General features: G+C 38.6%; 1 protein-coding gene and 1 pseudogene across 8 annotated transcripts; one reads left to right on the top strand and one right to left on the bottom strand.

The window, feature by feature from the left end:
- Positions 1-28281: 28281 nt before the first annotated feature.
- LOC142543190 (uncharacterized) lies at positions 28282-107012 on the bottom strand. 8 transcript variants are annotated; one of them, XM_075650294.1, is made up of 8 exons: positions 106949-107012; positions 102476-102953; positions 102182-102394; positions 57636-57707; positions 57418-57523; positions 28973-29257; positions 28762-28866; positions 28282-28669 (listed from the first exon to the last, which is right to left on the bottom strand). In XM_075650294.1, the coding sequence occupies exons 5-8, from the start codon at positions 57418-57420 to the stop codon at positions 28619-28621; spliced, it is 444 nt and encodes a 147-aa protein (XP_075506409.1). In that variant the 5' UTR covers positions 57421-57523; positions 57636-57707; positions 102182-102394; positions 102476-102953; positions 106949-107012; the 3' UTR covers positions 28282-28618. The 8 variants fall into 8 exon arrangements, 7 of the variants coding, with proteins under 7 accessions (XP_075506409.1, XP_075506406.1, XP_075506407.1 ...); XM_075650291.1 differs by lacking the exon at positions 57418-57523 and adding an exon at positions 29404-29510 and having other exon boundaries at positions 57641-57707; XM_075650292.1 differs by lacking the exons at positions 57418-57523; positions 57636-57707 and adding exons at positions 29404-29510; positions 29632-29698.
- Positions 107013-108932: 1920 nt separating this feature from the next.
- Positions 108933-113264, top strand: LOC142541592 (bidirectional sugar transporter SWEET4-like; annotated as a pseudogene).
- Positions 113265-144179: the final 30915 nt, after the last annotated feature.

The following is a 144179-nucleotide window of genomic DNA, read 5'->3' as shown; positions in this document are numbered from 1 at the left end:
AATCCTAGAACACCCCAATATGCTGCACAAAAGTAATAACACAAAGCTGGAACAGGGGAAGAGGGCTGTGAGTTTGGTTGGGTTTTTTTAAGGTGCAAGGTTCGGTTGTGGTGCATGGGGCAAGAAGGCTCGACCAGGTCTAGAGGTTGGGTACTAGGGGTCATGGTTAGGTCCTACGTAGAGTCCTAGGAGGGCTAGGGCTCGCGCTAGGTGGGCTAGGAGAGTCCTAGCGTGACGGGAGTGTTCTTCGCGCAGGTCCAAGGGGGGGTGGCCGAGAGTTCCAAGGGCTGGGCTAGGTGGTCCATCAGGGTCCTAGGTTGATGGGCAGGGGTCGGGCAAGGGGCTGCAGTGGTGTGGTTCACTGCTGGCTCGAGCAGAAGTGGTGACCGTGAGACAGCAAGGGAACGCGCATGCAGTTTTATGATTCAGGTGCATCGCTGCTGGGTTCTAGGGGTTGGGCTGGTTTGGGTCGAGTGAGGGAGTGGTCCAGGGATGGCTAGGGTTTGGTGGGGCTCGGTGGTTAAGGGTTGGTAGATCCCTAGGTGGCTAGGAGTCCCAATACAACAAGGAAACTACAAACGCACAAACGCATGCACTTGGGGTCGGGTTCCAGGAGTTTTTGAGCGGGCCAGTGCTGGTTTTTCGGGCTATGCTTGGTCAGTAGGGTCTCTAACTGGGTTGGCTTGGGTTCGGCTCAAGGTGGCTCGGTCGCGACTCGAGTAAATTTGGAAATGGCTCGGTGTGTTTGATAAGGTGTCAAAAACGAAAATAATAAAACTAAAATTGAATCCATGTGTCCACGGGTGTGGCTCATGACTTGGAAGGGTAGAATAAATATTTAAAATGTTAAGTTTAAAGTTTGGGATCAAAATAACGAGTTTTGGATTTATCCGGGATTTAATCGACGCACGAAATGCTAATTAAAGAATTAATTGAAAAGCCTAATTTTAAGCTTAAAAAAATTATGAAAAATTATATTTAAACTCAAATAATTATTAAAAGTCTTAGTTTTTAATTTGGGAATTTTATATTAAGGTTTGGTTTAATTCGGAATTAAAACGCATCAATACGTTACATTTAAAATTAATTTAAATGGCTCGATTTATGCTAAATAAAAATACAAGAAAATTCATTTAAGCTTAAATAATTATTTGGGATATGTTAGAGTCAATGAAATTAAGAAAAAGTTTAAAACGTGAAATTTTACGTCTAGGTGTAAAACGGTCATTTTACACCAGAAAATTAGTAAACGTCATGACAGTGCTCTGAATTCTTTTTATATGCTAATATGATTATTTCAAATGTTTATGAATTTTTACATGTTAAATTATGATTTTTAAATTTCTATGGATTTTTATGATTTAAGGTTGACATTAAAAGATATGTTGCATGCTTGGTTTCAAAACCAAAAATGATTATAAAGTGATGAAAATGTAAAACAAAGAAGGAAGTGAAGTTATTGTGACTATTGAGGATATGAGGATAAGAATGAGGATATCATGAGGGAAAAGACCCCAGAGGGAGCCCATTTAATGGGAGAAGGCTTAGAGGGAGTCCGACGATCGTATTTCCATTCGATGAGGATAGGCCAAGGCTCAGTTGACAGGTGAAAGTGTCGCTGATGTCCCCGCCGTCCAGTACTTTGGTTACATGTTGATGGATCCATCGACTTTTTGAGGATGAGGAAAATCACAATTAACGATCTGAATTCAATAAAAAGGAAAAATGTTTATGATCATGATGAAAGGATACATGTTATAAATGAGGAAAAGGAAAATGTTGAGGTTTAAAGTATGCACGTTCATATGAATATGTTGAGGGTGATGTGAAAATGTTTACGAAAAGGTTTACAAAAATGTTTATGAAAAGGTTTACGAAAATTTTTATGAAAAGCTTATGAAAATGTTTAGGTTTAAAGTTTATGCATCATGAAAATATTTATGAAAATGTTATTATTTTAAAGTTAATGCATCTTCATGAAAATGATATTTTAAATACAAGTATTTTTCACTATTGTATGTGATCTGTATATCTATTATGTTGTTATCAAGGTTATGGTATGTTGAGTCTTTAGACTCACTAGGTGTGATTGATGCAGGTGATATTGATTATGTATATGATAATGGAGGTCTTGATGGTTGACTTTGCTGGACTAAAGGTGCACATAACCCGATGACCAACGCCAGTTTTTCGCACTAGTTACGATTTATGATTTTAAGTGATGCTAAAGATATTTTTACGACTATTTATTTATGTTATGAGTAGTTTTTGAGAGGTTATAGTATGAGCTATACCTTTCAAATATTGTTTTTAGGTTTGGTAAAATGTTGGACGATTTTACGATGCAAACTATTTCTATTGATTTTTAAATGTCAGTTGGTTGTTTTATTATAAAAATGGTGCCAATGTATTTTAAAGTATATATATGTATATTTTGAATTATGGAGATTAAGGGAAAAAAATAAAATAAATTTCTAGCAGGTTTTAAGAAAACGAGTAGCAGACATTTCAAGAGATGATGATACGTATTTCATATGCGTCAGCCATTGGTAATATCATGTATGGTATGATATTGACACATCCTGATGTTGCTTACGCTCTAAGTGTTACACGCAGATATCAGGCGAACCCTGGTCCAATGCAATGTAAGGTCTTGAAAGATATTCTTAAGTACTTAAAAAGGACTAAGAACTTGTTCATGGTCTATGGGGGTGGAGAACTAAAATATGAAGGATAAACTGATTCTAGCTTCCAATGTGACGTAGATGATTCGAAATCGACTCTGGTTTTATATTCATGCTAAATGGTGCGGCTGTCTCTTGGAAAAATTCCAAGCAAGACACCGTTGCAGATTCCACCACTGAAGCTGAATACATTGCTGCATCTGCTGCAGCCAAAGAGACAGTTTGGATGAGAAATTTTGTCCAAGAGTTGGGCGTTATTTCTAATGGAGTTGATCCAGTCCCGGTGTACTGCGACAATACTGGTGCCGTTGGGCAAGCAAAGGAACTAAGGTCTCATCAGCGATCCAAAAATGTACTGAGGAAGTTCACCGTCATCCGGGAGATTGTGGGAAGAGAAGATATATCAGTCGAAAGAGTCCCCTCTGCAGATAATCTTACTGATCCACTTACAAAGCCCTTGCCAAGACTATTGTTTGAGAAGCATCACTAACCAATGGGATTAAAGTTCATGGGTAGTTGGCTCTAGAACAGGTGGGAGATTGTTAGAGTAGATGCCCTATAAGCCAATTGTTGGCTAGGGATTTTATTGACTCATTGTAATAAACAATCTTTTTTTTAATATAATTCATTATTTATTTGTTTGTTATTTCTTTATCTGTGTACCAATGTGAACAACATAGATAAAGACCTTGATTATACTTTAATACAAATGAATCGTAATTCGATATTGAAATTCGTTTGTAAACACTGTATGATCTAAATTCGTTTCTAGTCGATTCAGCCGCCTAAAACATGGATAAAGGTCGGTTGAGCTCGAGACTAGCATCTGTAATGTTGTGTACGCGTTTCTTGGTAAGGGTATAGAGATGTTTAAACATGCAGATGGGTAGTCATATGATTATTATACCGAAAAACCCTCCATCGGACTTTTCAAGTGGTTATTATTCATCGAGAGGATAAGTTTGTGGTTATGATTGTACACCATTAGTCCTTACGACCCGGGACAACACTGAGGCTCTATATGCTAGGGTTGTGCTTTGACTCGTTTATCGGCTCCAGGAGAATCATCAAGTGGCGAGATTGGGTACAGTTGCGACACATGTAGGAGCCAGTGCATTGTAGTCGGGAATTGATCGCTCACCTACGGGTGTGGATAGCCTATGTGATCTGATGAAATAATAGTGCGTGAAATCTCTGACCAGAGTTTGAGATGTATGTTTGAGAACGAGTTCTCCAATAATACATGCGATAACACTATTTATATGTATTACGTAGTTATCTAATTATTAGGAAATCCTCGATGAACGAATGGTTGCAGATTCAATCGGGATATATGAGATGAAGGGACTGTACTGTACGCTAATCATAATCGACTGGTTTTTGCAGGCACTATCAGTGATACCTAGGGAATCATGGGGCGATGCTACTAGACAATCTTACCATGATTCGGTGGGTTTAATCATAAATATGATTTCTGACATTCTTATGATCAATTGTTGATACATAGAATGAGGAAAATTAGGGTAAGCCCGAATAAAGGATTATGTCTAGAATCACAAAGAGTTGTAAACCCATGGCAAGCTGTATCCCTGAACCATTGAGGGTCACACAAGCATTGGATCGTTTGTTCCCGTTGAGAAAATAAATTCAAGAAGTTTAATTTATATTATGATACAGTAAATTCAACGAGTTGAATTTATGATAATTAAATTTTGAGAAAATAAATTCAAATGGTTGAATTTATGAGATAGTAAATTCAAGAAGTTGATTTTGTGAAATTTGGAAAGAATAAATTCAAGGAGTTGAATTTATAAAATTTGATAATTTAATTTATTAAACTCAAAAGTTGATTTTATTAAATATTAAATTAAATTTTTGAGAAGTATGTTTTATGGGCTTGTAGAAGTACAATTCCAACATACTAAATAATTAAAGTTCTTAATGGACTTTGATTAATTAATTAAACAAGTTGAACTAGTCCATTTAATTAATCAAGTCCATTAATGTTAATTAAGAAGGCCCATGTATTATTTTATGGTAATTAGGTCCTCGAGGCTTTATTTATGTAGGAGACTTAATCCCTAACCATCATAACAAACCATAATTTCGAAAAAGCCCTCCTCCTCTCCTCTAAATATTTTCGGCCACCTTGAAGCAATTCTAGGGTTGATCCGTCTCTCGATTTTTGATCTCCAACCTAAAACTTCTTTCAAATATTCTAGTGCTATTTGGAATAGGAACAAAACTTCCAGTCGTGGACTTGATAGAAGGTTTGAAGAAGGAGTTCTTGTTAGGATCGGTTGATTGTTTGAGATGTGTTTAAAAGGGGGTTGAATAAACACTTACGATTTTAGAATCTTTTCGAATGAAGTGTCAGTTCTGTGACAAACTGAAACTAAGAATGTTTTCAGTCAATGACAATCAGTTTAACTGATAACAGTTGCAGAAATAAACTCACTGAAAAATAGAATAAATAACTGAAGTAGTAACACACAAAGATTTATGGATGTTCGGAGATTGAAATAACTCCTACGTCACGCCTTCTATCACAAGGATAGTATATGCACTGAAAGGCTTTGATCGATACAAAACTTGTACAGACCAACTTCAGTTTGGACTTAACACTACCAAAACTAAAATTCTTATTTTACTAAATATATCACAGTTCTTCGACTGAACTTATCATAACTGATCTAGTTAAGATCAAATAAAAAATAAAACGGTTTGTGCTTGTAACTCGAAAGATAGCCTCAAATGCTACAAATAAATCAGATAAGTGTGAGCTTTTTGATTCTTCAGTAAGAGTGATAGATTCAGTAGGGTAACAGCAAGCTTGAGAGAATAGATACATCGATTAATTGCTCAACTTTTCTTCTCACCTATTTATAGGCTTCTTTTCAACGGTAATATTAAATATAATTTGAATCAATATATCCGTTGATTGCCACGACAATATTCCTCTGACATTCGTACACTGTAAGCTCTGAAATGCGGCGTTCCACTACGAGTTGCAGTCTGCTTTGTACTGTTGTTGGTTGAATGTACTTTTTAACAACTGTTGATGTGTACAGCTGAATTATCAGCTGATAAGCTCACAACTGAATATATCAACTGATCAGTTTTCAACTGATTAGTCAATTGTCCTCGTAAGTTCAGTTCAGCTAGTTTCAATTGCCTTCGATAAACTGTGCTTTAATCTTCAGTTAGGCAACTGTCAGTTGATTTATGTAGTTCAGTTAGTCCTATAAATAAATCAGTTAGTTTGTCAAACAACCGAAATTAAGTTTCCAACAATTTCCCCTTTTTTGGTGTTTGACAAAACTTGTTAAGTATGAACTGATCAACTGAACTTAAAAAAATTCTTCGAACTCATTGTAGATAAAATAAATCTTCTAATGTACAGATTCGTACAAATAATAAAAGAATAAAGAATTCATGCTATAGTCTTAAACCAATAACTGAAGTCAGTTGATCTTCATATCTTTTTCTTTCCTCTGTATTCTCCTTTCTGAACTTCTGTTTTTCCTATTTCCCCTTTTTTGTCAAGCACATCAACTTTCTTGGATAGAACAAAAACATCTGCTGCGATATCTTTTACAGCATTCATCACAATGTTTTGCAGCATATCATTCTTTTTGGTGACTGTACTCTCCAGAAAATCAAAGCGTCTGCCGACTAATGCTTAACTTTGAAAATAAGATTCAGTAGACTATTATCTTTCTTGATTTCTTCCATCTGGAGAAAGAGAGAGGTCACATTCTGATTGACTAGATTTTGTCTGTTTGTGGTAAACTCATTGTTAGAGTTAAGCTTCAATGAGTGTGTAAGTTGAGTTGACTGTATTTCAGAAATGGCATTCATCATACTGACGAGGTTGGTCTGAACAGTCTGAATTTCTTCAAACAGTGCTTCAGTATCCGAAATATCAGGAGACATGGCTCCAGAAGTTTCTGGAATCTGCACCCTTTCCTGTTGAGTAAAGACAACCAAAGTGCCGTCAGTTTCTTCAGTTTCATGCATCACCTTTCCTGAAATATTTTCAATTGTAAGTTCCTGTTGAAGCTGGGGAGGAGAAGAGATATTAGAAAAAACAAAATTAGTAGAAGGTTCTTCAGTTGGCTGAATAACTGGCTCTTCAGCTGGCACTTCTTCCGTTGTAACTGAGTGCAGCTGAGCCTCTTCAATTTATTCAAAAACTACCTGTTCAGTCATAACAAATGGGTGTTCAGTTTCTCCAAAAATAGTCTTCTCAGCCGGTTCTTCGGAAATAATAGGTTGATCTGTTGGTTCCTCAGTCAAGACAACATCTTCAACTGATTTGGATGTTCCCAGCTGAATAACAGAAGTGACTGATTTGATTACCTCATCAAGATTGGCCAATGATAATTCAGCTTCTGAATAAAGCTTCGGATCAGCAATTGAAGAGGGAGGTGCTGAAGATGATGATGGTTGAGCAACTTAAGTGGAAGGAGCAGTTGCTTGTTGAGAAGATTCAGCAGCTGTTTCCTTGGAAGGCTCTTGAACTGATTGTTCAGCTGGCTCTTATGATGAAAAATCTTGGGAGTCTTCTGGAATGATCAGTTCTTGATCCATTTCCCAATTTTTGGTCTCCATCTGCAACGTGAGAAGATCCGAGTCCAGTTGGTCATGCACAACTATGTCATTGTATGCATATGGACTGGTAGGATCATAGTTTAGTCGCAGTTGAGCAACTATCATCAGTAGCTTCTTTGCTCTCAGTTGATTATAGAAATAATTCTTTCAATCCAGAGCTTGAACAATGGTAGATGCCTTGACTACCTTCATAAGAAAATTTTCCAAGTCAACAAATTTCTTCAGTCTTGACTTCTTCTGAAGCTGCTTGGCAAAGACTTCAGTTTTGAATTTGATCCATTCATTATAAGCCTTGAGCTTGTTTTCTGAAAATTCATTGATCTCTTACCAAATTAGATCAATGTGCGTTTGGATTGCATTGGTTGGTCTATGCTCTTCTTGCATTTTGCCCTTGACTTTTGAGTCAGTCAGGGCATGAGGAAGGCTAAACCCTGAAGTAGCCGCATCAACTTGTTATCTGATCACTAGCCCCTTTGGTCTGGCAAGAGGTAGAGGGGTGTATCCAGGGATAGTGATCAATGGAGCCTTAACTCCAGAAAGCTTCTTCTTTTCACCAGGTTCGGTGACCTTCTTTCTTTGGTAGAACAGTAGACAGAGGTAACTGATCCTCAGTTGAGAATTCAGTTGGAATAGCTTTGAGAGGTATAGCCTTGATAGGTTGTTGATGCAAAGTGCCCTAGAACTTCTTGCTTGAAAATTTGCGGAAAATTAAAAATTTTCTTTTCAAAAGAAGTTAAATGGCCTCATTAATAAAATCACTGGTGAATCAAGTTCAATATTTCAAAATACTGCAGCGGAAGAAAATAAAGTTTGCCAAAAATCACAATTTAAAAATATCCAACGACTGATAAAATGTTTGCGGAATAAAATAACAACTGCTGCTCTGAGGTCCTCGGGTGCCACTACTGCCAACCCAAGCTGGCTCACTGGTCCCCGCCCTCGGCCCTGGCCTCATCAGTACCTACAACAATCAAGTCTAGTGAGCCTAAAGACTCAGCATGCATATATCGCAGGTAACGAGTAAAAATCTGAATTAAAATATGCATGAGATAACATATCCTGTCCTGAGGCATGCTGAAAATAATCTGTACTGAGCAATTATAATACGTGCATAACTGAACTGATAATCACAGTAAAAAAAATGTTTGCTCCTTGGAGCCTGTACTGAAATAACTGGTAAAATTTTCTGTTGAGATTATGTTTTGCGCCTGTGGCCCCTGCACTAAGCTGAACTGATCGGTAACTGGCTACCGGGGAGGCGGAAACTGAACTGAGCTGGCCGGTCACTGGCGACCGGGTGGTACCATACTGAACTGATCGGTCACTGGCGACCGTATAAAATAACACTCCCACATAGTGAATGAACCACAAGCCATATCGCATAAATCTCAAAAATAATCATTTTCTATTTAATGCACGTAAAATAATTAACTGGCATAATGAAAATGTCCCGTAATTTTACCAACTGGATTGGATTGGATCGTCCCCAGGTTCGCTGCAACCTAACTGTGCCATGAAAAATATGCAATAGCTTAAACTTGACCAACTATGCAATTTAGTTCAAAAGATGCGACTATGACGCCTAATGACTTCGCATTTAATCATGACTCCGAGCCAACCTGAACTGACGACGAACCGACGTATAGTCATGATTAAAATACGCTGAAAAATCATAAAATGATGCTCCTAAAATGATAGGGTCGAAATCTAGGTGGAATGGAGGCCAAAACACGAAACGCTCTTTCGAGAGTCAATTTGGCACATCGCACCGTAAATTCTCGTACGACCTCAAAAATGATCCGAATCAAAACAGTCAAAAACATGACCTTCCCAACTCAAAGGGGCACTGTCCAGTCCAAGGCCATAGGCTAAAAGCCAACCGAGAACTCGAACGATCCACCGAACCGACACAGCAACTTGCTGTAAAATTCCAGCAACTGTACCATTGCGTAACTTGTGTTGTTTTCGAGACTACCGGCCATTGGAGGCGTGAACCACCAACCAGAGACACTTACCAACATCCCAAGGAGTGATTTGAACCATGGCTAAGGGCTCTAGGCCAGCCACAATCCGCGTCACACCATAACTCAACCGAAACTCCAACCGAGAACCAACGTGCATGCGTGTGTATTGTTTTGCTTTGATCGATGTCTTGCGTCGTTCCAGTGGCCATTTGATTGACCATGGCACGATCTAGACATCTAAGATCATGGTATGAACCGTGGCTATGGGCCATAGGCCAACCAAGATCCATACCAAGCAACCCAAAACCGAAATGCATATGCTGAAATTTGAAGGGGCCGAAGGGACATGGGGCTGTTGTGATGTTTTTATTAAAACCGATGAGCCATGGACCAAGCCACCAAAAGGGTGACTTAGTCACGTCTTAGACATGCTAGGGGAGTGATCTAACCATGGCTATAGGCCCTTGGGGCAGCCAAGATCAGATCCTTCCTCCTTGCCATCAAAACTGAATTTCGAAACTCATAATGGACCAAATGAGAGGTTGCTGTCCATTTCTGAATTTTCCAGCAACCAAGGGCTTGAACGAACGGACAAATCTGATCCTAATGCATCCTATTACGTGTATAGATGTCGCCTTGGGAGCCTGGAATCGAACCAATCAACTGAAACAACAAAACTCAGAAAAACGTGAAGCTTGTCATGAAAGGGCCGAAATCTGCATGCATTATTTTCTGAAAATTCTATGATGTATTTCGGTTTTTGCATGATAAAACATGATCATGTACTGAAAAATAATTGATAATATGACTTGATTGAGGTTTGAAATGAATCTAGACATGCCTTGATTATCGTTTGAAATAGAAACGAAAAGAAGAGACGAGACGGCGCGGAGGAGACGGAGTGGCTTGCTTCTCTACCTTTCTTGGCTCTCGATTTTCTCTCTTTTTTTTTTTTTTTCTAACTATGCCTTACGACTTTTACTTCTGAAAAGGGGTCTTATTTTTGGTGGTGGTGGAGGGGGAGTGATGGTTATGAAGGTGAGGAGGAGGGTGCACAATAATAGGATCATATCAAGACTAAGTCTCCTAAATTTTGAATTTTGAATGGTTGTTGCTATCAAATGATATGTGGGATGGTTCTAGAATGTAAGTGGCCGAATTCTCTCTTGTTTCTAGACTAGGATATGTCCACTAATTAATTACATGGTGCTCCCAGAAATCCTAGATTTATCCTACTAATTACATGCAAAGCAATGGTCAAAGTTGATGAGTTGGCAATTGAATCCTCTAGTAACCAAAGGGTGGCCGAAATCTACTAATAAAATGAATATGGAGTGTTGTTTATTTACTAGATTAATAACTCTAAAAAGTCTCACTAATCCCTTAAGTAATTTATTGAATAAATCCTTAATTAAGTAACTCAAATGAGCTTATTTTCTACTCACCTCAAGTTGCATAAATAAATCCCCAAATCTCCTTATTAACTTAAATTAACTTACTTTCTAGCTAAATTAACTTCTGGAAATATTTCTCAAATCCTAAATTCTATCTCAAAACTCCAACTCCAGTCCGGCCTCACTGAAATAACTGAAATGATAAAAATCGAACCACTGCAATGAAATAATAAAATAATTAACTTCAAACAAATGCATTTAAATTAATCATGCGATGAAGTCAACTAAATTTTAAAAATCTAGAATTATGCATGGCTTATACGTCTACTGATTTACGGGTTCTACAATCCTTCCCCCCTTAAAATAAATTTCGTCCTCGAAATTAGAACTCACCAAATAAGTCGGGGTATCGATCTCTCATCTCCGGCTCAGACTCCCACGTAGCTTCCTCCTCAGAATGGTTGAGCCATTTGACTTTGACTCGCTTAACCAACTTGTTTCGAAATTTCTTCTCCTCCCGGTCTAGGATCTGCACTGGTCTCTCCTCATAAGACAAGTTCGGAGTAAGCTGCAACGGCTCGAAATTCAACACATGCGAAGGATTTGCCATATACTTCCTCAGCATGGAGACGTGAAAGACATTGTGTACTCCGGCCAGATTCGGCGGAAGAGCCACACGATAAGCTAGCGTCCCAACTCTGTCAAGGATCTCAAACGGTCCAATGAATCTCGGACTGAGCTTCCCTTTCTTGCTAAACCTCATGACACCCTTCATAGGTGCCACTTTCACAAAGACATGATCACCCACTGCAAACTCTAAATCTCTCCTCCGCTGATCGGCATAACTCTTCTGTCGGCTCTGAGCAGTCCTCATCCTATCACGGATCTTGAGTACTACCTCTGCTGCCTACTGGACAATCTCTGGACCCAACTCTGCTCTCTCTCCTACCTCATCCCAATGAACAGGAGATCTACACTTGCGGCCATACAGTGCTTCATACGGAGCCATACCTATAGACGACTGGAAACTGTTGTTATAGGTGAACTCAACCAGTGGCAAGTTCGTCTCCCAACTCCCTGAGAAATCGATGACGCAAGCGCGAAGAAGATCCTCCAAAATCTGAATAACTCGCTCCGACTGCCCATCCGTCTGCGGATGGAAAGCTGTGCTAGACAGCAACTTCGTACCCAAAGTCGAATGCAAACTCTTCCAAAATGAGGAAGTGAATCTGGGATCTCTGTCGGATACGATAGAAACTGGAATACCATGAAGTCGGACTATCTACCTGGCCACCAATACAATAGCTGCAGATCTTTGTACATTCTCGTACTCCCAGGGTGAATGGAGTACGGGGACGTATGGGCCTCTGATAAGATGTCTGCTCGGATAGAATCACTGCTAGGAACCCATATCCTATCTCGGTATCTCACAATACCGTCGCTGACTGTATACAAGATACTGCCCTTGGCTTCATCTCTCTTCTTCCACTGTGCTAACTGCTCATCTGCTGCCTGACCACTGCGAATACGGTCAATAAGAGAGGACTGGATAGTCAAGGTAGGTAAACGAGGAACTCTACCTCGAGGATAAGTCTCAATATCAAACCTCTGTATCTCAATCTGAAGAGGTTTCTGCATCGTCAAATTAGCCATCACTGCGACTTTTTCTGCTCAATGCATCCGCAACTACATTAGCTTTACCCGGGTGGTAGCTAATGTCACAATCGTAGTCTTTCACAAGCTCCAACCAACGCCTCTGACACATGTTCAGCTCCTTCTGCGTAAAGAAATACTTGAGGCTCTTGTGGTCGGTAAAGATCTGGCATTTCTCTCCATACAGATAGTGCCTCCAAATCTTCAAGGCAAAAACTACGGCGGCCAACTCTAGATCATGGGTAGGGTAGTTCTTCTCGTGGATTTTCAGCTGTCGAGAAGCATAAGCTATCACTCTCCCATGCTGCATCAAAACTGCACCTAAACCAAGCTTCAAAGCATCGGTATAAAGGACAAACTCACCAGATGCTGACGGTACAGCCAAAACGGGTGCTGAGATAAGAGCTTGCTTCAAAGTATCGAAGCTCTTCTGACACTCTTCGCTCCACACAAATTTCACATTTTTCTTGGTCAGTGCTGTGAGTGGAACGGCAATGGATGAGAATCCCTGAATGAACTTCCTGTAATATCCTGCCAACCCAAGAAAACTGCGGATCTCTGATGCATTCTGAGGCACAACCCAATCTCTGACTGCTGCAACTTTTGCTAGGTCTACCTCAATACCACTGCTAGAAACAATGTGGCCTAAGAACGCCACCTTCTCTAACCAGAATTCGCATTTACTGAACTTTGCGAATAATTTGTGCTTCTGCAATGTCTGCAACATTGTGGTCAGATGCCTGCTGTGCTCCTCCCGACTCTTGGAGTAGACGAGAATGTCATCTATGAACACTATCACAAACTGGTCCAGATACGGCTGGAATACGCGATTCATGAGATCCATGAAGATCGATGGCGCATTCGTCAGTCCGAACGGCGTCACAAGGAACTCGAAGTGGCCATAACGAGTCCTAAAAGCAGTCTTCGAGACATCAGCATCTCTCACCCTCAACTGATGATAACCAAAACGTAGATCTATCTTGGAGAAAATCGAAGCTCCCTGCAACTGGTCAAACAGATCCTCAATCCTCGGCAGTGGGTATTTATTCTTCACTGTAACCCTGTTCAACTCCCGATAGTCAATGCAAAGCCTCATCGAGCCATCCTTCTTTTTCACAAATAAGACCGGCGCGCCCCATGGAGAAAAGCTCGGGCGAATGAACTCCTTGTCGAGAAGTTCCTGAATCTTGTTCTTAAGCTCTGCCATCTCTGTCGGTGCTAGTCGGTACGGCGCTTTGGATATCGGAGCCGTACCTGGCATAAGCTCAATGGAAAACTCCACCTCTCTCTCGGGTGGCATACCAGAGACGTCTTCGGGAAAAACGTCTAAGAAATCTCTGACAATCGGAACATCTGAGGCTGACTGGCTGGGTTCCTCGGGGACAGATAAAAAGGTCGCTAGAAATGCCCGACACCCTCTATGCATGAGCTTCCTGGCGTGAACATAAGGAATAATGCGCGGTAAAGGAAAGTACCTGTCCGGCTCAAATAAGAACTGTTCCATTCCAGGCGGTCAGACAAGAACAGATCTCCGCTGGAAGTCTATCGACACTCTGTTCCTCAATAGCCAGTCCATCCCTAGGATGATGTCAAATTCCGGCATCGGTAGCACAATCAGATCCGCATAAACAAGATTACCGTGCAGCTGCCATCTCCTCGCCTGACGGCAACACTACTGAAAAGGCTGTATCTAGCCCAATGGTCTGGATCTTGAGAAAGTTTGCAAAGACCTCCGAAATAAACGAGTGAGTGTCCCCTAAATCTATCAAGGCCTTGGTAGCGGAACCAGATATAAAAATTCTCCCTGTCAACAACATAGTTTAAGGGTTGGTTTCCGCGCCATGGAGAGCAAAAACCCTGCCCTGAGTAGGCAGATTCCTCTGAGGGCACTGCAACTACATGTGGTCTGGACTGCCGCACTTAAAACACTTTCCTGAGCCAGCCATGCATGCTCCAGGATGGCGACGTGAGCACCTGGGACAGACGGGGTGCTCCTGAGTCCTCGGAGCTGGGCGTCCCCGCTGCTGCTGCTGGCCTCGGTTCCTGGGCGGTCCATGAAAAGGCCTCTTATTCTGCTGCTGATGCTGATGAGGAGGAGGGCGGTGTGGTGCCTGGAATGGGCGCTTGCCCTTGCGATCCCTCTCGATATCCCGCAGATCCTGCTCTGCGGCTAGGGCCTTGGAGACAGCTATCTCATAAGTAGCAGTGTCAGACACGCTAACATCCCGGCGCAAGATCGGCCTTAGACCCACCAGGAAATGCATCAACTTGGCTTTGGCATCATTCGCGATCAGGGGCACAAAATTACAGCCCTCTCGAACTTACGGATGAACTCCGTAACCGTCATATCTCCCTGTCTCAGGCTCATGAACTCAGTGGTCAACCTGGTGCGCACTTCCTCGACAAAATATTTGGAGTAGAAAACCTCCAAGAAGCGTATCCAAGTAAGTGTAGCCAAGTTCAGGGCTACTGCTGCTCCTTCCCACCATAAGCGGGCATCTCCAGTGAACAGGTAGGTGGCACATCGGACACGGTCTGCGTCTCCCAGCTCCATAAACTCGAAGATAACCTCGGGGGATTTGATCCATCCCTCGGCAACCATGGGGTCAGATGTCCCAGAGAACTCCTTCGGGCGCATCTTCATGAATCGCTCATAAACAGCCTCGGGCCCTGTCGGCCTGGCTGCGGCTGCGGCTACTGCTGCGGCATTGTCCCTCGCAAACTGTGCAAAGAACTGTGCCATCCCAGCTAACATCTGGGCACTCATGTCCGGTAGGGGTGGAGGAGGAGGTGGTAGGTCTCCCTCCGGTCTACGCTCCTCCCTGTCCTCTCGGCGAGGCTCCTCCTCTCTGTTGCGCTCTAAAATGCGTCTAGGGGGCATATTGTTCCAACATAACCCATACGTAACTAACATGCATAATTTCATAATTTATTTTAAATGAACACTGAAGTACTGAAAATCTGGAAGCATGCTGACAAAATAATTCATGCTTTAACTAAAATGCTGAACAAAATGCTGAACTGAAAAACTTACAGACCGAAGACGTGGCTTCGTGAGCTTCTCGCGCTCAGTAGTAGTGAAACCCTATACAGAACCACCGCTCTGATACCAATTGCAAAGTGCCCGAAAACTTCTTGCTTGAAAATTTGCGGAAAATTAAAAATTTTCTTTTTAAAAGAAGCTAAATGGCCTCATTCATAAAATCACTGGTGAATCAAGTTCAATATTTCAAAATATTGCAGCGGAAGAAAATAAAGTTTGCCAAAAATCACAATTTAAAAATATCCAACGACTGATAAAATGTTTGCGGAATAAAATAACAACTGTTGCTCTGAGGTCCTCGGGTGCCACTACTGCCGACCCAAGCTGGCTCACTGGTCCTCGCCCTCGGCCCTGGCCTCATCAGTACCTACAACAATCAAGTCTAGTGAGCCTAAAGACTCAGCATGCATATATCGCAGGTAACGAGTAAAAATCTGAATTAAAATATGCATGAGATAACATATCATGTCCTGAGGCATGCTGAAAATAATCTGTACTGAGCAATTATAATACGTGCATAACTGAACTGATAATCACAGTAAAAAAAATGTTTGCTCCTTGGAGCCTGTACTGAAATAACTGTTAAAATTTTCTGTTGAGATTATGTTTTGCGCCTGTGGCCCCTGCACTAAGCTGAACTAATCGCTAACTTGCTACCGGGGAGGGCTGAAACTGAACTGAGCTGGCTGGTCACTGGCGACCGGGTGGATACCATACTGAACTGATCGGTCACTGGCGACCGCTATAAAATAACACTCCCACATAGTGAATGAACCACAAGCCATATCGCATAAATCTCAAAAATAATCATTTTCTATTTAATGCACGTAAAATAATTAACTGGCATAATGAAAATGTCCCGTAATTTTACCAAATGGATTTGATTGGATCGTCCCCAGGCTCGCTGCAACCTAACTGTGCCATGAAAAATATGCAATAGCTTAAACTTGACCAACTATGTAATTTAGTTCAAAAGATGTGACTATGACGCCTAATGATTTCGCATTTAATCATGACTCCGAGCCAACCAGAACCGACACCGAACCGACGTATAGTCATGATTAAAATATGCTGAAAAATCATAAAATGATGCTCCTAAAATGATAGGGTCGAAATCTAGGTGGAATGGAGGCCAAAACACGAATCGCTCTTTCGAGAGTCAATTTAAAACATCGCACCGTAAATTCTCGTACGACCTCAAAAATGATCCGAATCACAAACGGTCAAAAACATGACCTTCTCAACTCAAAGGGGCACTGTCCAGTCCAAGGCCATAGGCTAAAAGCCAACCGAGAACTCTAACGATCCACCGAACCAACACAGCAACTTGCTGTAAAATTCCAGCAACTGTACCATTGCGTAACTTGTGTTGTTTTCGAGACTACCGGCCATTGGAGGCGTGAACCACCGACCAGAGACTCTTACCAACATCCCAAGGAGTGATTTGAACCATGGCTAAGGGCACTAGGCCAGCCACAATCCGCGTCACACCATAACTCAACCGAAACTTCCAACCGAGAACCAACGTGCATGCGTGTGTATTGTTTTGCTCTGATCGATGTCTTGCGTCGTTCCAGTGGCCATTTGATTGACCATGGCACGATCTAGACATCTAAGATCATGGTATGAACCGTGGCTATGGGCCATAGGCCAACCAAGATCCATACCAAGCAACCCAAAACCGAAATGCATATGCTGAAATTTGAAGGGGCCGAAGGGACATGGGGCTGTTGTGATGTTTTTATTAAAACCGATGAGCCATTGGACCAAGCCACCAAAAGAGCGACTTAGTCACGTCTTAGACATGCTAGGGGAGTGATCTAACCATGGCTCTAGGCCCTTGGGGCAGCCAAGATCAGATCCTTCCTCCTTGCCATCAAAACTGAATTTCGAAACTCATAATGGACCAAATGAGAGGTTGCTGTCCATTTCTGAATTTTCCTGCAACCAGGGGCTTGAACGAATGGACAAATCTGATCCTAATGCATCCTATTACGTGTATAGATGTCGCCTTGGGAGCCTGGAATCGAACCAATCACCTGAAACAACAAAACTCAGAAAAACAGTGAAGCTTGTCATGAAAGTGCCGAAATTTGCATGCATTATTTTCTGAAAATTCTATGATGTATTTCGGTTTTTGCATGATAAAACATGATCATGTACTGAAAAATAATTGATAATATGACTTGATTGAGGTTTGAAAGAAATCTAGACATGCCTTGATTATCGTTTGAAATAGAAACGAAAAGAAGAGACTAGACGGCGCGGAGGAGACGGAGTGGCTTGCTTCTCTACCTTTCTTGGCTCTCGATTTTCTCTCTCTTTTTTTTTTTTTTCTAGCTATGCCTCACGACTTTTACTTCTGAAAAGGGGTCTTATTTTCGGTGGTGGTGGAGGGGGAGTGATGGTTATGAAGGTGAGGAGGAGGGTGCACAATAATAGGATCATATCAAGACTAAGTCTCCTAAATTTTGAATTTTGAATGGTTGTTGCTATCAAATGATATGTGGGATGGTTCTAGAATGTAAGTGGCCGAATTCTCTCTTGTTTCTAGACTAGGATATGTCCACTAATTAATTACATGGTGCTTCAAAAATCGTAGATTTATCCTACTAATTACATGCAAAGAAATGGTCAAAGTTGATGAGTTGGCAATTGAATCCTCTAGTAACCAAGGGGTGGCCGAAATCTACTAATAAAATGAATGTGGAGTGTTGTTTATTTACTAGATTAATAACTCTAAAAAGCCTCACTAATCCCTTAAGTAATTTATTGAATAAATCCTTAATTAAGTAACTCAAATGAGCTTATTTTCTACTCACCTCAAGTTGCATAAATAAATCCCCAAATCTCCTTATTAACTTAAATTAACTTACTTGCTAGCTAAATTAACTTCTGGAAATATTTCTCAAATCCTAAATTCTATCTCAAAACTCCAACTCCAGTCCGGCCTCACTGAAATAACTGAAATAATAAAAATCAAACCACTGCAATGAAATAATAAAATAATTAACTTCAAACAAATGCATTTAAAATAATCATGCGATGAAGTCAACTAAATTTTAAAAATCTAGAATTATGCATGGCTTATACGTCTACTGATTTACGGGTTCTACAATCGAGCTCCCGACTTCGTCAATCTTTCAGTTGGGATGGTTCCAACTGCAACAGCAGGTTTTGTCTTCATAGTTCTTGGCTTCTTGATGACCTTGGGAGATGGAGTTTTCTCAGAGTCAGTTTCACTGACAATCAACTTGCGCTTGATTGTCTTCTTCTGAAGAGTCTTCTTTTTCTGAACTGACTTGGAAGCCTCCTGTGTCCCAATCTCCTTCTTTACCTTCAAGAACTGCTCAGGAGACATGTCCAGTTTCTGCATTGGTGGCTGGACATTCTTAACATTGAAGATTTTAGTTTTGATGATTTTTCAGAATTATCAGTCACCAGCCCCTTGACTTTCAGCAAATAGCTGAGCTGCACCGCATAACCCTTTGATTGCTTTGATGATTGAAACATGTTCCTCAAGATGTTGAAAATTATATTTTTCTAGTTCATCTTTCTTTCAGCCATGATTGCAGTCATAGCTTGAAATTTCTCCAGAGTAAGGCAGCAAAGGAACATGCCTTTGCCAAGAGCCCCTTCACTACAATGTCAGCCAGCAATTCTATTTCTAGCTTTAGCTCCTTCTTGGGATCGGAAACTTTGATTTTCCGACCATCAGCAGAAAAAATGGTTTGCATCACTTCAACATTAGATGCCTTTACTTAGAGAGGTTAACTAGCCCATCAGTAGGCAGTTGAAATAGGTTGCAGAAGAAGTCCTCGTGAATGATCAGCAGCTGATCATTTACCGTAGTTGCTATATTGCCTTCTTTAGTGACATAGCTGCTGGTATAGAGATCATGAATCTCTTTAGTGTAGATTTCTTGAGATGATAATCCCAGAAATTGTTTCAGTCCAACTGCTTGCAGTTTCAGAAAAATATTCTTTACTCCTTCGTCCTTTACAGTTAAGACGGAATCAAAGTCAATCGCCATAGCGTTCCTGACATGAGCTGGGATCTGGTTTGCCATTTGAGTGAATGAAATCTGCGAAATAGAATATGATTGAGTGGAAGTTTGCTCTGAATACTGAATGTGCGCGTAAGGAGAAAAACTGAATTGGAGCGGATATAGTACTGATGTAAGTGACTGTTCAAATTTTTTGGACATTTTTCAAGTCCAGGGAAATTTTAATTATAAACGTGAGTACGAGTGATAAAAACGTGTATAGAATATGAATGGATTACAAGAGGCCACGTTCAAAATACTGTACTTTTGAAAGACAACAATTACATGCGTAATTAACCAGACACATCATTTATTATGAAATATTTACCGATTTATAAGTTAACATATTTGAGAAGATCAGTTGGGTCAACAACTGAGTGACCAGTTGAAAACTCAGTCAGTTCAGTTGAAGACCAATTGACTTTTGTCTTCTCAGTTAATTTTTTGTTCGATATTCCCCCTCAATAAATGCAAATAAATAAGGGTAAGAGAAACTTATTCTGAATCAGTTAAGGCTAGATGACTTTTTGTCTTCCTCCTATCTCTTTAAGACTTGTCTATAAATTAAGATCATTGTTATTTGGTAATGACATCTGAACTCCAATGGATTGTGAACGTCCCTTATCCTTCATGGATGCCTCGACGTATCCAGAGATTTAAAAGAGATCCTGAATAATACGTCTTTACAGGGGTTATATCCATTTGGACTACCGCTCACGACATTCAATCATTCAATACTAGAGAATTCCTTGCTTCTGCTAAGCAGATATCACTTGCAAGGAAGCTTAAGAGGCTTGCTCAAGTCGATCATATATCCGAGCTAGTGAAGGATGATGTGCTGATGCACATGATGCAGTTGAAAAAATGGCACTTGCTTCAGAGAATGGTTAATGCCGAAACCTTCAGGAATATTAGGAGTCATGACTTGAATAATTGGTTGATGTTATGGCAATATGCCGTAGAAATTGGACTAAATGATGTTGTATAGTATCGATTTTATTCTTAATAAAATCTTGATTATTATCGTTGATGTTGTCTCTTTGTCTTTCTGCAAAACCTAACTTTCATTAGTTGATAAATAGTTAATGAACTGAATACAATAACTGATAAATGACTAACTGACATCAGTTGATAAGCGTTTAAATAATAAATGACAAATTGAATGAACAACTATTGACAAAGCAGCAATAAAACTGATATAATTAAGATAAATCAATTAAACCAAGTATATTGCGAAAGTGAGAAAACTTAGTCTCTGGCAATGGTTTGGTGAAGATGTCAGCAGCTTGTTGTTCAGTTGACACATATTCCAGTCTGATAGCTTTCTTCAGAGCATGATCTCTGATGAAGTGATGCTTGACATCAATGTGCTTGGTCCTTGAGTAAAGAACTGGACTGTAAGTTATTGCAATCGTGCTTGTATTATCACAAAATATGAGATTCTTTAGCATCAACTCCATAATCTTTCAGTTGTTGCTGAATCCAGAGCATTTGGGCACAGCAGCTTCCAGAAGCAAGGTATTCTGCTTCAGTTGTGGAAGTAGCTATGGATGTTTGCTTCTTGCTGAACCATGATATCAGTCTGTCTCCTAGAAACTGACAAGATCCACTGGTGTTTTTACGATCTAGCTTACATCCTGCATAATCTTTATTTGAATATCCAACTAAATTGAAAGAAGAGTCTTTAGCGTACCATAATCCCACATTTTGAGTGCCTTTTAGATATTTTAAAATTCTTTTGGCAACTGTAAAATGCGATTGCTTAGGGTTTGCTTGAAATCTAGCACACATGAAAACAGCAAATACAATATCAATACGCCTAGTAGTTAGGTACAATAATGAACCTATCAGACCTCTGTAGAGTGTCGTCTCAACTGATATACCCCCTTGATCATTGTCCAGTTTGACTGATGAACTCATGGGTGTGCTTGCAGCTGAACATGTTTCCATGCCAAATTTCTTGAGCAATTCTTTCGTGTATTTGGTCTGACTGATAAAAATACCAGTGTGCAGTTGCTTCACTTGTAGTCCGAGAAAGAATGTCAGTTCACCATAATACTCATCTCAAATTTGTCCTGCATTAACTTGGAAAATTTCTCACATAATTTGGGATTAGTTGACCCAAATATAATATCATCAACATATATTTGCACAAGTAAAATTTGATCATTTTTAGAAAATTTGAACAAAGTATTTTCAACTGATCCAACAGTAAAATCATGATCAGTTTTTTTAAGACCATATAAAGCTTTGTTCAAATGATACACATGATCAGGAAAAGTGTGATTGATAAAACCTGAAGGTTGTTCAACATAAACTTCTCCTTGCAACTGACCATTCAGAAATGCACTTTTTACATCAATTTGATAGAATTTGAAGTTCTTGAATGATGCATAAGCAAAGAACATTCTGATTGCTTCAAGTCTTGCAACTGGTGCATACGTTTCATCATAATCAATTCATTCTTCTTGCCTATATCCTTGTGCTACAAGTCTTGCTTTGTTGCATGCAACTGAACCATCTTCGTTCAGTTTATTTCTGAATACCTATTTTGTACCTATAATTGTTTTGCAAACTGGTCTTGGAACTAAGTTCCAGACAATTTTATGGGTAAATTGATTTAGCTCCTCTTGCATTGCATTTATCCAGTTAGAATCATCAAGAGCTTCGTCAGTTTTCTTTGGTTCCAATTGTGAGACAAAAGCAGGATGAATGAACAAATTAAGCATTTGATTTCTTGTTCTTACCGGATCGGATGGATTATCTATCACCAATTCTGGAGGATGTGATTTCTTCCATTTGAGCTCAGTATTTGTTGCTTCCATATCAGAAACTGCTTCTGTTGGCAATTTAATGATTTCAGTTTCAGTTGAAGTTGTATCAGTTGGTAACAAAATATCATCTGTTTGCTCCACCAACTGATTATCAGGAGCAGGTTCATGTTCAACCGATTGATCTAGTATTTCTATCCAGGTGTTTGAAGGATATTTCTATTGATATAATTTTCTTCTTCATTTTCATCCTCCAAACTGATCTCTGTAAATCGATCAACTAGCTGAACTAGATTAGTTGGCTTATCAGTTATTACAGTTTCATCAAAAACAACATGAATAGATTCTTCAACTATTTAAAGAACTTTTTTTAAAAACTCTATATGCTCTGCTAACTGAAGAATATCCAAGAAATATTCCCTCTACAGATTTAGCATCAAAGGCTTTTAAATTATTTTTACCATTATCAAGAATAAAACATCTACAGCCAAATATCTTGAAATAAGAAACCACACTTTTTCTTCCATGCCAGATCTTATATGGTGTTTTCACATGATTCTTATTAATCATTGATATGTTCTGAGTATAACATGCAGTGTTTACTGCTTCAGCCCAAAACCTTTGAGAAATACCAGAATCAGCAAGCATTGTTCTAGCAGCTTCTTTAAGGGTCCGATTTCTTCTCTAAGCTACACCATTTTGCTGAGGTGTTCTAGCTGCTGAGAGCTCATGCTTGATTCCAGTATTTTCTAAAAAAAGTAGAAATATTTTGATTGATGAATTCAGTCCCTCTGTCAGACCTTATTCGATCAATCCCGGCTGATTTTTCATTTAAATGTCTTTTGAAAATTTTAATCAGCTGTGTAGCAGTTTGGTCTTTGGATTTTAGAAAAATAACCCAAGTAAATCTTGAAAAGTCATCCACAACTACTAGGGTGTATTTCATTCCCCCTAAACTCATGACTAGTATTGAACCAAAAAGATCCATATCTAATAGTTATAAGCATCGAGAAGATTATTTACAACCTCTGTTTTTGAATAAAGATCTTACTTGTTTACCAAACTAACATGCTGAACAAACTTTATCGTTTGAAAAATCTATTTTGGGCAAACTAATTACAATATCATGGTTACTCAGATAGGCAATAGATTTAAAGTTTAAGTGGTTCAACCTCTTATGCCACAACCAGTTTTTAGAAGACTTGAAAACAATGAAACAAACTGGTGCATAAGGTTGTTCAGTCCTACTTACTTTGTAAGTATTTTCACAACGATTTCAAGTTAGGATAACCTCATCAATTGAGTCTCTAACTGAAAAAGTGTGTCTGTCAAACTGAACTGAGAAATTATTGTCGCATAACTGACTGATGCTTATCAAGTTATACTTCAAATTCTCAACTAGCAAAACATCTTTAATTGTAAATTTATTATGGATAAGCTTACCCTTACCCACAGTTTTACCTTTGGAGTTGTCTCCAAAACTGATGTTTGGTCCAGTATATTTGATAAGTTGGGATAGCAAATTTGCATCTCCTGTCATATGCCGCGAACAGCCACTGTCTAGATACCAAGTTGATTCTTTGTTTGTACCTGTTACCTACAATCACACAGTATATATAATTTTGGTACTCATATTCATTTGGGTCCTAAACTGATTAGTCCTTTAGGAACCCAGACTTGGACAAGTTTAACTGACTTCCTAGTTACTGTGTTCCAAATGGTTTTTCTCGAATTCTTGGCAATAGGTGTGTGATGTGAGGATGAAACAGTATGATTTGTATCTTTTTTCAACTGACTATTCTTTTGATATCGTTTCTGAACTGGCTTACAGTAGTAGTAATTGTAATAGTCATTCTTTGAGTACTGATTTTTGTTACTGAATCGTTTAGATGACCAGTTTCTTGTATCAATTGAACTCTCAGAGCTATATCCAATTCCATACCGTTTGCCTTTGTTCTTACTTTCAGTCACTTGAACAGCTGGTTTACTAGGTTCTGAGAATTCATTTACCATAGTTGATTTTACAAAGGTAATGTACTTTCCTTTGTTTTCATTCAACTTTGGTTGTGTATCACTTGCAGAATTTTTATCATGATTTTTAAAGCCTAAAACAGTTTTATCATCAACTGATTTTTGTGAATTCTGCATTTCAGTCAGTGCAACTGAAGATTTGTTCCAAGCTTCAATCAGTTCAGTATGTTTTGAAATTTCCGTTTTTAACTGACATATAAAAGCTTGATTTTCAATCATTTCAGCTTTTTGCTTTGCAATCTCCCTTTTTAGACTCAACAGTTCAATTGACTCATCAGTTTCTGTTTTGTTGTCATTGGGATCAGTTTGCTCAGTTTTAACCTTCTCAAATGATCGAGCAAGTTTGTGATACTCATTTACCATGTCATGCAATGTGGTAATGAGTTCCTCACGAGTGAAATCAGTAGAGCTGAAGTCAAATACATGTTCACTTGCTGACATCCAGTTCAGCATCATCTGCCATTAAGCACTTGACTTCCTCTCATCTTCACTTGAGCTGATTGGGCTTTCTGGTTCTGACTCATCACTGTCAGTTTCTGCCCACTTAGATTTGCTCTCTTCAGCCAAAAGCACTTCATATTTCTTTTTCAATGATTTCTTGTCATCCTTGGTCCTTCCTCTGTGCTCATAGGGCTTCTTTCCCTTTTCAGTTGATACTCGACTTCCCTTCTTTGGCTTAGGACAGTCTGCTATGAAATGACCAGATTTTCCACAGTTGTAGCAAGCATAGGATTCTTCTTTGCACTGATTTTTCTGATATTACTTCTGGAAGTTTCCTTGATTCCTCCTCATAAACCTTCCAAATTTCTTGACAAACAATGACATAGCATCATTTCTCAGTTGATCAGTAGATTTGTCAACTGAACTAGTTGGCTCCAGTCTGACACCAGTTAAAGTAGTTGTGGCAGCAGGTGTAGAAGGTTCTCCTTCTCTGGTTTGTAGTTCAAACTCGTAAGCCTTTAGATCAGCAAACAAGTCATGAAGTTCGACCTTGTTAAGGTCCTTTGACTCTCTCATTGCCATGGTCTTGACATCCCATTCTTTGGGAAGACCTATGACCACCTTCAGTGCCACTTCGTTGTTCGAATACACTTTTCCAAGTGCATTTAGCTCATTGATAATACCACTGATCCTCTCATCATATTCGTACATAATTCTACAGCCTTCATCTTGATGTTGTCAAATTTCTGAATAGCAACTGATAGCTTGTTCTCTATTGTTTGCTCGTTTCCATCACACAGCTGGATCAGTTTCTCCCATATCTCTTTGTCAGTTTTTCACATCTTGATTTTTCTGAAAGTGACTTTATCCAGCGTTTTATATAAGATATCCTTAGCCACATTATCTTGGTTGGATTTCTTTTTATCCTCAGTTGTCCATTCCTCTCTGGGCTTTTCTATGCGATGAGGTGCCTCATCAGTAATGGCAACTGTTATATTTGATTTTAGGATCTTCATGGGACCATCAGTAGTGACATACCACATGTCGTCATCTTGTGCAGCTAAATGAACTGCATTCTGATTTTCCAGTCGACAAAATTTTCTCCTGGAAAACATCGGTATTTTATTGAATGAAGAAATGTTGATCAGTTTTGTGAATAAGAATATTCCGAGACAAGATTCAATTGCTCTGATACCACTTGTTAGGATCGGTTGATTGGTTGAGATGTAATTAGAAGAGGGGTTGAATAAACACTCTAGATTTTAGAATATTTTCGAATGAAGTGTCAGTGCTGTGACAAACTGAAACTAGAAATCTTGTCAGACAATGACAATCAGTTTAACTGATAACAGTTGCGGAAATAAACTGACTGAAAGATAGAATAAATAATTGAATTAGTAACACATAAAGATTTATGGATGTTCGGAGATTGAAATAACTCCTACATCTCCCCTTTTATCACAAGGATATGATATGCACTTAAAGACTTTGATCGATATAAGGCTTGTACAGACCCACTTCAGTTTGGACTTAACACTGCCAAAACTAAAACTCTTAGTTTACTAAATATCCCACAGCTCTTCGACTGAACTTAGCACAACTGGTCTAGTTAAGATCAAATAAACAAGAAAACGGTTTGTGCTTGTAAGCACGAAAGGTAGCCTCAAATGCTACAAATAAATCAGATAAGTGTGAGCTTTTTGATTCTTGAGTGAGAGCGATAGATTCAGCAAGGTAACAACAAGCTTGAGAGAATAGATAGATCGATTATTTGCTTAATTGCACTTCTCACCTATTTATAGGCTTCTCTTCAACGGTAACATTAAATATAATTTGAATCATTATATCTGTTGAGTGCAACCTCAATATTCCTCTGACATTCGTACACTGTAAGCTCTGAAATGCGGCGTTCCACTACGAGTTGCAGTCTGCTTTGTACTATTGTCGGTTGAATGTCCTTTTCAACAACTGAGGACTTGTACAGCTGAATGATCATCTGATAAGCTCACAACTTAATATAACAAATGATCAGTTTTCAATTGATTAGTCAGTTATCTTCGTAAGTTCAGTTCAGTTGGTTCCAATTGTCTTCGACAAACTGCGCATTAATCTTCAGTTAGGCAACTGTCAGTTGATTTATGTAGTTCAGTTAGTCCTATAAATTAATAACTTAGTGTGTCAAACAACCGAAATTAAGTTTCCAACAGTTTTTGAAGAAAGTTTGTTGAGAATTCATCAAGAGTTATATCCATCTACACCGGATTAGTTGGAGCCAAGTGAATTAATTCACCAAAGGTATAAATTCTAACACCCTATTAATATTTGATCATATAAAACCATACTAGCGCTCAAACAAATATATTTTGGTTGTCAAAATAAAAGAAAAATTTTTAAACTTCTGCTGCGTTTGGGCACCAAAAAATCGAGATCCAACAAGGACATCATGGTAATTCTGTTAGGTGACATACCTAGCATATATCAATTTTGTTAGTGAAATAGACATTCTCTAATAGACCGATACTTGATAAGATAGTAAAAGATAATAATAATAATTATTATTATTATAATAACAAAAAAAAGTTCTTAACCATTATTTTCATTAACATTGGTCAATATTTAATTTTTGTGATTGATGTCACTTGCTATGCTATGCCCCAAAAAAATCTAACTTTTAGGCCTGTTTGGTCGGTGTCCCAAATCCCTCAATCATATCAAATATATAGCGCAAAAACATATATATGTGAACTAAACTATGTTCATAAAAGATGCGGAATATCATGAAGAGTAATAAATCAACTACAATTTAAGCTATAGCAGATAATTCATTATAATACAAGCAATTTTAATCTTAAATTTAAAATTTAAACATGCATGAAAACACGACATTTATGACATGGAGACCAAGAACGAGCGGTACTTGATTCGAAACCCAGTTGCCGGAATCATCTCCGGCCAGGGGCGGAGCCACCCCAAAGGCTGGGGTGGGCTCCAGCCCATGGTTAAAAAAAACGATTATGATATATTTTAAGTACGGATTAGGTTAAATTTTTGTAAAGCTCATTAGTAATCCAAATATTTATTGTTCCTTCAAGCCGTTGATTTTTGATTGTCGCTTCCAATTTCTTCCGATCAAGTTGCTTGGGTACTTGTACTTTTATTCGATCGAGAGCAGAAGGTCCACTACAACAAAAATGGCTTTCCCCAGCGTGCAAATTCACTTTTCGCGGCGCGCATTGCACGCCGCACAACTGCAAGCTGTTAAAACTTCAAGATTATCAACGGCGTGCGTATGCGCGCCGCGGATACTATTTTCAACAGCGTGCGTATGCACGCCGCAGATAATAGCATTCGCGGCGTGCCTTACACGCTGCGGATAATAGCATCCGCGGCGTGCCTATGCATGCCGTTGATAGTATTATCCACGGCGTGCATGCGCACGCCGATGATAGTATTATCCGCACGGCATGGATAGTATTATCCGCGGCGCACATACGCACGCCGTTGATAATAGTATCGATAGGACGCACGAAATCAAATTCGTTAAAAAAATCATTCGAATGGACACAAGCAATAAACCAAAAGTTTAATCAGCACAAAATTGATAAAATTCATTGTGTTTCGGTATATCAAAACAGAAAGTCTGAAAATCCAAAGCAAGATACGAAATCTGTAACAACTAGCTGGTACATATATAACAATGATTAAACTTTCAATACATGCAAATCAGTAGAATATGTATCAATCCCACAATACTATAAATTTAGATAACCATGTGACCGTGCTTCCTATGGCGTCCTCGAAAAATTGCATTTCAGCATTTGGTCGAATTAGGTCCACTTTCTCCACCAAAACCTTATCAACCCAAACATTTCAACAATATCTACCAAGAACAACGTGATGCACTTTTGTGTTTGGATCTGTGGATGCAATTCGACCTTCTGCAACAACTAATTCATCAGCACACCAATGAAGTAGCTTTCATTTAGTATTAGCACGAATATCTCCAGGACTCACATTCCTCAAATTTGACTGCAGATAAACAATGAAAAGTTATTGATTCAACCGTGTCTATTTTTGTAACAATTTTGCGCTTTAAAATTACATAATTTAAAGTTAATTACCTGAGAAACATGATCAAAATCACCATTTTTCTTGGCACCAATATCGATATCACCATTGCTACCAACTTCATTCCCGATACCACTACCAATACCACCACTAGAAACCTAATTTTACAATCAAATCGTGTCAAGCGATGTAATCATGATGATTCGGAAGCATTTAAGTGTGTATATATGCCAAACACATTTTTTAAATGTTGTTTTTACTAACATGTTCTTGCTTATTTTGTTTATTCATATTTTGTAAAAACATGGACCTCATTTCTTGCATTTCTAGTTGATTTTGTTGCATTTGTTGTTGAAGGCTTTGTACCATAGTTTGAACTTGTTGAACAGTTTTATTTTGTTTCACAGAAGCTCCAACTTTCGATGGTGTAACTCCGAAGCCCATTCCGCGCACTCTACCCCGAGATTCCTTGCCAAACACAAGGCTAATTGCATCATCAACAATGTTAGTTGTATTTTGAGAATCAGGTGGACATTCTTGTATTTCTTTCTGCAAAAAACAAAATTTTGAGAATGGAAACCAATAACCAAATATGTAATCTACTTTGGAACAAAAAATGCACATGTTAATTCCATTTTCCCAATTACACATTACCTTATACAAGAAAAATGATGCAAAGTTAATATAATTATTACCATTTTCTCTCCAACAGCTTGAGTACTAGGCTCTCCATTTTTTTTCTTGTGACCTTCGATCCAAACTTGCGATCTCGTAATTTTATATCAGTCGGGCTTCTCTTTTCCTTTAATATAGAAATATATACAAAATCGTTAGAACATAATTCAAAATATGTATATATCACTAATTACATAAATTATAAAAAATAAAAAAAATTACCATAATGTGAGTCAAACGAGCATAACCTCTCCGGCTCATTGTGTGAATGTGATCTTGTTTTTTCTTCATCGCTCTAAATCTTTTATTCTTTTCCTGAGATTAGTTAAAATCGCACAATCAAACTGTTCAAAAGATTAAAACTTAGTAGTCACTTGCCCAACCAAACCAACACACCAAAATGTAGCACAACCATCAACAAAACTTAATTTTGAAAACATGGAGAATAAAAAATCAAACAATAGATCTTTTAATATCACTTATACCAAATTATTTTTCCTTAAAAATTGAAGCAAAGAAGTCTTGAGATAATGTCATCCAACCTCGAACATAGATAAATATCAGCACTGGCAATAAACTAATAGGTGCATCTCAAGTAACCAACCGTCAGCAAAAAGAAAATCCAGTGGCATGTCAAATTAAAAGGTTTCTGACATAGATTTCTCATTTGTTACCAGTTTAGGGCAAACTTATTCATAAATTAATATTAAAAAAACCGAAAATTATCTTGGTCTAAATATTGGAAAATATTTGTGGTTAATACATAAAAGACATAATTCCCTCAAGACTACTTCCAATTACAAGATTAATTGGAAAATTATTATAAAAATATTTCCAGGCTGGAACACCATCCATTATGTGTCTAAATATACAAGCCCCACAGAGACCAACTCAGTTAAATAAATGAATTATCTTGCTTCGGATCCATCTCATCCATTTAATCACCCAGAATATTTCTAGCTAGAGATAAAGACCACCTCAGAACAGTGCATGAACTTTTCACCGAAAAATTTACTAAGGAATTCACTACGTAGCTTCACTTTTGCACTAAAGATTCATGCAACTATTATCTAAATCAAAAAGAAATTTGGACACCATCTCCATCTATCATTATTTTCAACGCTAGTACATGATTAGAAAAATTTATATATACATCATTATGTTTGCTGGATTATGCATAGAACTAAAGAAGTATATATGCTGGTTTCTTAAGTTCCAGGTTCAAAGTGATGAAGTTTTGTGCTGCCTTTTTCCCTAAAATCTCATGGTCGAGTAGAAACAATAGTTTCTAAACTACCAGCATAGGATTTGATTTCCTGAAAAATTAAATCTTTACTCCTACGAGAAGGTGAACCCAACTCTTAAGGTGAGACCAAATGGTATATGTTCAGGGCTCAGGAGAACTATCAGGAAGTAAAAGTACAATACATTAACACATGCCTCCAAATTCTCGAAGTTCATAACAAAACAATGCAGAAAATCATGGTACGGCAAATTCATTCATGTCATACCCCAATTGATTCACAATGTTGCGAATTTTCACTATCGCAAATGTACGGTGTCAAGTTTTAGTACTGGTTAGAGTACAGATATCGATCCCACGAGTAGTAGTTATTTAAAACTGTATATTAATTACCATAATTGACAAAGTTCCACTTTATTTAGAGAAATCAAATAGATGGCTTATAATCAATTCAGATAAAATAGCGAATTATGTAAATTTTATGCACACAGTCGAAATTCAATAAGTAAAGCAATCTAGAGATGTGATTACGTCTGGTTCTCCCCTATGCTAAATTAAAATTGACTAACATATAATTAAATCGCATCATGTTTACTAACCAAGGACTCGCAATTTCCTATTCCCTTTTTCAAGTGATAAATAGAACTGTATTACCTATTACTGATTTTAATATGTCTATTCAAAATCACGTAACACGTAATAAATGCAAACAAGGTTCTCTTATGGATTCAGTCAGAGTTATACGTCTTTTGCAACTTATAAACGTCTAACGATGTGATTTCTCCTGTCCTAATTTTAATCCCCTCTCTCGAGTGTTAGATCTTAATAATTTGATCAATCGAATTATGGCCAGTAATTCAAAAGCATTAACGACAAGAAATCACAAATAAACACGATGAATTGATTCATGAAAATTCAAAACATCAATAACATAGGTTCAACCAAGACTACATCAATCTCTAGGAAATAAAATTAGTTCATAGTCGAATTTAAATCAATACAAAACCTGTTTGTAATCATTAAAAACGTAAAAGTAAAGAACCGAATTAGAAACGTGTTGAAGGGAGATGAAAGTGCGTCTTCGTGTCTGGATTCAGCGTCTTCTATCTCCGTTCTTCGCGTTCCGTCTTTCCTTACTCTGACTTTTGCTCTTTTTCTCTAAGATATGTCGGCTGCTTCTCAAATTTCCGAATCCCTTTCAAAGCCCACGATGTAACCTATTTAATTCTTAGATTCGCGTCGCGCGCATATGCGCGCCCTAAACTCGCGCATATGCGTAGGTTCTTCTGTACGTGAGTTTCATCTCTCGCGCATATGCGCGCCCAAGTCCCGCGCATATGTGCGATACTCTCTGTTTTGCTTCTCTTCTTGCCTCTCTTGTGCGCATATGCACGCCCATGACTCGCGCATATGCGCGGGTCTTGCTGCTTCAATTCTGGGCAATGCTCACATTTTTCTTCTAAGCGTCATTTTTCGCTCCTTTTCACGTCCATGTCCGAGCCTTACCTAGACTTCTGCAATCACACTAAAAATAACAAAAAAAACGCATAATTCTGCCCAAGAAAACTAACAATCTAAATGCATTATAGGGATAATTTAAATGCACAAAATGCACTTATCAAATCCCCCCAAACTTAAACTTTTGCTAGTCCCGAGCAAAATAAAATAAATAAAACATTAACTAGACTAGACTCAACACATCCTAAAAAAAATAACTGAACGAACTAGAATTGTGGAATAAAAGGATAACCACTAGCCTCAGATATTACAGTCCCCATCATATTGAATCAAACACATGCCACATTACTCACAGTTCACGTGCGTGTGTGTTTTGCTATTCTCGTTTACCCACTTCATATGCCAAAATAAGTTCATAACTTTTTATCTCATAAAATTTTGGACTCCTCGACACATATGTAATTAGCAAAATCATTGAGGCACACATTTACCTTCACAAATCAACAGGACTTATAGGGTAACATTTGGCTAAACAAAATGGCAATCTGAAGACAATAATTAACCAAACAAAGTCAATATCATGAGATGCGCACATGTACACAATCAAATTCTATGTTTATCGACGGCATTTTTCATGTGTCCATAGGCTTAACTTTGACAAATCTTCTCCATTAGTATATTGGGTACATGTGACTTGGTTAATAGGTCTTTTAAGCTTATAACGTTAGACTATGGTTAATGGCTACAAATGAAGATAGGGAATCAAAAGTGAGAGAAACAAACCATTTATTTTTCAACACGCTTCTCATTCCCCTTGTTTCACATCCACTTGCTTTACCACAACATATTCACCATTTTGTCCTCTTTTTCACATCAATACGTCATACTCTTTTATTCTTTGTTCAATCTTTTCCTTCTCCCTTTCCTCAATATCATTTTTTTTATCAATGAAATTCATTTCTTTCTTTTCATCTTATTCCTCTTTTTTTTTCGATGATATTCTCATACACGCACAAGGGAGAAGAACTTTTGTAGTGATACACAAGTTCGTTTTCTCTCAATTTTCGGTAGGTATTGGTATATATTCTCAAAAGTTGGTAGTTAACGTAGGGATTTAGAATTGATACGAATGAGGGCTTTTGTGTGCCTTGGCACACTCCATCCGATTTTCATTAAGCTCAAACATGGGACACTAGGGTATAATATGATGTTATGGGTAGGCTTGAAAGGCTCAAACGTTTCAAAAATCGCCTAAATCATCCCTTAGTTACACAATACCCTTATCTCGCCTCGATGAGTGCCAAACCATGTTCTAGACTACTTTCAATTTACCAATCAACAAACACAGATAGATCACGTTTTCGGGTATTCAAACAGAACAAATCACACATCTCATTCTCATTTAGGCTCAAAGGGCTAACAATTGACAAATTATTCAAGGAAAAACAGGCCCAACAAAATTAAATGATTTCTTGAATCATTTTTGTGTTAGTGAACATGTAAATCAACAGCAAGTAATCAACATGCAGGTTTTGGAATCCATTCATACATTCCAATTCACAAATCACATGAACACTCTCTTGACATCGGATGTATCAACAATCATAGCTATGAGGCCCGGGGCCGAAGAGGGCGGGGGGTGATCGCCGGTGCCGTCAGTTGCACGGACAATGAGCGGCTCCTGGCAGGCTTCTAGGTGGAGGGAACATGAATGAACCGACCCACACGGGAATGACAGGGATTTCGAGACTGTTCAATGTAATGGACTGTACAGTTGAAGAGGGCTTAAAAGATTTGATTTGTACTACTCATATCACGAAGGTGCATCTTCTTTTCGGTAGCTCATCACATAAGAACTCCAAAGGTAAGCGTGCTTGACTTGGAGCAATTTTGGGATGGGTGATCTCCTGGGAAATTTACCAGGGTGCGTGTGAGTGAGGACATAAGCACGCTGGAAAGACTCTTCTTGATACAATGAGGACAGTCGTCGAATCTGGGGCGTTACAATAGCAATCGTGAATTAATGTGTAAACGGTAAAGTAAAGATAGCATGCATTAAGATTCGTAATCATGGAACAACATGTGTTTCGGATCAACTCTCATCATTATTTGGTTATTACCTTAATTCCACAATTCTAAAAAAAAACAATTTAACGACTAATTTTTTTTATTTTTTTTATTTTTTTATAAACATCAAAATTAAATCACCCCCCTAAACTTAAAGTATGCATTGTCCTCAATGTATAAACCGTAAAGAACGGAACAATCATACCTCCCACGATGAGCGTCAGTGCTCGCTGTCACCATCGTTGTCATCCTTGTCCATGTTCTGGGGTGGGGGCTGGTAAGGGGCTCCAGGGTACTGAGGTGGCCATGCAGGTGGCTGAGGAAACATTGGATCCTCTGGACCTATAGTTGGGAACCGCTGAGCAAGTACGGAAGTGAAGTCCATCATGTTTCCCATGAAATGGTCGGTGCGGTACTGAAGCGAATCCAGCACCTAGCGCTGCTCTACTAGTAACCTCCTCTGGTCCTCCATCTCTGTCTCAAGTCTACAAAATCGGTCTCCCCTGCGCTGTCTGGCTGCCTCAGGTGGTGGTGGCGGTGGAAGCTGTGGCTGTGGGAGCTCCTCTTCATCTGGATACTCGTGGGGAATATAAGAGGCAGCTCCAAAGAAGGCAACAATTGGGGCCTTCGGCTTAAGCACTTGCTCATCAGGCGACCATGACACGCCGGCCTATCTGCATAGCTCGGTAACAATATAAGGGCATGGAAGGGCGACCGTGGCTAACCCTGTGCCGGATCTCATAATCGATCCATATATTATTTTCCCCAAGTCTACAGATTTGCCCATTAAATTAGCAAAGACAAATGCAACTTTGTCTTTGGTTACATCATGGTAGTGCGAGGATGGGAGTACCCGGGCCAACACGAACGATGTCCACACACTTGCATTAGGGGCCCATATCTGAATTTCTTTAGAGAAATTGGACCACTCGAGCTCATTTTCCATGTAGCACCTGCCTGACATAGGGTCCGAATGACCTCTGAATAATTAACCCCCTCTTCTAGAAATTCACTGTACTCGTCTTGGTCGAGGCTTGGCATCTAATAGATCATGTTTATCGTTTGAAAGTCAAACGATACCAATTTACCTCTCACCAATACTTTCGACTCGTCATGGAGTATCCGCAGATTAGCATAGAACACCCGCACAACTGAGATCACAGCATCTAGAGAAGGGTGAGCAAATTCAACCCATTGCCTTCGTTCCAGTTCATTCACAATCACACCACGTGCTATCGATAAATTAAATCCCCTCTCTGGAATGATGGACCGAGTCATAGAGCTTTCATAAATATGCTGGGCTTCCTCATTCCAAAATCGGTGCGAATCAAAACTTGAAGAGGAGGAGGCACCCTTTTTTGATTTCCTTTTTTGTGCCATGTAAATCAAATATGCAAAGCTCAAACACAACAATAAATTCAACAAACGAGAATCACAAATCCCTGATAATCACACCAACATGCGTAGCAGATATAATCTCACACACTAACTAATCCGGTTAGCAATATAACTTGCAAACCAGTCACAAACTACTTTAGAACAACGAGAAGTAACCAAATCACAATAATAAAAGCTTCTCAACTAGATCGAACACAATTGATGTGAATCTTTGTACGAGGAATACCAACTACCCATGTATTCATTTAACTCATCACATGAATTTAATTCTAATGCATACAAGTCATTGCCATGACAAAGTGTCAATTGGACAATCTTTGAACACTCAAAATCAATAACATTTGAATCTAATTCATGCAATATATCTCCATTCTCAATTCTATGACACTTAGGCAACAAGATTAAATCACATTAATGTCTTCTAAACATCATATTTTCAACTTGTTCCCATAATTCTTGAAAACAAAACAACAATAAATTAAGGTAAGGAAGAAAATCATACCTCCCATATGTTGCGTTGACAGCTAACCTTACCTCATTGTTATGGCTCTTGAATCCATATGGTTCATCCCATTGCATCCTCACACCATCAACACTTGCTAGCCTCCCCATCATGACATCACCATAATCCTGCAAAGAAGAAGTAACAATGCTCGGGATTGAACCGGCTATATCATCATGATGAGAATAAACCACTTTGTACAAAGGTACATGAAAGGGTTTATGCAAGAATAAACATCTCTCCATCTCACTTATTTGGGCCATAAAATTCTTTTTATTTTTCTTTTCTTTGGCCTCTTTTTCTTGTTCTTTTTCTTTTATCTCATTCTTTTCTTCTCTTTTTATTTCTATGGTCATCTCACTCTTTTGTTCACTCTTTTTTCGACCATATCTTTTTCTTTTTCTAAGGCCATCTCACATTTTTGAACACTCTTTCTTTCGGCCTCATCTCTCTTTCTTTTTTTCAAATGATCCTCCAACACTTGCTTTGGGGACAATGGAGAAATAAAATTGGTTTCCTGTTTAGGACAAAAGAGTACCTATTCTTGAAACCATCATAAGTCACCTTCCTATCGTATTGCCAAGGCATACCCAACAGTATATGACAAGCATGCATTGGTACCACATCACACAATATTTCATCAATATACTCACCAATCGAAAGGGACACCAAAACTTGCTTGCTTACTTTCACTTCTGCACATTCATTCAACCATTGAAGTCTATATGGTTGAGGATGTTTTAAAGTGGGCAACTTCAGCTTCTCCACCATCTCACAACTTGCTACATTGGTACAACTCCCTTCATCTATAATGACAGTGCAACCTTTTCGTTACAGCATCTAGTGAACAACTATCCTGACTGGGTCATTATAGCCGCCGTTGCCTCAGACTCATACTCACCATTGTCATTCAAAATCATCACCCTCTTATTAGGACATTCGCTAGTAATATGACCCAACCCTTGACACCTAAAACACTTAGTGTCTCTAGAACGATTAAGAGGAGTTTCAGGTTTACCTTGCACTCCTTGTTTAGGTGCCTCATGCGTAAATTCGGCTTTGGGTTTGGCCACCACTGTGCCTTCTTCACGTGCAACACTGTTTGATCGCCAAGAAGATGATGAACCCACATTTTGATTGGTGTGGCCAACTCCACGCCTTTTGAGTTGTTGCTCCATCTTTATGGCCATTTGCACCATCTCGTCTAGATCCAAGTAGTGCCGAAACTCCACTTGATCTTGAATTTCTCTGTTCAAACCACAAAGAAAACGAGCCATTGTCGCCTCATTATCCTCCTCGATATTTGCTCTAATCATGACTACTTCCATCTCCTTATAGTAGTCCTCAACACTCTTCAACCCTTGCCTCTAAGTTTGTAACCTCTTGAACATCTCCCTATAATAGTGATTAGGCACAAACCTCTTCCTCATGACCCTCTTCATCTCATCCCAAGACTCAATGGGTCTCTCATTATACCTTCTCCTAGTGGTCACTAATTGATCCCACCAAATGAGAGCATAGTATAGGAATTCAACCACCGCCAACCTAACCTTTTTTTGTTCAGAATAGTGGTGGCACTCAAATACGAACTCTACCCTCTTTTCCCGCTCTAAGTACGCCTCTGGGTCGGATTTCCCATGGAATGAAGGAATTTTCATCTTAATGCTACCCATGTTTCCATCTTCCCTATTCCCATCATATCTACCCCGTACGGCTTCTCTTTTTCCTCTCCCGAATCCTATACCTCTTTCATTCCTACCCCAATTCTCATTTTGACTCTCCTCGTCTCCTCCCAAATCATACTCTTCCTCTTCTTCTCCTCTACCCAAGTCTTTATGCTTAGATTTACTCCCACTAGTACTAACCTCAATTTTATCCAAGCTTTCATGTAACGACTCCATTTGGATCGTCATCATCCTACTAAAATGCCCAAACAACGCATCCATTTGAACCTTAGACAACCCCGGGTTCGAACTATCTCCTACCTCCCTCTCCATTTAATTTCAAATTTGTACCTACAAGAAAACTTTAGTAGAAACAAAATAATCCTCACCAAAATGATCACGATCACTCCAAAAAAATTCACTCGTCTTTTCTCTCAATTTTTTTTTCTTCTTCTTTTTTTTTTTTGCTCACAACAAATACTCACCGTTCACTCCAAGAAATTCACTCGCACTCAAGTAATGTCACTCGAATTCGAGAGTTCTCTCAAGGTGCTCAAGCTTTGTAGTTGTGTATCAAACAATCAAGTTTCAACTTGTGAACAATTGTGATCGACCCACTTAGACTGCGTAGACAAGCAATTTGAAGATAAATAATAATTTTTTTTTTTTGACTGTGAGAGGCAATTGATTATGACTCTCTAAAGGAAGTAGAACAAGATATCAAAATGAATTAATGGTGAATTTTCGGAATTTTTGTACTCTTTTTTTTTTTTTTTTGGCTGAGTACTTGCTCGAAAATCACCAAAGAAAAATAAAAAAATCAACTTTTCTTCGAGAATCACAGATTCACGAAGAGACGAAGAACGATAAACGAAAACAGATCTGGAAACTACGAAGAAATAACAGATCTGAAAATTGAATAACAAGATACTTACTTGAATTCAATGAACCTAAGCTCTGATACCAAATGATGTGAATCTTTGTACGACGAATAGCAAACACGATTAAAATCAAATTGCGCCCTCAATTCAATAACGAACAAAGAATTGTTGTTGTCCCGATCTTTTGAATCAAGTGTGTGTGTTGTGATTTTCACCTCTAAACTATGAAAAGTCTAGCAACAAATAATCACGAGATAAACAACCGAGATTATAACGAACCTTCGAAAAACAAGTCGACGACAATCCGCACAAGCACGATCGACAAACGCCACAAATTTAAAAACTTTGATAAATTTGATTTTTGTTTGACAAAGCAAAAGCTTTAATTGTTTGAGAGAAAACTCAAGAACAATGATAAAATATCAATAATAATCTGAATTGTGTGTAAAATTTCATCCAAAACATATTTATATGTCAAAAAGATATCAAAAATCTAGTCTCCAAAATAATTAAAACTCTAGAAAGGCAAAAATATTCTCGCGCAGCCTCCTAAGACACGGACCCCGTGTAGACATCATGTACGGGTCCGTGTACTCTCGGGAAATCACCTTCAGCTGGAAACAGGGGGCACGGACCCCGTGTCCTCCTCCGTGTAAGGGTCCAGTGTACACTCGGTCTTCGCAAATGTCATAGGACACGGACCCCGTGTACTGGTCCGTGCTCGGGTCCGTGTAGACTCTGGAATTCTTCATCCTCGGCTGTAAAGGACACGGACCCCGTGTGCAGGTCCATGTACACGTCCGTTTAGTCTCGGCCGTCTCCAACAATGCTTGAATGATATTCCTTTGGCCTCCCGACGTACTCCCATGCATCCCGACCCCTTCGGCACTTTGCTCCTTGCACGTAAGCCCTCCTCGCCTGCTCATAAACCCATTAACGGCTACCATGATCGCATCAACAATATTCCAAGTACCCCGAAGATTTGACAAAATCCGAAAAAAAATCCTTGCTTGCACGGGAAATTTACCAGAAGTCGGAGTGTGGTCGGAAATTGTGGCGGTGATTGGAGGCGGCGGTCGGCTTTCAGAGGGGGAGGTACGGAGGCGGTCGGTGTTTCGACGGAGGTAGGCGGCTGTGTTTATTTCAGAGAAAGGAGGCATGGCTGTGTGTTGTCTGAGAAGAATTGTTCGCGATGCCCTTTTTTTTTCTTAAATTAGGTCGCACGCATATGCGCGCCCTAAGGCGGCGCATATCCACTGAGGCTACTGTCAACTTTGTCATCATATCGCGCATATGCGCGCCCATGAGTGGCGCATATGCGCGAAGGCCTCTGCCTGTGTCACGCATGTGCGCCAAAATAAATCGAGCATATACGCGTAGGTCTCTGCCTTCCGAGTTGGGCACCTTGTATTCTCGCGCATATGCGCGCCCTGAATGGCGCATATGTGCCAAACCTTCTGCCTGGGTCGCGCATGTGCGCGAAAATAAATCGGGCATATGCACGATGCACATTGTCCATACACTTTTTCGATTTGTTTTTTAATACCCTCAAAATTAAAACAATTCAAATTAATACTTGAATAGAGAAAATTAAAATTAATAAAATACGGAATTGTAATAAAATATTAAAAACAAATGAATGCAAAAAATAAATAAATGTGGGATGCTTCCCACATAGCGCTTGGTTTATTGTCATCAGCCCGACTGTCACTAATCATGTTCATGGTGGGTCGTATGTTTATTGGATGCCCTTATTGCCAGCAGTTGATCTTCAACTTCCATGGTCATATTTCCTTATTTCACGTCAATGATGACTCTAACAGCAGCCAATAATGGTCGTCCTAGAATGACGTGAACGTCCTGACTATTCTCATATCGAGTACCAGGAATTCTGCTAGAACTTTCAATTTTTCAATCTTAAGTTCAACATCTTCCACAATTCCCAATGGCACCTTCACCGATTTATCTGCCAGCTGCAAGCTTAATTCTGTGGGTTTTATCCTGGTTAGTACAAGTTTCTCATAAAAAGACTTGGCATTATATTCACGCTTGCTCTTGAATCACATATAGTTTTTTTCACTAATTGACCCCCTATTTCACATGGTACAATAAATTCCCCGGGGTCTTGCAACTTCTGAGGAAGATTTCCTTGCCTTCCCTTATCATCTCCTCCAGTAAACGCCACCTCTTCCTGCTCTGCAGACTGAATGTTAGAGTGTAGGTGTAGAACCCGTTAAATCAGATTACGTATTAGCCATGCATAATTACTATTATTTAAAAAAAATTAAAATGATTTCTTTTATATTTAAAGCATTTTAAAAGTTGTTTAGTCATGATCATTTATTTTAATCGCAGAAGTTTTGTTTTTGTCTTTTCATTTAAATAAGCGAGGCCGGACTGGAGTTGGAGTATTGAGATAAAATTTAATGATAAGAAAATATTCTTAAATTTAATTTAAGTCAAATAATAAGTTATTTTAATGTAAAAGAATGTTTAAGGATTTATTTAATTAATTGAAATTAAGTTAGTAAACAAGTTCCTTTATGTCCATAATTAATTAAAAGCCTAAATTAAAATGTGTAGCCAATTGGGATAAATTAATCTAAGCCTATTTTATTCAAGAAAATATTACCCTAACACGTTAGTAAATTTAATTTAAGAATTAGCCATGCATGCAAGAAAATTACCATCCTAACTTAATTTATTAATTCACTAAAATATATAATAAGTGTTCAAAACTTTAAGAGTTAAAATTCAAGAATTTAAGCAATATTTTCCCTCCATTTATCTAACAAATTCGGCCACAACTTGTAAATTTAAATTATGATTGACAACTCTCCATTTGTTGATTCTTTCCTTAACCCTTCTTGGTAGAATAATTCCTTCAATTTAAGTCCCCACTAATTAATAATTAAGCAATATATATACCATCATTTGAATGAGATAATTCGGCCAACACACTCCCCAAATCCCACAATTTTCGAAGCACCAATTAGGAAGGAGATCAATCCTTGTGCCAATCAAATCCCTCACTTATAGCTCCTACCTTAATGCATTCCTTGACTCCTTATTCATCTTGGTAACCTTCCCCTTCATCCCCCTAGCATTTCCTCTCCACCCTCCATTCGAAAATATCAGTAGGAGCAGCTGCTGAAAACGTGAACCATCAACAAGGAACATAAGAGAGAAAAGAGAAGCAACTCCATCTCCGCCGCGCCGTGTTCGTCGTAATTGTTTGTTTCTTTCGAAAACAAAATTTCAGGCATATTTATACGTTTCTTTGCTCTTCAATCAAGTCTTATAGGTATTTTAAAACATCACATGTCCATGATTTTTATAGCAAAACCGAAATTATGACAGCAACTTTCTGAAAAATTCTGTATAGTATTTTTATTTCTCATTTGTGCCTCACTGTTTTGATGGTTTTGTGGTTTCAGGAGGTTGGCTTGATTCCAGGCACCCAAGGCTGCATCTAGGCATGTACTAGGGTGGGTTAGGATCATGTTGGTCCATTAGTTCAAGCCCCCAACTCGCTGGATTCAAGACATGACAGCAACTCCACCATAGTTGCAAGTTGAGTCTCGAAATTTTTGGTTTTGATTGTTCAAGGAGGTTCAAATCTTGTTTGGCTTTTAGGCATGTAACAATGGTTAGAACCCTTCCTTAGCATGTCTAGAACGTGATCAAGATGACCTTTAATGGCTTGGTTCATGATTCCCATCAGTTTTTGAAACAAGCAAGACAAGTCCCTCGGTTTCTTTTTTTTTTTTTTTTGATTTTGTGTGAGTGAGTTTCGAATTTTGAGTGGTTGGATGGATCTTGGTTGGTTTCCAGCCCTTAGCCATGGGTCACACAACAACTCATGATGTCTAGATCATGCCATGGTCTATCATATGGCTACTGGAATGAAAATGACAGCAAAATAAAAGCAACACCCCCACGCGTGCATTATGTGTTCTCGGGTGAAGCTTTGGATTGTCTTAAGTGGTTGCTTGGATTTTGGTTGGCCTATGGCCCTTAGCCATGGTCCAAGCCACACCTTAGGAATGTTGGAAAGAGGCTCTGGTTGGTGATTCAAGCCCCAATGGCCATTAGCCTTGTAATCGAAGCGAAGCAAGCGAAGCTGCTGCCACGTTAATTGACAGCAACTTTGCCATCGATTCAGAGGTCATGTACGAGTTCTTGTTTGGCTTTTAGCCTGTGTCCTTGGGCTGTACACTACCTCAATGAGTTAGCAAGGTCATGTTTTTGGCCGTTTGTCATTTGGTTAAGTTTAGAAGTCGTACGAGAATTTACGGTGCAATGTGCCAAAGTGACTCTCGAAAGAGTGTTTCATGATTTTGGCCTCCATGCACAATTTTTGTGTATTACAGCCCTTGGTATATATTTTCCAGTATTTTAGGTGTATTTTAATCACGACTAAACGATGGTTCGATGTTGGTTCGGGTTGGTACGGAGTCATGGTTAGATACTAAGTTTGTTGGGCGTAATTGTCTCGTTTTTGGTCCGGCTATGATATGTTGGTCAAGTTGAGAATTTTTGCATGTGTCTCAGGCTAGAATTAGGTCACAGTGAGCTTGGTAACTATCCAACTCCTTCGATATAAAAAAAAATGTAATCTTAATTATATCACGTGCATAAAAATAGAAAATGTTAATTTTTGAGATATATGCGATATGTATTGTGGCTACCTCACGCTTATGGGATTCAGCTTATGGGATTATTACTTCACCCAGTGACTTACGACCGGTTCATGTTCATGTATGGGTACGGATATCCAGTCCAAGGGCTGTGAAGATCTCTACCGCCCAGTATACTGTGGTTTAGTCTAATCAGACGTGCATGTTATGTTATGTTATGTTATGGGCCACTTGCGTAGACATTAACTCAACAAAATATTATGATATGCTATTTTATGACGGGGCTCTATCGAGCAAACATTTTACGTATGATTTTCAGTTATGCACGTAATTATAATTATCCATGACATGCTCTTTTTACCTTACGCTTTACGATACGATATTTTTACGTTACACGAAACTTTATGATATATTTTACTTGTTATTCACGATATATGCATGCTGAGTCTTTAGACTCACTAGACTTGATTGTTTTAGGTACTGATGATGTCGAGGCTGAGGGCGGGGACCAGTGATTGCCGAGGGCAGGATTAAGTCCCTCGAGGTTATTTTCGAATTCATGGAGCTCAGAGATGAAGATAGGGTTCATTGTGCAACCTATCTGTTTAGAGGAGACGCCCACTTATGGTGGGAAGGAGCATCCGTAGCCTTGAACTTGGCTACTCTGAGCCGGACGCGCTTTACAGAGGTATTCTACACTAAATATTTTACTAACGAGGTGCGTTCCAGGTTGACCAGGGATTTCATGACCCTGAGGCAGGGAGATATGACTGTTACGGAGTTCATTAGTAAGTTTTAGAGGGGTTGCCATTTCATACCCCTGATTGCGAATGATGCTGGAGCCAAACTGAGGCATTTTCTAGATGGTCTGCTGCCAATCTTGCGCCGTGATGTTAGGGTGGCTGGCCCTACTACTTATGACGTCGCTGTCTCCAGGGCTCTAGCTGCAGAGCAGGACCAGAATGATATAGAGAGAGGCCGCCAGGTCAAGCGACCAGTCCAAGTGCCGGACCGCCCTCCTCAGCAGCAGCATCAGAATAAGAGGCATTTCCACGGCCTACCCAGGAACAGAGGACAGCAGCAGCAGCAGGGACGGGCAGTCCCGAGAGCCGTTGAGTACCCAGTCTGCGCTAAGTGCGCGCGTCGTCATTCTGGAGCTTGTATGTATGGCTCAGGGAAGTGCTACAAGTGTGGGAGTCCTGACCACTTGCTGAAGAATTGCCCACGGGGGAGTCTGCCTACTCAAGGCAGAGTTTTTGGTCTCCATGCAGCGGAGACGAACCTGGAGACCATGCTCATGACAGGTATCTTAAAGCTTTAAGTTTGTATTTGAAATTCAATGTTTTAGGAGTCTGGATTAAGATTTTGAACTTAGGATTCCGATAGGATTGCATGCTCTAATCAGTGTTACTTTCAAGAATTAGGTTAGAAGAACCTTAACCTCCGCATGTCTATAAGTTTAGTTCGTGTGATTATTGGGTTCAGCTTGGTGTTCCAACCTTTCAGGGAGAATTTTTATAGCTGGTTCAGCTACGAATGCCTTGATAGATTTAGGGGCTACTCATTCGTTCATTTCAGAGGTCTTTGCTAATTTCCTCAAGGTCAAAACCATTGTGCTAGATGTGGCGTATTCAGTAGTACTGCCTTCTAGAGATGAGCTGACAGCCACTAATGTGATCCGAGACATAGACCTCGAGCTTCATGGCAATCTTGTTTATGCGCATCTTATCGTGCTGCCGATGCCAGAGTTCGACATCATTATGGGGATGGATTGGATATTAAAGAACAGAGTTTTGATTGATTTCCAGCGGAGATCTGTGCTAGTCCGACCGCCAGGGAGAGAGCAGTTCTTATTCGAGCCAGACATGTATTTTCCTTTACCACACATTATACCTTGTGTCCAGGCTAGGAAGCTCATGCATAGAGGGTGTCGGGCGTTTTTAGCAACTTTTGTATCCGTTCCCGAGGCACCTAGTCAGTCAGCCTCCGATGTCCCAATTATTAGAGATTTTCTAGACGTTTTTCCTGAGGACAGTCTCTGGTATGCCATCCGAGCGAGAGATGGAGTTTTCTATTGAGCTTATGCCAGGTACGGCACCGATCTCAAAAGCACCGTACCGATTAGCGTCGAAAGAGATGGCAGAACATAAGAAGCAGATTCAGGAACTTCTTGACAAGGAGTTCATTCGCCCGAGTTTTTCACCATGGGGCGCGCCAGTCTTGTTTGTGAAGAAGAAAGAATGTTCGATGAGGCTCTGTATTGATTACCGAGAATTGAACAGGGTTACAGTGAAGAACAAATACCCACTCCCGAGGATTGAAGATTTATTTTTTCAGCTGCAGGGAGCTTTATTATTCTCGAAGATTGATCTGCGTCTGGTTATCATCAATTAAAGGTGAAAGATGCCGATGTTCTCAAGACTGCCTTCCGGACTCGATACGGCCACTTCGAGTTCCTTGTGATGCCGTTCGGTTTGACGAATGCGCCAGCGATATTCATGGATCTCATGAATCGCATATTTCAACCGTATCTTGATCAGTTTTTTATAGTATTCATAGACGACATTCTCGTCTACTCAAAGAATTAAGAGGATCACAGCAGACATCTGACCGCAGTTTTGCAGACCTTACAGAAACACCAGCTATTCGCGAACTTCAGTAAGTGTGAGTTCTGGTTAGAGAAGGTGGCTGTAACGACCCATTACAGGCCCACTGCCCCGATCGAACCAAGGCTATCCCGATCTTGGGCTCCCTCAAAGGGGCCTTTTCCCTCACGGGCTTTCCATAGGCGTCGTACGGGTTACTCATAGGATCTCCCCCTCCCTACCAAGGGGTTTCTTTCGCCTCCCCAGGACTCGATCCCATGACCTATAGGATAAGTACAAAGATATCAAGAGTCCTGGTACCAGTTGAGCTACTAGGGAGCCCAAGATCGGGATAGCCTTGGGTCGATCGGGGCAGTGGGCCGTATGGGCGGTCCACTGGGCCTGTAATGGGTCGTTACAATAAAAGGCACATTTTATTGTAACGAGTACATAAGCAGAAAGCTATACGTAACAAGTACATATACATGTGGTTGGTTTGAAATATAGATATCGCAATGACAATAAACAATGAAGCAATGGCAATGGACGATAAATCAATAGCAATGAACAATGAATAATACCATCTTCAATGAACAATAGGTAGCAAAGCAATAAATGGTATTTCATGGCATGAATTAAAGGAAAGGAAATGATAGTTCTGTGACCTGTGACCTGTGACCTGTGGATAGTATCTCTTTGATATATAAATATATCAAAACTGTGAGAGATACTCATAATCATGTGATGCAGGTGACAAAAAGAATTGAAGCGGATCGTCCAAGGGGAAGAAGTCATATAAAAGCCAATGGGAAAGACTTTTGATCATGTCACTTTTATTCTATTTTGGGTGAACATAAGAAGTTTAAATATTGTCATATTTTGTAAAATGAATTATGGGGTAAAACTTATGTTAGTTTGTGGATTTCTTTTGGGATACTACAAAAGTTAATGTTTATGTTAAATCATTTTTGAAAATGCTTTTGATGTAAATGGTTTATTGTTCTTTCCCGTGTAATTTTAAATGCTTCCGCGTATTTTTTTTTTTAAATTTCAATGTCATGAGAGGGGGTTGTTACAGTGGCATTCTTAGGCCACGTCGTCTCTAGCAGCGGTATCGAGGTAGACCCAGCAAAAGTTGCAGGGATTGGGTTGTGCCGCAGAATGCATCAGAGATCCGTAGTTTCCTTGAGCTAGCAGGATATTATCGGAAGTTTATTCAGGGATTCTTCTCTATCGCAGTTCCACTCACGTCGTTAACAAAGAAGAATGTTAAATTTGTGTGGAGAGATAAATGTCATAGGAGTTTCGATACTTTGAAGAAAGCTCTTATATCAGCGCAAATTTTGGCCATGCCGTCAGGGCCTGGCGAGTTTGTTTTGTATACCAATGCTTCGAAGCTCGGTTTAGGCGCACTGTTGATGCAGCATGGGAAGGTGATAGCATAAGCTTCTAGTCAGTTGAAAATCCATGAGAAGAATTACCCTACCCACGATCTAGAGTTGGCAGCCGTATTATTTGCCTTGACGATTTGGAGGCATTATTTGTACGGAGAGAAGTGCCAGATTTTTACCGACCACAAGGCCCTCAAGTACTTCTTGACACAGAAAGAGCTGAATATGCGTCAGAGGAGTTGGTTGGAGCTAGTGAAGGACTATGACTGTGACATTAGCTACCACCCGGGCAAAGCTAATGTAGTTGCGGATGCACTGAGCAAGAAAGTCGCAGTGATGGCTCATTTGGCGATTCCGAGACCTCTTCAGTTTGAGATGCAGAGGTTTGACCTAGAGACTTATCCACGAGGTAGAGTTCCTCGCCTATCTACTGTGACGATTCAGTCTTCTCTTCTAGACCATATTCACAGTAGACAGTCAGCAGATGAGCAGTTGGCAAAGTGGAGGCAGAGAGATGAGGCCAAGGGCAGTATCTTGTATACAGTTAGCGACGACATTGTAAAATATCGAGACAGAATGTGGGTTCCTAGCAGCGATACTATTCGAGCAAATATTTTATCATAGGCTCACATGTCGCCGTACTCTATTGATCCTGGGAGTACGAAGATGTACAAAGATCTGCAGTTGTTGTATTGGTGGCCCGGAATTAAGAAGGATATCAGATGTTTTGTATCCGAGTGTCTGACGTGCCAGCTAGTGAAACCGGAGCATCAGAGACCAGCAGGTATGCTCAAGCCTCTTCCTATTCCCGAGTGGAAGTGGGAGAATGTTACCATGGACTTCGTTGTCGGTCTGCCGAAGTCAGTCAGAGGATCAAATGCTATCTGGGTGATTGTTGATCGTCTTACCAAATCAGCGCACTTCTTGCCCATTAAGACGACTTTCACCATGATTCAGTATGCAGAGTTGTATATCCGAGAGATAGTAAGACTTCATGGTATTCCCGTTTCTATAATTTCTGACCGAGATCCTAGATTCACTTCCTCATTTTGGAAGAGTTTGCATTCGGCTATGGGTACAAAGTTGTTCTTTAGCATAGCTTTCCACCTACAGATAGATGGGCAATCAGAGAGAGTTATCCAGATTTTGGAGGATCTTCTCTGTGCATGTGTCATCCATTTCTCAGGGAGTTGGGAAGTCGAAGTTGCCATTGGTAGAGTTCACCTATAACAACAGTTTTCAGTCATCTATAGGTATGGATCTGTATGAAGCATTGTACGATCGTAAGTGCAGATCGCCTATTCATTAGGATGAAGTAGGGGAAAGAGCAGAATTGGGTCCGGAGATTATTGAGCAGACTGCCGATGTAGTAGTCAAGATCCGTGATAGGTTGAAGACTGCTCAGAGTCGACAGAAGAGTTATGCGGATCAGAGGAGGAGAGATCTAGAGTTTGCCGTTAGCGACCATGTTTTTGTGAAGATAGCAACTATGAAAGGTGTCATGCGGTTCGGGAAGAAAGGAAAGCTTAGTCCGAGATTCATCGGACCATTTGAGATCCTCGACAGGGTTGGGACGTTAGCTTATCGTGTTGGTCTCCCGCCGAATCTGGTCGGAGTACACAATGTGTTCCACGTCTCTATGCTGAGGAAATATATGGCGAATCATTCGCATGTCTTGAATTTTGAACCGTTGCAGCTCACTTCGAACCTGTCTTATAAAGAAAGACCAGTGCAGATCTTAGAAAGACAGGAAAAGAAGCTTCGAAACAAATTGGTGAAGCTAGTGAAGGTCAAATGGCTTAATCATTCGGAGGAGGAAGCTACGTGGGAATCTGAGCCAGAGATGAGGAGTCGTTACCCCGAGTTATTTGGTGAGTTTTAATTTCGAGGACGAAATTTCTTTAAAGGGGAGGAGAGTTGTAGAACCCGTTAAATTAGACTACGTATTAGCCATGCATAATTACAATTATTTAAAAAAACTAAAATGATTTCTTTTATATTTGAAGCATTTTAAAAGTTGTTTAGTCATGATCATTTATTTTAATCGCAGAAGTTTAGTTTTTGTCTTTTCAGTTAAATAAGCGAGGCCGGACTGTAGTTGGAGTATTGAGATAAAATTTAATGATAAGAAAATATTCTTAAATTTAATTTAAGTCAAAGAATAAGTTATTTTAATATAAAAGAATGTTTAAGGATTTATTTAATTAATTGAAGTTAAGTTAGTAAACAAGTTTCTTTATGTCAAATAATTAATTAAAAGCCTAAATTAAAATGTGTAACCAATTTGGATAAATTAATCTAAGCCTATTTTATTCAAGAGAATATTACCCTAACACGCTAGTAAATTTAATTTAAGAATTAGCCATGGATGCAAGAAAATTACCATCCTAACTTAATTTATTAATTCACTAAAATATATAATAATTGTTTAAAACTTTAAAGAGTTAAAACTCAAGAATTTAAGCAATATTTTCCCTCCATTTGTCTAACAAATTTCGGCCTAGAACTTGTAAATTTAAATTATGATTGACAACTCTCCATTTGTTGATTCTTTCCTTAACCCTTCTTGGTAGAATAATTCCTTCAATTTAAATCCCCACTAATTAATAATTAAGCAATATATCTACCATCATTTGAATGAGATAATTCGGCCAACACACAACCCAAATCCCACAATTTTCGAAGCACCAATTAGGAAGGAGATCAATCATTGTGCCAATCAAATCCCTCACTTATAGCTCCTACCTTAATGCATTCCTTGACTCCTTATTCATCTTGGTAACCTTCCCCTTCACCCCCCTAGCATTTCCTCTCCACCCTCCATACGAAAATATCACTAGGAGCAGCTGCTGAAAATGTGAACCATCAACAAGAAACATAAGAGAGAAAAGAGAAGCAACTCCGTCTCCGCCGCGCCGTGTTCGTCGTAATTGTTTGTTTCTTTCGAAAACAAAATTTCAGGCATGTTTATACGTTTCTTTGCTCTTCAATCAAGTCCTATAGGTATTTTAAAACATCACATGTCCATTATTTTTATAGCAAAACCGAAATTATGACTAGCAACTTTCTGAAAAATTCTGTGTAGTATTTTTGGTTCTCATTTGTGCCTCACGGTTTTGATGGTTTTGTGGTTTCAGGAGATTGGCTCGATTCCAGGAACCCAATGCTGCATCTAGTCATGTTCTAGGGTGAGTTAGGATCATGTTGGTCCGTTAGTTCAAGCCCCCAACTCGCTGGATTCAAGACTTGACAGCAACTCCACCATAGTTGCAAGTTGAGTCTCGAAATTTCTGGTTTTGATTGTTCAAGGAAGTTCAAATCTTGGTTGGCTTTTGGGCTTGTAACCATCGTTAGAACCCTTCCTTAGCATGTCTAGAACGTGACCAAGATGACCTTTCATGGCTTGGTTCATGATCCCATCGGTTTTTAAAACAAGCAAGACAAGCCCCTCGGTTTATTTTTTTTTTTTTTGATTTTGTGTGAGTGAGTTTCGAATTTTGAGTGGTTGGGTGGATCTTGGTTGGCTTCCAGCCATTAGCCATGGTTCACACAACACTTCATGATGTCTATATCATGCCATGGTCGATCATATGGCCACTTGAATGAAAATGACAACGAAATAAAAGCAACACCCCCACGCGTGCAGTATGTGTTCTCGGGTGAAGCTTTGGATTGTCTTAGGTGGTTGCTTGGATTGTGGTTGGCCTAGGGCCCTTAGCCATGGTTCAAGCCACACCTTAGAATGTTGGGAAGAGGCTCTGGTCGGTGGTTCAAGCCCCAATGGCCATTAGCCTTGTAATCAAAGAGAAGCTGCTTCCACGTTAATTGACAGCAACTTTGTCATCGATTCAGAGGTCATGTACGAGTTCTTGGCCGTTCGTGATTTGGTTAAGTTTAGAAGTCGTACGAGAATTTACGGTGCAATATGCCAAAGTGTCTCTCGAAAGAGCGTTTCATGATTTTGGCCTCCATGTACAATTTTCGTGTACTACAGCCCTTGGTATATATTTTCCAGTATTTTAGGTGTATTTTAATCATGACTAAACGATGGTTCAATGTTGGTTCGGGTTGGTACGGAGTCATGGTTAGATACTAAGTTTGTTGGGCGTAATTGTCTCGTTTTTGGTTTGGCTATGATATGTTGGTCATGTTGAGATTTTTTGCATCTGTCTCATGCTAGAATTAAGTCACAGCGAGCCTGGGAACGATCCAACTCCTTCGATATAAAAAAAATGTGATCTTAATTATTTTACGTGCTTAAAAATAGAAAATGTTAATATTTGAGATATATGCGATATGTCTTGTGGCCACCTCACGCTTATGGGATTCAGCTTATGGGATTATTACTTCACCCGGTGAATTACGACCGGTTCATGTTCATGTATGGGTACGGATATCCAGTCCAAGGGCTGTGAAGATCTCTACCGCCCAATATATTGTGGTTTAGTCTTATCAGACGTGCATGTTATGTTATGTTATGTTTTGGGCCACTTGCGTAGAACATTATCTCTACAGAAAATTATGATATGCTATTTTATGACAGGGCTCTATCGAGCAAACATTTTACGTACGATTTTCAGTTATGCACGTAATTATAATTATCCATGACATGATCTTTTTACCTTACGCTTTACGATAAGATATTTTTACGTTATACGAAACTTTATGATATATTTTACTTGTTATTCACGATAAATGCATACTGAGTCTTTAGACTCACTAGACTTGATTGTTGTAGGTACTGATGATGTCGAGGCTGAGGGCGGGGACCAGTGAGCTAGCTTGGGTCAGCAGTAGTAGGAACACGAGGACCTCATGGTTCAGTTAATTGATCATTTTATGCTCAAACTCATTTTTATCAAGTCGAATTATTTTTAAGTTGTGGTTTGAAAACAATAATTGCTTCCGCTATTACATTAGACATAAAATCTTTTTATCAGTTTATTTTATGAATAAGTCATGTTATTTATTTAAAAAGAAAAATTTTAAATAATTCCGCAAATTTTCAAATACGAAATACGGGCCTCGACAGTAGGTTCTTGAGATTTTCAAGACCTTTTTACTTTTGAAATTCAGCCTTTAATTGTAAAAATCTATGGGGATACGGAAGTAAAGAAATATCAATGCATTGATCAAAATCATAATTCTTTCCTATCTTACCTCAATCCCCTTTGCTTAGAGTCGGCTTATCTTCCCAGCTGGGTTTATGATCAACTCTTTTCTGTTCTACTTCTATCATTCCAACCTTCTCATGTTGTATGAAAACATCATTCACCTCTCTCATACTCGGGTCTGCAGTCTTTGGTACTGCGCTTGACGGTTGAAACGTGAGTTGTTTTGTTATCTGCCCAACTTGCGTCTCCAAGATTTTCAAAGAAGCACCAATGTTTGCCATGTAGGTCTCTAGGTTATCAAGCCTAGACTCAGTCCTAGCCATTCTCTTGCCAGATTCAACAAAAAAAGTCCCAACTAAATCTTCAAATGATGGCTTCCCTTCCCCATTTGATGTATTGAACCCCGGTGGAGGATTCAATACATTCTTATTATTTGCATAAGAAAAATTCTCATGATTTCTCAATCCAGGGTGATAAGTATTAGGTGGAAGGTTACCTCGATATCCTCCATAGCCTCCAAAATTCTTGTTGTTGATGTATTGGACTTCTTGAGGCAAATGTGTGTCTTCAACAACAACCAGTTCACTTTCACCCTCTGCTGTGCTCACCTTGTTCATAGCTGCTAATTGGGTGGTTAGTGCAGAAACTTGGGCGGTGAGCGATGTAATCGGATCCACAGCATAGACTCCAGCTGTTCTCTTTACTCCTGACCTCTCAGACGGCCATTGGTAGCTATTAATAGTCATTTGCTCAAGCAAGTCGTAGGCTTGAGCAGGAGATTTGGCAAAGATCGTGCCACCTGTCGCTGCATCCACTGTTGTCCGTGTCTGGCCAATCAACCCATTATAAAAAAAGCTCAATCTGTACCAAGTCTTCAAAGCCATGATTCGGGCACCTCCGTAACAACTCCTTATACCTTTCTCACGCCTCGTAAAGCTGTTCAAAGTCAGTCTGCCTGAAAGTGCTGATCTCAATCTTCAATTGTGCAGACTTGGTGAGGGGAATATATTTAAAAATGAATTTCGTGGATAACTCCTGCCATGTCGTAATGCTCCCTATAGGCAATGATTGGAGTCATCCTCTTGCTTGGTCCCTGAGAGAAAATGAAACAAACGCAATCTAATAATATCATCAGGAACATTATTCATTTTTATTGTGTCCGTGATCTCCAGGAAAGTCCTCAAATGAACGTGAGGATTAGAAGTAGCAGTCCCCGCGAACTGGTTTTGTTGGACCATATTAATCAGGGCAGGTTTAAGTTCGAAATTATTGGCGTTGATGGTCCCTCTTGCAATGCCAGAATAGTGAGTGTCGATCACTGGTCGGAAGTGATCTCTGATAGGTATGGCCTCTGGCAGGTTATGTCTGTCGTTTTCCCTGTTCTCAGCCATTGCTAAAATTTCTTCCCTTCTAGCTTTTCTTAGTCTTCTCGCAGTTCTTTCAATCTCCGGATAAAAATTAAGCAGGTCGGGATTTTGGTATCTTCGCATGCACTGCAAAACAGCAGAGATTATAAAGTAAAAAAAATAAATAAAATAAAATAAAATCTAAATTAAAGTCAAGACCAATAAGTAATTATATCAATATGCAATTAAATATTTTTACTCCCCGACAACGGCGCCAAAAACTTGTTGCGAATTTTCACTACCGCAAGTGTACGGTGTCAAGTTTTAGTACTGGTTAGAGTACAGAATCGATCCCACGAGTAGTAATTATTTAAAACTGTATATTAATAACCATAATTGACATAGTTCAACTTTATTTAGAGAAATTAAATAGATGGTTTATAATCAATTCAGATAAAATAGCGAATTATGTAAATTTTATGCACACAGTTGAAATTCAATGAGTAAAGCAATCTAGAGATATGATTTCGTCTGGTCTCCCCTATGCTAAATTAAAATTGACTAGCATATCATTAAATCGCATTATGTTTACTAACAAAGGACTCGCAATTTCCTATTCCCTTTTTCAAGTGACAAATAGAACTGTGTTATCTATTACTGATTTTAATATGTCTATTCAAAATCACGTAACACGTAATAAGTGCAAACAAGGTTCTCTTATGGATTCATCAGAGTTATACGTCTTTTGCACGTTATAAACGTCGAACGATGTGATTTCCCCTGTCCTAATTTAAATCCCCTCTCTCGAGTGTTAGATCTTAATAATTTGATCAATCGAATTATGGCCAGTAATTCAAAAGCATTAACAACAAGAAATCACCAATAAACACGATGAATTAATTCATGAAAATTCAAAACGTCAATAACATAGGTTCAACCAAGACCACATCAATCTCTAGAAAATAAAATCAGTTCATAGTCGAATTAAATCAATACAAAACCTGTTTGTAATCATTAAAAACGTAAAAGTAAAGAACCGAATTAGAAACGTGTTGAAGGGAGATGAAAGTGTGTCTCCGTGTTCGGATTCAACGTCTTCTATCTCCATTCTTCGCGTTCCGTCTTCCGTACTCTGACTTTTGCTCTTTTTCTCTAAGATATGTCGGCTGCTACTCAAATTTCCGAATCATTTTCAAAGCCCACGTCGTAACCTATTTAATTCTGAGACATATGCGCGCCCTAAACTCGCGCATATGCGCGGGTTCTTCTGTACGTGAGTTTCATCTCTCACGCATATGTGCGCCCAAGTCCCGCGCATATGCGCGATTCTCTCTGTTTTGCTTCTCTTCTCGCCTCTCTTGTGCGCATATGCATCCCCATGACTCGTGCATATGCGCGGGTCTTGCTGCTTCAATTCTGGGCAATGCTCACACTTTTCTTCTAAGCGTTATTTTTTGCTCCTTTTCACGCCCATGTCCGAGCCTTACCAAGATTTCTGCAATCACACTAAAATTAACAAAAAAACCCATAATTCTGCCCAAGAAAACTAACAATCTAAATGCATTATAGGGATAATTTAAGTGCACAAAATGCACTTATCACACAACAAAGGGAAATTTTTGGTGATTGATGTCACTTGCTATGCTATGCCCCAAAAAAATCTAACTTTTAGGCATGTTTGGTCGGTGTCCCAAATCCCTCAATCATATCAAATTTATACCTCAAAAACATATATATGTGAACTAAACTATGTTCATAAAAGATGCAGAATATCATGAAGAGTAATAAATCAACTACAATTTAAACTATAGCAGATAATTCATTATTCTACAAGCAATTTTAATCTTAAATTTAAAATTTAAACATGCATGCAAATACGACATTTATGACATGGAGACCAAGAACGAGCGGTACTTGATTCGAAACCCAGTTGCCGGAATCATCTCTGGCCAGGGGCGGAGCCACCCCAAAGGCTGGGGTAGGCTCCAGCCCATGGTTAAAAGAAACGATTATGATATATTTTAAGTACGGATTAGGTTAAATTTTTGTAAAGCTCATTAGTAATCCAAATATTTATTGTTCCTTCAAGCCGTTGATTTTTGATTGTCGCTTCCAATTTCTTCCGATCAAGTTGCTTGGGTACTTGTACTTTTATTCGATTGAGAGCAGAAGGTCACTACAACAAAAATGGCTTTCCCCAGCGCGCAAGTTCACTTTTCCCGACGCGCATTGCACGCTGCACAACTGCAAGCTGTTAAAACTTCAAGATTATCAACGGCGTGCGTATGCGCGCCGCGGATACTATTTATACGCACGCCGCAGATAATAGCATTCGTGGCGTGCCTGCGCACGCTGCGGATAATAGCATCCGCGGCGTGCCTGTGCATGCCGTAGATAGTATTATCCACGGCGTGCATGCGCACGCCGATGATAGTATTATCCGCACGCCGTTGATAGTATTATCCGCAGCGCACATACGCACGCCGTTGATAATAGTATCGATAGGACGCACGAAATCAAATTCGTTAAAAAAATCATTCGAATGAACACAAGCAATAAACCAAAAGTTTAATCAGCACAAAATTGATAAAAGTCATTGTGTTTCGGTATATCAAAGCAGAAAGTCTGAAAATCCAAAACAAGATACGAAATCTGTAACAACTAGCTGGTACATATATAACAGTGATTAAACTTTCAATACATGCAAATCAGTAGAATATGTATCAATCGCACAATAATATAAATTTAGATAACCATGCGACCGTGCTTCCTATGGCGTCCTCGAGAAATTGCATTTCAGCATTTGGTCGAATTAGGTCCACTTTCTCCACCAAAACCTTATCAACCCAAACATTCCAACAAGATCTACCAAGAACAACGTGATGCACTTTTGGGTTTTGAACTGTGGATGCAATTCGACCTTCTGCAACAACTAATTCGTCAGCACACCAATGAACTAGCTTACATTTAGTATTAGCACGAATAGCTCCAGGACTCACATTCCTCAAATTTGACTGTAGATAAACAATGAAAAGTTATTGATTCAACCGTGTCTATTTTTGTAACAATTTTGCGCTTTAAAATTACATAATTTAAAGTTAATTACCTGAGAAACATGATCAAAATCACCATTTTTCTTGGCACCAATATCGATATCACCATTGCTACCAACTTCATTCCCGATACCACTACCAATACCACCACTAGAAACCTAATTTTACAATCAAATCGTGTCAAGCGATGTAATCATGATAATTCTGAAGCATTTAAGTGTGTTATATACCAAACACATTTTTTATATGTTGTTTTTACTAACCTGTTCTTGCTGATTTTGTTTATTCATATTTTGTAAAAACATGGACCTCATTTCTTGCATTTCTAGTTGATTTTGTTGCATTTGTTGTTGAAGGCTTTCTACCATAGTTTGAACTTGTTGAACAGTTTTATTTTGTTTCACAAAGCTCCAACTTTCGATGGTGTAACTCCGAAACCCATTTCGCGCACTCTACCCCGAGATTCCTTGCCAAACACAAGGCTAATTGCATCATCAACAATGTTAGTTGTGTTTTGATAATCAGGTGGACATTCTTGTATTTTTTTCTGCAAAAAACAAAATTTTGAGAATGGAAACCAATATCCAAATATGTAATCTACTTTGGAACAAAAAATGCACATGTTATTTCCATTTTCCCAATTACACATTACCTTATACAAAAAAATGATGCAAAGCTAATATAATTATTACCATTTTCTCTCCAACAGCTTGAGTACTAGGCTCTCCATTTTTTTCTTGTGACCTTCAATCCAAACTTGCGATCTCGTAATTTTTGTATCAGTCGGGCTTCTCTTTTCTTTTAATATAGAAATATATACAAAATCGTTAGAATATAATTCAAAATATGTATATATCACTAATTACATAAATTATAAAAAAAAAATTGCCATAATGTGAGTCAAACGAACATAACCTCTCCGGCTCATTGTGTTAATGTGATCTTGTTTTTTCCTCATCGCTCTAAATCTTTCATTCTTTTCCTGAGATTAGTTAAAATCGCATAATCAAACTGTTCAAAAGATTAAAACTTAGTAGTCACTTGCCCAACCAAACCAACACACCAAAATGTAGCACAACCATCAACAGAACTTAATTTTGAAAACATGGAGAATAAAAAATCAAACAATAGATCTTTTAATATCACTTATACCAAATTATTTACCTTAAAAATTGAAGCAAAGAAGTCTTGAGATAATGTCATCCAACCTCAAACATAGATAAATATCAGCACGGCAATAAACTAATGGTGCATCTCAAGTAACAAAACGTCAGCAAAAAGAAAATCCAGTGGCATGTCAAATTAAAAGGTTTCTGACATAGATTTCTCATTTTTTACCAGTTTAGAGCAAATTTATTCATAAATTAATATTAAAAAAACAGAAAATTATCTTGGTCTAAATATTGGAAAATATTTGTGGTTAATACATAAAAGACATAATTCCCTCAAGACTACTTCCAATTACAAGATTAATTGGAAAATTATTATAAAAATATTTCCAGGCAGGAACACCATCCATTATGTGTCGAAATATACAAGCCCCACAGAGACCAACTCAGTTAAATAAATGAATTATCTTGCTTCGGATCCATCTCATCCATTTAATCACCCAGAATATTTCCAGCTGGAGATAAAGACCACCTCAGAACAGTGCATGAACTTTTCACCGAAAAATTTACTAAGGAATTCACTATGTAGCTTCACTTTTGCACTAAAGATTCATGCAACTATTTTCTAAATCAAAAAGAAATTTGGACACCATCTCCATCTGTCATTATGTTTGCTGGATTATGCATAGAACTAAAGAAGTATATATGCTGGTTTCTTAAGTTCCAGGTTCAAAGTGATGAAGTTTTGTGCTGCCTTTTTCCCTAAAATCTCATGGTCGAGTAAAAACAATAGTTTCTAAACTACCAGCATAGGATTTATTTCCTGAAAAATTAAATCTTTCCTCCTACGAGAAGGTGAACCCAACTCTTAAGGTGAGACCAAATGATATATGTTCAGGGCTCAGGAGAACTATCAGGAAGTAAAAGTACAATACATTAACACATGCCTCCAAATTCTCGAAGTTCATAACAAAACAATGCAGAAAATCATGGTATGGCAAATTCATTCATGTCGTACACCAATTGATTCACAATGTTGCGAATTTTCACTATCGCAAGTGTACGGTTTCAAGTTTTAGTACTGGTTAGAGTACAGATATCGATCCCACGAGTAGTAGTTATTTAAAACTGTATATTAATTACCATAATTGACAAAGTTCCACTTTATTTAGAGAAATCAAATAGATGGCTTATAATCAATTCAGATAAAATAGCGAATTATGTAAATTTTATGCACACAGTCGAAATTCAATAAGTAAAGCAATCTAGAGATGTGATTACGTCTGGTCTCCCCTATGCTAAATTCAAATTGACTAACATATCATTAAATCGCATCATGTTTGCTAACCAAGGTATCGCAATTTCCTATTTCCTTTTTCAAGTGATAAATAGAATTGTATTACCTATTATAGATTTTAATATGTCTATTCAAAATCACGTAACACGTAATAAATGCAAACAAGGTTCTCTTATGGATTCGTCAGAGTTATACGTCTTTTGCACCTTATAAACATCTAACGATGTGATTTCCCATGTCCTAATTTTAATCCCCTCTCTCGAGTGTTAGATCTTAATAATTTGATCAATCGAATTATGGCCAGTAATTCAAAATTATTAACGACAAGAAATCACAAATAAGCACGATGAATTGATTCATGAAAATTCAAAACGTCAATACCATAGGTTCAACCAAGACTACATCAATCTCTAGAAAATAAAATTAGTTCATAGTCAAATTTAAATCAATACAAAACCTGTTTGTAATCATTAAAAACGTAAAAGTAAAGAACCGAATTAGAAACGTGTTGAAGGGAGATGAAAGTGCGTCTCCGTGTCCGGATTCAGCGTCTTCTATCTCCGTTCTTCACGTTCCATCTTTCCGTACTCTGACTTTTGCTATTTTTCTCTAAGATATGTCGGCTGCTACTCAAATTTCCGAATCCCTTTCAAAGCCCACGTTGTAACCTATTTAATTCTGAGATTTGCATCGCGCGCATATGCGCGCCCTAAACTCGCGCATATGCGCGGGTTCTTCTGTACGTGAGTTTCATCTCTCTCGCATATGCGCGCCCAAGTCCCGCGCATATGCGCGATATATGCGCGCCCAAGTCCCGCGCATATGCGCGATACTCTCGGTTTTGCTTCTCTTCTCGCCTCTCTTGTGCGCATATGCGCGCATATGCGCGGGTCTTGTTGCTTCAATTCTGGGCAATGCTCACACTTTTCTTCTAAGCGTCATTTTTCGCTCCTTTTCACGCCCATGTCCGAGCCTTACCTAGACTTCTGCAATCACACTAAAAATAACAAAAAAAACGCATAATTCTGCCCAAGAATACTAACAATCTAAATGCATTATAGGGATAATTTAAGTGCACAAAATGCACTTATCAAATCCCCCTAAACTTAAACTTTTGCTAGTCCCGAGCAAAATAAAATAAATAAAACATTAACTAGACTAGACTCAACACATTTTAAAAAAAATAACTGACCGAACTAGAATTGTGGAATAAAAGGATAACCACTAGCCTCAGATATTACAGTCCCCATTATATTGAATCAAACGCATGCCACATTACTCACAGTTCACGTGCGTGTGTGTTTTGCTATTCTCGTTTACCCACTTCATATGCCAAAATAAGTTCATAACTTTTTATCTCATAAAATTTTGGACTCCTCGACACACATGTAATTAGCAAAATCATTGAGGCACACATTTACCTTCACAAATCAACAGGACTTATAGGGTAACATTTGGCTAAACAAAATGGCAATCTGAAGACAATAATTAACCAAACAAAGTCCAATATCATGAGATGCGCACATGTACACAATCAAATTCTATGTTTATCGACGGCATTTTTCATGTGTGCATAGGCTTAACTTTGGAAAATCTTCTCCATTAGTATATTAGGTACATGTGACTTGGTTAATAAGTCTTTTAAGCTTATAACGTTAGACTATGGTTAATGGCTACAAATGAAGATAGAGAATCAAAAGTGAGAGAAACAAACCAATTTATTTTTCAACACGCTTATCATTCCTCTTGTTACACATCCACTTGCTTTACCACAACATATTCACCATATTGTCCTCTTTTTCACATCAATACGTCATACTCTTTTATTCTTTGTTCAATCTTTTCCTTCTCCCTTTCCTCAACATCAATTTTTTTTCAATGAAATTCATTTCTTTCTTTTCATCTTTTTCCTCTTTTTTTTTCGATGATATTCTCATACAGCGCACAAGGGAGAAGAACTTTGTAGTGATACACCAGTTCGTTTTCTCTCAATTTTCGGTAGGTACTGGTATATATGCTCAAAAGTTGGTAGTTAACGTAGGGATTTAGAATTGATACGAATGGGGGCTTTTGTGTGCCTTGGCACACTCCATCCGATTTTCATTAAGCTCAAACATGGGACACTAGGGTATAATATGATGTTATGGGTAGGCTTGAAAGGCTCAAACGTTCCAAAAATCGCCTAAATCATCCCTAAGTTACACAATACCCTTATCTCGCCTCGAAGAGTGCCAAACCAAGTTCTAGACTACTTTCAATTTACCAATCAACAAACACAGATAGATCATGTTTTCGGGTATTCAAACAGAACAAATCACACATCTCATTCTCATTTAGGCTCAAAGGGCTAACAATTGACAAATTATTCAAGGAAAAACAGGCCCAACATAATTAAAAGATTTCCTGAATCATTTTTGTGTTAGTGAACATGTAAATCAACAGCAAGTAATCAACATGCAGGTTTTGGAGTCCATTCATACATTCCAATTCACTAATCACATGAACACTCTCTTGACATCGGATGTATCAACAATCATAGCAATCGTGAATTAATGTGTAAACGGTAAAGTAAAGATAGCATGCATTTAGATTCGTAATCATGGAACAACATGTGTTTCGGATCAACTCTCATCATTGTTTGGTTATTACCTTAATTCCACAATTCTAAAAAAAACAATTTAACGACTAATTATTTTATTTTTTTATTTTTTTTATAAACATCAAAATTAAATCACCCCCCTAAACTTAAAGTATGCATTGTCCTCAATGTATAAACAGGAAAGAACGGAACAATCATACCTCCCACGACGAGCGTTAGTGCTCGCTGTCACCATCGTTGTCATCCTTGTCCATGTTCTGGGGTGGGGGCTGGTAAGGGGCTCCAGGATACTGAGGTGGCCATGCAGGTGGCTGGGGAAACATTGGATCCTCTGGACCTATAGGTGGGAACCGCTGAGCAAGCACGGAAGTGAAGTCCATCATGTTTCCCATGAAATGGTCGGTGCGGTACTGAAGCGAATCCAGCACCTAGCGCTGCTCTACTAGTAACCTCCTCTGGTCCTCCATCTCTGTTTCAAGTCTACAAAATTGATCTCCCCTGCGCTGTCTAGCTGCCTCAGGTGGTGGTGGCGGTGGAAGCTGTGGCTGCGGGAGCTCCTCTTCATCTGGATACTCGTGGGGAATATAAGAGGCAGCTCCAAAGAAGGCAACAATGGGGGCCTTCGGCTTAAGCACTTGCTCATCAGGCGACCATGACACGCCGGCCTATCTGCATAGCTCGGTAACAATATGAGGGCATGGAAGGGCGACCGTGGCTAACCCTGTGCCGGCTCTCATAATCGATCCATAAATTATTTTCCCCAAGTCAAGAGATTTGCCCATCAAAATAGCAAAGACAAATGCAACTTTGTCTTTGGTTACATCATGGTAGTGCGAGGATGGGAGAACCCGGGCCAACACGAACGATGTTCACGCACTTGCATTGGGGCCCATATCGGATTTCTTTAGAGAAATTGGACCACTCGAGCTCATTTTCCATGTAGCACCTGCCTGACATAGGGTCCGAATGACCTCTGAATAATTAACCCCCTCTTCTAGAAATTCACTGTACTCGTCTTGGTCGAGGCTTGGCATCTGATAGATCATGTTTATCGTTTGAAAGTCAAACGATACCAATTTACCTCTCACCAATACTTTCGACTCGTCATGGAGTATCCGCAGATTAGCATAGAACACCCGCACAACTGAGATCACAGCATCTAGAGAAGGGTGAGCAAATTCAACCCATTGCCTTCGTTCCAGTTCATTCACAATCACACCACGTGCTATCGATAAATTAAATCCCCTCTCTGGAATGATGGACCGAGTCATAGAGCTTTCATAAATATGCTGGGCTTCCTCATTCCAAAATCGGTGCGAATCAAAACTTGAAGAGGAGGAGGCACCCTTTTTCGATTTCCTTTTTTGTGCCATATAAATCAAATATGCAAATCTCACACCCAACAATAAATTCAACAAACGAGAATCACAAATCCCTGATAATCACACCAACGTGCGTAGCAGATATAATCTCACACACCAACTAATCCGGTTAGCAATATAACTTGCAAACCAGTCACAAACTAATTTAGAACAACGAGAAATAACCAAATCACAATAATAAAAGCTCCTCAACTAGATCGAACACAATATTCCAAGTACCCCGAAGATTTGACAAAATCCGAAAAAAATCCTTGCTTGCACGAGAAATTTACCAGAAGTCGGAGTGTTGTCGGAAATTGTGGCGGTGATTGGAGGCGGTGGTAGGCTTTCAGAGGGGGAGGTACGGAGGCGGTCGGTATTTGACGGAGGTAGGCGGCTGTGTTTATTTCAGAGAAAGGAGGCGTGGCTGTGTGTTGTCTGAGAAGAATGGTTCGCGATGCCCCTTTTCTTCTTAAATTAGGTCGCGCGCATATGCGCGCCCTAAGGCGGCGCATATCCACCGAGGCTACTGTCAACTTTGTCATCATATCGCGCATAAGCGCGCCCATGAGTGGCGCATATGCGCGAAGGTCTTTGCCTGTGTCGCGCATGTGCGCCAAAATAAATCGCGCATATGCGCGAAGGTCTCTGCTTTCCGAATTGGGCACCTTGTATTCTCGCGCAAATGCGCGCCCTGAATGGCGCATATGCGCCAAACCTTCTGCCTGGGTCACGCATGTGCGCGAAAATAAATCGCGCATATGCCCGATGCACATTGTCCATACGCTTTTCGATTTTTTTTTTAATACCTGCAAAAATAAAACAATTCAAATTCATACTTGTATAGAGAAAATTAAAATTAATAAAATATGGAATTGTAATAAAATAATAAAAACAAATGAATGCAAAAAATAAATAAATGTGGGTTGCCTGCCACATAGCGCTTGGTTTATTGTCATCAGCCCGACTGTCACTAATCATGTTCAATGATGGCTCCAACAGCAGCCAATAATAGTCGTCCTAGAATGACGTGAACGTCCTGACTATTCTCCATATCGAGTACCAGGAATTCTGCTAGAACTTTCAATTTTTTAATCTTAAGTTCAACATCTTCCACAATTCCCAATGGCACCTTCACCGATTTATCTGCCAGCTGCAAGCTTAATTCTGTGGGTTTTATCCTGGTTAGTCCAAGTTTCTCATAAAAAGAACTTGGCATTATATTCACGCTTGCTCCTGAATCACATATAGTTTTTTTCACTAATTGACCCCCTATTTCACATGGTACAATAAATTCCCCGGGGTCTTGCAACTTCTGAGGAAGATTTCCTTGCCTTCCCTTATCATCTCCTCCAGTAAACGTCACATCTTCCTGCTCTGCAGACTGAATGTTAGAGTGTAGGGGTAGAACCCGTTGAATCATACTACGTATTAGCCATGCATAATTACTATTATTTAAAAAAAATTAAAATGATTTCTTTTATATTTAAAGCATTTTAAAAGTTGTTTAGTCATGATCATTTATTTTAATCGCAGAAGTTTAGTTTTTGTCTTTTCAGTTAAATAAGCGAGGCCGGACTGAAGTTGGAGTATTGAGATAAAATTTAATGATAAAAAAATATTCTTAAATTTAATTTAAGTCAAATAATAAGTTATTTTAATTGTAAAAGAATGTTTAAGGATTTATTTAATTAATTGAAATTAAGTTAGTATACAAGTTCCTTTATGTCCAATAATTAATTAAAAGCCTAAATTAAAATGTGTAGCCAATTGGGATAAGTTAATCTAAGCCTATTTTATTCAAGAAAATATTAGGTCCAATAATTAATTAAAAGCCTAAATTAAAATGTGTAGCCAATTGGGATAAATTAATCTAAGCCTATTTTATTCAAGAAAATATTACCCTAACACGCTAGTAAATTTAATTTAAGAATTAGTCCATGCATGCAAGAAAATTATCATCCTAACTTAATTTATTAATTCACTAAAAATATAATAAGTGTTTAAAACTTTAAAAGTTAAAATTCAAGAATTTGAGCAATATTTTTCCCTCCATTTATCTAACAAATTTCAGGCCACAACTTGTAAATTTAAATTATGATTGACAACTCTCCATTTGTTGATTCTTTCCTTAACCCATCTTTGTAGAATAATTCCTTCAATTTAAATCCCCACTAATTAATAATTAAGCAATATATATACCATCATTTGAATGAGATAATTCGGCCAACACACTCCCCAAATCCCACAATTTTCGAAGCACCAATTAAGATGGAGATCAATCCTTGTGCCAATCAAATCCCTCACTTGTAGCTCCTACCTTAATGCATTCCTTGACTCCTTATTCATCTTGGTAACCTTCCCCTTCACCCCCCTAGCATTTCCTCTCCACATTCCATTCGAAAATATCAGTAGGAGCAGCTGCTGAAAACGTGAACCATCAACAAGAAACATAAGAGAGAAAAGAGAAGCAACTCCGTCTCCGCCGCGCCGTGTTCGTTGTAATTGTTTGTTTCTTTCGAAAACAAAATTTCAGGCATGTTTATACGTTTCTTTGCTCTTCAATCAAGTCATATAGGTATTTTAAAACATCACATGTCCATGATTTTTATAGCAAAACCGAAATTATGACAGCAACTTTCTGAAAAATTCTGTATAGTAATTTTAGTTCTCATTTGTGCCTCACTGTTTTGATGGTTTTGTGGTTTCAGGAGATTGGCTCGATTCCAGGAACCCAAGACTGCATCTAGACATGTACTAGGGTGAGTTTGGATCATGTTGGTCCATTAGTTCAAGCCCCCAACTCGCTGGATTCAAGACTTGACAGCAACTCCACCATAGTTGCAAGTTGAGTCTCGAAATTTCTGGTTTTGATTGTTCAAGGAGGTTCGAATCTTGGTTGGCTTTTGGGCTTGTAACCATGGTTAGAACCCTTCTTTTTCATGTCTAGGACGTGACCAAGATGACCTTTCATGGTTTGGTTCATGATCCCATCGGTTTTTAAAACAAGCAAGACAAGTCCCTCGGTTTCTTTTTTTTTTTTTGATTTTGTGTGAGTGAGTTTCGAATTTTGAGTGGTTGGGTGGATCTTGGTTGGCTTCCAGCCATTAGCCATGGTTCACACAACACCTCATGATGTCTAGATCATGCCATGGTCAATCATATGGCCACTGGAATGAAAATGAAAGCGAAATAAAAGCAACACCCCCATGCGTGCAGTATGTGTTCTCGGGTGAAGCTTTGGATTGTCTTAGGTGGTTGCTTGGATTTTGGTTTGCCTAGGGCCCTTAGCCATGGTCCAGGCCACACCTTAGGATGTTTGGAAGAGCCTCTGGTCGGTGGTTGAAGCCCCAATGGCCATTAGCCTTGTAATCAAAGCGAAGCAAGCGAAGCTGCTGCCACGTTAATTGACAACAACTTTGTCATCGATTCAGAGATCATGTACGAGTTCTTGTTTGGCTTTTAGCCTATGGCCTTGGACATGGAAAGTATCTCAATGAGTTAGGAAGGTCATATTTTGGCCGTTTGTGATTTGGTTAAGTTTAGAAGTCGTACGAGAATTTACGGTGCAATTTGCCAAAGTGACTCTCGAAAGAGCGTTTCATGATTTTGGCCTCCATGCACAATTTTCGTGTATTACATCCCTTGGTATATATTTTCCACTATTTTAGGTGTATTTTAATCATGACTAAACGATGGTTTGATATTGGTTCGAGTTGGTACGGAGTCATGGTTAGATACTAAGTTTGTTGGGCGTAATTGTCTCGTTTTTGGTTCGGCTATGATATGTTAGTCAAGTTGAGATTTTTTGCATGTGTCTCAGGCTAGAATTAGGTCACAACGAGCCTGGGAACGATCCAACTCCTTCGATATAAAAAAATGTGATCTTAATTATATTACGTGCATAAAAATAGAAAATGTTAATTTTTGAGATATATGCGATATGTATTGTGGCCACCTCACTTTTATGGGATTCAGCTTATGGGATTATTACTTCACCCGGTGACTTACGACCGGTTCATGTTCATGTATGGGTACGGATATCCAGTCCAAGGGCTGTGAAGATCTCTACCGCCCAGTATACTGTGGTTTATTCTAATCAGACGTGCATGTTATGTTATGTTATGTTATGGGCCACTTGCGTAGAACATTATCTCAACAGAAAATTATGATATGCTATTTTATGACAGGGCTCTATCGAGCAAACATTTTAAGTACGATTTTAAGTTATGCACGTAATTATAATTATCCATGACATGCTCTTTTTACCTTACGCTTTACGATACGATATTTTTACGTTACACGAAACTTTGTGATTTATTTTACTTGTTATTCACGATATATGCATGCTGAGTCTTTAGACTCACTGACTTTATTGTTGTAGGTACTGATGATGCCGAGGCTGAGGGTGGGGACCAGTGAGCTAGCTTGGATCAGCAGTAGTAGGAACCCGAGGACCTCATTCTTCAGTTTATTTATCATTTTATGCTCAAACTCATTTTTATCAAGTCGAATTATTTTTAAGTTGTGGTTTGAAAACAATAATTGCTTCCCCTGTTACATTAGACATTAAATCTTTTTATCAGTTTATTTTATGAATGAGCCATGTTATTTATTTAAAAAGAAAAATTTTAAATAATTCCGCAAATTTTCAAATACGAAATACGGGCCTCGACAGTTTGTATCAGAGCCTATGTTCTTGTAAAGGGTTTTACTACTACTGACCTCGAGAAGCTCACGAAGTCACGTCCTCGGTCTGTAAATTTTACGTTTACGCATTTCGTTTAAAGCATGAAATATTTTGACTGCATGATTTCATGAAATATTTTATGATCAGATTATGATTATGCAGTATTTATTTAAATTTAAAGAAATAATAGAAATTATGCATGTTAGGTTACGTATGGGTTGTATGTATGGAACTAGTATGCCTCCTAGAGGCATTCCTGAGCGCATGAGAGATGATGAGCATCGTCATGAGGACGGTGAGGACCTTAGGCAGGAGAGAGATTTACCTCCACCCCCTCCACCGGACATGAAGGCCTAGATGCTAGCCGGAATGACGCAGTTCTTTGCACAGTTTGCAGGGAACAATGCTGGGGTAGCCAGGCAGATGGGGCCTGAGGCCTACCTATGATCGGTTCATGAAGATGAGACCTAAGGAGTTCTCAAGGAAGGTAGATCCTATGATTGCCGAGGGCAGGATTAAGTCCCTCGAGGTTATTTTCGAATTCATGGAGCTCAGAGATGAAGATAGGGTTCATTGTGCAACCTATCTGTTTAGAGGAGACGCCCACTTATGGTGGGAAGGAGCATCCGTAGCCTTGAACTTGGCTACTCTGAGCCGGACGCGCTTTACAGAGGTATTCTACTCAAAATATTTTACTAGCAAGGTTCGTTCCAGGTTGACCAGGGAGTTCATGACCCTGAGGCAGGGAGATATGACTATTACGGAGTTCATCCGTAAGTTTTAGAGGGGTTGCCATTTCGTACCCCTGATTGCGAATGATGCTGGAGCCAAACTGAGGAATTTTCTAGATGGTCTGCTGCCGATCTTGCGCCGTGATGTTAGGGTGGCTGGCCCTACTACTTATGATGTCGCTGTCTCCAGAGCTCTAGCTGCAGAGCAGGACCAGAATGATATAGAGAGAGACCGCCAGGGCAAGCGACCAGTCCAAGTGCCGCACCGCCCTCCTCAGCAGCAGCATCAGAATAAGATGAAAGGGATCGGTTACGGTGACCGGAAGCGCAACGGAAGTTTAAAATATTTATTTTTCATAAGAAATTTTCGGCCACCTTGATTTAATGTGTATGCAAATACAATAAACACAAAATGACATTCATAGTGTGTTAAGAAATGTACCTATCAATCACAAGGATTGATGTATGGCTCCAACTAAGGTGTAAACACCTTAGCTCTTCAATGGTAGAAACTATCTTCAAGCTTTCTTAGAGCACTCCTTGCTCAACTATTAAGCCCACCACCAACTAGGTAAATCCCCTCTTAATTTGCACTAGGAAAACTAAGAGGATTTTTCAAAGAGAAGAATTTCTTTCCTCAACACTTGAAGAAGAAAAGATGAGGAAAAACTTGGAGAGAAAATCCCTCAAAATTTCGGCCAAGGTGTGTGTGTGGGAGGGGGGAAGATTTTTCTTGGGTGTTGCAAAAGTAGAGACAACAACTTTTGCATGCCATGCCAATTTTTTAATAAAAAGTATTCCCCGACCTTTCACCTCCCAAGCATGCAATGTCATGTGGGCTTGTAAAAATTACAAAGGGCCCATGGACTTTTAATTTAAATTGTCTCAAATACATTTGAGCCCAATTAATCCATACTTGATTTTACTCAAGCCCACTAGTTTAATAATTATTTCCAATTGGGCTCTACAAGGCCCAATGTTATTTAATTAATTCAACACTTGAATTAATTTAATTATTTGGACTCTACTAGGTCCACTAGTGTTTAATTAATTCAACACTTGAATTAATTTAATTTAGTCCATAATAATGTTTATGAAAATCACAATTTTCAAATACATTATATACTTGGCCTATTTTTAATTTAGGAACACATTCATAAATTAAAAAATTACATTTCTCTCATAGAAGTCATACTTCTATTTTTCTCCACGCTTATAAACTCATTTATAAGCCGTTCAACACATTGAACTATTTTTACTTCTCAACGGGATCTAAAAAGCTAGTACTTGTGTGGCCCTCAATGGTTCATTGATACAATTAGCCGTGGATTCACATCTCCATGTGATTCGGACTAAACATGTCCTTATATGAGCATACCCCAATTGCTCCATTCTCACTTATCAACTCCTTGATAACAAGAACGTCAGAACTCAAGTCTGATAGTACCCAACCAATCATGTTAAACGCCTAGCAGCATCGCTTACATGATTCCCTAGGTATCAAATGATAGTGCATGCAAGAACCATTCAATTATGGTTAACGTACAGTACGGTCCCTTCAACTCATATATCCCGATCGATTCGACAACCATTGATTTATCGAGAGTTGTGAATGAATCGATACTATGTGTCATGTCGTAGTTGCATCGATGGTGTAATCTATGAAACCCCTTTCATAATTACCACCATACTCTGATCAGAGATTTCAACCTACATACACATGAGAACACATAGGATATCCATACCCGAAGGTAAGCGGTGAATCCCCGACTACAATGCATCGACTCCTATATGTTTCGACAAAACACCCAACCTTGCCACCTGATGACCCCATGAGAGTCGGTAAACAAGTCAAAGTGTAATTCTATCACATAGAGTCTCAATGTTGTCCCGGGTCATAAGGACTAATGGTGTACAACCATAAACCAGGACTTTTCCACTCGATAAGTGAGAACCACTTGGAAAGTCCTTTATGGAGGGTTGTTCAGTGCACTCTACTAGGAGCACCTATCTGCATGCTCGGACATCACAATGTCCCCTACCAATGAAACATTGTACTCACATCGCAGATACTAGTCTCGAACTCTAGCAGCCTATATCCTTCTTAGCGGCGGCTAAATCGACTAGGAACTGTTTAGAATATACAGTATTCCAAATATGAGTTTCATGATACTCATCGTATGAGCATCTCATATTCTTTCTACTATTTGTATATTCAAGGTCTTTATCTATGCAACTAGCATGGTTATACAGATAAAGATTTGCCAAAACAATAATTTCAAATATTATTAAAATAAAGATTGCTTATACATAGAGTTTCATTGTGAACACTCGGCCAACACTTGGCTCGACGGGCACCTACTCTAACAATCTTCCACTTGCACTAGAGCCAACTACCCATATGCATCAAACCCATTGATTCGCGATGCATCTCGAATAATGGTCCAGGTAAAGGCTTAGCTAGTGGATCAGCAACATTATCTGCGGAGCCGACTGTGTCAAAATACACTTCTTCCTCTTTCCACAATCTCTCCGAGGATGTGGTACTTTCTCAATACATGTTTGGACATCTGATGAGACCTTGGCTCCTTTGCTTGAGCTAAAGCTCCCGTGTTGTCACACAACACCGGGTGAGGAGCAACTCCATTAGGAATGACGTCCAACTCTTAGACGAAATTCCTTATCCAAACAGCCTCCCTTGCTGCATCTGATGCAGCAATGTATTCGGCCTCTGTGCTGGAATCCGCAGTATTGTCTTGCTTGGAACTCTTCCAAGAGACAGCAGCACCATTGAGCATGAATACAAACCCAGAGGTTGACTTCGAGTCATCGATATCACTTTGGAAGCTAGAGTCGGTATATCCTTCCAATTTCAGTTCTCCACCCCATAGACCAAGAACAATTTATTGGTCCTTCTCAACTACTTGAGGATGTCTTTCACAGCTTTTCAGTGTGGAAGACCAGGGTTCGATTGATATCTACTCACTACACTTAGTGCGAAATCCACGTCAGGACGTGTAGATATCATCCCATACATGATGCTACCAATCGCAGATGCATAAGGAATGCTTGTCATCGCCGCTATCTCTGCATCAGTCTTGGGAGACATAGACTTGGATAGGGACACGCCATGACACATTGGTAGATGTCCTCTCTTGGACTCATCCATCGAGAACCGCTTCACGATGGTATCAATGTATGTGGATTGGGTGAGACCAAGCAATCTTCTTGATCTATCTATATAGATCTATATTCCCAATACAAAAGATTGTTCACCCAAGTCCTGTATCGAGAACTTACTTGCTAATCATATCTTAGTTGATTGCAACATTCCTACATCATTCCCAATGATTAGAATGTCATCAACATAAAACACCAGGAATATCACAGCATTCCCACTGACCTTCTTATATACACAGGGTTCCTCAGGATTCTTAGCAAAACCAAACTCTTTGATTGTACTGTCGAATCTGAGGTTCCAACTCCTAGATGCCTGCTTTAGACCATAAATAGATCTTTGAAGTTTGCATACCATATGCTCACTTCCGATAGATGTAAACCCTTCGGGTTGAGACATGTAAATCTCTTCCTTAATATCCCCATTAAGAAAGGCTGTCTTGACATCCATCTGCCATATCTCATAGTCATATCATGCAGCTATGGCTAGCAATATCCTTATGTACTTGAACATTGCAACTGGAGAAAAGGTTTCCTCAAAGTCAACTCCTTGTCTTTGAGTATATCCTTTTGCCATCAATCGCGCCTTGAAGGTCAATACCTTCCCATCCGCCCCAAGTTTCCTCTTGTAAATCCATTTAAACCCTATGGGAACAATTCCCTCAGGTGGATCCACGAGATTCCACACTTGGTTCGAATGCATGGAATTCATCTCAGATTCCATTGCTTCAAGCCACTTGGATGAATCGGCATCAGATAATGCTTCCTTGAAGGTACTTGGATCACATCCATGGTTAGGGAAGTGCTACAAGTGTGGGAGTCCTTACCACTTGCTGAAGAATTGCCCACAGGGGAGTCTGCCTACTCAAGGCAGAGTTTTTTCTCTTCATGCAGCGGAGACGAACCCGGAGACCATGCTCATGACAGGTATCTTAAAGCTTTAAGTTTGTATTTGAAATTCAATGTTTTAGGAGTCTAGGGTTAAGATTTTGAACTTAGAATTCCGATAGGATTGCATGCTCTAATCAGTGTTACTTTCGGGAATTAGGTTAGAAGAACCTTAACCTCCGCATGTCTATAATTTTAGTTCGTGTGATTATTGGGTTCAGCTTGGTGTTCCAACCTTTTCAGGGAGAATTTTTATAGCTGGTTCAGCTACGAATGCCTTGATAGATTCAGGGGCTACTCATTCATTCATTTCACAGGTCTTTGCTAATTTCCTCAAGGTCAAAGCCATTGGGCTAGATGTGGCGTATTTGGTAGTACTGCCTTCTAGAGAGGAGCTGACAGTTACTAACGTGATCCGAGACATAGACCTCGAGCTTCATGGCAATCTTGTTTATGCGCATCTTATCGTGTTGCCGATGCCAGAGTTCGACATCATTCTAGGGATGGACTAGATATTAAATAACAGAGTTTTGATTGATTTCTAGCGGAGATCTGTGCTAGTCCGACCGCCAGGGAGAGAGCAGTTCTTATTCGAGCCAGACAGGTATTTTCCTTTACCGCGCATTATACCTTGTGTCCAGGCTAGGAAGCTCATGCATAGAGAGTGTCGGGCGTTTTTAGCAACTTTTGTATCCGTTCCCGAGGGACCTAGTCATTCAGCCTCCGATGTCCCAATTATTAGAGATTTTCTAGACGTTTTTCCTGAGGACGTCTCTGGTATGCCACCCGAGCGAGAGATGGAGTTTTCTATTGAGCTTATGCAAGGTACGGCACCGATCTCAAAAGCACCGTACCGATTAGCGCCGACAGAGATGGCAGAACTTAAGAAGCAGATTCAAGAACTTCTTGACAAGGAGTTCATTCGCCCGAGTTTTTCACCATGGGGCGCGCCAGTCTTTTTTGTGAAGAAGAAGGATGGTTCGATGAGGCTCTGTATTGATTACCGGGAATTGAACAGGGTTATAGTGAAGAACAAATACCAATTCCCGAGGATTGAAGATTTATTTGATCAGCTGCAGGGAGCTTCAGTATTCTCGAAGATTGATCTGCGTTCTGGTTATTATCAATTGAGGGTGAAAGATGCCGATGTTCTCAAGACTGCCTTCCGGACTCGATACGGCCACTTCGATTTCCTTGTGATGCCGTTCGGTTTGACGAATGCGCTAGCGATCTTCATGGATCTCATGAATCGCATATTTCAGCCGTATCTTAATCAGTTTGTGATAGTATTCATAGACGACATTCTCGTCTACTCAAAGAATCAAGAGGATCACAGCAGACATCTGACCGCAGTTTTGCAGACCTTACAGAAACACCAGCTATTCGCGAAGTTCAGTAAGTGTGAGTTCTGGTTATAGAAGGTGGCATTCTTAGGCCACATCGTCTCTAGCAGCGGTATCGAGCTAGACCCAGCAAAAGTTGCAGCAGTCAGGGATTGGGTTGTGCCGCAGAATGCATCAGAGATCCGTAGTTTCCTTGGGCTAGTAGGATATTATCGGAAGTTTATTCAGGGATTCTTCTCTATCACAGTTCCACTCACGTCGTTGACAAAGAAGAATGTTAAATTTGTATGGAGCGATGAATGTCAGAAGAGCTTCGATACTTTGAAGCAAGCTCTTATATCAGCGCCAGTTTTGGCCATGCCGTCAGGGCCTGGCGAGTTTGTTTTGTGTAAGGCTCGAGATTTATTAGTCTTCATTGATGTGATATTCGGAAGATATGAGTATGCATGACATGTAATGAGAAGCACTAAACGAGATTATGAAGTGGTGCATGAAATATAGACCGCACCCGCGGTAAGGAAAGGACCGCACCCGCGGTTGAGCTCATGAATTGTTGAAGAATTACAGTAGCATGAGCGCACCCGCGCTACGAACAAGACCGCACCCGCGGTTGATGGACAGAGAGTTGGAGATTAATTACGGAAGTGACACCGCACCTGCGGTGAAGAAGTACCGCATCCGCGGTGCATGGCCAGTAGGGTATGAAAGTGCTACTGGAGATTGAGCGCACCCGCGGTGCTAGACAGACCGCACCCGCGGTGTTGTACCAGTATGGTCAGCGCGCCCGCGTTAAAAGACAGAGCGCACCCGCGGTCCAAGCTTCGGAAAAGTTGATGTATATCATTACACTGAGCGCACCCGCGGTTATGGAAAGAGCGCACCCGCGGAGCGACGTGCAGCATGAAAAATAAGCCACGTTTCCTGGTGTTGCATGCAGTATATATATAAGAATTGCACGCCTTTCCTTCACAAAATTCAGAAAAGGGTCGAAGCTTTTGAGAGAAAAATCCTTACGCCTTTGTAGATTTGTGATTGTGAAAGATCAGCCCGTTAAAATTTTAATCCGATTTCAGTACTGTGTTCCTATCGACGCAGGCTACAACTGGACGTAAGTTTTGTTACATTTAGACATGATTTGAATTTATGATATTGTCACAATTGAATACGAATCAGATATGATGTTTATGCTACAGTAGACATTGTATAATTGAAGTCAGATTAAAGAATGAATTGGTTATGCAATTGTTATGATTTTCGAAAGTTATTGATTGAGATTTGAAATCAGAGTAGTGTTGTTACTGATTTTGAATATACCGATATTGAAAATATGAGTTGTACTGGTATTGAGTATGAATTCTGGTACTATATTTGTGATGTTGGGATTGACGGGATTATCGAGCTTTCATTGCTATGCTGTTGAAGCATCTGTTGATTTACATTGGTCAGATTCAGTAATAATCTCGAGTGTATCGTGATATCATTGATATGAATTAGATTGTACCTTGTTCAGATATGGATCAGTCTATATACCGATTTGAGTATTGATCAGAACAAGTTCTGAACTGAGTTATATACTGATACTGTATTTATATGATTGTCATTATCAGATGTGGATATGGACCGATTGGAATACAAGACTTCGTCTTCGTCAGACCGGGAAGACAAAGGTATAATTCATGTGAATTCGGGAGATACGACTCGAATCAGACTTGGTTGGAGTATTCCCTAAATCACATACTAGATTTATTATTTATATTTGATTATGATTATGTCTTGTTTATAGATTTATATTCAAGCATTTGACATAGGAAAGTCATTGGCAGACTTGCCAAACTAGACGTTCGGTGGTATCGATGCTTCGGATCAGATTCAATCCGATTGTAGACATTCGATACAGACAGGACCGAAGTCTAGGAATAAGACGTACAGTTACCCCGATTGGGAGGGTAGGTGACAGACAGTGACGTCTTATTCACACCGGGATCCCTAGAGTTAGAGTTGAGTCGAGTCAAGACATGAATTGAATTGAGTTGCATGCTTATGTTAATTTGGTTTCAGAGATTATGAAACCCATTGTTACTGCATGCTTATTTTGATTTAGTCTCATAGACTATGAAACCTATTGTTATGAATTTATGCATGATAATATGCTTTATGATTTATATTGTGTATATGCATGTATACATGTTTTATACTGGGATTTATTCTCACCGGAGTATCCGGCTGTTGTCTTGTTTTGTATGTGTGCATGACAACAGGTGGGACAAGATCGGGGTCAAGAAGATGATGAGAGATCGAGATTAGAGTGGTGATTCCGGACTTGGATGTAGACTTGGTTAATACTTGAAATTTAGTAGTTCAACCTTAGATTAGTTTGAACTAGAAGCATGTTGTACAAGATTTGTATTATTATACTGGTTTGTATAATAGATTGATTCCATTACCTTCCGCATTTTAAAGAAAAATTTTTAGACCCTGTTTATCTTAATTGATAATTAAATCCCAAAGATGATTAAGAAGATGATTAGCGTCCGGGTCCCCACGACAGGTGGTATCAGAGCGATAGATCCTTTAGACTGAGATAGAAGAGAATGAGCGGGGTAAATTGAGTTTTTCTTTCCTTGCATGTGATTGCTAGCATGAGATTTATTATAATGTTGATTTACATTGTTTGTGCTAGCATGAGTTATTGCTTTCCTTATTACATGTTATATTGCTATCTGAGTTGATTACAGCATGTATTGATCAAGATTGAATCAGAACCGATTCTGGATCAGAGATATATGATCAGAGGAGGGCTGAGACAGATTGTAGAGATTGTGTACTAATCTGTTTGATAATCAGATATACTGCCTCGAAGAATTCCAGAAAGAGGTAGTACTTCGACTAGTCAGATGGAGGTGTCAGAAATTTTGATAGAAACAGAGTTGAAGAGGTTTCAGTCATTTCAACCGCCGATTCTGAAGGGTACTGAGACGCCAGTCGATTGTGAGAATTGGCTCGAAGACATAGAAATGCTATTTGAGTTTCTTGGTTTTACATATGAGTGTAGAGTTACATTGATTGGGAACCAACTACAGGAGATTGCAAGGAATTGGTGGCTAATAACCAGAGGAGCTTTTGGAACAACGTAGTTCACGAATTACTTGGAAAATTTTTAAGGTTGAATTCTATCACAGATTCTTCCCCGTATCATATAGACAAGACAAAAGTGCAGAGTTTTCAAATCTGAGACAGGGTTACTTAAGTATTGATGAGTATTTGGTCCAGTTCTTTACTTTACTACGTTTTGTCCCTCATGTGGCTAGAAATGATGAAGCTATATCTGATCAGTTCATTCGGGGATTGAACCCGGAGATACGTACATTGGTGAATGTGAAACAACCGATTAATTTTGCCGATACATTAAACTGAGCCAAAAGAGCAGGAATGGTTCTAATGGGACAAAAGGGGGCATCATATGATCTTCCAGCCCTGAGTTCACAGCAACTGCCTTCCAGAGTTGAGATTGGCTGTAGCAGTGGTGAAAAGAAAGAACAGCTAAAAATTCGGGAGAAACAGTGTAAAGGCCTAAAATCCTTACTTGGAAATTTGCGAAAAATTTAAAATTTTTCTTTTTAAATAATTAAAATTGCCTCCTTCATAAATGAAATTATAAATAAAGTTTGATATTCAATGTGGCAGCGGAAGAATTAACATTTTTGAAATAACAGTAAAAAGTTTTTCCAACAATAATAAAAACATTTGAGCCATCAATTAAAAATAAATGCTGAACTGAGGTCCTCGGGTCCTACTACTGCCGACTCGAGCCTGCTCACTGGTCCCCGCCCTCGGCCCCGGCATCATCAGAACCTACAACAATCAAGTCTAGTGAGTCTAAAGACTCAACATGCATATATCGTAAATAACGAGTAAATACTATAGTAAAATTTCATGGAATAAAAATGTCGTGTCATGAGGCATAATGAAAAAGTGTCGTGTCATGATTAATTATAATACGTGCATAACTGAACTGAAAATATCATGGTAAAAAAATGTTTGCTCCTTGGAGCCCTGTACTGAAATAGCTTGCAATAATTTTCCTGGTGAGAGTTATGGTATACGCAAGTGGCCCCTGCACTGAAACTTACCGTTAACTGGCGACCGGATAAAAAAATGCTCCCATGACCGGTAACTGGCGACCGGATAAAATAGTAAACGTCTGATCAGACTGTAGCCACAGTATACTGGGTGAAACAAACTCAACTGACTGGTAACTGGCGACCGGACCGGTAACTGGCGATCGGATTTAGCAATAATCCCATGATAGTGAAATGGCCACAAGCAATATCGCATAATCTCAAAAATGAACATTTTATATATTTATGCACGTAATATAATTAAATGGCACAATTAAATATCCTGTAATAATTTACTGAATGGATTGGATCGCTCCTAGGCTCGCTGCAACCTAAATATGTCATGAAAAATATGCAATAGATTTATGGGACCAAACTATGCAATAACATTCTAAAATGTGACAATTACGCCTACCGACTTCGTATTTAATCATGACTCCGAACTAACCCGAACCAACACTGAACCGTCATGTAGTCATGATTAAAATACGCCTAAAATGATAAAATAATGCTCCTAAAATGGTGAGGGCCGAAATCTAGGTGAATGGAGGCCAAAACAAGAAACGTTCTTTCGAGAGTCAATTTGGCACATCGCACCGTAAATTCTCGTACGACCTCAAAAATGATCCGAATGACAAACGGTCAAAAACATGACCTTCCTAACTCAATGAGGCACTGTCCAGTCCAAGGCCATAGGCTACAAGTCGACCGAGAACTCGAACGAGCCACTGAACCGTCACAGCAAGTTGCTGTCCAAAAATACAACAGCTGTTCTTGGTTTGCTTGCGTCGTTTGCGAGGCTAATTGCCCTTGGGGCTTGAACCACCGACCAAAACCTCTTACCAACATCCCAAGGAATGATTCGAACCATGGCTAAGGGCTTTAAACCAGCCAAAATTCGGAATATTCCAGCAACAATCGAAAAGATTCACCCGAGAGCACCTTTGCATGCGCGTGTGGTGTTTAGCTTTGCTTGCTGTCTCGTGTCGTTCCAGTGGCCATTTGATTGGCCATGGCACGACCTAGACATCTAGGAGTATGGTATGAACCAGTGGCTAAGGGCCATAGGCCAACCAAGATCCACACCAAACCACCCAAAACCGAAACTCATATGCTGTACCAAGGAAGGGCCGAAATGGGGAAAGGGGCTGTTCTTGCGTTTGATTTAAAAACCGATGCACCATGGACCGAGCCACCAAAAGGGTGACTTAGTCACGTCTTAGACATGCTAGAGAAGTGATCTAACCATGGCTATATGCCTTGTGGCAGCCCAGATCAGATCCATCCCCTTGACAGCACACAACAGATGTTTCGAAAACTAAAAGGGCCAAGATTGAAGAGTTGCTGTCAAATTCGAATTCTATCATGCATGGGGCTTGTTTGAATGGACCAACATGGTCTTGACACACCCTAGTATGTGTCTAGATGTAGCCTAGTGAAACTGGAGTCGAGCCATCCACCTGAAACATCAAAACAAGAGAACCCGTGAAGAGCATCATGAAAATCGAAAATTCTGCATTCTTATTTTCTGAAAAATTCTTGATGTATTTCGGTTTTTGCTTAATAAAACATGATCATGTAATGAAAATAAATGGTATTAGGACTTGATTGAAGAGTCAAGGAAGAATATATGCATGTCTGGTTTCGTTTGAAAGAAAAACGAAAAGAAGAGACGATCCGGCGCGGAGGAGGTGGAGCGCTTTGCTACTTAGCTTGATTCTGAATTTTTCTTTCTTGTTTTCCCTTAGCACCTCACGATTTTTGCCTCTAAAATGACTCTGAATTTCGAGCTTAGGGAGAGGGGAAGATGGTTAGAGGAGTGAGGGAAGTGGGTGCAAAATATAAGGGGCAACTCAAGACCAAGTCTCCCTCATTTTGAATTTTGAATTGTTGTTTGATATCAAATGAGTTGATGGATGGCTCTAGAAGGTGGGGGCCGAAATATTAAGCTTTCTAGACTAGGATAATGCTCAATAATTAATTAATTAAGGTGGACTAATCATAAAAGAAAGATTAGCATGTTAACACCAAAAAGAATGGGTCAAAATGGTGATGAGTTGGCATGGTAATGCTTAATCTATTAAGGGGACGAAAATACAATAAAATGAAAGGGAGAAATTGTTTTCTTACTAAATATTAATACCTTAAGAGCCTTATCTATCCCTTAATTAATTTATTGAATTAATCCCTTAATTAAGTAACTCAAATGAGCTTATTTTCCTACTCACCTCAAGTAATTAAATTAAATCCTCAAACTTCCTTTTTAACTTAAATGAACTTACTTGCTAGCTAAAATAAATTCCGAAAATGTTTTCTAAATCTTAAATTCTATCTCAAAGCTCCAACTCCAGTCCGGCCTCACTGAAATAACTGAAAGAATAAAATTAAAACTACTGAAATGAAATAATTAACTTTAAAGAAAGGCACTTTAAATACTCATGCAACAAAAATCATTTTAATTTAAATACTAGAATTATGCATGGTTTATACGTAGTTTAAGTTACGGGTTCTACAAACAGTCTAAGAAAGTAGGAAGTGAACCGAGTGGTTCATCTAGCTCCAGTGCTTCCAAACCGGGTTATACTGGAATATATTGCAGAATTTGTGGAGGGAGACATCCAAGAGAGCAATGCCAAGGAGTGACTGGTATTTGCAATATCTGCAAACAGCGAGGACATTTTGCTAGAGTTTGTCCACAGAGGGATTCCCGAAGATTTCAGGGATCAGGACCATCTGGTGGTAGTGACCGAGGAACAGACCCAAGAGGCACTTGATGATATAGTGGCAGGTACTGTTCTTTTATGACTATATGCATATGTATTGATATATACTAATGCATTCCATATGATTATCTTTGACTGAGTTGCATTGAGATATGCTGTATCTGTTGAGTCTGAGTGTACTGTAGTATTGATTCCCTTACTTTTTGGGAAAGAAAGATTGATATCAGAGATTTCTGTGAAATATTGTATACTACAGTAAGATGAGAATGAGGTCGAGTTAGATTATGATGTACTTGTGTTTCTAATTTGACCGCATTATTGATATTAATATGCTGAACAAGTACAGAACTATTGTAGATTCCTTCCAGAAAAATATAAAATTCAGACCAGATAGGAATGATGAGTAGAAATTCCTCGGTAAGGATTCTAGATCTAGAATCCCTTTGATATCTGTATTGCTTATGACTCGATTAATACAGAAAGGAGCAGATGGTATCCTTATGTATTCAGTAGATGTACTGAAATCGAGCCTAGCATTGGCAGACTTTCCAGTGATGTACAAGTTGGCTGATGTGTGCCAGATAAGATTCCAGATTTGTTTTGTATTAGGAAGATAGATTTCAGAATTGAATTGATACCAGGTACTGGTTGTGTTTTAGAATTCAGTACAGAATGATATTGAATGTGCAGAATGTCACTGGATGAAATGAAAAAATTGAAAGATCAGTAGAAGAGTACGGGCCAGGAGTTACATTTGATTTAGTGTTTCTCGGTGGCATATTTCAGTATGTTCAGAGATATTCTGATGATTTCATGCTCGTTGTATCTATGACATTTTGATATATTTGCAGCATCTGATTGATTGAATCGAATATCTGAAGATTGTATTGAATATTCTGAGAACTGTGATTATTGTATACAGAAATTATTCAGATAAGAATCCTGCTTGAAACAGATTGTATTTAGAGTATGTGATATCTGAAGTTAGTGTACTGATTGATTTTGACACAGTTGAGATTGTGATCAGTGGCTGAGAATGATACCGATATCAGACATATCAGAAATTTTAGAAATGTCAGAAAAGTTATTTTGTCTGAGTTGGCAGATTATCTTATTCGATTATGTTTTGAACTGCTTGAGAATTATTAACTTCTAGATCAATATAGATTTTTGATATTCCGAATCTGATTTGATAATACTGTTGTTCTAAATCCATGTTTGATACAGAATATTGTGAACCGTGGAGAGTATATACAGATTATTCAAACCGAATTAGAGTTGAATTCGAGAATTACGGCAGTTCAGAAATTTAATCAGAATGTTCAGAACTTAATTTCGATAATCAGAGCAGAACATCGATCAGAGTGACAGATATGTGATTTTAATGTATGAAAATGATTATCTTGTGATGCCAAATGTTTCAGAATTGTACAACAGAATTTGATATCGATAGTCAGAACCGAATACCAGGTAGGTATTTTTCTTTAATTTATATTATTAACTGATTTGTTTGTACCAAATAGTTCGAATCTGAAATGACAGATAGGGTCAGAAGCGCACAGTAATGAATACAGTTTTCATTCTGGTGACTGAGAATGTATAATATTCGGACAGACAGTTTTGATATAGACAGATTAAATCAGTTATGATAGAAATTATACTGAAATGTTGGCAGGAATTGTACTGAAATGTCTGAATTGCCAATAAATGAAGACAGAAAGATAGGAATCTGAAGAATTATTACAGAATTTGTATATTTCTGACTAGACATGGGGAGTATATATTTCGATGAATTTCGTAATGAGACCACTGCAATACTTTCCAGATTGTGATATGATATGATTGTGATTGACAGATTGTTCAATCTATATCTATTAATTGTACAAGATGATGTACATACGTGACCAGATGACCAAGATCGATGTCAAAGAAAGGGTCAGATTGACCAGAATGTTGAAATAGATTATATCAGATTGCGAATTTTGATTGATTTTGTACTTGTGGCAGAATATACCATAAGCTTTCTCATATATTATCCACTGACTGACAGATAGCCAGAGTGTACTATCCAGATATTAGAAGTTATCCAGGGAGCTGCAGTGCTGGATGCTAGCACTAGTTGATATGACATATTGTCGATGTGTGAATTATTGTACGATAATAGTTAGCAGATAACCAGATGGATAATGAAATAGTTACAGACGATATATTGTACAGTGAGTACTGCAGATTTCTTTGGTATAAGAATAATATCTCGGAGATACCTGAGATAGGATCTGATACGGTCAGAGATATGACAAAGGAAATGTAGCTAATTCAGAAGAGAATGAAGATAGCTCAGACCAGACAGATTTAACACGCCAACGTCGGATGATGACGATTGGTATTTGGGGCCGAAAATTTAATATATCCTTGACAGGGATAAGCAGATTTGATATCAGCAAATGATATTGATTTGGTATGAGCTGTTGATTGGTATATACAGATGTTGTATAGCCAGTATTATGAGATTGATTCGGTCAGAGTTATTTAGAAGGGTATTATGATATTATGCTCTTGAATTATTATTCCAATTTAGAATCACAGATCCGTACAAGAAAGATATTTCAGAATAAAGACTATTCTATTATTGAAAGTCCAGTAGAGTTGACAGGGCATAAAAGAGACTATCTGAAAGACAGAATTGTCATGAGATTAAGATTTCAGAATGGATTCATTGAGATGAGTTTTGATTTAAACTCTGTATACATTCCTTCTGAGATGTCTGAATTGATTACTTGCGATTTCGACGACGAAATCATTTCTTAGAGGGGGAGAAATGTAAGGCTCGAGATTTATTAGTCTTCATTGATGTGATATTCGGAAGATATGAGTATGCATGACAAGTAATGAGAAGCACTAAACGAGATTATGAAGTGGTGCATGAAATATAGACCGCACCCGCGGTAAGGAAAGGACCGCACCCGCGGTTGAGCTCATGAATTGTGGAAGAATTACAGTAGCATGAGCGCACCCACGCTACGAACAAGACCGCACCCGCGGTTGATGGACAGAGAGTTGGAGATTAATTACGGAAGTGACACCGCACCCGCGGTGAAGAAGTACCGCACCCGCGGTGCTTGGCCAGTAGGGTATGAAAGTGCTACTGGAGATTGAGCGCACCCGCGGTGCTAGACTGACCGCACCCGCGGTGTTGTACCAGTAGGGTCAGCGCGCCCGCGTTAAAAGACAGAGCGCACCCGCGGTCCAAGCTTCGGAAAAGTTGATGTATATCATTACACTGAGCGCACCCGCGGTGCGACGTGCAGCATCAAAAATAAGCCACGTTTCCTGGTGTTGCATGCAGTATATATATAAAAATTGCACGCCTTTCCTTCACAAAATTCAGAAAAGGGTCGAAGCTTTTGAGAGAAAAATCCTTACGCCTTTGTAGATTTGTGATTGTGAAAGATCAGCCCGTTAGAATTTTAATCCGATTTCAGTACTGTGTTCCTATCGATGCAGGCTACAACTGGACGTAAGTTTTGTTACATTTAGACATGATTTGAATTTATGATATTGTCACAATTGAATAAGAATCAAATATGATGTTTATGCTACAGTAGACATTGTATAATTGAAGTCAGATTAAAGAATGAATTTGTTATGCAATTGTTATGATTTTCGAAAGTTATTGATTGAGATTTGAAATCAGAGTAGTGTTGTTACTGATTTTGAATATACCGATATTGAAAATATGAGTTGTACTGGTATTGAGTATGAATTCTGGTACTATATTTGTGATGTTGGGATTGACGGGATTATCGAGATTTCATTGCTATGCTGTTGAAGCATCAGTTGATTTAGATTGATCAGATTCAGTAATAATCTCGAGTGTATGGTGATATCATTGATATGAATTAGATTGTACCTTGTTCAGATATGGATCAGTCTATATACCGATTTGAGTATTGATCAGAACAAGTTCTGAACTGAGTTATATACTGATACTGTATTTATATGATTGTCATTATCATATGTGGATATGGACCGATTGGAATACAAGACTTCGTCTTCGACAGACCGGGAAAACAAAGGTATAATTCATGTGAATTCGGGAGATACGACTCGAATCAGACTTGGTTGGAGTTTCCCTAAATCACATACTAGATTTATTATTTATATTTGATTATGATTATGTCTTGTTTATAGATTTATATTCAAGCATTTGACATAGGAAAGTCATTGGCAGACTTGCCAAACTAGACTTTCGGTGGTATCGACGCTTCGGATCAGATTCAATCCGATTGTAGACATTCGATACAGACAGGACCGAAGTCTAGGAATAAGACGTACAGTTACCCCGATTGAGAGGGTAGGTGACAGACAGTGACGTCTTATTCACACCGGGATCCCTAGAGTTAGAGTTGAGTTGAGTCAAGACATGAATTGAATTGAGTTGCATGCTTATGTTACTTTGGTTTCAGAGATTATGAAACCCATTGTTACTGCATGCTTATTTTGATTTAGTCTCATAGACTATGAAACCTATTGTTATGAATTTTATCCATGATAATATGTTTTATGATTTATATTGTGTATATGCATGTATACATGTTTTATACTGGGATTTATTCTCACCGGAGTATCCGGCTGTTGTCTTGTTTTGTATGTGTGCATGAAAACGGGTGGGACAAGATCGGGGTCAAGAAGAGGATGAGAGATCGAGATTAGAGTGGTGATTCCGGACTTGGATGTAGACTTGGTTAATACTTGAAATTTAGTAGTTCAACCTTAGATTAGTTTGAACTAGAAGCATGCTGTACAAGATTTGTATTATTATACTGGTTTGTATAATAGATTGATTCCATTACCTTCCGCATTTTAAAGAAAAATTTTTAGACCAACCCTGTTTATCTTAATTGATAATTAAATCCCAAAGATGATTAAGAAGATGATTAGCGTCCGGGTCCCCACATTTTGTATATCGATGCTTCGAAGCTCGGTTTAGGCGCAGTGTTGATGCAGCATGGGAAGGTGATAGCATATGCTTCTCGTCAGTTGAAAATCCATGAGAAGAATTACCCTACCCACGATGTAGAGTTGGCAGCCGTAGTATTTGCCTTGAAGATTTGGAGGCATTATTTGTACGGAGAGAAGTGCCAGATTTTTACCGACCACAGGAGCCTCAAGTACTTCTTTACGCAGAAAGAGCTGAATATGCGTCAGAGGAGTTGGTTGGAGCTAGTGAAGGACTATGATTGTGACATTAGCTACCACTCGGGCAAAGCTAATGTAGTTGCGGATGCACTCAGCAGGAAAGTCGCAGTGATGGCTCATTTGGCGATTCCGAGACCTCTTCAGTTTGAGATGCAGAGGTTTGATCAAGAGACTTATCCTCGAGGTAGAGTTCCTCGCCTATCTACTGTGACGATTCAGTCTTCTCTTCTAGACCGTATTCGCAGTGGACAGTCAGCAAATGAGCAGTTGGCAAAGTGGAGGCAGAGAGATGAGACCAAGGGCAGTATCTTGTATACAGTTAGCGACAGCATTGTAAGATATCGAGACAGAATGTGGGTTCCTAGCAGCGATACTATTTGAGCAAATATTTTATCATAGGCCCACATGTCGCCGTACTCTATTGATCCTGGGAGTACGAAGATGTACAAAGATCTGCAGTTGTTGTATTGGTGGCCCGGAATTAAGAAGGATATCAGACGTTTTGTATCCGAGTGTCTGACGTGCCAGCTAGTGAAAGCGGAGCATCAGAGACCAGTAGGTATGCTCAAGCCTCTTCCTATTCCCGAGTGGAAGTGGGAAAATGTTACCATGGACTTCGTTGTCGGTCTGCCGAAGTCAGTCAGAGGATCAAATGCTATCTGGGTGATTGTTGATCGTCTTACCAAATCAGCGCACTTCTTGCCCATTAAGACGACTTTCACCATGATTCAGTATGCAGAGTTGTATATCCGAGAGATAGTAAGACTTCATGGTATTCTCGTTTCTATAATTTCTGACCGAGATCCTAGATTCACTTCCTCATTTAGGAAGAGTTTGCATTCGGCTATGGGTACAAAGTTGTTCTTTAGCACAGCTTTCCACCTACAGACAGATGGGCAATCAGAGAGAGTTATCCAGATTTTGGAGGATCTTCTCTGTGCATGTGTCATCCATTTCTCAGGGAGTTGGGAGTCGAAGTTGCCATTGGTAGAGTTCACCTATAACAACAGTTTTCAGTCATCTATAGGTATGGATCTGTATGAAGCAATGTACGATCGTAAGTGCAGATCGCCTATTCATTAGGATGAAGTAGGGGAAAGAGCAGAATTGGGTCCGGAAATTATTGAGCAGACTGCCAATGTAGTAGTCAAGATCTGTGATAGGTTGAGGACTGCTCAGAGTCGACAGAAGAGTTATGCGGATCAGAGGAGGAGAGATCTAGAGTTTGCCGTTAGCGACCATGTTTTTGTGAAGATAGCAACTATGAAAGGTGTCATGCGGTTCGGGAAGAAAGGAAAGCTTAGTCCGAGATTCATCAGACCATTTGAGATCCTCGACAGGGTTGGGACGTTAGCTTATCGTGTTGCTCTCCCGCCAAATCTGGTCGGAGTACACAATGTGTTCCACGTCTCTATGCTGAGGAAATATATGGCGAATCATTCGCATGTCTTGAATTTTGAACCGTTGCAGCTCACTCCGAACTTGTCTTATGAAGAAAGACCAGTGCAGATTTTAGACAGACAGGAAAAGAAGCTTCGGAACAAACTGGTGAAGCTAGTGAAGGTCAAATGGTTTAATCATTCGGAGGAGGAAGCTACGTGGGAATCTGAGCCAGAGATGAGGAGTCGTTACCCCGAGTTATTTGGTGAGTTTTAATTTCGAGGACGAAATTTCTTTAAAGGGGAGGAGAGTTGTAGAACCCGTTAAATCAGACTACGTATTAGCCATGCATAACTACTATTATTTAAAAAAATTAAATGATTTCTTTTATATTTAAAGCATTTTAAAAGTTGTTTAGTCATGATCATTTATTTTAATCGCATAAGTTTAGTTTTTGTATTTTCAATTAAATAAGCGAGGCCGGACTGAAGTTGAAGTATTGAGATAAAATTTAATGATAAGAAAATATTCTTAAATTTAATTTAAGTCAAAGAATAAGTTATTTTAATGTAAAAGAATGTTTAAGGATTTATTTAATTAATTGAAGTTAAGTTAGTAAACAAGTTCCTTTATGTCAAATAATTAATTAAAAGCCTAAATTAAAATGTGTAGCCAATTGGGATAAATTAATCTAAGCCTATTTTATTCAAGAAAATATTACCCTAACACGTTAGTAAATTTAATTTAAGAATTAGCCATGCATGCAAGAAAATTACCATCCTAACTTAATTTATTAATTCATTAAAATATATAATAAGTGTTTAAAACTTTAAAGAGTTAAAATTCAAGAATTTAAGCAATATTTTCCCTTCATTTATCTAACAAATTTCGGCCAGAACTTGTAAATTTAAATTATGATTGACAACTCTCCATTTGTTGATTCTTTCCTTAACCCTTCTTGATAGAATAATTCCTTCAATTTAAATCCCCTACTAATTAATAATTAAGCAATATATCTACCATCATTTGAATGAGATAATTCGGCCAACACACTCCCCAAATCCCACAATTTTCGAAGCACCAATTAGGAAGGAGATCAATCCTTGTGCCAATCAAATCCCTCACTTATAGCTCCTACCTTAATGCATTCCTTGACTCCTTATTCATCTTGGTAACCTTCCCCTTCACCCCCCTAGCATTTCCTCTCCACCCTCCATTCGAAAATATCAGTAGGAGCAGCTGCTGAAAACGTGAACCATCAACAAGAAACATAAGAGAGAAAAGAGAAGCAACTCCGTCTCCGCCGCGCCGTGTTCGTCGTAATTGTTTGTTTCTTTCGAAAACAAAATTTCAGGCATGTTTATACGTTTCTTTGCTCTTCAATCAAGTCCTATAGGTATTTTAAAACATCACATGTTCATTATTTTTATAGCAAAACCGAAATTATGACAGCAACTTTCTGAAAAATTCTGTGCAGTATTTTTGGTTCTCATTTGTGCCTCACGGTTTTGATGGTTTTGTGGTTTCAGGAGATTGGCTCGATTCCAGGAACCCAAGACTGCATCTAGGCATGTACTAGGGTGAGTTAGGATCATGTTGGTCCATTAGTTCAAGCCCCCAACTCGCTGGATTCAATACTTGACAGCAACTCCACCATAGTTGCAAGTTGAGTCTCGAAATTTCTGGTTTTGATTGTTCAAGGAGGTTCGAATCTTTGTTGGCTTTTGGGCTTGTAACCATGGTTAGAACCCTTCTTTTTCATGTCTAGGACGTGACCAAGATGACCTTTCATGACTTGGTTCATGATCCCATCGGTTTTTAAAACAAGCAAGACAAGTCCCTCGGTTTCTTTTTTTTTTTTTTTTGATTTTGTGTGAGTGAGTTTTGAATTTTGAGTGGTTGGGTGGATCTTGGTTGGCTTCCAGCCATTAGCCATGGTTCACACAACACCTCATGATGTCTAGATCATGCCATGGTCAATCATATGGCCACTGGAATGAAAATGACAGCGAAATAAAAGCAACACCCCCAGGCGTGCAGTATGTGTTCTCGGGTGAAGCTTTGGATTGTCTTAGGTGGTTGCTTGGATGTGGTTGGCCTAGGGCCCTTAGCCATGGTTCAAGCCACACCTTAGGATGTTGGGAAGAGGCTCTAGTTGGTGGTTCAAGCCCCAATGGCCATTAGCCTTGTAATCAAAGCGAAGCTGCTTCCACATTAATTGACAGCAACTTTGTCATCGATTCAGAGGTCATGTACGAGTTCTTGCCCGTTCGTGATTTGGTTAAGTTTAGAATTCGTACGAGAATTTACGGTGCAATATGCCAAAGTGACTCTCGAAAGAGCGTTTAATGATTTTGGCCTCCATGCACAATTTTCGTGTACTACAGCCCTTGGTATATATTTTCTAGTATTTTAGGTGTATTTTAATCATGACTAAACGATGGTTCGATGTTGGTTCGGGTTTGTATGGAGTCATGGTTAGATACTAATTTTGTTGGGCATAATTGCCTCGTTTTTGGTTCGGCTATGATATGTTGGTCAATTTGAGATTTTTTGCATGTGTCTCATGCTAAAATTAAGTCACAGCGAGCCTGGGAACGATCCAACTCCTTCGATATAAAAAAAGTGTGATCTTAATTATATTACGTGCTTAAAAATAAAAATGTTAATTTTTGAGATATATGCGATATGTCTTGTGGCCACCTCACGCCTATGGGATTCACCTTATGGGATTATTACTTCACCCGGTGACTTACGACCGGTTCATGTTCATGTATGGGTACGGATATCCAGTCCAAGGGCTGTGAAGATCTCTACCGCCCAATATATTGTGGTTTAGTCTGATCAGACATGCATGTTATATTATGTTATGTTATGGGCCACTTTTGTAGAACATTATCTCAACAGAAAATTATGATATGCTATTTTATGACAGGGCTCTATCGAGCAAACATTTTACATACGATTTTCAGTTATGCATGTAATTATAATTATCCATGACATGATCTTTTTAACTTACGCTTTACGATAAGATATTTTTACGTTACACGAAACTTTATGATATATTTTACTTGTTATTCCCGATATATGCATGCTGAGTCTTTAGACTCACTAGACTTGATTGTTGTAGGTACTGATGATGTCGAGGCTGAGGGCGGGGACCAGTGAGCTAGCTTGGGTAAGCAGTAGTATGAACCCGAGGACCTCATGGTTCAGTTAATTTATCATTTTATGCTCAAACTCATTTTTATCAAGTCGAATTATTTTTAAGTTGTGGTTTGAAAACAATAATTGCTTCCGCTGTTACATTAGACATTAAATCTTTTTATCAGTTTATTTTATGAATGAGGCATGTTATTTATTTAAAAAGCAAAATTTTAAATAATTCTGCAAATTTTCAAATACGAAATACGGGCCTCGACAGTAGGTTCTTGAGATTTTCAAGACCTTTTTTCTTTTGAAATTCAGCCTTTAATTGTAAAAATCTATGGGGATAGGGAAGTAAAGAAATATCAATGCATTGATCAAAATCATAATTCTTACCTTTCTTACCTCAATCCCCTTTGCTTGGAGTCGGCTTATCTTCCCAGCTGGGTTTATGATCAACTCTTTTCTCTTCTACTTCTATCATTCCAACCTTCTCATGTTGTATGAAAACAGCATTCACCTCTCTCATACTCGGGTCTGCAGTCTTTGGTACTGCGCTTGACGGTGGAAACGTGAGTTGTTTTGTTATCTGCCCAACTTGCGTCTCAAAGATTTTCAAAGAAGCACCAATGTTTGCCATGTGGGTCTCTAGGTTATCAAGCCTAGACTCAGTCCTAGCCATTCTCTTGCCAGATTCAACAAAAAAAGTCCCAACTAAATCTTCAAATGATGGCTTGCCTTCCCAATTTGATGTATTGAACCCCAGTGGAGGATTCAATACATTCTTATTATTTTCATAAGAAAAATTCTCATGATTTCTCAATCCAGGGTGATAAGTATTAGGGGGAAGGTTACCTCGATATCCTCCATAGCCTCCAAAATTCTTGTTGTTGATGTATTGGACTTCTTCAGGCAAATATGTGTCTTCAACAACAACTGGTGCACTTTCACCCTCTGCTGTGCTCACCTTGCTCATAGCTGCTAATTGGGTAGTTTGTGAGGGCCCGTGCTCCTAATTAATTTTTAACTATCAAACAACATGATTTATTAACGTAAACAGCGAAAACGAGTAAAAATTTTCCATTTTGGGCCTACAAATATTTCGGCATGACCTCCCCGTAAATAGGACATACAAAAAATTCCAAAACAACACAACAAAACATTTATACTCGAAATAGAGTCCAATAAAACAAACAGAATACCAATTGCACATAGAGCCAGCTAGGCTCGATCACACCAAATAATATCCAACACTCAAAATACAACCATACAAATACACGAGGCATCTCCTCGGCAAATGACTCAATATAAATAGTATATCTGGGGACTCCAAACTCAAACCGACTCACTGGGCTTCACTGGCAGACGCTCCGCCAGCTGCATCAGAACCACCTGTATAACCTGCTATGGAATCACAAAACAAACCACAGCAGCCCCGAGGGACAGGGGTCAAACTCCAGTACGAAGATCAAATAAATTACAGCATAAACAAATGACATGTAATAAAATCAATGCAATGCAATGCAATGCATGTAGGGTATCAATAATCTCGGGTATCAAACTGGATCCAAAGAAACGAAAGCAACAACTGTGGCCACATGTGCCAGGGGTATGACGTGTTAAATACGCCCTCGGCCTTGCACATCTGCGTCAGGGGTGTCAGTCTGCAGAACTGCTCGGCCCTTCCGCTAGTCATCAGAGGTGTGACGCTTAAACGCCCTCGGCTCTGATGTCTAAATAACTCATCCAAGAGTAAACAGAGATCTCGGAAACAACGAAGTCATGGCTCGATATGAATGCGTGCTCAACAATGCATATAAATCCATAGATTATTCCAATATATTTAAAAATTCAGATTTATTTCAAAAATTTTGAGGAATAATCTTGAAATACATCCAAACAGCACAAAGAGCACATAAACACACAGTTTTCATAAAATCACATCAATTTAATTACACTTCGTTATAGACGCTGTAAGGATCGATCAATCCGTACCTTATCCTTCAAATTAAATTACCACAATAGTTTATAAACTCCTCGGTGCTTCCTGGCTACTAAAACCTGTGGCAAATAATTAATTACCATCAAATAAATATTCAACTCTTAGCCAAAAACAATTTTACTAATTCCAGCTTGGACCTAAGCTCGGTTGTAAGGCCATAACTCAACCAAAACTTAACCAAAACATACTTATCATACGTGGCTGGAATCCTAACTCAAAATTCCATATTTCATCAGAAGACTTCAACATGAAATTCATTCATCTCGACACTGAAAAACGCCCAAAACCAGCAACCATGAGATGCAAGGTCTGTGACAGATTTAGTTTCGACACTTAGAAGTATAAAATTCATATCTAACTCATTATTGACTCAAATCAATATCCGCCTAAATGAAGATGAAAGACAACTCAAATATCTAAGCTTTCCTAGAAGAAACCATTTCCAGAATCCTTAGATAATAATCCCAGAATTAACAAAAGGCGCAACTACATGCACACTTCGCGGTCAGAAGTCTGTACTGAGCAGTTCCGGCAAAAACAGCATAACGACCTCAATTCTTAATGGATTTTGACGAATCTTATATCAATACGAAGACAACACATAGCTCTACAACTCTCTTTTGAATCACAAGTCCAGAATCCGAGAGCATAAATGTCATAAACTCGAATTAGAGAAACTAATCTGCACAGCTCCAACACAGCCTTCCATTTTGACACAGTTTGGTAAAAAAAATCATATCAAATCCGTTTTTAATTGGAATCCCATTTCGTCAGTGGCTACAGAAAGCTTAGACATAGAGCTATAAGTTCTTTATGAACCACAAGTCAAGAATCTTAGAGCACAACACACCAAAAACCCAAAAAACAGAACTCAAAAACCTGCAACTCGAAAAAAAACAGCAACCAACTTCTTCCATGGACAAACTTTTAAAACCTAGGCTTAGGGATTACCTTGAAAATCTTCCTTTGAACTGAAATAGAGTTAGAATCGACCTCTTCACACTCTAAAGAACCAAGAAAAATGACAAGCAAGAGGCTGGAAAATTAACGAAGCCACAGCTCGGTAGCTAGAGGAGATGCAAGAAGAGAAGGAAATGGATGCTTGTAGAAGAAACGAGAGATTTAAAGGAAGAAATGGATTGGGCTTGGGGCGAATGGGCTTCCTATAACACATATCTATATACATGAATTCAATTATTTAGCCCAATTGCTAGAATGTGACCCGATCCAAAAATTACAACTCTTGCGTGCTATTAAATTCCGATATGCATTTTAATATCGTCTATAATTCCGATATTTTCTAATACATATTTTTAACACATAAGTATAATTATTTGACGTAATTATTTTAATTTAGCACTTTAAAATAATTATTTTTAATTCTTGCCAAATACTGAATAATTAAATTCGGGTTCTCACATTCTTCCCCTCCTAATAAAAGATTTCGTCCTCGAAATCTAACATACAAAACACTAGTACACAAAGTGGTTAAAACATTTACCACTGATAATACATAGGAAAATATGAGTACATGGAGTTATTCATCATATTTTCAAACAAGTGAGGCCACTCTTGACGCATTCGAGCCTCTAACTCCCATGTAGCTTCTTCTATTCCATGTCTACTCCACTGCACCAAAACCAAAGCAATCGTCTTGTTCCTGAGTTGCTTCTCTTTGCGATCAATGAATTTGAACCGGATTCTCAACATAACTTAGGGAACTATCTAACTCCACATCCTCGATACTAAAAACATGAGATGAATCTGGCTCGTACTTCCGCAGCATCGATACATGAAACACATCGTGTATCGCAGACAAACTCTGCGGCAAGTCCAAACGATAAGCCAAAGTGCCAATCCTCTCAACAATCCCATACGGACCAATATAACGTGGAGCTAACTTCCCTTTATGTCCAAATCTCATAGTACCATGAAACGGTGATACTTTCAAGAAAACATAATCACCAACCTGGAACTCTAAAGGCCGACGCCTTTTATTAGCATAACTTGCTTGACGATCCTGGGCTGCTTTCATTCTTTTTCTGATCAATTCAACTTTATCTTTCATTTCTTGTACAAACTCTGGTTTAGACATCTGTCGTTCTCCTACATCTTCCAAACAAATCGGAGATCTGCACTTTCTGCCATATAAAGCTTCAAATGGTGCCATACCGATCGTTGTCTGAAAACTATTGTTGTAAGAGAATTCGACCAAAGACAATGATTCTTGCCAACCACCTCTGAAATCCATTACAACTGCTCGTAACATATCCTCTAGAGTCTGGATGGTTCTTTCTTACTGACCATCTGTTTGGGGATGATACGCAGTGCTCATGGCCAACTTTGAACCCAAAGCTGATTGCAAACTACTCCAAAATTTTGAAGTAAACCTTGGATCGCGGTCTGATACTATGGTTATTGGCACACCATGCAATCTCACCACATGATCAATATACAATTTCGCCATTTTCTTGTAAGTACAAGTACGGTCATATGAAATAAAATGGGCTGATTTAGACAATCTATCAACAATCGCCCAAATTGCATCACAGCCACGATTAGAACGAGGTAGGTGTGTCACGAAATCCATAGCAATGTGCTCCCAATTCCATTGTGGTACTTCCAGACTATTTAACATACCGCCAGGTCTAATTCATTCAGCTTTAACATGTTGGCAAGTTAAACATTTAGCCACGAAATCAAAAATTTCCTTCTTCATACCTTCCCACCAATAATGATCTCTCAAAGTATGATACATCTTTCGATTTCCTGGATGAATGCTATGTCGACTTCAATGTTCTTCACGTAGTATAGCTTCTTTCAGATCTATCAAATTAGGAACCACAGGTCTCCCATTAAAGCGCAAACTACCATCTGAGGCAACGCTGAACTTATCTGACTGATCTGTTTGAGCCAATTCTTTCAATCTATGAATATGCGGATCAGTTTTCTGCTCTGCTTTAATACTTTATATTATCTGTGGCTCGACTTTGATAGATGAAACTATAAAGTAATCTCCACTTGTTTGATAAGTCCATCCTGATGTTCCCAAATGCTCGTGGAACTTTAGAAATATTCAGAGATGTCAGCATAGCGTTTTGAGCTTTCCTACTAAGTGCATCTTCAACTAGATTCATTCGCTCTGGTTGATATTGAATCTCACAATCAAAGTCTTTAAGCAACTCCATCCATCGACGTTGTCTCATGTTCAAGTCGGACTGTGTGAAAAGATATTTGAGACTCTTGTGATCAGAATAAATTACAAATTGTTCACCGTACAGATAATGACGTCATATTTTTAACGCAAACACAATGGCAGCCAATTCTAAATCATGAACTGGATATCGAGTTTCTTGTGGCTTCAACTGTCGAGATGCATATGCAATCACTCGCCCATTTTGCATTAAAACACATCCCAGTCCATTCAAAGAAGCATCTGTACACACAACAAATCCACCTGAGCCTGAAGGTAAAGCTAACACTGGAGCTGTTGTCAACTTTTCCTTCAAAGTCTGAAAACTTGATTCACATTCTGCAGTCCACACAAAACGTCGATCTTTTTGCGTTAATTGAGTCATAGGCCTTGCAATAACGGAAAATCATTCAATAAAACGCCTATAATGCCCTGCTAATCCCAGAAAGCTGCGAATCTCAGAAACATTTGTTGGTGTTGGCCAATTAATAACAGCTTCGACTTTACTGAGATCCACTGAAACTCCTTGAGCAGATATAACACGACCCAAAAATACTACTCTGTCCAACCAAAATTCACACTTAGAAAATTTAGCATATAATTGTGCTGCTTTGAGTGTTTGGAGGACTAGTCTCAAATGTTCTCGATGCTCCTTCTTTGTTTTTGAATAAATCAAAATGTCGTCGATGAAGACAATAACAAATTTGTCTAAAAATTCTCGAAAAACACGGTTCATCAAATCCATGAAAACCGCTGGAGCATTAGTCAATCCAAAAGGCATGACTAAGAATTCATAATGCCCATAACGTGTCCGAAATGCAGTTTTAGGAACATCTTCTTCTCTAACTCTAAGCTGATGATATCCAGAACGAAGATCGATCTTGGAATACACAGACGTACCCTGCAACTGATCAAACAAGTCATCGATACGCTGGAGTGGATATTTATTCTTCACTGTAGCTTTATTCAACTGCCGGTAATCAATACACATCCTCATCGTCCCGTCTTTCTTCTTTACAAACAATACATGGAGCTCCCCAAGGTGACATACTTGGTCTAATATAACCTTTCTCCAATAAGTCTCGTAATTGTTCCTTGAGTTCTTTCAACTCCGCTAGAGTCAAACGATACGGTGCTCTAGAAATTGGATTCGTCCCTGACATTAACTCAATACTGAAATCTATTTCCCTTTAAGGTGGAAAGCCAGGAATTTCATCAGGAAATACATCAGTAAAATCCTTTACCACAAGAATATCTGAAACTTTCAACATTTCTTCCTGGGTGACATCAACAGCATAAATCATGAATCCTTCATTCCCTAGCCGATAGTAGTCTAAACATTTCCATTGCTGACACTAATGGAATGCGTGACTGAGAACATTACCATAAAAGTTCCACTTATCGCCAAAATAAGGTCTAAATCTGACAAATCCGTGGAAACAATCAACGGTGACTCGATAATTCGACAAAGTATCCATTCCCAAAATACAATCGAAGTCAGACATAGATAATTTGATTAGATTAGTTATCATAAGGTTATCATCAAATCTAATCACACAGTTCAGAACTATCTTACGAGACATCAAATACACACCAGCAGGGGTAGACACAAACACCGTATCCAACAACAGCTCAAGTGGTTACCAGGTTTCAAGGATCAATGTAGGCATGGACTTCCCTGCCAGGAGGGAGGAGTCCTGTGAGTGGGGCCGCGGCTGAGTCATCGGGTCCTTACATAGTTAGTGCAGAAACTTGGGCGGTGAGCGATGTAATCGGATCCACAGCATAGACTCCAGCTGTTCTCTTTACTCCTGACCTCATGAATCATTTTCAAAGCCCACGTCGTAACCTATTTAATTCAGAGATTCGCGTCGCGCGCATATGCGCGCCCTAAACTCGCGCATATGCGCGGGTTCTTCTGTACATGAGTTTCATCTCTCGCGCATATGCGCGCCCAAGTCCCACGCATATGCGCGATTCTCTCTGTTTTGCTTCCTTCTCGCCTCTCTTGTGCGCATATGCGCGCCCATGACTCGTGCATATGCGCGGGTCTTGCTGCTTCAATTCTGGGCAATGCTCACACTTTTCTTCTAAGCGTCTTTTTCGCTCCTTTTCACTCCCATGTCCTCGCCTTACCTAGATTTCTGCAATCACACTAAAAATAACAAAAAAAACGCATAATTCTGCCCAAGAAAACTAATAATCTAAATGCAATATAGGGATAATTTAAGTGCACAAAATGCACTTATCACACAACAAAGGGAAATTATAAGTATATAAATGAGAAAATCTATGTCCTAAATGGACCAAGTCTAGTTGATCAACCCTTAAACAGCCATTCAGTACCCCAAAAGAGCCTATATTCAACAGTGTAGAAACACATTTATACTTGGTTTCCATTTACATTCCCATATTTGGAAGTAAATGGAGAAGAAAAGATTTGGAAAGTTACTTTTTATCAATATGACTCTAATCCGAGTGCTTTCAGACCAGCTGGTCTCTCTCCTTTTCAATTAAGACTTTAGGCTTTAGCACGCTTCATGTTATCATAACAGATTGGCACTTTCCACCATAAGACAGGGAATTCTCAAATACATCATTTTCCACAATCTAAGATGTCAAAGACAAAATCTGAGAATTAAGATACTTATCTAAGATCCATGGTCCATAATGTCCAGTAAATATGTTAAGATTTGGATAACAACTGAAACCTAAATTACATATTTAAATAGAAAATAACAAGGTTTGTTTTAGCCCTAGTATCAAATGAGACAGGATGAACATTAAAATAATAGTCAACGAAACATGAACAAAAACGTTGGAAAAACTTTCTTAATAAATGTGCCGTCTCAGGACACAAAGATTCCTGTTTTGATTTGGTATCTGAAGAATATCAAGAAGAAACATGTAGAACCCGTAAATCAGACTACGTATAAGCTATGCATAATTCCTAGTATCTTAAATTAAAATGATTTTTATTTCATGAGTATTTAAATTCCTTTATTTAAATTTAATTATTTTACGCAATAATTTAATTGTTACCTTTTCAGTTAATTAAGTGAGGCCGGACTAGAGTTGGAGTTTTGAGATAGAATTTAATATTAAGAAAACATTCTCAGGATTTATTTTAGCTAGCTAATAAGTTAATTTAAGGTAAAAGAATGTTTAAAGAAATATTTAAGTAACTTGAGATAAGTAGGAAATAAGTTCATTTAGGTTCCATAATTAATGTGTTAATTCACTAAATTATTTAATGGAAAGATAAGACTCTAAAGATTTAAAATACACTAACTAAGCAATATTTTCCCTCCACTTAATAGCATAATTTCGGCCACCTCATAGGTGATATAACATTTCTTTGACAACTCACCACCTTTGACCCTTTCCTTGTTATTTCTTAGTATGATAACCCTTCATTTTTTTAATCATCATTAATTATTAATCCATCATTATCCTAGCCTTGTTTGATATGAAGAATCAGTCCTTTTACACCTCCTTTATCCCTCCAAAAAAAAATATTTTGATATCAAACCATTTCATTATCCAACAAACTCAAAGAGAGCAAGACTTGGTCTTGCCATCCCTTCTATATTGCAACTCCCCTTCATCACTCCTAGCCATTCCCTCCCTCTACATTATTTCTAAATTTCAGAGCCAATATTGAGAGAAAATCGAGAGTGAGCTAGGGAATTATAAGAGAGAAAATAATCGAGTAGAAGGAAGGAAGTGAAGAGCACTCCACCTCCGCCGCGCCGCGTCGTCGTTTCGTTTGTTTTTTGTTCAAAAACAAACCAAGGCTTGTCTATATTTCTTTCACTCATCAATCAAGCCATAGTAGTATTTTAAAACACATCAAACTCATGAACTTATTGCATGAAAACCGAAACACTTGAGAGTCATTTCAAAAAAAATATGTACAGAATTTTTTTTTTGGTTCATGTGCGCCTTCACGTTTTGCTGGTTTTTGGTGTTTCAGGTGGATGGATCGTGTCCAGGCTCCCAAAGCTGCATCTAGACATGTGCTAGGATATGTTAGGACCATGTTGGTCCATTAGTTCAAGCCCCATACATGTTGGAAATTAGATATGACAGCAACTCTCCAAGCATGCCCCTTTTGTGATCGATTTTCTCATGTTGCTGTCAAAGGGAAATGAATCTGATCTTTGCTGCCCTAGGGGCTATAGCCATGGTTAGGACACCTCCCTATCATGTCTAAAATGTGACCAAGTCGCCCTTTCGAGGCTTGGTCCATGGTAGAATCGGTTTTCAAATAAAAGAAACAAGAACAGCCCCCTCCCCTTCGGCCCTTTTGAATTCTGCTTGTGTCCCTCGGTTTTTGGTGGTTTGACGTGGACCTTGGTTGGCCTCTGGCCCTTAGCCCTTGTTCACACCATACCCCATGATGTCTAGATCAAGCCATGGTAAACCATATGGCCACTGTTATGATGCATGACAGTAACAAAATAAAATTTCAGAAACATCACAGTACAGATTTTGAGTTCTCGGTTGAAGCTTGGTGTTGTCCTAGGTGTTGGATTGGATTGTTGTTGGCCTAGGGCCCTTAACCATGGTTCAAGCCACACCTTAGGATGTTGGGAAGATACTCTGGTCGGTGATTCAAGCCACAATGACCAATAGTCTCGCAAACGAAGTGATGTAAGTACAGGTGCGGTTGCTGGAATTTCTGGACAGCAACTTGCTGCTTTGGTTCAGAGGCTTGTTCGAGTTCTTGGTTGGCTTTTAGCCTATGGCCTTGGACTGGACTAGTGCCTCATCAAGTTAGGAAGGTCATATTTTTGTCTATTTGTGATTCGGTTAAGTTTAGAGGTCGTACGAGAAATTACGGTGCGATGTGTTGAATTGACTCTCGAAAGAGCGTTTCATGTTTTGGCCTCCATTCACCTAAAATTTCGGCTCTTACCATTTTAGGAGCATTATTTCATCATTTTAAGTGTATTTTAATCATGACTAAATGATGGTTTGGTGTTGGTTCGGGTTGGCACGCAGTCATGATTAAATACGAAGTCGTTGGACGTAATTGTCTCGTTTTTTGGATCCAATTACAAAGTTTGGTCAACAAAATCATTTGCATATTTTTCATGTTAAATTTAGGTCGCAGCGAGCCTGGGAACGGTCCAACCCATATGGTAAAAATAATACAGGATATTTAATTATGTCATTTAATTATATTACGTGCATAAAAATATAAAATATTCATTTTTTTTTAGATTTATGCGATATTGCTTGTGGCCACTTCACTATAATGGGATTATTGCTTCACCCGGTGGTCACTTACCGGTTCAGTTCAGTTCAGTTCCACCCAGTATACTGTTGCTATTAGTCTGATCAGACGATTACTACATCACCCGGTGGTCACTTACCGGTTCAGTTCAGTTAAGTTCATGGGGCCACTAGCGTAGAACATAATCTCAGCAGAAAATTATGACATGTTATTTTATGACAGGGCTCGATTGAGCAAACATTCCACTTATGATTTCCAGTTCAGTTATGCACGTATTATAATTACTCATGACATGATATTTTTACGTTATGCTAGACTCATGATATGTTATTTTCACTTCGCAGGCGATTTTATTATTACTACTTGTTATTTACGATATATGCAAGCTGAGTCTTTAGACTTACTAGACTTGATTGTTATAGGTACTGATGAGGACGGGACTGAGGACGGGGACCAATAAGCCAGCTCGGGTCGGCAGTAGTGGAACCCGAGGACCTCATTTTCAGGATTTACCATTTTTATGCTCAAACATTTTTGTCAGTTGTTGGATTATTTTAACTTGTTATTTTGCAAAAAATAATTTCTTCCGCTGCTATTTTGAACATTAAACTTGATTTATCGGTCTATTTTATGAATGAGGCATTTTGATTATTTGAAAAAGAAAATTTTAAATTTTTCCGCAAATTTTCAAACACGAATTTTCGGGCCATTATAAAACAATATTTAATGCCGATCCAATCGTATAAATGATGCTAACAAGAAACAAATGATAATATATAATGCAAATTTTTTCAGGGGGTTACTGATCCAACTCGTACAAATTACCAGGATGCAAAATTAGGTAATTTCCAAAAATAAAAACCAATCTTCAAACAACTACATACAAGGAGCACTATAAAAACTATAGAACCGCCAGAATAACAGTTATTTAAGATCATAAACAGCATTTTCATGAAGTAAACCTCAACAAATGGTACGCACATAAATACACATGTATATGTTTATCCATACTAGGTTTGAAATATACTTCTTAAAGCCAATCAATTCAGAGTAAGAATACTTTTGAAAGAGCACAATAGTTGTCAACAATAGAAACTAGCATACACGGCACGTTACAACAACCTAAACTACTGACAAAGCAGTCTCGTCAGGGCAATAACACAATACATTAACAACAAAGATCTAAATAGCACCAACAAAATGAAAGGTAAAGCAAATGTATTAAGTGACCATAAAAGAGTCCAGAAAATTTCTCACTTGAAAGTTAGGTGATAATATCCTCTGTACAAATAATTCCCACTGATTTTGGTCCATAAATTCAGGCTTCAAAAGATTGAGATCTTGTGAAGCCAGTCGACTTGTATTAGCTTCTCGTACAAGTATTTGCAATTTGGAATTCCTATCATGTCACAATTTAGCCAACTTTCGAAAAATTGATTTCTTTTCACAATCCTCAACTTAGTAAGTCAGCTGTACATTAAATGACAAGAAAATATGTCTACATTTTGTTATGAAAATGGAAATGAAAAACTTAGTAACTAAATAAATTACCTGAAGACAGCTCCACATCCTATCCTTCACTTCTTCGCTTATGTAATCCCATCCATCTAATGTATAAGGCACAAATTCTTTTATCATGCATCCTAGGAAAGAAGCGTACTTCACTGAATTATCTCCAACTGGTTGTCCAAACTCATTACGCTCCAACTCTTTACACTTGTCTTGGCCACTAACCATTTTCAACTTTGATGCACCACGTCCTTTTTTCTTATCTGTTTTTCATCATCAATTGGTTCTTTACCATGCAAATCATTACATGAATTAGTTGAATTGTTAGAATCCATTCTCGATAACCTATTAGATATATTTTCCTATAAAATGGAAAAAAGATACATTGAAATGTACTAGTGTGCTTCAGTAAAATAAAACAAGATTTAAAATAGAAAACAATATCACCTGGATTTCATCTACAGATCATTTGCTACGTTTATTGACCATTTTGCGCATCTTTTGAATGTTATTTAATAACCTGATAAACATGTAATATGACATGATGCATCACTGAAAATAAACAAGCAAACAAATATGTTAAACACTAAATAAATAGTTACGTGACTTTAGAAAAAATGTATCAATCAAAATAAATAACTATAAAATCTATCCTTGAAAATTTCCGTCATGTCTCAGTCACATCGATTCCCTCACACTCATTCCTTGAGTATGGTTCTTTCTCAGTAATGTTAATCTCAAGTAGGGACACATCAAGAGGTGTTGATGACGTATAAGCATCTTCTTCAAGCCCATTCATGTTATTAATACCCCGAAGCGGCACTTTTAGCAACACATAACAATTTGTTTCATCATTGTCCCTAGAATAGAATACTTGCTTTGCTTGTGATGCTATAATGAAAGGATCACTTTCAAAAGTTTTTAGTCCTTGGTGTAAGTTGACCAGTGTAAAACCATCTTCAATTTTGATACCAGTTCCAGGATTGGCCCAATCACACCTAAAAACGGGCACTTTGAAAAAATAGAAGTCTAGCAAAACAATATCCCGTATAACCCCATAGTATGATAGTCTTCCTATTGTATGTGAATTGTCATTAGCATTATATTGACAAATAGTATCGGCTTCAATTGAAACACCACTATCTTGTGTCGACCTATCAACATCAATTGTGTGGAACCGATGTCCATTTACAATATATCCGATATAAGATGTAACGTGCTTTCTTGGACCATGTGCTAGCCATTGAACTCAGTCTGAAGAGTTAACATGATCCTGTTTGATAACCATTCAGCAAATGTTTCCATATGCTGCTTTTGTAACAATGTTTCGTTACTTAAGAAGCGATGATCTGTTTGTTTAAGCTCGTCAATGTGCATCCTAATTAAAATAATTGAATGGAGATGTTAGAATACACAAGATATATAATAGATCAAAACTAACAGTATGAAACTAACTATACTCACTGTAAATAAGGTTCAACTTCTGCAGTATTAAAAAACACATATCGATGTGCAGCTTGTAACACATGATCCTCTAAAATCTTTTCTTTTCCCTTAGAAATTGGACTACCTTCTGATAATCCATATTCCAAATCATCGTTCCTATTAGAACGAACACCAATACTAGAAGCATTTTTTATATAAGCACTACAAAATGCCATTCGTTCTTCTGCGAGGTAATACTCGGCTATGCAACCTTCTGGTCTTGCCTGGTTCTTCACATAACCTTTTAGTATTTTCATAAATCTAAATCACAAAGTAAAATTCACATTAAAAAAGTGTTGATAGCATAATCTAAATATTTATATAATATAAAATTTGTCAAAAAGATTAATGATTATTTTATACCTTTCAAATGGATACATCCAACGGAATTGGACTGGCCCACACAAGTGAGCCTCTCTTGCTAAATGAATTGTCAAGTGAACCGAGATGGTAAAGAAAGCGGGTGGAAAATACCTTTCCAACATGCATAGAATTTCAGCAATATTCTCCTCGAGTTGTTCTAAACGGTTCCTGTCTAATACTCTTTGACATAATTCATTGTAAAATGCACACAACAGAAATATAGCATTGCGTGGACCTTTCGGTAGAAGATTTCTCAATGCTACTAATAGCAATTGTTGCATCAGAACATGGCAATCATGAGATTTCAGCCCAATAAGCTTGCGCTCTTATACAGAAACACAGTTACCAATATTTGAGCTATATCCATCGGGTAACTTTATTTTCTTCAACCTAGAGCAAAATACATTCATTCGGGACAACAGGCAAATGATATTTATTTTCTCCTTTTTCTTGAGGATGTAATTCTTGTCTAATTTTTAAATGTACCAAATCTTTGCGAGCATTCACACCATCTTTGGATTTTGTCTTCAGGTTTAATAATGTGCCTATGATATTCTCGCAGACATTCTTTTCAACATGCATCACATCTAAGTTATGACGTAGCAGGAGCACCTAAAGGTAACCATCAACAAGCTTCATAGTGTTAGTTCAGAATATTTCTAACATTTTAGGAACAAAAAATAAAAAAATTGCAAAATCTAATGAATAGAGTGCAAAATAACTTACACACCAATATGGCAACTCGAAAAAAATTGACTTTTTCTTCCACCTTTGAACTGGTTTTTGTACATCTTTTGAACTATCCTGCTTCTTCCTCTTTTTCCTCAAAGTGTTGACAGTCTCACCCTTTTACTTTTTACCCCAGTCATTTTCAATATCTTTCAATGCATCGGCAATTTTTAACCCATTCAAAGGTCTAGGTTTTCCTTTACTCTCTTTTTTCCCATTAAACCACTTCTTTTTCTTATGAAATGGATGATTAGGAGCAAGAAATCTCATGTGGCCTAAGTATGCAAACTTTCTACTATACTTAAGCCACATAGAACATATGTCTTCACCACATATTGGGCAACCGAGTTTCCCTTTTGTGACACATGCCAGCTAGGTTTCCATCAGCTGGAAAATCATTGATTGTCCACATTAAAATAGCCTTCAGACTGAACATTGACTTGTTAAATGCATCATACGCCTCCACACCGGTGTCCTACAACTCTTTAAAATCCTTCACAAAGGGTTCCAAGTATACATCTATATCATTTCCCGGTTGCTTCGGACCTGGAATCAGTAATGTCAGCATAAGATTTTCCTTTTTCATGCACAACAATGGAGGAATGTTATAATTTACCAAAATAACTGGCCAGAAACTATATCTGGAACTAAGGTCACCAAAAGGGTTGAATCCATCTGTTGCAAGACCAAGGCGGAGATTTCTAGGATCTGATGCAAAATCAGGCCATTTATGATCTATCGTATCCCAAGCTACTGAATCAACTGGATGACGCATCATATGATCTTGACTTTTGAGTTTGGAGGGCCAAATAACCTCTTCAGCCTTTTGTTTTGATTTAAACATCCTTTTCAGTCTTGGTATCACTGGAAAATACCGTAGGACCTTTACAGGAACTCCTTTACAAACTTTGGTGGTGACTTTGTCTATCTTCCATCTTGAGGATCCACACTTTGGACACGAGTCCGGATCTTGAAGCTCCTTTATAAATAGACAACAATCATTTGGGCAAGCATGAATCTTCTCATATCCTAAATCAAAAGGTTTCAACAACTTTCTCATCGTGTAAACAGTTTCTGGAAGTTTGTTGTTTTCTGGAAGCATGTCACATAAGATCTTAAGAGCTCATTGAAACTATTGTTTGTTTGACCATTAGTAGACTTGTAATTGTATAGTGTGACGACTGCTGACAACTTTGTGTAAGATGTACAAACAGGGAAGAGAGGAGTTTCCGCATCTTTTAATAAATCATCAAACTCATAATCTTTTGCCTCAGACATAGTGTGTCCAACCTCTTCTTCGGGCAAAAAAACATCCTTATATAAGTGATATGCCTCTCTAATTTCATCTTCTTTCTGAACTCCACCTGAACTACCTTCAGCTTGAGATAGTGAGTTATAAGTTTCACCATGGAAGACCCAAATTGTGTAAGAAGGATCGAACCCCTTAATAATTAAGTGGTCGTACACTTGGTCAAATTTCATATACTTCTTATTTTTACAACGCTTGCAAGGACATAAGATTACTTCACGTGTTTTTGCATAGTTCCGAGCTTGTGCTATAAATTTTTTTACCCCTTCTTCATACTCGGGTACAAGCCTAGAAGGCAGATGCATCCATTCCTTATCCATCTTGTAAACAAACCTTTTTCAATTATATGAAATAATTATGAGATTTTATCAATACACACACGAACATATATACACGATGATAATTTAATTTATATGATATAATAACTTAGTTGTCAGATCTTATCCCAATTTTCTTTCCCAAAATATTCCAAACATTTTTATAAGAGAACACCACATAATAAATAAATAAAAAAACTTACATACAAAAAAAATTATTTATACATCATTATATTTTTAAAAAATAAAAATCATGTGTCAAAGTAGTATTTACCAGCTATGTCAAAATAATACAACAATTAATATTTATACCTGCACACAGATTGAGCACACTTCAGAACTCCAGCAGTGTTAGCTAATCCAAGCAATATCTCCTGTATAAGTAAGTGTTCATAGTATTACAAGAATGACAACTCACTGAGTATGAATAGTATTGTTCAAGTTAGATCTAGGAATATATTAAAGAAAGATAAAGACAATGAAAACTAATTAAACATATAATATCAAGTTCTCTATTTGTACAATAAAAATTGGTGGATTCACACGTCATTGCCACATAAAATTGGCCGAAAAACAGCTTATATTTTCCTAAAATCCATTTAAATTAATATTCTAAAAAACATGACAGAAAGAGTAAACAGTTGAGGATTTGATTAATCGAAATAGAACAAGAAATCAATATTCCCCAACTTTACAAATACATTGCAGAAACTTGAAGGTTTGAGAAGGATCATTTGGCTTACCCAATAGGTACAAGTAAACAAGGTGCCATTAATAAAACTTGTGACATAATAGGTGTACAAATAGAAAAGACTGCATTCTAAAAATGTTCGCAGAACAGCACTCTAAATAGAACAACACAATATAAAATTTTCTCTTTAAAAACACTTCTTTTAATACAGAATTCGGCACATTAACATTCTCACCCCATTTTATAAATTATTCTATGTTGGTTAACTAGATATGTATATTAGGAAATAAGGTGAACAAAAAGCTCAACTCTGATGTTCACATTAGCATTTAGCACAACAATACCTTCCACTTCTCTGTTCTCTCACAGTAGTCTACTACATCATACCAGAAGGGAAATTAAAACCGTGCACATAAAAAGCATGCCGTTAATAATAATATTAACGGCGTGCTTTTAATGTGCACTGTAAATATATAAACACGATTTTTTTTAAAAAAAAATTAATATTATTAACAGCGTGCATTTTAATGCCCTCTGTTAATATATAGACACGATTTTTTTTAAAAAAATTTAATACTATTAACATCGCACATAAAAAGCACGCTGTTAAAAATTATATTAACGGCGTGCTTTTAATGTGCGCTGTTAATGAATAGACACGATATTTTTTTAAAAAAATTAATACTATTAACAGCGTACATAAGAAGCACGCCGTTAATATAATTATTAACAACGCGCTTTTTATGCGCGCTGTTAATAGTGCCCACGATTTTTTTTAAAAAAAATTAATATTATTAACAGCGCATAGTGCGCTGGAAAAATCCATTTTTGTTGTAGTGGGTTATGATATTCTTCTAATGATCGTGCAATCATTTTGTGAAAATAATGGCATTGAGATACTAGATATGAATTATTGTTATAGATCTGCTGCATGACGTTCGTGTCATCAAAGAAATTCTATTACATTTGAGCACCATTATCGTTTTGATATATTTAATGCTGCAACAGATTTTCAAATTGAAGAACTCAATAACAGATTCAATGATGGAGACGTAGAACTTCTTAAACTTAGATCTGCTTTAGAACCTCGATGATTATCTACATTGAAAGAAAGTTTACTGCGAAGATTAATACTGATTCAATAATTGATGAATTCTATTATATGAAAAGCCGCAGAGCACAACTTCAGTAGTTTATATCTTGTTCGTGTCACTATGTAATATTAGCAGTTACCATTAAATATTTGATAAGTGTTTTTTTATTATAAATTAGTAGTTTATCATATTTTAATTTTTTAATATTTAATTAATACTATTTTATTTATTTTTATCAATCATATAGTCCAGGACGAAAAAATTTCCTGGCTACGCCCCTTTCTCCGGCTCGGGGATGCCTATGATTAATTACTTATCCAGAGGATATTAATATTGATATATAACAAATTCTGTTATGCACTTGCACACTATCCTGTTAGTGGAAGAGGGCCGAAGATCGCAACAGCAAAATCACATGGGATATTCTGTTATAACTAAATTCTGTACACACTATCCACATCCAAACGTACGTGTATTGCCTATATATATGAGCATCAGCTCTGCAGGAAATATATTCACAACTGCGACGTACGCACGAAGATCAACAACTCGAGCGAATAATCGATACAAAGTACTCCGATCCATTAGTAAGCTTTTTTCCCCATCTATTGATGTTCTGCTTTATAGTTCGTTCTCGATTTGTTTATTGGGAAATGTCTGAGGATCAATCATCCATTGTTATGGAGATTTGAGTCGCAATTTGTTTGAAAGTTGTCCGGATTTGATTTATTCTGTAGGTCTAATGGTCGTTTTCTGCGTGATACCAAACGTATGTCCTGCGGGAAAGTTCAGGAGTATTAGCGAGGAACGAGGTGAACAAACGCAAACCGAGCAGAACTGCACAGGGCTGTGAGATTTGCTGCAGGTAAGTTCGGGGTAGATTCGGATAGTTTCTGCCACCCGATTTCAAGTTCGTTCGATTCTGAATTCAGTAATATGTGTTAACTTCGTTTTAGTGTGAAAATATCAGGTCCAAGACTCTAAAAATCGATCCAACGGTGCCAACGATAGGAGGTGAACTGCTGCTTCGTTGAATTCTTGACAGAAAGGTGAGAATGTCTTGGGAATTCAGTCTGCTTTGGGATGTTTTGGTGTTCGGTTGTTTCGTATTGATGATGTATTTTACTAGCATGCTTAGGATTAATTAAGTGATATAATTTATCAAAAATTTGAAGATATAGAATAATAATTTGGAAATGTGGGAAGGGGAGAGATTGCACTAGGGATAGCAATGGCTCGGCAACATCTCCATATCCGTGGAGGACAAAGTATCCATACCCTTTTACAATATCAAATTAACACATGAAATGGCTTTTTTTTAATGTTTATTTACCAAATTTTTAATAAAACAATAAGAAAAAAATTAAAGATAAAAAATATCAAACTAAACATCATATAAGAAAAAAAAAATTATAAATAGCTTATTCCAACATTATTATCTAACAAAAATGTACTAATAATTTTATTTGTTTCATCCAACTACTATCATTCGAGTCTCTAAATTTACTAGACTTTAATGTTAATTTTTATTAATGAATGGAAGATAGAGATATTCGCCTATGGAACACGAAATTGTATCTATTTTTGTATGTATATGACGTACGTCCCGAAAAAACACGAGGTCGTGATATATTTACATGGGCACTTCATGTGCATACAAAGTTTTTAATCAATATTTGCATTAACTTTATTTTGGTCAATATCTGATTTTGCCAAACGTGCCATTAGTACTCATTCATGCAATTTAATTAAGGTGATTAATGTCACGTGCCCTGACCCCCATGAAATATAAACTTTTATGCCGTGAATTTGGTTGCAATCTCAAAATCCTCACTATAAAATAAGAACTATATAAAATTGTGTCATTCTTTTACTTATTGTATAAATCACCAAAGTATTTGTTTTAAAAGTCTTTAACAAAATAAGGTGAAAACTGATATTTACGTCCATTCGAATTCGACTCTAATTACGAAACCAAGAAAATCAAGCTTATTTAAGAATCTGTAATTATAATTTCACTTGGACTCAAACTGCGACCCTCCCTATATATTAGGGTACCTCACTCCTATTTTCCCCATTCAGCTTTCAACTTTTCTCTCTGCGGTATATCAGTTTCAGGTGTTTAGAGTTTAATTAAATTTTCCGTCAGATCAATATTTTTATTGAGAAGATGACTTACGCCGGACAAGCTCTTGCTCGCACAATCATCGGCATCATCGGTTCGTCTCGTTTTCATGCTTTCTCCGATCGTATACATTCCAATCTTGTTCTCTTATTGATTATTTAAGGAGTTCTTGACTTGATTAACAGTCTGATAATCTTTTGAGTCGCGTTATTATTTCTCTTGATCGTTAGAACAATTGATTTTTACGTTGATTAGAAGGGACCCGCCTCCAAATTGTTCCAATCCGACTCAAGTAATGCTAGAGCCGATTCGTTTATCAATTTTCACGAGGATAATTGTATGCGTATTGTGTGTAGTTCATGTGTGTTTAATACGTGTATTGCGTGTATCCTGTTTAGTAATATACGTACATCTCTCTAATATCTGTTGCAATTCGTTACGCGCACATAAGCGCAATCTGTGTGTATGCCGGATGAAAGTCATTCATGGTGCATGTTAATATAGATTTGATGAATTTTGCGTTTCCGATAACTTCGATTGAATTAATTTGAGTTTCGTCGGGCATATAAAAAAAATTTACTTAATGTGTATCTGCTTGTTTGAATTTGTGAGATTTATTTTTCCAAAAGAGTGCATTAAAAATTATTTATGTATATTTTGGTGGGATTTTACTTCTCTTTAATGTGAAAACAAAATTTGAAAAAAGGCATGAATTGCTAAACAAATCTAGCCAACCACTCATGTTTGTGTTTTTTGTGGAATTTTATGGCAAATTAGAAGTGAACCATTCTAAATATTGATGTTCATTTTATTCAATTCATTGTTGATGTTATTTATGATGTTCTGCTGCGATGATATCCCAATATAAATAACAAATTATGTATGTATGTGTTTTTTGGTGAAATTTTATGGAAAATTATAATTTGAAAAATAAGGCGTCAATTACCCTAATGTCAATAAAAAATTATTAGAATTTTGAAAGGATCAAATTAGTTGCAAGAATTATCTTGGGATGAAAAAATTAAAATCTTGTAGATTTGGTTTCGATATTATCCTGATCCATTTATATTTGCTCTAAATATTTTTTTAAATCAAATTAGTTGCAAGAATTATCTTGGGATGAAAAAATTAAATCTTGTAGATTTGGTTTCGATATTATCCTGATCCATTTATATTTTCTTTAAATCTTTTAAAAAAAAATTCGATTTTGCCTAACTATCCATCCTTGCTTCTTTTTTTTTTTTTCCAGGTAATGTTATATCTTTTGGTCTCTTCATCTCTCCAGCGTAATCTCTCTCTCTCGTGTTAATCAAATTTTGATTTTATGTATTAAAAGCTCTACCCTCGCAAAAGTGTAATGAATTGTTTTAAGTGTAATAATATGATCGAAACCATATTATAATGATAAAATTTCATAATTGGTACAACTTCTCTCTTTCTTACACATTAGAATTTAAAATTAGAATATAAAAAAAGTTTCCCCAAATGTTAGTCGGTTGATTTATTTTATCGTAATCTGACTTACTGCATCGGAAAACTTTGGAATATACATGACAATATTCACGAAATTTTGATAAAAAAAGAACAGTCTTTTTAATTATTTTGATGTGATAAACTATTAATTTTATTCAATACTCCATATTATAGGCCAACTTTCAAGAGGATATGGCAGAATAAGAGTACGGAGGAATTCCATCCATACCCCTATCTTCTCTGTGTGCTCAACTGTTTATTCTGGGTTTTCTATGGGTTGCCCGTCGTTCATCCCGATAGCACGCTCGTCATCACTATCAACGGCATCGGCCTGGCCTTGGAGTTGATTTACCTCACCATTTTCTTCGCCTACACCGGCAAAAGGAACAGGGTGAGTGATTATACATACATGAACTAAATTGATTCATTCTGCCAAAAAACAATTGTGGGTCAAGCGAATTTACTGATATCTTTATTTCTTTCAGAAAATCATAGGAGCTTTTCTACTTGGAGAGGCAGCGTTGGTTGGGACCATAGCAGCAGTCACGCTTCTTTGCTTCCCCACACACACCAAGAGATCAACTTTTGTGGGGATCATTTGTGTGCTTGCTGGTATTATGATGTACGGCTCCCCTCTCTCCATCATTGTAAGTTTTTTCACACTCCTTGCTTCCAGTTCTTTGATCATCGAATTTCACATTCGTTTAGATTGATGGATTGCTTGCATGTTTTTGGCTCTCGACAGAAAAAGGTTGTCCAAACTAAAAGCGTGGAATTCCTGCCATTCTGGCTTTGCTTGGCTGGATTTGTAAACGGGATCGTGTGGTTTACTTACGCTAACCTCAAGACCTTCGATTTGTATATTGCCGTAAGTTAGTTCCATGTTCTAGCTACAAGAATTTCGTATAAACTATTTCTTATTCAACTGAAAACTAATTAATGCTAATTATACATACAGACTGGAAACGGAATTGGAGCGGTACTGGGATTTGTGCAACTCTCTGTGTACGCTTATTACAAGCTTTACGGCAACCCGACGGTTTCCCGACGATGCTAAGCCAGCGGGAGAGGTGCAGCTCCAGACCTCCACAGCACACCGGGGCGTGGCCTCGCTGCCAGTTTGAAACAAGAACTTGGTTTTGCTGCGTATATTTTCTATTGCACTTTTACTCTTTTTTCTCCATATCAGGTGGATTTTCGATTGCACTCTGATTATTAGTATTAGATTCTATTGCACTTTGCTATCATTGGTTGGGTGGATTTTGCTTTTATTCGTTTTTATATCGGATTTGATGAGACTTCATAAATTTTTCTTTTGGATTTTGCTTTCATTCGGTTTTGTTATTGGATTTGACTAGACTTCACAATTTTTTCATTATTTCTTCGTGGTGGTGTTGTTATTATTAGTATTATTATTTCCTTGTTAACTTATTTGTCATGTTAGGATCGGGTGATTTAGATATGAGTGAATGTTTATCACACTTGCTTATTAAAAATAAAGTAAAAATCTGTGAGAGACGGTATCACGAGTCATATTTTGTGAAACATATATCTTATTTGGGTAATCTCTGAAAAAATATTACTTTTTATGCCAGTTATTTTTTATTGTTAGTATCAGTAGTATTGACCCGTCTCACAGATAAAAATTCGTGAGACCGTCTCACAAGAGACATACTCTAAAAATAATTCGATTTGGTTAAAATTTGAATTTTCTCGCTAAGTCAATGTCAGTTAGCTAATCAGAAAAATTATGTGCGACAGAAAGCTAAACTGACAGATTGAACACTAAAAATGTAATGTCCTGAAAATTTGAAGGTCTACGTGAACCACATGTATACAAGTTATTAAATTTCTACTAATTTTTTTAAGCCTTAAATGCATGTTTATTTCATTACTTTGTGTTTTAATTCATGATTTGTTTAAAGTTTCATGCATTAGGATTTTAAGTTGCAATTCGCGCTCGAGCGAGCAACAGAGATCGGGATATTCAGGAAAAAATATTTTTATTGAAAGATTAATTTTAATTGATTAATATGAGGTGTTTTTAAGTATGATTTTGTAAAATGGTCCTTGGTTGGTTATTTTTACCAGTCATGTTACATTTTTAACCGGCATGCAAAATTTAGCGAGTCGGGGGACTTTTTGAGGGCTCAGACAATATTTTCAAAAACATAACTAAACGAAATATTTTTTGGGAACATTTTTGGGCTTGATGAGTTTATTTTAGTACTTAATAAGCTCAAAACCCTTTTAATCTATTTAACTTTCAATTAGAACCCATTAGTGACTTAATTAGCACCTAAACTAAACCCTAAACCTACCTAATTATTAGTTGGCCACCCCATTCATTTTTCCAACAGCAAACTCTTGTATCTTTCAGCAGCACCTTCATTTCCTCTCAAGTTTTCAAGAAAAGTTCCCTCGCCGCTCCTCCGACGCTTCTCCGACACGCGTTTCTTCGAGATTTCAAGCATATAAACATCAAGGCACGCTATATATATCTTTTCTCATCATTTATAGCATTCATATGTGTGATTATATATATATATTCTTGATAATTCGTTGGTCCCCCTTATAACATCACTTTTGTAAAGATCTATATGCGTGATTATATATATATTTGCTTGCTAATTCGTTGGTCCCACTTATAACATCACTTTTGTAAAGATTTTGACATATATATACGTATAACTTGCGCACAACTCACGGTTTCTTGCTTTGGTGCGAAGGGCTGCCAATCTTATGTTGCTAAGGGCTGTACACGTAGAGTAAGAAGGAAACATAAGGCTGGAGTTGAAGTTTGTGGGTTTTAGGAGAGGGCCGATTGATATCTTGAGTCTTCGGGTGAAATTTCCGTGTCACAAAACCCGCCACCCTCTGTTATTTCGAATTCTGTGACTTATAAGTTGGTTTTCTAGAAATGTGTTCAACAAATGATTTGTAGCACTCTCTGTTATCTTCGATTCAATAGCAAATTCGTATTTTTGATAACAAACGAGGGAGATAAGATTTTTATCTTAAAGCCGAACAAACTGTGGAATTTCTGTGTCACAAAACCTGTCACCCTCTGTTATTTCGAATTCGGAGACTTATAGGTTGGTTTTCTGAAAATGTGTACAACATATGATTTGTAGCACTCTGTGTTATCTTCGATTCGATAGCAAATTCGTAATTTTTTTATAAGAAACGAGGGAGATATTTTTTTTATCGTAAAGCCGCACAAACTTTGGGAACACAAAGTCACAAAACCCGTCACTCTCTATTATTTAAAATTCTTCAACTTATAGGTTGGTTTTCTGGAAATGTGTTCAACATATGATTTGTATCACTCTATGTTATCTTTGATTTGATAGCAAAATTGTAATTTTTTTATAAAAAATGAGGGAGATGTGATTTTTATCGTAAATCGCACAAACTGTGGGATTTCTGTGTCATAAAATCCATCACCCTCTGTTATTTCAAATTATGTGACTTATATGTTTGTTTTCTAGAAATGTGTTCAACATATGATTTGGAGCACTCTATGTTATCTTAGATTCGATAGCAAATTTGTAATTTTCTGATAAAAAACGAGGGAGATCTGATTTTTATCGTAAAATCGCTCAAGCTGTGAAATTTGTGTGCATACGCTGAGATTTTCAGCAACCTTTGGGCTTGTTTTGTGGGTCCCAAGTGGTCTGGAACGGGTGTTTTAGAGGCTGGTCATGTAGGTTTAAGTCATGGTCTAAGTCGGGGAAGATTTGGTTTAGTTTTCGGGGTGATTTGGGCTAAAACCGGTACCCAGTCCAAGTTTTAAAACGAATCATTTATGTTTTTAAACGGGCTCAGGTTTACTTCTAAGAAATGTTATTAAATATGTTTTGGGATGTTTTAAGGAGTTTGGTATGTTTCGGGTGAAAATTTTGAGGTCCTGTGGTAAAATGATCATTTTGGGTTTCTAGAGGTAAAATAGTCATTTTGCACCTCGGAGTGAGTTTTAGTTCAGGCAATGCCCCGAGCACAAATTTATCAGGCTTTTAAATGTTTATGCATCATGATTATGATTTTTATGAAAATATGATAAATACGTTGCATACTTGGTTTGAAGGAAAAATTATGTATATGCAGGCTTATATTTAAGTGGTGAATATGATGACACGTTTTTTAAGGATGAGAGTTGGTTGTGACTAATATGATGACTCGATGACATGATTACATGATGACACGAAAGGTTGGAGCTCAGTGGATGGGTAATACCGTCGCTGATGCCTCCGTCGCTAGGTACGTCGGTTACACGTAGATGGATCCATCGAATGACATGATAATACGAAAGTCACAGCTGACGAACGAAATTCAAATTAAGAAAATGAACACGTATATGTTTTTATGATGATATGTGCTATGATTATTAACATGCTTTGACAGGTCGCGAATATCCATACGATTTTACCGTAGATATGAAATGTATGTTGATTACGATATTTTCACTGCTGCTTGTTATGTATATGTATTTGTTATCACGTTATAGGTGTGTTGAGTCTTTTGACTCACTAGGTGTAAATGATACAAGTGAGCATTTTCATCAGGAGACTGGAGGTGATGATGACTGAACGGACGGAGCTGGTGCCGCACGTTAACCCGAGGACCTTGTATTTTTTCGCAAAAATATGATTTTATGGGAACACATTTAAACATCTTTTTAAATGGTTGATGATTTTATTTTGTTGAGGGTTTTGACAGATTTTAAAATGCTTCACATTTTATATTTTAAAACGGTAATTGTTTAGGTGTGTTGCTCTTTTCATAATTTTAATTGTAGTTATTTTATCAGCAGTGGATTGATTCTACAAAACTCATGTTTCCAATTTTATTTATTTTTGTAGGCAATGTTTCGGCCATTGCATTTAAAAAAAATGTTCAGTAGAATTTTAAAATGAACAGAGACATTAAAAAAATGGCTAAGTAAGAAAAACTGGTGAGTATCAAAGGTAAGCAGACTGAAACAAAAATAACACATAAATGTTTCTCGATGTTTGGATATTTGAATAAATCACATGTAACGTCCCGAAAATTTGAAGGTCCACGTAAACCACATGCATGCAAGTTATTAATTTTTTTTTATTTTATTAAATTGTTTTAATGTATTAAATGCATGTTTATTGCATAAATATGTGTTTTAATTCATGGTTTATTTAAAGTTTCATACATTAGGATTTTAAGTTGCATTTCGCGCTCGAGCGAGGAATGGATATTGAGGAATTATAAGGAAAATATTTTAATTACATGATTAATTTTTATTAATTAATATAAGGTGTTTTAAATGTATTTGTCAAGAAATGGGCTTTGTTGGATATTTTTATCTGACAGCATATTTTTATTCGGTACGCGAATTTTATCAAATCGGAGGACTTTTTGAGGGCTCATGCAAAATTTTCAAAACTTACCTAAACGAAATATTTCCGGGAGTGTGTTTGAGCTTGATGAGCCTATTTTTAAGCTTAGTGGGCTCGAGAAATTTTAAACTTTTTTAATTAACAATTAAGGGCTTATTATCTTGTAATTAACTATTTAATTATTTCCTAAGCATCCCTAAACCTAAACCACTCTCATCAGCCGACACCACTGCCCTCCAGCAGCCTTCCCTTTGTCACTTTCAGAGGAAAATAGAAGCAAAGATTCGGCCAAGCTTATTCCTTCAAGAAAAGTTCCTCCGGCAATTCCCCGACGCTCGTTTCTTCGATCTTCTTGCGTAAATTACATCAAGACACGCCGTGTATCTCTTTTTCTCATCATTTACACCAATTATATGCTGATATATATGTATTCGCTTGAAGAATCCCTTAATCTATCATGTGGTTTCATTTGTGGAAAGTTTTGACATGAAAATTGCTTCCTTTTGTTACAAACTCACATTTCATGATTTGGTGTAAGGGGGCTGCCGAGTTTTGTTGTCAAGGGGCTGTTCACATTGAAAATGATGGTGTCATAAGGATGGAGTCGAAGCTCTGTGGGTTTTAGGAGAGGACCGATCGATATCTTGAGTCTTCGGGTGAAATTTCTGTGTCAAAAATCCGTCACCCTCTGTTATTTCGAATTATGTGACTTATAAGTTGGTTTTCTGGAAATGTGTTCAATATATGATTTGTATCACTCTCTGTTATCTTCGATTCGATAGCAAATCCGTAATTTTTTGATAATAAATAAGGGAGATATGATTTTTATCGTAAAACCGCACAAACTGTGAAATTTCTGTGTCACAAAACCCCTCACTCTCTGTTATTTCAAATTCTGCAGCTTATAGTTGGTTTTCTGGAAATGTGTTCAACATATGATTTGTTGCATTTTTTGTTATCTTCAATTCGATAGAAAATTCGTAATTTTTTGAATAGAAACGAGGGAGATATGATTTTTATCGTAAACCCGCTCAAGCAGTGAAATTTTTGTGTCACAAAACCCGTCACCCTAAGTTATTTCAAATTCTGCAACTTATAGGTTGGTTTTCTGGAAATTTGTTCAACACATGATTTGTAGCACTCTTTGCTATCTTCGATTGGATAGCAAATTCGTAATTTTTTGATAAGCAACGAGGGAGATATGATTTTTATCGTAAACCCACTCGGGTTGTGAAATTTCTGTCACAAAACCCGCCACCCTCTTTTATTTCAAATTCTGCGACTTCTAGGTTGGTTTTTTTAAAATGTGTTCAACATATTATTTGTAGCACCCTTTGTTATCTTCGATTCAATATCAATTTTGTAATTTTCTGATAAGAATCGAGGGAGATATGATTTTTATCGTAAAATCTCTTAAGTTGTGAAATTTGTGTTCATACGCTGGAGATTTCCAACAACCTTTGGGCTTGTTTTGTGGGTCATAAGTGGTCTAGAATGGGTGGTTTATAGGCTGGTCATGTAGGTTTAAGTCACAGTTTAAGTTGTGAAAAATTTGGTTAAGTTTCGGGTTAAAACTGGGATTCCGATCCAAGTTTTAAAACGAATCATTTAAGTTGCGAAGTGGGCTCGAGTTTACGTCTAGGAATGCTTAAAAATATGTTTTGGGATGTTTAAAGAAGTTCGGTAAGCTTCGGGTTGAAATTTAGAGGTCCTAGGATAAAATGGTCATTTTGGGTTTCCAAGGGCAAAATTGTCATTTTGTACCCGGGATGAGATTTTAGTCCTTGCAGCACCCCAAGCACAAATTTATCATGCTTTTAAATGTCTATGCATCAAGATTATGATTTTTATGAAATTATGGAAAATAAGTTGCATGTTAGTTTTTAAGGAAATTTACGCATGTGCATGATTTTGATAAGTGATGAAAATGATGATGTTTTGAAGGATGTGAATTAGTTGTGGCTATCGAAGTATATGTAAATGCTTAAGATGTATATGTAAATGCTGATGATGAGGCCTAGGCACAGTGGATGGGTAATACTGTCACTGATGTCCGACAGCCACCTGATACCGCGGTTCTATGTATGATGGATCCATCGTAAATGATGAATGATCTTTGACAGTCACAATTAATGAACTGAATTCACCAAAGGAAATGATGTATGATAATAAATGATGGTAATGATGAGCTGTTTTGACATGTTATGATTTCGTATGACACATTTACATTTACGCTTTTTAAGCTCACGAAAGGTATGTTGATTACAGTATTTTTCACTGCTGTGTGCCATGTATATGTACTTGCAATTAACGTTATAGGTGCGTTGAGTATTTAGACTCACTAGGTGTGAATGATGCAGGTGAGCTTATTGATGTGGAGGCTGGAAGTGATGATTACTGAACGGGTAGAGCTAGTGGCGCACGTTAACCCAGGACCTTGTATTCTTCTGCAATAATATGATTTAATGGGAACACGTTTAAACAGTTTTTAATTGGTTGATGAATTTATTTTGTTGAGGATCTTTGACAGATTTTTATAAGCTGGACTTTTTATATTTTTTAAACGGTAAATTGTTTAGGTTGATTACTCTTTTCATAATTTTAACTGCACTTATTTTATTCAGCAGTGGGATGATTTTACAAAATGTATTTTTTCGAATTTTATAGTTTTATATGGGCATGGGTTCGGCCATAGCATAAAAAAAAGTTCAGTAGAATTTTTAAATAAGTAGACGTTTTTTGTTGGGATTCGGGTTTTCTAATACCCAAACGTAGCGGAAGTTTTAAATTTTTAAATTTTGACATTCAAAATTATCGTTTGACCACTCGTATTGTGAGGGCCCGTGCTCCTGATTAATTTTTAATTATCACACAACAGGATTTATTAGCGTAAACAGCGAAAACGAGTAAAAATTTTCTATTTTGGGTCTACAGAAATTTTGGCACTACCTCCCCGTAAATAGGACATACCAAAAATTCAAAAACAACACAACAAAACATTTATACTCGAAAATAGAGTCCAATAAAACAAATAGAATACCAATTGCACATAGAGCCAGCTAGGCTCGATCACACCAAATAATATCCAACACTCAAAATACAACCATACAAATACACGAGGCATCTCCTCGGCAAATGACTCAATATAAATAGTATATCTGGGGACTCCCAACACAAACCGACTCACTGGGCTCCACTGGCAGACGCTCCGCCAGCTGCATCAGAACCACCTGTATAACCTGCTATGGAATCACAAAACAAACCACAGCAGCCCCGAGGGACAGGGGTCAAACCCCAGTACGAAGATCAAATAAATTACAGCATAAATAAATGACATGTAATAAAATCAATGCAATGCAATGCATGTAGGGTACAAATAATCTCGGGTATCAAACTAGATCCAAAGAAACGAAAGCAACAACTGTGGCCACATGTGCCAGGGGTGTGACGTGTCAAATACGCCCTGGGCCCTGCACATCTGCGTCAGGGTGTCAGTCTGCAAAACTGCTCGGCCCTTCCGCTAGTCATCAGAGGTGTGACGCTTAAACGCCCTCGGCTCTGATGTCTAAATAACTCATCCAATAGTAAACAGAGATCTCGGAAACAACGGAGTCATGGCTCGATATGAATGCGTGCTCAACAATGCATATAAATCCATAGATTATTCCAATATATTTAAAAATTCAGATTTATTTAAAAAATTTTGAGGAATAATCTTGAAATACATCCAAACAGCACAAAGAGCACATAAACACATAGTTTTCATAAAATCACATCAATTTAATTACACGTCGTTATAGACGCTGTAAGGAATCGATCAATCCGTACCTTAACCTTCAAATTAAATTACCACAATAGTTTATAAACTCCTCGGTGTTTCCTGGATACTAAAACCTGTGGCAAATAATTAATTACCATCAAATAAATATTCAACTCTTAGCCAAAAACAATTTTACTAATTCCAGCTTGGACCTAAGCTCGGTTGTAAGGCCATAACTCAACCAAAACTTAACCAAAACATACTTATCATATATGGCTGGAATTCCTAACTCAAAATTACATATTTCATCAGAAGACTTCAACATGAAATTCAATCATCTCGACACTGAAAAACGCCCAAAACCAGCAACCATGAGATGCAAGGTCTGTGACAGATTTAGTTTCGACACTTAGAAGTATAAAATTCATATCTAACTCATCATTGACTCAAATCAATATCCGCGGATTGGAGATGAAAGACAACTCAAATATCTAAGTTTTCCTAGAAAAAACCATTTCCAGAATCCTAACAGAATAATCCTAGAATTAACAAGAAAGAGCTACTACATGCACATTTCGCGGACAGAAGTATGTACTGAGCAGTTCCGGAAAAATCAGCATAACGACCTCAATTCTTAATGGATTTTAACGAATATTATATCAATACGAAGACAACGCATAGCTCTACAACTCTCTTTTGAATCACAAGTCCAATATCCGAGAGCATAAATGTCATAAACTCGAATTACAGAAGCTATCTGCACAGCTCCAACGCAGCTTTCCATTTTGACACAGTTTGGTAAAAAAAATCATATCAAATCCGTTTTTAATTGGAATTCTATTTCGTCAGTCGCTACAGAAAGCTTAGACATAGAGCTATAAGTTCTTTATGAACCACAAGTCAAGAAGCTTAGAGCACAACACACCAAAAACCCAAAAAACAGAACCCAAAAACCTGCAACTCGAAAAAACAGCAACCAACTTCTTCCATGGACAAAATTGAAAACATAAGCTTAGGGATTACCTTCAAAAGCTTCCTTTGAACTGAAATAGAGTTGGAAACGAGATCATCAAGCCCTAAAGTACACAAAATACGCAAGAATGAAGGCTGGAAAAGAAAACAGATTAGATGCCAAGAGAAGAAACGAGAAGAAACGAGAAGGTTAAAGGAGGAAATGGGTTGGGCTTGGGAGAAATGGGCTTCCTACTAAAAACATATCTATATACATGAATTTAATGACTAAGCTCAAATGCTAGAATTTGACCCGATCCAAAAATTACAACTCTCGCGTGCTATTAAATTCCGATATGCATTTTAATATCGTCTATAATTTCGATATTTTCTAATACATATATTTAACACACAAGTATAATTATTTGGCGTAATTATTTTAATTTAGCACTTTAAAATAATTATTTCTAATTCTTGCCAAATACTGAATAATTAAATTCGGGTTCTCACATTCTCCCCTCCTAATAAAAGATTTCGTCCTCGAAATCTAACATACAAAACACTAGTACACAAAGTGGTTAAAACATTTACCACTGATAATACATAAGAAAATCTGAGTACATGGAGTTATTCATCATATTTTCAAACAAGTGAGGCCACTCTTGACGCATTCGAGCCTCTAACTCCCATGTAGCTTCTTCTATCCCATGTCTACTCCATTGCACCAAAACCAAAGGAATCGTCTTGTTCCTGAGTTGCTTCTCTTTGCGATCAAGAATTTGAACCGGATGCTCAACATAACTTAGGGAACTATCTAACTCCACATCCTCGGTACTCAAAACATGAGATGGATCTAGCTCGTACTTCCGCAGCATCGATACATGAAACACATCGTGTATCGCAGACAAACTCTGCGGCAAGTCCAAACGATAATCCAAAGTGTCAATCCTCTCAACAATCCCATACGGATCAATATAACGTGGAGCTAACTTCCCTTTACGTCCAAATCTCATAGTACCACGAAACGGTGATACTTTCAAGAAAACATAATCACCAACCTGGAACTCTAAAGGCCGACGCCTTTTATTAGCATAACTTGCTTGACGATCCTGGGCTGCTTTCATTCTTTTTCTGATCAATTCAACTTTATCTTTCATTTCTTGTACAAACTCTGGTTTAGACATCTGTCGTTCTCCTACATCTTCCCAACGAATCGGAGATCTGCACTTTCTGCCATATAAAGCTTCAAATGGTGCCATACCGATCGTTGTCTGAAAACTATTGTTGTAAGAGAATTCGACCAAAGACAATGATTATTCCCAACCACCTCTGAAATCCATTACAACTGCTCGTAACATATCCTCTAGATTCTGGATAGTTCTTTCTGACTGACCATCTGTTTGGGGATGATAAGCAGTGCTCATGGCCAACTTTGAACCCAAAGCTGATTGGCACACCACGCAATCTCACCACATGATCAATATACAATTTCGCCATTTTCTTGTACGTACAAGTACGGCCATATGTAATAAAATGGGCTGATTTAGACAATCTATCAACAATCACCCAAATTGCATCACAACCACGATTAGAACGAGGTAGGTGTGTCACGAAATCCATAGCAATGTGCTCCCAATTCCACTGTGGTACTTCCAGACTATTTAACATACCGCCAGGTCTCATTCGTTCAGCTTTAACCTGTTGGCAAGTTAAGTAATTTAGCCACGAAATCAGAAATTTCCTTCTTCATACCTTCCCACCAATAATGATCTCTCAATTTCCTGGATGAATGCTATGTCGAATACAATGTGCTTCACGTAGTATAGCTTCTTTCAGATCTATCAAATTAGGAACCACAGGTCTCCCATTAAAGTGCAAACTACCATCTGAAGGCAATGCTGAACTTATCTGACTGATCTGTTTGAGCCAATTCTTTCAATATATGAATATGCAGATCAGTTTTCTGCGCTGCTTTAATACTTGATATTATCTGTGGCTCGACTTTGATAGATGAAACTATAAAGTCATCTCCACTTGTTTGATAAGTCCATCCTGATGTTCCCAAATGCCCGTGGACTTTAGAAATATTCAGAGATGTCAGCATAGCGTTTTGAGCTTTCCTGCTAAGTGCATCTGCAACTAGATTCATTCGCCCTGGTTGATATTGAATCTCACAATCAAAGTCTTTAAGCAACTCCATCCATCGACGTTGTCTCATATTCAAGTCGGACTGTATGAAAAGATATTTGAGACTCTTGTGATCAGAATAAATTACAAATTGTTCACCGTACAGATAATGACGCCATATTTTTAACGCAAACACAATGGCAGCCAATTCTAAATCATGAACTGGATATCGAGTCTCATGTGGCTTCAACTGTCGAGATGCATATGCAATCACTCGCCCATTTTGCATTAAAACACATCCCAGTCCATTCAAAGAAGCATCTGTACACACAATAAATCCACCTGAGCCTGAAGGTAAAGCTAACACTGGAGCTGTTGTCAACTTTTCCTTCAAAGTCTGAAAACTTGATTCACATTCTGCAGTCCACACAAAACGTCGATCTTTTTGCGTTAATTGAGTCATAGGCCTTGCAATAACGGAAAATCTTTCAATAAAACGCCTTTAATACCCTGCTAATCCCATAAAGCTGCGAATCTCAAAAACATTTGTTGGTGTTGGCCAATTAATAACAGCTTCGACTTTACTGGGATCCACTGAAACTCCTTGAGCAGATTTAACATGACCCAAAAATACTACTCTGTCCAACCAAAATTCACACTTAGAAAATTTAGCATATAATTGTGCTGCTCTGAGTGTTTGGAGGACTAGTCTCAAATGTTCTCGATGCTCTTTCTTTGTTTTTGAATAAATCAAAATGTCATCAATGATAGACAATAACAAATTTGTCTAAAAATTCTCGAAAAACACGGGTTATCAAATCCATGGAAACCGCTGGAGCATTAGTCAATCCAAAAGGCATGACTAAGAATTCATAATGCCCATAACGTGTACGAAATGTAGTTTTAGGAACATCTTCTTCTCTAACTCTAAGCTGATAATATCCAGAACGAATATCGATCTTGGAATACACAGACGTACCCTACAACTGATAAAACAAGTCATCGATACGCGGGAGTGGATATTTATTCTTCACTGTAGCTTTATCCAACTGCCGGTAATCAATACACATCCTCATCGTCCCGTCTTTCTTCTTTACAAACAATACTGGAGCTCCCAAGGTGACATACTTGGTCTAATATAACCTTTCTCCAATAAGTCTCGTAATTGTTCCTTGAGTTCTTTCAACTCCGCTAGAGCCAAACGATACGGTGATCTAGAAATTGGATTCGTCCTGACATTAACTCAATACTGAAATCTATTTCCCTTTGAGGCGGAAAGCCAGGAATTTCATCAGGAAATACATCAGGAAAATCCTTTACCACAAGAATATCTGAAACTTTCAACATTTCTTCCTGGGTGACGTCAACTGCATAAATCATGAATCCTTCATTCCCTGCCGATAGTAGTCTAAACATTTCCATTGCTGACACTAATGGAATGCGTGACTGAGAATCATTACCATAAAAGTTCCACTTATCTCCAAAATAAGGTCTAAATCTGACAACTCTATGGAAACAATCAACGGTGGCTCGATAATTCGACAAAGTATCCATTCCAAAATACAGTCGAAGTCAGACATAGATAATTTGATTAGATTAGTTATCATAAGGTTATCATCAAATCTAATCACACAGTTCAGAACTATCTCACGAGACATCAAATACACACCAGCAGGGGTAGACACAGACACCGTATCCAACAACAAGGTATTAGCTATCTCATGCTCATCGATAAATGCAGCAGACAGAAATGAATGAGATGCTCCCGTGTCTATCAATAGACGTGCAGGATGATAAAAAATAAAGCATATACCTGCAATGACCCCTCCAGGCGTCTTATGAGCCTGGTCCTGTGTCAAAGTATACACCCTAGCCTACTGAGGTCCTGGAAAGTACTGCTGAGCAGATCCTCTCGGCTGTTGGTAGCTAGGCTGCGGAGTAGATGGTCTAGGCACTGGGGCTCGTGGAAACTGGCTAAAACTGTGAGGGCTGATACTGCTGTCTTCCCGCATTAGGGCAAACTCTCGCATAATGTCCCGGTAATCCACATGTATGGCAGTCTCCCTGAACTCCTGTGCACTGGGTAGTAGTATGCCTACCTCCACATCTCCCACAAGAATCTCGAACATAACCACTAGGTCTTCCTCCACGAGAACTGCCTGAACTAGATGAACTACTGTAAGACTTCTTCTTAAACTGCTTTCTTTAGCTCTGAATTTCTGATTCTTCGGTGGCTGGATTGACTGTGGAGGGTGATAAGGAGGTATGCCTACGGGCATCTGAATGCTACTCCCGGACCCTTGGGAAGTAGAAGATGGAACCTGTTGTGATCCTCCCCAAAGCAAACTAGCCTCAATATTCTTTGCTTTCTCTACCGCTTCTGCATAAGTAGTTGGTGCTCCAGTCATAACCAACGTATGTATCGTCCGATTCAGTCAGTTGCATGAAACGCGAAAGCTTGGATCGATCACTATTTGATACATGAGGTACATAAGCTAGTAGAGCAGAAAATTGAGAGGCGTACTCTCCCACTGACATATTTCCATGAACTAACTGATTGAAGTCGGCTTCCTTAGCAGAATAATAAGATGGAGGCAAGTATTCTTGAATAAAATGAGTAGCGGAATACCTCCCATGAAATTATCGACCAGATTCTCGGATTGCTTCCTCTGTGGCTTCCCACCACAGTTGTGCTCGATCTTTGAGTTGGTAAACATCTAACTTGAGTCTCAGTTCTGGAGTGTACTCCACCAAGTTAAATAAATAATTCATACTCTTCAGCCATGCCGTTGCTTTTTCACCACCTTCATTTCCAAAGAATTTTGGAGGACGCATATCTTGGAATTTAGCAATCACTAACTCCATTTCTCTCATTCTTTGGGTCAGCTGCTGAACTTCGCGATCCACTTCAACATTTCTTGCAACCTGCCTTTCCGGATGAATTGGTGGCTCCTGCTCTACTTCTACCTCTATATTCACATTTTGATTTGCCCTTCCTCTAGGGCGGCCACGCCTACCTCTGTCAATACCCTCAGTATTCCCTATGTTCTGAGCTTCAGACTCTTGGATAACTTCTTTTCCTTTTCTGCCTCTTCCTCCCGGTGCCATTCTACAAGAAACAAGGATTAATCCACAAGCAGAAAAAAATAATAGTAAGCACTGAAGGGTTTCAAGGAAATTTAAAACTTACTCCACTAGGTACAAATAAACGAAGCGTCAAACTTACTTCACTACTAGCTCTATCTCAGCTAAGTTAAATAATCATAGCATGCAAATCAAATAAAGAGCAAGTAGTAAATCAAATACGCAATCAATTTATTTGTGTCTGAACTCGAGTGTCCTAGACTCTAATTCGAGCATACCCCAGTTACGCTCTGATACCAACTGTGAGGGCCCGTGCTCCTGATTAATTTTTTATTATCAAACAACAGGATTTATTAGCGTAAACAGCGAAAACGAGTAAAAATTTTCCATTTTGGTCCTACAGAAATTTCGGCATGACCTCCCCGTAAATAGGACATACCAAAAAATCCAAAACAACACAACAAAACATTTATACTCGAAAATAGAGTCCAATAAAACAAACAGAATACCAATTGCACATAGAGCCAGCTAGGCTCGATCACACCAAATAATATCCAACACTCAAAATACAACCATACAAATACACGAGGCATCTTCTCGGCAAATGACTCAATATAAATAGTATATCTGGGGACTCCCAACTCAAACCGACTCATTGGGCTCCACTTGGCAGACGCTCCGCCAGCTTCATCAGAACCACCTGTATAACCTGCAATGGAATCCACAAAACAAACCACAGCAGCCCCGAGGGACAGGGGTCAAACCCCAGTACGAAGATCAAATAAATTACAGCATAAATAAATGACATGTAATAAAATCAATGCAATGCAATGCATGTAGGGTATCAATAATCTCGGGTATCAAACTGGATCCAAAGAAACGAAAGCAACAACTGTGGCCACATGTGCCAGGGGTGTGACATGTCAAATACGCCCTCGGCCCTGCACATCTGCGTCAAGGGGTGTCAGATTGCAGAACTGCTCGGCCCTTCCGCTAGTCATCAGAGGTGTGACGCTTAAACGCCCTCGGCTCTGATGTCTAAATAACTCATCCAATGAGTAAACAGAGATCTCGGAAACAACGGAGTCATGGCTCGATATGAATGCGTGCTCAACAATGCATATAAATCCATAGATTATTCCAATATATTTAAAAATTCAGATTTATTTAAAATATTTTGAGGAATAATCTTGAAATACATCCAAACACCACAAAGAGCACATAAACACATAGTTTTCATAAAATCACATCAATTTAATTACACGTCGTTATAGACGCTGTAAGGAATCGATCAATCCGTACCTTAACCTTCAAATTAAATTACCACAATAGTTTATAAACTCCTCGGTGCTGCCTTGCTACTAAAACCTGTGGCAAATAATTAATTACCATCAAATAAATATTCAACTCTTAGCCAAAAACAATTTTACTAATTCCAGCTTGGACCTAAGCTCGGTTGTAAGGCCATAACTCAACCAAAACTTAACCAAAACATACTTATCATACATGGCTGGAATCCTAACTCAAAATTCCATATTTCATCAGAAGAATTCAACATGAAATTCAATCATCTCGACACTGAAAAACGCCCAAAACCAGCAACCATGAGATGCAAGGTCTGTGACAGATTTAGTTTCGACACTTAGAAGTATAAAATTCATATCTAACTCATCATTGACTCAAATCAATATCCGCAAATTGGAGATGAAAGAAAACTCAAATATCTAAGTTTTCCTAGAAGAAACCATTTCCAGAATCCTAACAGAATAATCCCAGAATTAACAAGAAGGCGCTACTACATGCACATTTCCCGGACAGAAGTCTGTACTGAGCAGTTCTGGAAAAATCAGCATAACGACCTCAATTCTTAATGGATTTTAATGAATCTTATATCAATATGAAGACAACGCATAGCTCTACAACTTTCTTTTGAATCACAAGTACAAAATCCGAGAGCATAAATGTCATAAACTCGAATTACAGAAGCTAATCTGCACAGCTCCAACACAGCCTTCCATTTTGTCACAGTTTGGTAAAAAAAATCATATCAAATCCGTTTTTAATTGGAATTCCATTTCGTCAGTGGCTACAGAAATCTTAGACATAGAGCTATAAGTTCTTTATGAACCACAAGTAAAGAATTGTAAAAGTGCCCTAGAACTTCTTACTTGAAAATTTGTGGAAAATTAAAAATTTTCTTTTTTAAAAGAACTTAAATGGCCTCATTCATAAAATCACTGGTGAATCAAGTTCAATATTTCAAAATATTGCAGCGGAAGAAAATAAAGTTTGCCAAAAATCACAATTTAAAAATATCCAACGACTGATAAAATGTTTGCGGAATAAAATAACAACTACTGCTCTGAGGTCCTCGGGTGCCACTACTGGCGACCCAAGCTGGCTCACTGGTCCCCGCCCTCGGCCCTGGCCTCATCAGTACCTACAACAATCAAGTCTAGTGAGCCTAAAGACTCAGCTTGCATATATCGCAGGTAACGAGTAAAAATCTGAATTAAAATATGCATGAGATAACATATCCTGTCCTGAGGCATGCTGAAAATAATCTGTACTGAGCAATTATAATACGTGCATAACTGAACTGATAATCACAATAAAAAAATGTTTGCTCCTTGGAGCCTGTACTGAAATAACTGGTAAAATTTTCTGTTGAGATTATGTTTTACGCCTGTGGCCACTGCACTAAGCTGAACTGATCGGTAACTGGCTACCGGGGAGGCTGAAACTGAACTGAGCTGGCCGGTCACTGGCGACCGGGTGGTACCATACTGAACTGATCGGTCACTGGCGACCGTATAAAATAACACTCCCACATAGTGAATGAACCACAAGCCATATCGCATAAATCTTAAAAATAATCATTTTCTATTTAATGCAAGTAAAATAATTAACTGGCATAATGAAAATGTCCCGTAATTTTACCAATTGGATTGGATTGGATCGTCCCCAGGCTCGCTGCAACCTAACTGTGCTATGAAAAATATGCAATAGCTTAAACTTGACCAACTATGCAATTTAGTTCAAAAGATGCGACTATGACGCCTAATGACTTCGCATTTAATCATTACTCCGAGCCAACCTGAACTGACACCGAACCGACGTATAGTCATGATTAAAATACGCTGAAAAATCATAAAATGATGCTCCTAAAATGATAGGGTCGAAAACTAGGTGGAATGGAGGCCTAAACACGAAACGCTCTTTCGAGAGTCAATTTGGCACATCGCACCGTAAATTCTCGTACGACCTCAAAAATGATCCGAATCTCAAACGGTCAAAAACATGACCTTCCCAACTCAAAAGGGCACTGTGCAGTCCAAGTCCATATGCTAAAAGCCAACCGAGAACTCGAACGAGCCACCGAACCGACACAGCAACTTGCTGTAAAATTCCAGCAACTGTACCATTGCGTAACTTGTGTTGTTTTCGAGATTACCGACCATTGGAGGCGTGAACCACCGACCAGAGACTCTTACCAACATCCCAAGGAATGATTCGAACCATGGCTAAGGGCCATAGGCCAGCCACAATCCGCATCACACCATAACTCAAACGACACTCCAACCGAGCCCCACGTGTATGTGTGTGTAGTGATGTACTTTGATCGATGTCTCGTGTCGTTCCAGTGGCCATTTGATTGACCATGGCATGATCTAGACATCTAGGGGCATGGTATGAACCGTGGCTAAGGGCCATAGGCCAACCAAGATCCACATCAAACCACACAATTCGAAATACATGTTGCTGTCAAAAGAAGGGAAACCGAGAGAGGAGGGGCTGTTCTTGTTGTTTATTTAAAAACCGATGAGCCATGGACCAAGCCACCAAAAGGGAGACTTAGTCACGTCTTAGACATGCTAGGGGAGTGATCCAACCATTGCTAAGAGCCCTTAGGGCAGCCAAGATAAGATCCAACCCCTTGACATAAAAACTGAAATTTCGAACACCAATCTGCGCCTATGGGAAACTTGCTGTCATTTCGGTTTTCCAGCAAGCATGGGGGCTGAATGAATGGGCCAACATGTTCCTAATGCATCCTATTACGTGTCTAGGAGTCTCCTTGGGAGCCTGGGGTCGAACCACAACCTGAAACCATCAAAACTAAAAGAAAACGTGAAGCTGCCATGAAGGGCCGAAATTCTGCAAGCATTTTCTTTTGAAAAATCTGATATGTGTTCGGTTTTTGCACAAAAAAATAATCATGTAATGTTAAATAAATGATAATAGGACTTGATTGAGGTTTTTGAAAGGATCTAGACATGCCTGGTTTCGTTTCGAAAGAAAACGAACGAAACGACGACGACGCGGCACGGAGGAGATGGAGCGCTTCTTTCCTTTCCTCTTCTGCTCGATTTTTCTCCCTTCGCTTAGCTATGAGTCCCACGGTTTTCCTCTCTCAAAAACACTCTGAATTTCGTGACTAAGGGAGGGGATATGATGGTTAGGGGAGTGAGGGAGATGGGTGCAAAATATAGGGAAAGAATCAAGACCAAGTCTCCATTTTTTTGAATTTTGAATTGTGGTTTGCTATCAATTCTACTTGGAGGGATTATGGTGGTGCAATGACCGATTCTACATGCTCATCTAGACTAGGATATTGTTCTAACATTAATTAATTAAAGTTGATTACCACTAGAAAATGTTAGCATGCTAAAAGATGACAAAGAATTGGTCAAATGATGAGTTGGCAAATGAATTATTGGATCAACAAAAAGGGGTGGCCGAAATTTAACAATTAAAAGGGAAGGGAAAAATGTTATCTAGCTAGTAAATTTATAATCCTTAAAAGCTTCACTAATCCCTAATTAATTTAGTGAATAAAACCATTAATTATGCAACTTAAAGGAGCTTATTTCTTAATCACCTCAAGTATCTTAAATTAAATCCTCAAACCTCCTTTTTTTTTTTTTTTTTTAACTTAAATGAACTTACTTGCTAGCTAAAATAACTTCTGGAAATATTTCTCAAATCTTAAGTTCTATTTCAAAACTCCAACTCCAGTCCGGCCTCACTGAAATAACTGAAAAATCAAACTACTGAAATGAAATAAAAAAATAATTAACTTCAAAGAAATGCATTAAAATAATCATGCAATGAAGTCAATTTAATTTTAAAAATCTAGAATTATGCATGGCTTATGCGTAGACTGATTTACGGGTTCTACAATCCTTCCCCCTTTAAAAGAAATTTCGTCCTCGAAATTAGAACTCACCTAATAGCTCGGGGTAACGATCTCTCATCTCCGGCTCAGACTCCCACGTAGCTTCCTCCTATGAATGGTTGAGCCATTTGACTTTGACTCGCTTAACCAGCTTGTTCCGAAGCTTCTTCTCCTGTCTGTCTAGGATCTGCACGGGTCTTTCCTCATAAGATAAGTTCGGAGTAAGCTGCAACGGCTCGAAACTCAGCGCATGCGAAGGATTTGCCATATACTTCCTCAGCATGGAGACGTGAAAGACATTGTGTACTCCGGCCAGATTCGGCGGAAGAGCCACACGATAAGCTAGCGTCCCAACTCTGTCGAGGATCTCAAATGGTCCAATGAATCTCCGACTGAGCTTCCCTTTCTTCCCAAATCTCATGACACCCTTCATAGGTGCCACTTTCACAAAGACATGATCGCCCACTGCAAACTCTTAGTCTCTCCTCCGCCGATCGGCATAACTCTTCTGTCGGCTCTGAGCAGTCCTCCTCCTATCACGGATCTTGACTACTACATCTGCTGCCTGCTGAACAATCTCTCGGCCCAACTCTGCTCTCTCTCCTACTTCATCCCATTGAACAGGAGATCTGCACTTGCGGCCATACAGCGCTTCATACGGAGCCATACCAATAGAAGACTGGAAGCTGTTGTTGTAGGTGAACTCAACCAGTGGCAAGTTCGACTCCCAACTCCCTGAGAAATCAATGACGCAAGCGCGAAGAAGATCCTCCAAAATCTGAATAACTCGCTCCGACTGCCCATCTGTCTGCGGATGGAAAGCTGTGCTAAACAGCAACTTCGTACCCAAAGTCGAATGCAAGCTCTTCCAAAATGAGGAAGTGAATCTGGGATCTCTGTCGGATACGATCGAAACTGGAATACCATGGAGTCAGGACTATCTCTCGGATATACAGCTCTGCATACTGAACCATGGTGAAAGTCGTCTTAATAGGCAAGAAGTGCGCTGATTTGGTAAGACGATCTACAATCACCCAAATAGCATTCGATCCCCTGGCTGACTTCGGCAATCCGGTCACAAAATCCATGGTAACATTCTCCCACTTCCACTCGGGAATAGGGAGAGGCTTGAGCAAACCTGCTGGTCTCTGATGCTCGGCCTTCACTAACTTGCAAGTCAGACACTCGGACACAAATCGCCTGATGTCCTTCTTCGTCCCTAGCCACCAATACAATAGCTGCAGATCCTTGTACATCTTCGTACTCCCTGGATGAATAGAGTACGGCGATGTATGGGCTTCTGATAAGATATCTGCTCGGATAGAATCACTGCTAGGAACCCATATCCTGTCTCGGTATCTCACAATACCATCACTGACTGAATACAAGACACTGCCCTTGGCCTCATCTCTCTTCTTCCACTGTGCTAACTGCTCATCTGCTGCCTGACCACGGCGAATACAGTCAATAAGAGAGGACTGGATAGTCAAGGTAGATAAACGAGGAACTCTACCTCGAGGATAAGTCTCGAGATCAAACCTCTGTATCTCAAACTGAAGAGGTTTCTGAATCGTCAAATGAGCCATCACTGCGACTTTTCTGCTCAATGCATCCGCAACTACATTAGCTTTACCCGGGTTGTAGCTAATGTCACAATCGTAGTCTTTCACAAGCTCCAACCAACGCCTCTGACGCATGTTCAGCTCCTTCTGCGTAAAGAAATACTTGAGGCTCTTGTGGTCGGTAAAGATCTGGAATTTCTCTCCATACAGATAGTGCATCCAAATCTTCAAGGCAAAAACTACGGTCGCTAACTCCAGATCATGGGTAGGGTAATTCTTCTCGTGGATTTTCAGCTATCGAGAAGCATACGCTATCACTCTCCCATGCTGCATCAGAACTGCACCTAAACCAAGCTTCGAAGCATCGGTATACAGAACAAACTCACCGGACCCTGACGGCACGGCCAAAACTGGTGCTGAGATAAGAGCTTGCTTCAAGGTATCGAAGTTCTTCTGACACTCCTCGCTCCACACAAATTTCACATTTTTCTTGGTCAGTGCTGTGAGTGGAACGGCAATGGAGGAAAATCCATGAATGAACTTTCTGTAATATCCTGCTAGCCCAAGAAAACTGCGGATCTCGGATGCATTCTGAGGCACAACCCAATCTCTGACTGCTGCAACTTTTGCGGGGTCTACCTCAATACCACTGCTGGAGACAATGTGGCCCAAGAACGCCACCTTCTCTAACCAAAATTCGCATTTACTGAACTTTGCGAATAATTTGTGCTTCTGCAATGTCTGCAACACTGTGGTCAGATGCCTGTTGTGCTCCTCCCGACTCTTGGAGTAGACGAGTATGTCATCTATGAACACTATCACAAACTGGTCGAGGTACGGCTGAAATACGCGATTCATTAGATCCATGAAGATCGCTGGCGCATTCGTCAGACCGAACGGCATCACTAGGAACTCGTAGTGGCCATAACGAGTCCTGAAAGCTGTCTTCGAGACATCAGCATCTCTCACCCTCAACTGGTGATAACCGGAACGCAGATCTATCTTGGAGAAAATCGAAGCTCCCTGCAACTGGTCAAACAGATCCTCAATCCTCGGCAGTGGGTATTTATTCTTCACTGTAACCATGTTCAACTCTCGGTAGTCAATGCAAAGCCTCATCGAGCCATCCTTCTTTTTCACAAATAAGACCGGCGCGCCCCATGGAGAAAAGCTCGGGCGAATGAACTCCTTGTCGAGAAGTTCCTGAATCTGCTTCTTAAGCTCTGCCATCTCTGTCGGTGCTAGTCGGTACGGTGCTTTGGATATCGGAGCCGTACCTGGCATAAGCTCAATGGAAAACTCCACCTCTCTCTCGGGTGGCATCCCAGAGACGTCTTCGGGAAAAACGTCTAAGAAATCTCTGACAATCGGAACATCTGAGGCTGACTGTCTGGGTTCCTCGGGGACAGATAAAAAGGTCGCTAGAAATGCCCGACACCCTCTATGCATGAGTTTCCTAGCCTGAACATAAGGAATAATGCGCGGTAAAGGAAAGTACCTATCCGGCTCAAATAAGAACTGCTCCATTCCACGCGGTCGGACAAGAACAGATCTCCGCTGGAAGTCTATCAACACTCTGTTCCTCAATAGCCAGTCCATCCCTAGGATGATGTCAAATTCTGGCATCGGTAGCACAATCAGATCCGCATAAACAAGATTACCATGCAGCTCAAGGTCAATATCTCGGATAACATTGGTGGCTGCCATCTCCTCCCCTGACGGCAACACTACTGAAAAGGCTATTTCTAGCCCAGTGGATCTTGATCTTGATAAAGTTAACAAAGACCTCCGAAATAAACGAGTGAGTAGCCCCTGAATCTATCAAGGCCTTGGTAGCGGAACCAGATATAAAAATTCTCCCTGAAAGAGCGGAGCTCTAAGTTGAATCCAGTAGTTACAAGAACTAAACTTATAGACATGCAATGGTCAAAGTTCTTCTAACTTAAATCTCCAAAATACTACTGAGTAGAGCATGCAATCCTATCACAGTTCTAAGTTCAATCTTAATCCTTATTCCCAAAACACGGAAATTCAAATAATAACTTAAAGTTTAAAGGTACCTGTCAACAACATAGTCTCCGGGTTGGTTTCCGCGGCATGGAGAGCAAAAACTCTGCCTTGGGTAGGCAGATTCCTCTGAGGGCACTGCAGCAACATGTGGTCTGGACTTCCACACTTAAACACTTTCCTGAGCCAGCCATACATGCTCCAGGATGGCGACGTGAGCACCTGGGAGAGACTGGGTGCTCCTGAGTCCTCGAGGCTTTGCGTCCCCGCTGATGCTGCTGCTGCTGGCCTCGGTTCCTGGGCGGTCCATGAAAAGGCCTCTTATTCTGCTGCTGATGCTGATGAGGAGGAGGGCGGTGCGGTGCCTGGACTGGGCGCTTGCCTTGGCGATACCTCTCGATATCCCACAGATCCTGCTCTGCGGTTAAGGCCTTGGAGACGGCAATCTCATAAGTAGCAGGGTCAGACACCCTAACATCCCGGCGCAAGATCGGCCATAAACCCACTAGGAAGTGCATCAACTTGGCTCTGGCATCATTCGCGATCAGGGGCACAAAGTGACAGCCCCTCTCGAACTTACGGATAAACTACGTAACCGTCATATCCCCCTGTCTCAGACTCATGAACTCGGTGGTCAGCCTGGTGCGAACCTCCTCAGAAAAATACTTGGAGTAGAAAACTTCCGTAAAGCGGGTCCATGAAAGTTGTAGCCAAGGTAAGGGCTACTGACGCTCCTTCCCACCATAAGCGGGCATCTCCACTGAACAGATATGTGGCACAACGGACTCTGTCTGCATCTCCCAGCTCCATGAACTCGAAGATAACCTCGAGGGATTTGATCCATCCCTCGGCAACCATGGGGTCAGATGTCCCAGAGAATTCCTTCGGACGCATATTCATGAATCGCTCATAACAGCCTCGGGCCCTGTCGGCCTGGCTGCGGCTACGACTGCGGCATTGTCCCCCGCAAACTGTGCGAAGAGCTAACATCTGGGCACTCATGTCTGGTGGGGGCGGTGGAGGAGGTGGTTGGTCTCCCTCCGGTCTACGCTCCTCCCTGTCCTCTCGGCGAGGCTCCTCCTCTCTGTTGCGCTCTAAAATGCGTCTAGGGGGCATACTGTTCCAACATAACCCATACGTAACTAACATGCATAATTCCATAATTTATTTTAAATGAACACTGAAGTACTGAAAATCTGGAAGCATGCTGACAAAATAATTCATGCTTTAACTAAAATGCTGAACAAAATGCTGAACTGAAAAACTTACAGACCGAAGACGTGGCTTCGTGAGCTTCTCGCGGTCAGTAGTAGTGAAACCCTATACAGAACCATTGCTCTGATACCAATTGTAAAAGTGCCCTAGAACTTCTTGCTTGAAAATTTGCGGAAAATTAAAAATTTTCTTTTTTAAAAGAACTTAAATGGCCTCATTCATAAAATCACTGGTGAATCAAGTTCAATATTTCAAAATATTGCAGCGGAAGAAAATAAAGTTTGCCAAAAATCACAATTTAAAAATATCCAACGACTGATAAAATGTTTGCCGAATAAAATAACAACTACTGCTCTGAGGTCCTCGGGTGCCACTACTGCCGACCCAAGCTGGCTCACTGGTCCCCGCTCTCGGCCCTGGCCTCATCAGTACCTACAACAATCAAGTCTAGTGAGCCTAAAGACTCAGCTTGCATATATCGCAGGTAACGAGTAAAAATCTGAATTAAAATATGCATGAGATAACATATCCTGTCCTGAGGCATGCTGAAAATAATATGTACTGAGAAATTATAATACGTGCATAACTGAACTGATAATCACAATAAAAAAATGTTTGCTCCTTGGAGCCTGTACTGAAATAACTGGTAAAATTTTCTGTTGAGATTATGTTTTACGCCTGTGGCCACTGCACTAAGCTGAACTGATCGGTAACTGGCTACCGAGGAGGCTGAAACTGAACTGAGCTGGCCGGTCACTGGCGACCGGGTGGTACCATACTGAACTGATCGGTCACTGGCGACCGTATAAAATAACACTCCCACATAGTTAATGAACCACAAGCCATATCGCATAAATCTCAAAAATAATCATTTTCTATTTAATGCACGTAAAATAATTAACTGGCATAATGAAAATGTCCCGTAATTTTACCAACTGGATTGGATTAGATCGTCCCCAGGCTCGCTGCAACCTAACTGTGCTATGAAAAATATGCAATAGCTTAAACTTGACCAACTATGCAATTTAGTTCAAAAGATGCGACTATGACGCCTAATGACTTCGCATTTAATCATGACTCCGAGCCAACCTGAACCGACACCAAACTGACGTATAGTCATGATTAAAATATGCTGAAAAATCATAAAATAATGCTCCTAAAATGATAGGGTCGAAATCTAGGTGGAATGGAGGCTAAAACACGAAACGCTCTTTCGAGAGTCAATTTGGCACATCGCACCGTAAATTCTCGTACGACCTAAAAAATGATCCGAATCACAAACGGTCAAAAACATGACCTTCCTAACTCAAAGGCGCACTGTCCAGTCCAAGGCCATAGGCTAAAATCCAACCGAGAACTCGAACGAGCCACCGAACCGACACAGCAACTTGCTGTAAAATTCCAGCAACTGTACCATTGCGTAACTTGTGTTGTTTTCGAGACTACCGGCCATTGGAGGCATGAACCACCGACCATATACTCTTACCAACATCCCAAGGAATGATTCGAACCATGGCTAAGGGCCATAGGCCAGCCACAATCCGCATCACACCATAACTCAAATGACACTCCAACCGAGCCCCACGTGTATGTGTGTGTAGTGATGTACTTTGATCGATGTCTCGTGTCGTTCCAGTGGCCATTTGATTGACCATGGCACGATCTAGACATCTAGGAGCATGGTATGAACCATGGCTAAGGGCCATAGGCCAACCAGGATCCACATCAAACCACACAATTCGAAATACATGTTGCTGTCAAAAGAAGGGAAACCGAGAGGGGAGGGGCTGTTCTTGTTGTTTATTTAAAAACCGATGAGCCATGGACCAAGCCACCAAAAGGGCGACTTAGTCACGTCTTAGACATGCTAGGGGAGTGATCCAACCATGGCTAAGAGCCCTTAGGGTAGCCAAGATCAGATCCAACCCCTTGACATAAAAACTGAAATTTCGAACACCAATCTGCGCCTATGGGAAACTTGCTGTCATTTCGGTTTTCCAGCAAGCATGGGGGCTGAATGAATGGGACAACATGGTCCTAATGCATCCTATTACGTGTCTAGGAGTCTCCTTGGGAGCCTGGGGTCGAACCACAACCTGAAACCATCAAAACTAAAAGAAAACGTGAAGCTGCCATGAAGGGCCGAAATTCTGCATGCATTTTCTTTTGAAAAATCTGATATGTGTTCGGTTTTTGCACAAAAAAATAATCATGTAATGTTAAATAAATGATAATAGGACTTGATTGAGGTTTTTGAAAGGATCTAGACATGCCTGGTTTCGCTTCGAAAGAAAACGAACGAAACGACGACGACGCGGCACGGAGGAGATGGAGGGCTTCTTTCCTTTCCTTTTCTACTCGATTTTTCTTCCTTCGCTTGGCTATGAGCCCCACGGTTTTCCTCTCTCAAAAACACTCTGAATTTTGTGACTAAGGGAGGGGATATGATGGTTAGGGGAGTGAGGGAGATGGGTGCAAAATATAGGGAAAGAATCAAGACCAAGTCTCCATTTTTTTGAATTTTGAATTGTGGTTTGCTATCAATTCTACTTGGAGGGATTATGGTGGTGCAATGACCGATTCTACATGCTCATCTAGACTAGGATATTGTTCTAAAATTAATTAATTAAAGTTGATTACCACTAGAAAAGGTTAGCATGCTAAATGATGACAAAGAATTGGTCAAATGATGAGTTGGCAAATGAATTATTTGATCAACAAAAAGGGGTGGCCGAAATTTAACAATTAAAAGGGAAGGGAAAAATGTTATTTAGCTAGTAAATTTATAATCTTTAAAAGCCTCACTAATCCCTAATTAATTTAGTGAATAAAATCATTAATTATGCAACTTAAATGAGTTTATTTCTTAATCACCTCAAGCATCTTAAATTAAATCCTCAAATCTCCTTTTTTTTTTTTTTTAACTTAAATGAACTTACTTGCTAGCTAAAATAACTTCTGGAAATATTTCTCAAATCTTAAATTCTATCTCAAAACTCCAACTCCAGTCCGGCCTCACTGAAATAACTGAAAAATCAAACTACTGAAATGAAATAATAAAATAATTAACTTCAAAGAAATGCATTAAAATAATCATGCAATGAAGTCAATTTAATTTTAAAAATCTAGAATTATGCATGGCTTATGCGTAGACTGATTTACGGGTTCTACAAGAATCTTAGAGCACAACACACCAAAAACCCAAAAAACGGAACCCAAAAACCTGCAACTCGAAAAAAGAGCAACCATCTTCTTCCATGGACAAAATTGAAAACATAAGCTTAGGGATTACCTTCAAAAGCTTCCTTTGAACTGAAATAGAGTTGGAAATGAGATCATCAAGCCCTAAAGTACACAAAATACGCAAGAATGAAGGCTGGAAAAGAAAACAGATTAGATGCCAAGAGAAGAAACGAGAAGGTTAAAGTAGGAAATGGGTTGGGATTGGGAGAAATGGGCTTCCTACTAAAAACATATCTATATACATGAATTTAATGATTAAGCCCAAATGCTAGAATGTGACCCGATCCAAAAATTACAACTCTCGCGTGCTATTAAATTCCGATATGCATTTTAATATCGTCTATAATTCCGATATTTTCTAATACATATTTTTAACACACAAGTATAATTATTTGGCGTAATTATTTTAATTTAGCACTTTAAAATAGTTATTTCTAATTCTTGCCAAATACTGAATAATTAAATTCGGGTTCTCACACGTATGGTCTTAATAAACATTCATATGGCGTTTGAAACTTTTATCTTTAGTGAAATATTCACTTGACTCCAACTATAATGAGATCAGCAGAGATAGTTCTTGATGTATTACCTATGAACTTTCTTCGACACTTCTTTCTTCAATTATTCTATCAAGTCCACGACTAGATCTATTATTCCTCTTTTAAATAGCACTAGAAATTTAAAAGCATTTTACGTTGAGATTGAAGAATAGGTTGACGGCTCAGATCTTCAATTGATGTGAAGTGGCGAAAACAAGGAGAGTAGGAGGAGAGGATTTTCGAAAATCCCTTGACTTGGAGTATAGGGTTTTCAAAAATTATGAGTATGAAAAATATATAACCCTAAACCTAATACACATATATATAGGCTTAGTGCCCATTAATTATCCATTAATTAGATTAAATATTTAAAGTGATTAATCAATTAATTATTCTAGTTCAAATAGTTTAATTAATTAATTAATTAATCTTTTAAAGTCCAATTAAAAATCTTAATAATTTGTATGTTGGTCTTGTACTCCTACAACCCCATTATATATGCACCAATTCTATTTAATTTAAATCCTTTATAAATTCAACATTTAATTTAATATTTAAATTATGGATATAGCTAGCCGTGAGTTCAAAACTATTTGTAATTCAAGACATAATCCTTTATTAGGGCTTATCCTAATTTGCCCCATTCTATATTTCAACAATTGATCATGAGAATGTCAAAAATCATATTTCTGATTAAACCCATTGAATCATGGTAAAAGAGTCTAGTAGCATTACCTCATGATTCCCTAGGTATCACTGATAGTGTAACGTACCGTACTTTTAAACGACTTGAAATTTGCGGAAAAATAAAAATTTTCTTAAACACCAAATGAACTTTCAATTTTCGTTCATAAATCAATTGTTCCTTTAAAAAATATTTGCGTTAACAGAGATCACCAATAAAATTTGCTGAAGAAAAATACTTGTTTAAACATTGTAAACAAAACGTGAAATCAGAGTAGTTGAAATATTGCATAAAAACTTAAAAACATGGGCGGTCCTCGGGTTTAGCCTCCCGCTCAGTCCAAGCCAGCTCACTGGTCCTCCCCTCTCGCCTCGTCAAAGTCATCTTCACCTGCATCGATCAAGTCTAGTGAGTCTAAAGACTCAACACGTATAAACTGGATATAACAAGTTTTACATAATAAAACCACATGCATCTTAAAAGTAGAGTGTACATATTTGAAACTTGAACGTAATAGCATAAACATACTTGGAACTTGAACATGCGCGTAAAAGCTTGAACTTACATACCTAACATAGACGTGCCATAACGTGCAACTTTTCTTAAACATGCTTGCATCGTACATTCTTGAACATACATAAACTTCATCATTTTGCGTAGAGATATATTTCAAAGGAAGTGACCCATACATAGATACGCCTGATCAGACTAAACCACAGTACTCGGCTGACAAGAAAAATCCACTGCCACATACATGAGATCCCCGTTCATAATTTAACGGGTGGATTGGTCTCTGGTCATACTTTACCACTTTCCAATCCTGATCTAAACCCGTTCATAATTTAACGGGGTGGATTGGTCCCTTGTGATACTTTACCGCTTTCCAATCCCATAAATAATTTGGTCACAAGACATTTAGCATACTTCAAAAACTTATAAGTATTTTCTTTGCACGTCGAACAAACTTACTTGGCGTTGAGGGATTCGTTGGATTTCGCTTGGGGCAACTGCTGCACATACTAACATGAATTTCAACACTTAACTTGCATAACTTTGACGTAGGTATTCGTGCTCACCACCGAATCAAATAAATAGCTTAAGACATTCTAGATTACTAGGTACTTGACCTCGTTTAATTATCGTACTAAACCATGACATAAAACCCCAAAACAATCACTAAAACTTTTTCGCAAAAATGGAGTACACGGACCCCGTGCACCCCTCCGGGTCCAGGTCCATGTAGGTACTGTATCTTCACTCTACTGAAATAACTTAGGCACGGACCCCGTGTTAGGGTCTGTCTACAGGTCTGTGTAGGCTCTGAAAAATGACACTTCGAAGGAAACAAAGGCACGGACTCCGTGTCAGGGCCCGTGTACCTGCGGGAGGAATAAACTAACGAAAATTTCTGTGCTTGTGACTTAATCTCCCTAACTCGATCATCCCGACCATGAATCGACACCTCGAGACCCATCATAGAGTACTATAACACTGACTTGAGCCTATACAATTGGCCCAAAACAACCACGCATCACAAGTAACACAATAAACCTGTGAACACGACTTTTGACAATAAAACGAATTTTACGACTACTCATTCTCCCAATTGCCTACCGACACGAAAAGAAACATCAATAACCATCCCAACATCATTAACAATATACCTATATGCAGCAGCGATCACCCGTTGATCCCCAACGAAGCTTGCAACAATAAAACTTCAAGAACACGTAAATAGCATATATTTTCAGAAAACGCAGTTTGAGCAGTCCCACAAAAACGATCATAACTCACTCATTTCTTATCCAAATATTTCGAATTTACTGTCAAATCAAAGGTATCAAAAAGTTCTATGTTTTGTATGTTGAAAATTTTTCCAGAAAAGCGACCGAAAAATTGCAGTATTTAAAAGAACAGTAAATTTCGAGTTTTAGATCTTAAAACTTTTCCAAAAATAAACCTAAAAAGTTTCTGCTCAAACTTTGCATACCACCCATGATTTTTACGCATAATAAACAACACAACGCATAATATGATGAGATCGAAGTAGGAAAAATAGAATATAGATGCTTTTAAATCTTTAACATTACCGAAACGACGACACCGAAGCAGGATGGAAGCGAAGGTTGATCCGGGACGATTGTGTAACGATTTTCTTGCAACGAAAGTGACGAAAACTGCTGGTAAAACTCAGAGGGAGGAGCGGCTGCTCTAGAGACAAGAACCCTAGGTTTTCTTCTTGCTCTCAAAAATAAAAATTTGAATTGAAATGTGTGTGTGTGTGTTGTGTGTGATAAAACGTGTATGTGTGTGTGTGTGTTTAGTTAAATTAGGGGATTAAAATATTGCTTAAATGATAATTAGCATGCTATTTAAAAATACTAATAATCACTTAATATGCTAACTAAAATACTAGCCCCTCACAAAATACTAGCA

Source organism: Primulina tabacum, chromosome 4, assembly GCF_025594145.1.
Source record: "Primulina tabacum isolate GXHZ01 chromosome 4, ASM2559414v2, whole genome shotgun sequence".
In the NCBI taxonomy this organism is placed as follows: Eukaryota; Viridiplantae; Streptophyta; class Magnoliopsida; order Lamiales; family Gesneriaceae; genus Primulina; species Primulina tabacum.
This window is presented reverse-complemented; position numbering and strand designations above follow the sequence as displayed.

What these genes read in the sequence shown, in the direction of transcription:
- LOC142543190 (XM_075650288.1), bottom strand. Translation starts at nt 57,093, where the DNA reads ATGGTAGAAAGCCTTCAACAACAAATGCAACAAAATCAACTAGAAATG. An exon ending in AACAAAATCAGCAAGAACAG is followed by an intron (nt 56,884 to 56,988) that starts GTTAGTAAAAAC and finishes TTGTAAAATTAG; the next exon opens with GTTTCTAGTGGTGGTATTGG. An exon ending in ATTTTGATCATGTTTCTCAG is followed by an intron (nt 56,687 to 56,778) that starts GTAATTAACTTT and finishes GTTTATCTACAG; the next exon opens with TCAAATTTGAGGAATGTGAG.